This window comes from Plecotus auritus (genome assembly GCF_963455305.1).
Source record: "Plecotus auritus genome assembly, chromosome: 1".
NCBI lineage: Eukaryota > Metazoa > Chordata > Mammalia > Chiroptera > Vespertilionidae > Plecotus > Plecotus auritus.
In genome coordinates this window covers 188,626,245-188,748,140 of record NC_137770.1, presented here as the reverse complement: position 1 = coordinate 188,748,140, position 121,896 = coordinate 188,626,245, and the positions used below count along the sequence as shown (strand labels likewise).

The following is a 121,896-nucleotide window of genomic DNA, read 5'->3' as shown; positions in this document are numbered from 1 at the left end:
AAGATAAATGAAAGCATGTTCACATTGAGACATGTTCATGAACATTCATGGCAGCATAACAGCCCCAAACTGGGCACAATCCAAGTGACCACCTGGTGAATGGATAAACAGAATGTGGTTTATGCATGCACTGGAATACTATTCGGCAATAAAAATACTACAGTATAGATGAAAATGAACCTCAAAACATGATGCTAAGTGAAAGCAGCCAATGCAAAAGATAGAGAGTATGATTTCACTTATGAAATACCCAGAAAAGGCACGTTTATAGGAAGAAAGCACATTGATGGCTGCAGGGAGGGGTGAAGTGGAGACTGACTAGAAGGGCTCCTGAGAAGGCTGAAGGGAGGATGAAAAAGTCCAAAATCTGGATTATCATGGTGTTGGCACAACTCCGTAAGTTTACTGAATCATGAACTGTAAACACAGTGAGTGATGTCATATAAATTATACCTCAAAGTAAAGATGCCTTCCAAATGAGCACACCAAGCTAGAACTGCATGGGAAGTACTGAGAAGTGAAGTGAAACAAAGAGAAGGAAAACTGCAGCCCTGTGTTAGAACGTAACACAAATAGCCCCTGTGTCCTTCAGGCCGAGCTCTGGTTTCCAGGCAGGAAAAAGGATCATTGTTTGCCAACTAGGGGGAAATCGGGGAATTTATGGTCAGGTAAAAATGTTATTACTTTTGGCCGGAGGCCAAAACAGAAACTTTTTTTTTTTTTTTTTTTTTTTTTTTTTTTAGAGAACGGTTGCAAAGTTTCAAGCAAGCAATTCTTTTCTGAACCTACATCGGTACATGGGCGTCATATTTATGAAGGGATTAATAACACATCAATGTGCTAAGGACTTTGTGTATAAAATAACTGATACTTGAGACATCGAGAGTAGGAGTGATTGACACATCTATTCCAAGCAATCTTACATTTCATGAATTATCCTTTTATAAACTCCTAAATTTACTCAAAGTTTCAGGTATGAGAAATATCTGGGGCCATTCTGCTAAGGTCTACTAGTGAGAAGGCTAACCCCTATTTTGTAAAACTACTGTTTGGAATTCTCTGCTGTTTTTTTAGACGGACTCTTATTCTAAAAAAATAACTTTGCTTTCTAGCCTGCTTGAATAATGAGGAAGATAAACTTAGCTGTCTGACCTGGTAGGCCAGAGACTAGATATGCCCACACTCTCAATGCCATGCCAGGTGCATTTTTAATTGGATAGAACTGTGTTGTTTTCAAGGCCAGCAGCGAGATAACCACTAAGCGCACATAGGGCTGGCTCTTTAATAAAAAGGGAAGTTCTGCTGTAGCCTTGCTTAGACTTTGAATTCATTTTCTCTAAGCCCACCGGTGAATAAAGTGTGACTCCAAACTCTCCGGCATCGTTTGATTATTCCGGTTTTCTGTAACACTAGGATACTCAAAGTTCACAGAGGGGGTCTTTTGGTACATACGAGAAAGGGAGGTGAGTGTTAAGATAAAACTGCCCTCCCTTTTGGATCGATGGTAGTAGCAATGTTCTGCTCTTGGGCTTATGAAAGACTAGATAATATGAAGGGCTGTCCTATTAATTACTATTAGTTCTTGGATAAACGATAAGACATTTTTTAAACACTTTATTGAATTCTCAGGAAAACAAGGATACCTCCAAGGCCAATTACATGTAAGCTGGAACCTGAGCAGGAGAGGTAGGTAAACAGTTGCTCTGAGGATAACGCCGTGATCAGCATGGACCCGCACTGAAGGCGAGGAGTCAAACCTGAGCACCTGAATGAGGCCAGAAGAGAGCTGAAACGTCCCAGGGGCAGTTGCCGGCCTGCAGAAGTGCATGCAAAACCTCTCACAGGGAACATGCCCAACTTAGAACCTCTGGGTTCCCTCAGGTTCAACTAAGTATGAGTTCACAAAATAAAATCACCAAACTCAGGGAAAACATTCAGCGGCAGTACACAGATTTACATTCTCAGACAATATACTAGATTTATTAGCCACAGGATATAAAGTATAATGAATATGCCCAAAGAATGAAGGAGACACAAACAAAAAGAATTAAGAATAAGAATCAAATGACCAACCTTATCGAAAAGAAAATGAAATAGGACTTTTGGAAATGAAAAACATAGTAATGGAAATGAAAATTTCAATGATTTAACAGCAGATTACACATAAATGAAGTAAAATTTAGTAAATAGCAAGATCAAGTCCCAGAAAAAGAGAACAAAGGTAATATTCAAAGAGTCCATGGCAGAAAATTTCAGAGCAGAAAACATTACCAATATAAGAAGTACAATGTATACTAGCAGGATAAATACAAAGACACGTCTAGATGGCCTTACAGTGAAACCACAGATCAGAACAGGCAAAAAGATAAAAGCAGCAAAGAGAAAAAGGAAATCATCCCAGAGATAGCAGCTGACTTCAAATACAAAGGAAACGGTGGCAATGGAATAATTTCAGAATATTGAGAGAAAACTAACTAGAACTAGTTAAACTATCAAGTAAAATTATCAAGAATAACAGTAAGTGCTGTGGTCTCAAAATATGCTGAGTAAACATTAAAAGCATTCTTATCCTGCACATGAAGATAATTATGAAATGATAGATGAGTTAATTAACTTGATTATAATAATCAGTTCACAAAGTATTCATGTCAAATCATCACGTCGTACACTTTAAGCATATACAATTTTGTCAATTATCTATAATAAAAGGGTAATATACTAATTAGACCGGGTCAACCGGATATCTTCCAGTCATCTGGTCCTCCTTCTGGACTAAGCCACGGTGGTGGGGCCAAGGCAGAGGTAGTTAGGAGCGATCAGGCCAGCAGGGGAGCAGTTAGGGGCAATCAGGCTGGCAGGGGAGGGTGGTTAGGGGCGATCAGGCCAGCAGGGGAGGGCGGTTAAAGGCCATCAGGCAGGCAGGCAGAGGAGTTAGGGGTGATCAGGCAGGCAGGTAGGTGAGTGGTTAGAAGCCAGCAGTCCTGGATTGGAAAGGGTGCAGGCCGGGCTGAGGGACCCCCCCCCCATGCACGAATTTCATGCACCAGGCCCCTAGTACTTTCATAAAGCTGAAAAAATTTAAAATATAAAAAAGAATGACAGTAACACAATGACATTTTCAGATGTAAATGTAATTCACCATATTATCAGATCAAAGTAGAAAAACCATGTTTACCTCAAGATGAAAAAAAGCATTTTATAAAATTCAACCCCTATAACAAAAGCCTAGCAAACTAAAAACAGAAGGAAATGTCCTTGCCCTGATTAAGAGTAGCAAAACCTCATAAGATTCACTATTGCATAGTTGTCCCTCAAGATAATCTGTATGTTAAGTGTGATTCTATTTTGTGTGTATTTTGTTTTTAATCTCCTGAAGTTACTCTTTCCCCAAAGAACTTGATAAGCTAATTTAATATTTAAAGAAAGAGCAAAAAATCAAGACCACTCCTTAAGAAAAATAAGGAGGGAAGACTTGCTCTTCCAGGTTTCAAGACCTGTAATCCAGTTATAGCAATTAATTACCCCTTTGTTAGACAAATTGACCAATGGAACAGAACAGAAAGTCCCCAAATAGATGTTTACTTATGTGGAAATTGGCTATCTAGGTAAGTCCCTGAGGAAAGGATGAATTAGTCGCTAAATAGTAGGAATAAAATTGATTTATCTATATAGTTAAATTATATTTTTCCTACCTCGCACTTACACCAATAAATTCCAGGTGGACTAAAGACTTATATGACTTCCTGACTTTTTTTGTGTCTCCATGTTTTATTGAATAACATACAGCTCATTGAGATATCACAAAATAAGCACACCTGTATAACCACCACCCATTGAAGAAAAAAATGTTACCTGCTTCCAGCAAAAGGACTCTTACTGATTCTTAACCAGTCCTTACTCTGCTCCCCAAAGTTAGCCATCTCCAAAATGTTCTAGTATATTGGATTAGTTTTGTCTGTTTTATAAACTTTGTATAAATTGATTTACCCATAAGGTACTACTCGTATTTCTGGGTTATTTTGCTCAATATTACATGTGTGAGGTTCCTCCATATTTTGTGTAGCAATACTTCATGTTCCTGGTTGCATAGTATTCCATTGTATGACCATACCACTATGTATTTAGCAATTTTTTATATTGAGAGAAATTTGAGTTAGTACTATGATTGGTACACAGGAGCATGCATTGCTATTGAGTATACACTGAGATAAGAATTGCTGGAGCACAGGTTCTATTTATGACTTTCTGACTTTTAGAAGAGATGGTAAGAAATTTCTTAAGACAAAAAAAAATTACATTTGAATATTGCTGGAGGCTAAAACCAACAGTAGTTAGCATAAATGCAAAAAGACCCATTGGAAGGCCAATGGACTTTGATATTCAGCAGGGCTGAAAATCAGCATAATATTGCCCTGCTGTGGGCTCAATGGCTGAAGGCAATTCCCTAACCTGATAATCCTTTTACTGTTTACCAAACTTTACCTTTGATATGCCTGTATGCATTCCTAAGGGCAAATGTGTGTTCAAGTGAATAAAAGCTGACAGGTCCAGGATTTCAGGGAGCTTCTCCTCTAGAGAGAAGTTTCCGCCTGGCCCTCCATGCCTTCTAAATTCATATTTCTTGTCTAGTGTTTTCATTTGTGTGCAGCCCTTCTTCAGATCCTGAACCCTAGCCATAAAAGGTTGCAACAGAATGTTAAAATTAACTTTTCTTACAAAAAAAAAAAAAAGATAATCCACAAGCCACAAACTGGACAAAGATATATGCAATAAAAATAAATGGAAATATTAGTATACTATAATGATGAACTCAAGTATATACAAAAAAAATAGAAAAAAAAAAAAACCCAGAAAAATGGACAAAAGACATCAAGAAGTATTTCACAGAAGAAACAGGAGTAATAATCATGGAAATATATTCAACCACTAAGGAAAAAACAAGTTAAAAATCACACTAAAATATCACTTTATACCTACCAGATTGGCAAGAATTAGGACTTACAATAGCAAGTAAATGATAAATCATATTGTAAACTGGCAGACCATTTTGGAAAATCTTTGCATTACTTATAAAACTGACATAAAGCTGACCAGGCACATAAACCAACTCTACTTCTAGGTATATACTCTAAAAAAAAACTCTTGCACATATGAAATATGAATGTTTTGAGTTAGTACTATGAATGTTTTGAGTTAGTACATAAATTGCAGCTTTCCCGAGTGCCACCTACACTAGCATCGCCCTCATCTCCTCCCAGCCACCATCAAGATCATCTACCAGGACCTCATCAGTCAAAAGAGATGTTCTTCCTTATCTATCGGATCTGGGTCATCAGAGGTAAGCTGTGCCTGGAGGTGGAGGAGAAGATGGTCAGTAGGACAGAGGGTAACATGGATGGTGTCATTGTGGAAATGCCTCCACTGAAGGCCCCAAGGGTGAAGGTAACGAAAGCACAGTCATCACTGGTGTTGACAGTGTCATGAACCATCATTTGCAGGAAACCAGCTTCACCGAAGAAGCCAACAGGAAGCACATCAAAGATGACACGAAATCAAACAAGGCGAAACGTGAAGAACGGAGACAGCAAGAGCAAAGCCTCTCATGCTTTTCACACACACACCAGGACACGGCAAATGGGACGGATGGGGTCTGGAGCTCTTCATTTATTTTTACCTGGAGTTAGAGTGGAGGCATTGTTTCTAAGGAAAAAGATGCCATGTAGGTTGTCTAAAAATAAAATCATCTGAACTTATTTGAGAGAATGCCTCTCAGTTTAATACATTATTTAAATGCATCCTGTATAGTGTCCTGGAGAAACTCGAGCCTGGTTACACACCACTACAATAAAGCATAAGACTGTCTTCAGATAACTTCTACAGTGAAAACTACTTCTGGGACTGGAATATAAAAAAACAAGGACCAAAAGTCTGAATTCTGAGTTGAGGTGAAGGAAATGACCATGTTCCCAGCAGAGCCAACTTCGAAGTGGATTCCTTAGACTTTTCATCACCTACAAATGGAAATAGTTAACTGGGAGAGATTTCCAAAGAATAAAGAGAGACTAATACAGTTGGGGGGTTACAAAAATCAATCTGTTGAATAAAAAGATCAAGTTACATAAGACTATATAACGGTATACTATTTTTTAAAAATATTTTTATTGATTTCAGAGAGGAAGGGAGAGGGAGAGAGCAATAGAAACATCAATGATGACAGGGAATCATTGATTGGCTGCCTCTTGCACGTCCCCCACTGGGGATCGAGCCCGCAACCCCAGCATGTGCCCTTGACCGGAATCGAACCCGGGACCCCTCAGTCCGTAGGCCGACGCTCTATCCACTGAGCCAAAACAGCCAGGGCGGTATACTGTTTTAAAAAGCTCACCAACAAAAGTAAACAATAGGCTACTTAGGGATATATGTACAAAAACAAAAGGAAAAATGCAAAGGAATGATTGATTCGGGATACTTACCTCTCAGGGAGAAGGGTAGGCTGGGAATTGGAATTGAGAAGGAACACTTAATGTAGTGTCAATCCTAAAAGAAATGTTCTAATTCTTACTTAGGGAGTGGGTATATAGGTTGTGGGTTTTTTTTTTTTTTTTTTAGTATACTTGATAACTTCCATGTTGCATATATTTTTATATATGTACCAAATACTACATATAGAAAGACAGTGACAGTGGCTCCCAGAGGCAGATGTAGGGAGTGGGTGAAATGGGTGAAAGAAGTAAAATGTACAGCATTGAGACTACAGTTAATAATACGTTATATGTTTGAAAGTTGCTATGGGTGGTGATGGATGTTTAACTAGACTTATTGCTGTGATCACTTCACAATGTACACATATATTGGAACATTACGTGTACACCTGAAACTAATATAATGTTATATATCAATAACATCTCAATAAAATAAAAGTGACCAAAAAAAAAAAAAGAAGAAATACAGTGACCAGAAATACTTTTATACCCTAAGAAGAAACTGTGAAAAAGTCATCTTCTCTTAAATGTATATATACACTGAGTGGCCAGATTATTATGATCTCTGAATGCATAATAATCTGGCCACTCAGTGTATATCCTATATAATAAAAGGCTAATATGCAAATTGTCTCCTTGACCAGGAGTTCGACCAGCAGTCAGGCTGGCCAACTGCCCATGTCCCCTCCCCCTGGCCAGGCTGGCCGGACCCCACCCATGCACAAATTCATACACCGGGCTTCTAATATATATATTAGAAGCCTGGTGCACAAAATTTGGGCATGGGGGTGTGTGTCCCTCAGCCCAGCCTGCACCCTCTCCAATCTGGGACCCCTTGAGGGGTGTCCGACTGCCCGTTTAGGCCCAATCCCGGTAGGATCGGGCCTAAACGGGCAGTCGGACATCCCTCTCACAATCCAGGACTGCTGGTGACCAACTGCTCGCCTGCTTGCCTTCCTCATTGCCCCTAACCGCTTCTGCCTGCCAGCCTGATCACCCCCTAACCATTCCCCTGCCAGCCTGATTGATGCCTAACTGCTCCCCTGCCAGCCTGATTGACCCTAACTGCCCTCCCCTGCAGGCCTGGTCACCTCTAACTGCCCTCCCCTGAAGGCCTGGTCACCCCTAACTGCCCTTCCCTGCAGGCCCGGTCACCCCCAACTTCCCTCCTCTGCTGGCCTGGTCTCCCCTAACTGCCCTCCTCTGCAGGCTTGATCGCCCCCAACTGCTTCCCTTGCAGGCCTGGTCTGTCCCAACTGCCGTCCCCTGTAGGCCTGATCACCCCCAACTGCCCTCCCTTGCAGGCCTGGTCCCTCCCAACTGCCCTCCCCTGCTGGCCATCTTGTGACGGCCATCTTGTGTCCACATGGGGGCAGGATCTTTGACCACATGGGGGCAGCCATCTTGTGTGTTGGAGTGATGGTCAATCTGCATATTACTCTTTTATTAGATAGGATACACACACACACACATACACACTGAGTGACCAGATTATTATGTGTTCAGAGATCATAATAATTTGGCCATACAGTGTATACTTGTGGAAAAAGGGGTAGTTGGTGCTCGGCTGGTATGGCTTAGCAGTTGAGCATCAACCTAGGAACCAAGAGGTCACCGGTTCAATTCCTGGTCAGGGCACATACCTGGGTTGTGCGCTCGATCCAGGAGACAGCTGAATCTCTCTCATCAATGTTTCTATCTTTCTATCCCTCTCCCTTCCCCTCTCTCTAAAAATCACTAAAAACATATTTTCAGCCATAAACTGATTAGTTAACTACTGATTAGTTGTGAATTTTTAACTACTCAACACCTTTGAATCTATTTTTTAACTGTAAAATGCAGAATTGTGAAATTAACATTATAATATTTAAAACATTATAATAAAGTGACTGGTACAGACTACAAAAATTATACTTATTAATACTTCGCATGACTTATTTAAATGTAAGAAATCTCTTATATTCTTCTTTTATTTTTAGAAATCCCTTATATTCTAAAGAGTTTGTTCAGGTAGACTGAATTTAGGCTCAACCATTAAGATAATGGTACAGTGATTTGTTAAAACAGCAACAAAAACCACCAGAATTTTTACATTCATATAAGGTTTCCCCTCAAAGAAGCTATATACTTCCTTCTTTGAAGTTTCTATTGCTCAGGGTAATTTTAGTAATCTTCCACTAAAACTGTTTACTTTTGAAAAAAATTTTTCTCCAGGGGAGGAAAACATTCTTTGAGGATAGATTTCACCTGTGATAAGCATAAAATATTTTGAATCAGGTCTGATAAATAAAGTACACACAGCAATAATCAAGTTAAAACCCTGCTCAAAATTAACATAGGACTAGCATGAGACCAGTTCTCTTAGATGACTTACGAATGGACTCTTCAGGCTATTTTTTCAAAGAGGAGTTTCAGAAAAGTTTTTAGAAATAGCACATAGCTAAAAAACAAAACAAAGCAACAAAATTATAGCTTCACAAGGTTACTAGTCAAGAGGGGCAGTGTTATCTTAATACATAAAGAATCTCATTTCTATATAGTACAAGTCTGCAACTGGAGAGGGAATTGCTTAATCAGTCACTAGGGTTAGTGAAATCACTTAAATCAGTTACCTTTAACTTTTGTAAGGGTAACAAAAATCTTTGTATTTTCAGTTAAACAGAGAGGTCCTTTTTATGAGAAAAATATTACAGCCAACCTACTAAATCAATTTGTATTTGAGAGATGGAGAATAATTACACCATCTTATATAATAAAACCCTAATATGCAAATTGCCTGGATAGCAGAACGACCGGAGGAACGACCGGTCACTATGACACGCACTGACCACCAGGGGGCAGACACTCAACACAGGAGCTGCCCCCTGGTGGTCAGTGCACTACCACAGGGGGAGCATTGTTCAGCCAGAAGCCAGGCTCACAGCTGACGAGTGCAGCAGCAGTGGCGGGAGCCTCTCCCACCTCCACTGCAGGAAGGCAGTAAGGAGCGAGGGGTCCCAGGATGCAAGAGCCCCGGACTGTGAGAGGGATGTCTGACTGCCGGCTTAGGCTCAGGGGGATTGGGCCTAAGCAGGCAGGTGGGCAGCTCCCAAGGGGGCGCAGGCTGGGCTGAGGGACCCCCAACCTCCTGTGCACAAATTTTGTGCACCGGGCCTCTAGTTTTTTTTTATAAGATTCTATAAAAGGAATCAAACAATGAGAAGCAAAGTTATATCGACCTTATAGAAAGTTATATTCATAATAGATACATGCAATATATTTAATCCATAAATAGCACTGATATGACCCCAACTGTTTTATTTCACTACTTTATAGATACCAGTACATGGTAATTTATTATTTTGATTTGCTCTGGAGTATTTGCATGTTGATTTGCACAAATTTTTATACAGTTTTAAGAAAATACTAAATTGAAGTTTTTTTTCTGTTAATCCTCACCCAAGGATATTTTTTTCTATTGATTTTTAGAGAGAATGGAAGGGAGGGAGGGTGGAGAAAGAGAGAAAGAGACAGAGAGAGACAGAGAGAGAAATATCAATGTGAGAGACATACCAATTGGTTGTCTCTTGCATTCTCCCTGACTGGGGCCGAGGATTGAACCTGAAACCCAAGTATGGGCCCTTGACCGGAAATCGAACCCAAGTCCCTTGTGTATGTGGGCCAATGCTCTTACCACTGAGCAACACTGGCCAGGGCTTATAAGTTTTATTGCCACTTACAACTCCACATAAAGGGGAAAAAGAGACAGAGCCAATGACATGCCAATAATAATTCTTTAAAAGTCTGATATGAGAAACCACAGAAAACATTAACTGATAATACATGAATTAGATTCTAAATGCATCCTATACCATATAACAAATAGCAAACAAAAGAGCAAAAAAATTTTCACATTTACCATTTGTAAGAGTAGTTTAAGCAGCTTCAATCATCTCTTTACTAGGCATTTAATAGCATTTTAAGTTCAAAGTACATTTGGGAATTAAAACAATGAATAATACTCCTTAGAGGGAATACAAAATTATTTCAAACATTTAAAAAATAATCAATTAGTTACACAGTATATAGTGAATTTAGTCAAAAACAATATCAAGTAATTTTTTCTTAAAGTGGCAGTGCAATATAGTAAAGCAGTGGTTTTAATGACTAGAAACATATCTTGAAGATATAATATGCAAATTTTCACTTTTTCCATTTACAATTTCAAAATTTAGCTCTATTTTATATCACTTTTTGGAAGGCGCTATTAACGTCGGAGGTTAAAGTAACAGGCCTCATAATTAAGGAGTCACCTTCGAATCTTTCGTCTCTTTATCCCTATGAATATAATCATCTTTCAACTGCATGATTCCTTCAGCCTGATCCTCACTTCATATCTCAAAGAATGTGTGTTTAATAGAGACTGTGCATGTTGATTCCACTATTTATCTTTTCGTACAATGGTTAGGTCCTTCAAGGCCATGCTGACTGCCACACACAATGGAACCGTCAGCCACATGTCCCTGCACTTCACCTGACTTATCTCATGAGTAGTTCAATTTTATGGCTAGCTGGGGTACCAACCTAGTATGTTAGGTGACTACTGTTTAATAAAAAACAGAATTGGAAATGTAACATCTTTGTGTTCCTTATTCTCTACACACATAACAAAGGTAGACTGGTTCAAGAAAAAACATTTTAAATAATCTTAGAAATAAGATCAAATCCCCTTCACAAAATAAACAAAACCAACATATCAGTAACCATGGCTAGACAATTCGCAAAACCAACTACAAGAACTACAAGAATGCCATTAAATGAGAAATGCCGTGGAAGTCAGGTTTTGAGATAGTAAGTGCTGTAGAGTTCAGCATTTGGGGGACTGACTAAAATATGGTTATAGTTATATAAGAGAACACTGGTTCAGATCCAGCAATGACATGTGAACTTGCCCATAGGCTGATAGAAAAAAACAATAATTTGGGAACTTTTAAATCTGCTTCATGAAAGACTTTTTCTGCTAGCCTGCGCCTTCTTACAATTTTTTCTTTTTATGAGGTTGGGGCGGGGGGCGGGCGTCCATTATACCCAACAGGCAATGGCTTTGTAATGTGGCTTTTTCTACTGCACTGACAAGCCCAGGTTGCCATTTTTTAAAAAAATCTTCACCCAAAGGTATTTTTTCCACTGATTTTTCAGAGAGAGTGAAAAGGATGGGGGTGGGGAGAGGGTAAAGAGAGAGAGAGAGAAGCATCAATGTGAGGAGAGACACATCAACCAGGGCTGGGAGCAAACCCACAACCCAGGTATGTGCCCTTAACCAGGAATTGAACCCGTGACCCTTCGGTCCGCAGGCGGACATTCTAACCAGCTAGGGCCAGGATGCCATTTAATGAGGACCACCAGAGCTACTAGGCAATGAACTTCAGGGCTGGCTAGATGGGGTTAGGGTTCTTACTGCCCTGCTTCCTTGTGAACCAGATGACTGATCAGCAGTGAATTATACTGAATTCTAAGGCATGACTTTAGGAGAGCCTAGAAGAGATGTACCAAATGGCATTCAAATAAAAAATATTCCTCATAAATATTTATACAAATATATACATATAATGAATAGGCCATTTTACAATTCTGGTTTAAACCATGAAGACCTGTTAATTAGTAGGTGTAAGAATATCCTGGCTTCAAATTAATGTACAGAAATATTTCCAATTAAATAAATATACCAAAGGGGATTAAATAAAACAGAAAAAATGTAGTTTCAATCTTTCTCTGTTTTTACCAACAATATCTTTTATTGGTAATGATGGACTTGAACTAATCAGTAAACTACAGTCTATAATAGGATACATGTAAAAATGCATTCATTTTCTGATAATAAATTAATCCAGATTCTGTACAGTTACAAACACCAGGATGGTGGCAAATAGCAAAATAGAAAGTTCAAAATCAAATAATTAAATCAAAAAAGAGTGTTGAACATATTCTCAGGCTCTCTTAAGGTATATTGACTGGGCACTAGAATAACATCAACTCGAAAGCCTTCCTCTAGTATGTACTCTGGTTCAATTTTTGCTTATTATGAAGAAAATTTTTTTGTATGAGATGAAAAAATAAAAGTGTACATTTGTTCAGATGGAATCAGTTCAGCTAGGTCTTTGGTGTCCTAACAACTCAAAGTGAAATTAAGATCTTACAATACTCCTATAAGCTTTGAGCCAAGTGGCATGCAGAGAGATCAAACATTTGTTTCTACTTCTGTAAATATTCAAAAAAATTGAGAAATCAACACCCAGAAAAAAGCAAGGCATAAATTCATCAGCACCAAGTAGAACTGCTCTTCAAAAGAAGGTCTCTTCCGTGTCCTGATGTCCTGGTGTTGATGAACAGAGTCTAATCTCCCCTCTAGGAAAAGCCCACTGCCTAAGGTTAATACCTTTAGGCAAAGAAACAAAACAAAAAACTCAGTAAGTGACTCTTACATTTTGATTTGTCCACACTTTTTTAAATAGGGATTTCAACGTTTGGCACTACTTTAAACATTTTTCAGAGAAGGTATGGTTTCAGGTTAGAATGTCTTTCTTCCCTACTCAATTATTTGCTAAAGTGGGAAGTATCAAATTTAACTTTATTACTAATAATTCTTTAGCTACTATTCCAAAAGTTGCACTTTGTCACAATACAACAGTTTACATTTCTGCAAGACTCTAGTAGTAGTTAAAACTGTTCAAAGGGGGTCATACAGAATCCTGGTCATTTTTCCTGACTATCAGATATGATGAAATTGTTGATGGCTGGGACTCAGATCACATGCAGTCAACCACATTGTTGGATCCATGACCTACATCTCGAATTTGGCTAGTTAAACAGGCACACACAGCTACACCTGCTCCAGCTCTGCAATGAGACACAGATCCAACAAGTTCCCACCTGAAATGAGAGGAAAAAGAATGTTATTTTTTAAAAATATATTTGTATTGATTTCAGAGAGGAAGAAAGAGGGAGAGATAAAAACATCAATGATGAGAGAGAATCATTGACTGGCTGCCTCCTGCATGCCCCCCCGCCCACCCCTGGCGATCAAGCCCTCAACCTGGGCATGTGCCCTTGACCAGAATCCAACCCGGGATCCTTTAGTCCGCAGGCCAACGCTCTATGCACTGAGCCAAACCGGCTATGGCAAAAGAATGTTATCTTAGAACAAAGCATGATTTACTTTATTCAAAACTGCCTATTATGGGACTGGTTTTGGAAGACACCAAGCTTCCTAAGGAAGACAAGATATCCCAAATGTTTTATATTAACCCCATCTCGCAGCATTTTAGCACCATGAAGTAATCAGTTACTAGAAGATCCCATTAAAGTGTAGAGAAAACAAAGTTACCTATTCAGCACTGGATCAAATGCTTCTACTGTATTTAAGTATGCATTGCCATTATGACCACCAACTGCAAAGATTTTGCCCATCACTGTTGCGATCCCCACTCCACCCCTGGGAGTGGTAAGTGCTGCTACATAATCCCACTTGTTGCTTCGAGGGTCATACCGCTCAACCGAACTCAGAGGAGAATTATCATCAAAACCACCTATATAAAGAAAGAAAAGTAAAAGCATTACATTTCATAGAAATTTACTGCTAAGTCTTCATTCAATAGCTTCTACAAACCAAATCTTTTAAAAACATTTTAGAAAATGGAGAAAATCAGAAAAAATTCATCTCAAAACCTATTACCGCTCCCAACTTCTGTTAGACATACTTTCTAGAATTCATGATAAATGAAATAATATTTTACCTTAATACTAGGATTAAAAATCTTAAAGTAGGAAAAACGAGAGTTCCTGTATCTAAGCAGATAACATAAAAGCAAAAAAAACCCAACCCCAATGCCCCCCCCCCCAAAAAAAAATACAGACATTTATATAATTTTCCCTTAGCTTCCTAAGGCAGCACCAGGATTCCCCTCTGTGTGTACATGTGTGCCTTATATTTTGAATAGTAACAGGGCTTGAGAAGAGAATAAACTATACTAAGTCATTTGACTCATTTAGATATAAGTTAAAGTTTTCCAACTACTTCCCTTAATACCATAATTGCCATAGTAATTAGAGATGGTAAACTATGACTGAATTCTTACCAGTTTTTGCCAAAAACTGTATCTTTATGCTACATACTCTAGGTCAAGCATGTCAAACTTGCAGGCCGCATGCCTCATTTATTTGGCCCATGTTAGCTTCTGAGTTTGACATGTTTGCTACACATCATTCTGACAATATTACTTACAATGTTCCTGAGGGTTAGACAAAAACTGTTATTTTAACAGTGCTCTTTCCTTTAAAAATAAACGTGTCTCACCCGGCTGGTGTACCACAGTGGATTGAGCATTGACCCTTGGGCCAAGAGGTCCTGGGTTTGATTCCTAGTGAGGACACATGCCTGGGTTGCGGGCTCCATCCCCAGTAGGGGGGCCTGCAGGAGGCAGCAGATCAATTATTTGCTCTCATCATTGATATTTCTGCCTCTCTCTCCCTCTTCCTTCCTCTCTGAAATCAATCAAAATATTCTTTTTTTTAAAAAAAAAAGAAAAATTTCAAAGCAGAGGGAAAGAGGATGCAATGCCACAGGCAGTGACTAGCTCTCTGAACTCTTTTCTTCCTTTGTAAAGGAAGGGATTACTGGGTCTAATATAGCCACCTATTTATTGGGTAACTACAAAGTACCAGATGCAGTTTGAGATGTTTAACATATATTGCCTCTAATTCTTAAAACAATTGTAAAAGATAGGCATTATTACTCCCATCTCTTGGTCCTTTAAAACCTTAGTATTGGAAGGGAGCAGACCAGAAGTAGCATAGTTATCACTTGGGAACTGTTAAAAATACAGAATCTGGGCCCCTCCTTTGCAGTTTAACAATATCTCCATACTATTCACATGCATATTAAAGTTTGAGAAAGCACTGTCCTATGGTTCCTTCCAACTCTACAATTCAGTAAGTCAAAAAGCAATAAAAAGATGCCAATACCTATTTTGCATATGAAATACACATTGGTTTGCTTAAAGTAGTCACCATAATTCCCTTGGGATGAGAAAACATGTCTTAGATCTTTAAAGATTTTTGTAAAGCACTTTCATTCAATTTGTGTCATTAAATGAAAAAATATATATCTTATTTAAATGTAACCCCTTTAAGATATACTTGCTACTCCTAGTAAAAATATGGAGCTAGAAGTTTTAAACATGAATGAGGAAGATGTAAACAAAAAAGCAGGAATGTGAACCCTAAGAATTCAAGAGTAAACCTTAGGACTGATTCCACTTGAACCTAAATGCAAATAATTTGTGTTATGTTGTTTTATAACACTACTAGATGCCAGGTTCATGAAATTCGTGCATGGGTAGGCCTGGCCAGCAATCAGGGCCAATTGGGGCCTTCCGGCTGCCGGCCAGGGCCTTCCTTCATTCCACACCACCCCCTGGTGGGTGGTCAGCACACATCATAGCAAGCGATCAAACTCCCAGTCTCCTGGTCAAACTCCCGAGGGGACACTTGGCATATTAGCCTTACACACACACACACACACACACACACACACACACACACACACGCACTCTAGAGGCTATACTATATGAAATTTGTGCATGGGTAGGGTCCCAAGGCCTGGCCTGTGATCAGGGCCCATCTTCCCCGGCTGCTGGCAGCCGGCCCCGCCCTCCACCGCTGACGCTGGTCGCCCTGCGTGTGTGGGCCGACCGGCAGGGTGATCGGGGCCCTGCTCACTTGCACTCGCCTTGGCCTGGCGCCGCCGGCATCCACCGCTACCCACCCCCGGTCCCCCATTTCCCACTGGGCGATCGGAGCCTGCCAGCCAGGGGGAGGGACTGAGAGGTTGGCCAGCAGGCCCCCACTGGGCGATCGGGGCCTGCGGGCTGGGGGCAGCTCCTGTGTTGAGCATCTGCCCCCTGGTGGTCAGTGCACGTCATAGCGACTGTTCGTTCCACTGTCCGGTTGATTTGCTATTATGCTTTTATACACACACACACACACACACACACACACACATATGTATTTATATATATATATACATATATATGTAAGATTATTGTATATCTTGTAATAAATTAGATCAGAGAAATACTATCCACTCACCAACAACGTATAAACAACCATGGAGATCACTAACTCCATTGCCTGCTCTTCGTTGACCCATCTCTTTAAGTTCTATCCACTTATCCAGATGTGGATCATACCTCTCCACACTAGATAGAGAGGCTACTCCATCATTGCCACCTACTGCATAAACATGGTTCTAAGTAAAGAGAAAATAAAAAACATGTCACATTAGTTTTTTAACTGACTTATACATTATCCTAATGGTAAATCAGAATCTTGAAAGAAAGCAGCATTTCATGAAATAATATGGTGTATAATCAATATGTGCATACTGGAGATATGGATATCCCAGATCATTCCTTATTTGGGTAGGGATGTGATGCAATGCAGTCCAATGAGCAAGGTGCCATATAACTTACCACTAGAGCCACAGAGCCAACTCCTCCACGGGGAGTAATCATTGGTGCCACTGTACTCCACTGATCACATTCTATGTCATACCTCTCCACGTAGTTGAAGCAAGTGTTGTCATCTAACCCTCCAATTGCATAAATTGGCCCTCCTAAGGAGGCTAAGGCAATTCCTCGCCTGCAAAGACAATAAAACACATTTTAGCCTCTGGGTTTGTTTAGAGAAAACAGGTAGCAAATAAAAAAAAATGGTGCTAATACAAGTCATTCATCATGTTAAACTTCAATGTGTCATCTCCACCCCCAATTATATTTAGATTTATCGAAGCTTCTGAATAGATGGCTATGGGCTGCCAAACGTGCAAGTCCATGTGAGCAGTGCCCTCTGGAGTTTTATAATGCATAGCCTACATGGATTACTTTAAACCACATGAGGCTCGTGAGCCGCGGTTTGCCGCTCTGTTGACTAATGAGTTTGCCGACCACTGCTTTAAACTCATATGAAATAATAAAGTTAAAACCCAACAAAATACTATAAATGAAGTCCAAAACATTCAATAAGTAAAACACAGTTGTGTTGAGAGGTTGAGGAACTGACAAATGGTTTACTATGGAGGTAAGAAGTCAACGTCATTTCTAAATTCTTATAATCAGCAGAGCACATTTTGTTGCAGGGTTTCATTATATCACATTTAAAAAACATCAATTTTTATATTACATCCTTTTTATCACATTGCTTTACTTATGTAGGGCATTTATTTCTCTTCTTGGAAAGTAAGAGACTTAGCCCGTGTTAAAAACTAATCTGCAGCCTGGCAGGTGTGGCTCGGTGGTTGAGCAATGACCTATGAACCAGGAGGTCAGGGTTCGATTCCAGTCGGGGCACATGCCCAGGTTGCGGACTCGATCCCTAGTATGGGGTGTGCAGAAAGCAGCCAGTTGATGATTCTCTCTCATTGTTGATATTTCTATCTCTCTCTCCCGCTCCCTTCTTCTCTGAAATCAATAAAAATATATTAAAAAAAAACAACAACAACTAATTCACAGTAATGATGATCAGAAGAAGATTGCATAGCCTGGCCAGTGCAGCTCAGCTGTTGAGCGTCAACCCATGAACCAAAAGGTCATGGGATCGATTTCTGGTCAGGGCACATGCCTAGGTTATGGGCTCGAACCCCTAGCAGATTGATGATTCTCTCTCATAATTGATGTTCCTCTCTCTCCCTCTCCCTTCCTCTCTGAAATCAATAAAAATATATTTTAAAAAACTAAAAAGATTACACAAACTTCTTTAAAAACAATTGCAGCAATCTCTAAAACCATTATGTCACGGACTTGGTATGTACTTTGGATAAAGTAGTGTATCTTATAAATCTCTACCACCTTGCTTCTTCATCTGTACCCCATTTGAGACAGGAGTACAAACAGCTGGTATGAATTAATGTACGTCAAGCACTAAGAACAGGGACTGCCCCATATATAGTGCTATGTATTAGCTATTGTTACTGGTGAGAGCAGCTGTTCTACTGACTTTCTAACTCTAAGTTTACCAAAAGAGTATCGAAGGAAAGAATTCTTAAGAATAATGCAGTCATTCATTTTGTCATATGAACCTCTTTTCTTTTAGTATAAAGCAATGACTTATAAAATACTGTGGGGAGCAGAATACAAGTCAGAAAGTTAAAGAATGAGGGCAATTCTGCATGCTACTGCTTGTGTGACAACAGAGGGGAACACTTGGAAAAAACCTGAGAGTGGTCTCTAGGAGCGGAGAGTAAGCCCTGGCCAACGGCCAGAAAAAATGCGGAAGTCAGTCCTACAATCACAGGAACAGAATTCTATCAATAACTAAGTGACCTTGGACGCAGTTTCTCCCCCAGAGCCTCCAGGTGAGAACCTAGCCCCGCCTATACCTCGATTTTGGCCTCGTAAGACCCCAAGTGGAAAACCCAGTCAAATCTGCTGGATATCTGACCCATGGAACTGTGAGCCAATAAATGAGTGTTGTTTTGCATGGCTAAGTCTGTGAAGCACAGAAATTGAAAACTAACAGACCTATCACAAGACAAACAAAAATTTCATTCTGTTCACTGTCTTGTTTTGCCTAATACAGAAAAGCACATCACTATACATAACCCATGCTTAAGCCAGGAACCAACCTGCCTTAGTTTTCTTTCTAGCTCCCAAGCCTAATTCATCATTAAATCTTGTTGACAGTATACTTCTGAAATATGTCTTCTTTCCTCTATTCCACCTTCTACTACTTAAGTCCAAGTCAACATTATTTCTTGGCTGAAATATTACAATAATCCTTTTGGTCTCTCAGACTATTTTCTTTTCTTTCTTTCTTTTTTTTTAAAAAATATATTTTATTGATTTTTTACAGAGAGGAAGGGAGAGGGATAGAGAGTTAGAAACATCGATGAGAGAGAAACATCGATCAGCTGCCTCCTGCACACCCCCCACTGGGGGATGTGCCCGCAACCAAGGTACATGCCCTTGACCAGAATTGAACCTGGGACCCTTGAGTCCGCAGGCCGACGCTCTATCCACTGAGCCAAACCGGTTTTGGCCTCTCAGACTATTTTCACTTTCACTCTGGTCCTTCTCAAATTCCTTCTCCATTTCATATGCGGGGGATATTAGAAATGGGAAATGTGATTTTCTTGTCCCCTTGCTATTGAAAATCGCGCGTGCGTGCCTGTGTGGGTGTGTGTATTTCAAAACCCACTAGATAAAGTAAGTCTTGGCAAACCTGAAAGGCCCTTTCTTTGCCGACTGTTTCTGCCTTATTTCTTGACACTATCCCTTTGATCTCTCACCCATACTTGATGCCTTTTATGCTCTCTGCTCTACTTCACCTCTGGATTTTCGAAGATTCTTCCTCTTTCCACCCACCACCACTTAACGAGGCTAAATTATTCTATCCCTTCAGATCTTAGGTTAAATGGGACTTCATTAAGATCTTTTCCACTCTCCAGCACCCTTTGCTTTCCCTGTGCTCACATTACTACTACCCTTGTAAGCATGTCTTTATTTGTATTTTCCCTTCTAAAGTGTAAGCTCTATGGAAGTGGGGCCTTTGGCTGTCTTATTTACTGCTGTATCTTCAGCAGTTGGTATGTCTTACAATGGTCACTTAACCGGTGTTTGTTGAATCTAGAGATGCTCTGTTAGAATGAGGAGTTTCAATAAAACCACAGGTTAAACCAATACCAGTGTCCATGTTAGTGGAAAGACGAAAGAGAAGAGGGGAAAAGTAAAAAACCCCAGATATTTTATATGTGAATATAATCTTGAAATGCACACTGAAAACATGATTTGGGGGAATACAAATTGTTAACAAATAATGTGATAAGATAACTGCAGTTCTATTATTTTTACAGTTGGATAGCTATTATAAAGTACTCAGGGCATATTTTAAAAGATTAAAGAAATTCAACTGCTATTATGCTAGAGAAGTTTCACTCAATTTTGGCTAAAAACTAGCCAACTCCCTTATTTTAATTAATGCACTACAATTTAAATATTATTTGTAGTTAGCATGTAGCATAAATCAAACCCTATTAAAGTATTAAAATGTCACTTGTAGACAAGTGGGAGATAATAGCATATTTTAAGGTCAGCTTTCTTCCCTAGGATTCTTTCTCCTCATGAGAAAAAAAGGCTAGAAATCTCTTTTAAAAATAACTCTTTCACAGTTCCATCTAATCTTTTATACTTATAATACATGAAAAATATTCAGTTAAAAACACTTCATGTTAAATTGATAGATAATAGAAAATTAGTTGGCAATGTATCCCATGTGCAATTTAACTTAAAATTGCTTGTTTTGGTAAAAAGCAAATGCTGCTACAGTTTACAAACCATACAAGCCATAATGTCTGAAGTTAGGTTTTGTCTGTTGAATACTTATTCAAATAGCCCTCTTTTTCTTTCCTTTATCCCATTTTCACTCTGAAACAAAGAGGCAGAATTACTGTAGTATCTAGGTTTATGTACCATGTTAAGCTGTTTTTAAAATCCTCACCCTGTTTGCTGAATTTTAAATTTAATAAAAAAGAAAAAGAACAAGTAATCCAATTCAAGCTGTAAAAATATGTTACTTTTCTGACATATACATACATAATTCCAGTCACTGGGAGGTATTATATAGTATGCTCCATTACTATTATATTGATCTATAAATAAATATTCCTTCCTTCCTTCTAAAGCACCCTACATCTCTTTAAATATCTAGATATTCTTTTCAGTGCTCATGTTTCCAGACCAAAACCCTTCAACAATGTTTTATGTGACAGTTTTCAGAACTCTTACTAACCTACTAGTCTCTAGTTACATTTCCAACAATTTTTGTGCACCCCTATCTATATATATTAAAACGCAATATTCAAATCGACTGGTCAGCAGAATGACCAGTTACTATGACATGCACTGACCACCAGGGGGCAGATGCTCAACGTAGGAGCTGCCCCCAACCCACAGGCCCCAATTGCCTGATCAGGGCCTGCCAGCCAACCTCTCAGTCCCCCTTCTCCCCCTGCTCTGATCGCCATATGGGGAACAGGGAACCAGGGGTGGGTGGTGCCAGGCCAAGGTGGGTGCAAGCAAGCGGGGCCCCGATCGCCCCAGTGGTTGCCCCACACACAGAGGGCAACTGGCAGGGGGCGGGGCCAGCTGCCAGCAGCCAGGGAAGATGGGCCCTGATCGCAGGCCAGGCTTGGGGAACCTACCCATGCACAAATTTCATGTGCCAGGCCTCTAGTATACCGTAATTATTTTCAAGGTAAAAACACTATAGAACATCCACTCAAAATAAATTTAAAATGATTAAATTAAAATTGTAGAGTCTCATTTTTTATTCCTACCACCCAACTGATATTACATAGCCTGCTTTTTAAAACCACAGCAATAGATGTGGACAAATCAGCATAAAGAACAGTACAACTACAATCGCCCTTGATCCAAAGGCTTCAATTCTCTTAATGTAGGAAACTATATTATATTCGCTTTTTTCCTTTCTTCTTTTTTTTTTTTTTTTTTTTTTTTTTTTTTTTTTAAGAGCTGTGCCTTTAGATTGGTTCTGGTACTTTTTCCATATGAAACAAAATCACAAACCTGACTTCCCACTGTGTTATACTGGTGTAATTGATTTTTTTAAAAACACGTCAAGCAGGTTTTACCTATAACTCTAATTTTAATATTTTTAAGGTTTGCCTCTATATCTAGAGTATGTTTGGTCTACTACATTTCTGAATCTTGATTTTGTCACATATTGGCTATCCTTCCACTTTAGAATATCTAAAAATTTGGTTTTTGAGTCATTTAAAAAATTCTGAATGGGTTAGTCAACATTTACTAAGTCATGTTACTAAAAAATCTTCCTCCCCTTTAAAGTGATCCATTTATCAACATATATTTCAATTTACTATAGATGAAGATTTTAACTATTAATACTCAATGATTAAAAATAATGACTAGAAATTGTGGGATATTCTTTTTATCATGTTAAAATACATATAGCTTAGTCCTAAAGCCATTATCTTAATAGGGAAACACCAGGACATTTCCATTAAGATCAGAAACAAGGCAAAAACACCAATCTCTGTTCCTATTCACACTATATATTATACTATTTACCAATACAATTAGAAAAGAAAAACCATTAGAAGCACAAAAATATGTGAAAAAACCGGCAAAAGTTGAATAAGGTCTACAGATTAGTGAACAGTTTTGCATTGATGTTCATTTCCTGGTTTCAATCACTTCACTGTGATGGTTTAAGACAGTGGTCGGCAAACTGCGTCTCGCGAGCCACATGCAGCTCGCGAGCCACGGTTTGCCACTCTGTTGACTAATGAGTTTGCCGACCACTGGCCTAGACTCTCGATTCCAATAATTACAGGCTGTTGTTGTTCCTTGTGATTAAGCCCCTATCCCAGTGGTCGGCAAATTCATTAGTCAACAGAGCGGCAAACTGCGGCTCGCGAGCCGCACGTGGCTTGTGAGACGCAGTTTGCCGACCACTGGTTTAAGATGTCAACTTTATGGGATTTGGGTGGAGAGCACACAGCAGGACTTCTCTGTCTCAGCACTCCTGGCTTTGGGGGCTAGAATCTGTGTTGTGGGAGACTTTCCTGTGCATTTACAGGATCTTTAGCAGCATCCTTGGCCTCTCCCATCAAGATGCCAGCAGCAACTCCCCCAACCTCCCTGTCCCCAACCCAAGTTGTGATAACCAACTGTGCTGACCTACCTCTTTGTGTTCATTGATGCCTTCATCATCCATTTATTATTGAGAGGGTCAAACATCTCCATGCTACCTAAATGCTCATTTCCATCATGTCCACCCACGGCATACACTTTACCTGCCAAACAGAGAAGTATTTTCATTTGATTACAAATAAACTGACAGTTATTTACATGTATAATCAACATATAAATAGAAGAAAATAATAATTTTCCACAAGTATTCTTCTGTTCAGCATTATGATCAATGTCACTTTTGTACTTAAATGGAAATAAATGTGAGCTTCTACTTAATAAAATGCCTGGAATGTGCTGTTCCACATGAAGTTATTTAAATGCTCAAACACTATCCCTCAGGTTTCCCAACTTTTTATTATTTAGTAGATGAAATCATGCTTTTAAAGAATGTTTTGTAAAATGAAAAAAAAATACTCTTATGTTACATAAAGAAAATATAAAACAATACAATTTTGATCAAACTTTTTCTAAATGAAATAAAAGTACACAAAAAATTGGAAAGATTATATATCAAAATGTTAACTGTGACAGTTTTGGGGTGTGTGGGTTATAGATGATTCTTATTAAAATGTTTTCATATTTTCTAAAAACAATTTACATGCTTATAATCAGAATAAAAGTGATTTTTTAAAAGTCTCCTAACTATTTATCCATGGTTTCCTGCAATTAATCGTTTTCAATAACCAGTATAAAAAAAAAAATCTAATTTCAATTATAATTAGATGGGTATAGAAAAAAGCTGGTATGTGTTTATTATTTGGGTTCAATAAACATTTCTCTTTAGTTTGATTCTTTTGCAAATATAATTCACAATAGTTTATTTTAACCCCCTTTCTCCCGGATACTCATCTCCTGTAAAGCAACTATATGCAAGAGATTGTACACTGAGCATCAATGGGCATAAAGCAAGTAAATACTCACCACCCAAATATATTAAAACATATTTTATCATTTAGCAATTTTCTTATAGAAAGAATTGTCAAAGTTCAAATAGTTTAAAAGAGCATTTATGATCATGTGATGTGATTTAAGACAATAATGAACCCACCTTCCACAGAGATTACACCCACATGTCGCCTTCGACTATTCATTTCTGGTCCAAAGAACCAACTGTTTTTGTTGATAGAATAGCATTCAATACTGCGAAAAGGGTCACCAGATCCACCTCGACCACCCACACAAAAAAGCACACCTAAAGGTAAAGCCACAAAATAGAAGTCAAAATCACAGTTCCCTAATTTTTAAAAAAATTAGCATGGAAAAAATATTTAGGAAGTCAAAATTTTGATTAATGGCAAAGAAAGTAAGTTATTTGGGTAGCATTCAATGTTACTACATTACTAGAAATCTAATTTTCTTTTTTGTTTTTCCTCATTTGAATTTCTCAAAGAATAGGATACATTAGCTACCCCCACTTCCTAATATCCCATTACAATATGGTTTAGATCCTCACCCACTATGTAAAATTGCTCTTGCTAAGGTCATCACAAGATCCAGTGAACTCTTGCTAATTTTTTACTGAACACAACTGCAACACTGATCACTCTGTTTTTTGAGAAACTCCTTAACTCTCTTGGTTTTCCTAATATCATAGTCTCCTTTTGTGTCTAATCATTTCTTTTCTATGTTTTCCATGTTTTATCCTTAGCCTACTTCTCACATACTTTGTGCATAAAGTGTATTCCTTTATTTTAAATTTCATTTGTATGATAATGCCTTCCAATCTATATTTCTAAGCCATATTTCCACTTGATGTCCTATGGGCACCCAAACCCAACATGTTCGAAAGGATCTGACTTCCTCTCTTACCTAACCCTCTTCCTTCCCTAAGGTGTCCTTCCTCTCCCTCTCTATTTCCACTGCCACTGCCTTCGTGCAGGCCCTCGTCAGCTATGATTACCCAACTACTGCAAAATCCTGTCCTCTCTTATCACATAGTAGTCTTTTTTGCTTTCAGACTGTCAACAAAGCAATCTAATTAAAAGTTCTTTCAACAGCTTTTCATCACCTACATAAGTAGTGTCTTGCAAATGTTAGCAATGCCACTAAATTGTACATTTAAAAATAGCAATTTTAATGTTATACTGGCATACCTGCGAGATACTGCATGTCTAGTTCTGCAATAAAGCCAGTATCACAATAAAGCCAGTCACACAAATTTTGTTGGTTTCCCAGTACATATAAATGTTGTTTACACTATACTATATAGTCTATTAAGTATGCAATAGCATTATGTCTAAAAACTGTACACAATTAAATTTAAAAATATTTTATTGCTAAAAAATGCTAACCATCATCTGAGCCTTCAGCAAGTCATAATCTTTATTTTTCTGGTAGAGGGTCTCAACTTTATTTTGCCAAAAAGAAAAAAAAAGTGCAATGTCAGCAAAGTGCAATAAAATGTGGTATGCTTACGTATTTACCACAATTAACAAGAAACTGAAATTGTAGTGTGGTCCAGAATCACCCCAAAGGCATAAAACACTGACTATGGAGCCCCGAGTTTCTGATTCAGTAGGTTTGTGGTAGGTCCAAGATTTTATTTCAAACAAGTTGCCAAGTGAATGCTGACACTACTGGTCCAAGGGCCACCACTTCCTTCACACACAGAGAAACTTCCCTACAAGACCAAGCCTGAGCACAGCAGAATGGCATGCAGTGCCTAACCCCATCTTCTCCCTCTCCTTCTCTTAAAACGTCAAGCTCCTGCAACATGCATGTAGTTGTGCTCATCCTCGAAGTGATTATACCGACGTGTCACCAGAAGCTAAGCCAGGTTAAGACTGTGTGCTAAGTATGCACTAAGAAGGACTAGCACAGTGCCTGGCATATACTAGGCATTCAGTAAGTGTAAAATGAACAGAGTACCCCTTTCCCTAACTGGCACCCAGAAAAACATCTATTTATTATTAAAAACGAAGCCTGAGGTTTACTTTTTTATAAAACCTTTTCTGATCCTTGCAAGGTAAAAATAACCATTCTTTTCTTTGTGCTTCACAATAAGCCTTACGATTGTATCAAAGTATTTGTAACACTTTACATTTATTTATTTACATGTCTTATTTCCCTCCATCAGACTGCAAGTCTCAGCATTTCTAATGCTCAACCTAGAAGCCAGCACGTGGTAGGCACTGAATAAATGTTTGCTGAATGATTACATAAATGCATGATCAGAACTGCTTGAGCTCTTTTCCAACTAATTCAGTATCTTAAGTCACAGAAATTTAAAGTTGGAAGTGACTTTACAAATCATACAGTCAAAATTGTTTATGAATAAATCGAGGCTTTCAGAGATTAAGAAATCTGCCCAGCCGTCGCTGGTGTGCTCAGTGGTTAGTGTCAACCCGTGCACCCAAGGGTTGAGGATTTGATTCCTAGTGAAGGGCACATACGTGGGTTGCAGGTTCAACCTCAGTCCTGGTGCATACAGGAGGCAACCAATCGATGTATCTCTCTCACATTGATGTTTCTCTCTCTCTCCCTCTCCCTCTCCACCCTTCCTCTCTCCCTCTCTCCTTTTCTCTTTCCCCTTCACTCTCTCTAAAAATCAATGGAAAAATATCCTCAGGTGAGAATTAACCAAAACAAAAAAAAGAAATCTGTCCAAATTATAGATATTTAATGGCACTGATGGAATTATAATGCCAGATGTAACCCCAATCATGGATAAGGTTTTCTTTAAATGGAAATAAGTATTTCAGCTACACAGTTCACCTATATGATGTGGAAGGAAAGAAAACGAAGAATGAAGCAACAAGATCAGGATGCAAATCCTTTCTCTGCTATTTCTCTATGTGGCCTTGAGCATACTTTTAGCCTCTCTGATTCTCAGTTTCCTCATCCATAAAATGGAGTAACACTACCTATCTCCTAATGAGGACTGAATCCTTTACTAAAACCTGCTTCATTAAGTTCTTGCAGTCATGTAAGGGATCGTGTATATGAAGACTCAGCATATGTTGGGCATGTAACCTAGACTGTCAAAATGTTGTCTGAATTCAAATTTAAATCTAAGAATTTCATTAGATACCTTGACATCCTGAAATAGGATTCATAACTAAAAGAAATCTACATTTTAAAATGAGTTTTAGATTCTAACAGTTTAATATGGTCTGTCATAACAGATGTTAGATTTAGTACCTTTCTTCTGATTTCATAAAATGCACAAAACAAGTATTTAAGCATGTGATATATGTCAAGCTCCATGTTTGGCACTATGGATACAAAACTAAATTATATACTTACCTCTCTTAGAAAGGCTCAAAATATATGAAATAAATTTCAATGCGACATAGTAAAATAAAATAAGTGCAAAAGTGTTCTAAAAGCACACATGTCACGAACTAATTCTGATAAGAATTAGGAAAATCTCAAAATAAGAGGTATTTCAGCAGGCTCTTTAGAGTGTATAAAACTTGTAATGGCTTTTATATTATTTTTTCATTGAATTTATTAGGGTGACACTGGTTAATAAAATTATATAGGTTTCAGGTGTACAATTTTATAACACAACATTTGTATATCATGTAATGGCTTTTTAAAAAACTGGCATATTAGTAAAACTATCTGAAACATGTACAGTAAGAATTCATAAATAACCTTATTGTGTGAGTTATTACTCTAAGGCAATCAGATACTAATCATCTTACAATCAAGTCTGGGCATACATACCCAACCCTCAAATACAACAAAGATCCTTCCAGCAGAGTTGATAAACGAGTAATTTAATTACCAGCAGTATGCTTCCTTGGTGTAGTCCGAATAGAGTATTCAAAGTCAGGTACTGCTCTGCTACTCAAGTGAAGGTGGTAATTTCTTGCTTCATCCAATAAATCTCTACATTTTAGATTTTGCTTGACAATCTGTTCTTTTGCCACAACACCCATAAGGAAATCCACTGGCAACAGCGGCAAACGAACCTAGATCATGAATAGTTATGGATATAAAATTTAAGTTGTAACTGGATAGCTCACTCTCCACTTTCACTGCAGCATATTACCTTTTTAAAATTCATTTACGTCATAAAGACTTAAAGTACAATGTGCCTAGTTCTAAAGCAATTCCCAATACTGGTCTACACTAATGAAAGCAGATTATATGCTAAATGTATCATCCCCTTTTAAGTACAGATTTAAGTAGACTACTAATATCCTATCTAATAAAAGAGTAATATGCAAATTAACCATGACTCCACTACACCCACAAGCCATGCCCATAGCCAATCAGGAGTATGCAAATTAACCCAACCAAGATGGATGTGGCCACGGAGGCAGCAGGAGGCTTGGGTTTCCCCAGCAATGGAGGAAGCCAAGCTTTCCGCACACCCTGGCGGGCCAGGCCTCCACTCAAGGCTACAAAGTTTCAATTATAGAAAATAAATAAATCCCAACAAAAATGGCAGCCACCATGGAGCTGGAGAGAGCAGGAAACTTGGGTTTCCCTGGCAATGGAGGAAGCCAAGCTTTCCGCACACCCTGGCCGGCCCAGGCCTCCACTCAAGGCTACAAAGTTTCAATTATAGAAGATAAATAAATCCCAACAAAAATGGCGGCAGCCACAGAGCTGGAGAGAGCAGGAGGCTTGGGTTGCCCCCGGTGATGGAGGAAGCCAAGCTCCCGCAGCCCTGGCCTGCCTTGGCCTCTGCTACAAAGTTTCAATTATAGAAGATAAATAAATCCCAACAGAAATGGCTGCGGCCATGGAGCAAGCAGGAGGCTTGGTTCCACTCAAGGCTACAAAGTTTCAATTATAGAAGATAAATAAATCCCAGATACCAGGGCCTCCACTTGGGTCACCGGGGGGCATGGCTGGCCTGCAAACCACCACAGGCCCCTCACCAAGGCCACCCCATGGCCCAAGGGAACCCCCACCCTGATCTGGGACACCCTTCAGGGCAAACCAGCTGGCCCCCACCCGTGCACCAGGCCTCTATCCTATCTAATAAAAGAGTAATATGCAAATTGACCATCACTCCAACACACAAGATGGCTGCCCCCATGTGGTCAAAGATGGCCACCACAAGAGGGCCAGCAGGGGAGGGCAGTTGGGAGGAACCAGGCCTGCAAGGGAGGGCAGTTGTGGGTGATCAGGCCAGCAGGGGAGGGCAGTTGAGAGGGACCAGGCCTGCAAGGGAGGGCAGTTGGGGGCGATCAGGCCAGCAGAGAAGGGAAGTTGGGGGCAACCAGACCTGCAGGGAAGGACAGTTGTGGGGAGACCCAGGCTTGCAGGGGAGAGCAGTTGGGGGGGACCAGGCCTGCAGGGGAGGGCAGTTAGGGGTGACCAGGCCTGCAGAGGAGGGAAGTTGGGGGCAACCAGACCTGCAGGGGAGGGCAGTTAGGGGGGGACCCAGGCTTGCTGGGGAGAGCAGTTGGGGGGGGACCAGGCCTGCAGGGGAGGGCAGTTAGGGGTGACCAGGCCTACAGGAAGGGCAAACAGGCTGGCAGGGGAGCAGTTAGGCAACAATAAGGCTGGGAGGGGAGTGGTTAGGGGGTGATCAGGCTGGCAGGCAGAAGCAGTTAAGGGCAATCAGGAAGGCAGGCAGGCGAACAGTTGGGAGCCAGCAGTCCTCGATTGTGAGAGGGATGTCCGACTGCCCGTTTAGGCCCGATCCTACCTGGATTGGGCCTAAACGGGCAGTTGGACATCCCTCGAGGGGTCCCAGATTAGAGAGGGTTCAGGCTGGGCTGAGGGACACACACCCCGTGCACGAATTTCGTGCACCGGGCCTCTAGTTCATTCAATAATATTCATTCAAATTTCTTCCAAAATGGTACTGTCATAATTAGAAGGCCCCTAGCTGCTAAATAAAAGGCACTATCAAAACAAAACTGCTGTGCTTTATTTTGCCCCTTAAAGCTAAGACTGAACACATGAAAATGTGATCTATTTCTGAAATACACAAACATTCAGATCTGAAACAAATAGGTGTTTTTTTCTTCAAATCAATGACCCAAGAAGATTATATACTAACTCAAGGATGCATCCCCTCTTTTCAGAGAGGCACTCACTTTTCCTCTCTTAAAAGAAGCATTGATTTTCCAGTGGAGTAAAGGCATTATCAAATCAGGCAATACAATTTTGAGTTAAAAGCATTCACACACACAAAAAAAAGATACAGCTGCAAGATAATGAAACTTTTTTGTTTTCGTTGACAAACTTATTTTCAAAGTAATTGTAATGCCTATTTATCTTCCTAAGTAACCCCTGTTGACAGTAAAAATAAATGACTAAAATAGAGATACATTTCTGAGATTTAAAAAGTAAAACTGTGGTGAGGGAAGAAAATGGGAAGTGATATCTTGTAGTTCTTTCCAGAACAAATCTATATGCAGAGAATATTTCTAAATCAAATGAAACAAATTCAGATTTACTGTTAAATAGTATAATAGGAAAGTTAAGAGTCAAAGCCATTTTCACACTGTTTTACATCAAGTGACAATTTACACCTTTCATGACAAATGAAACATGTTGATTTGCTTCCATATCATTCATTTCTATACACAATCTTATTTCAGTCCCTACCTGTGCAAGTGTTTCATCCAGCCATTTGGAATGATGCTGAGGATTGGCAAGAAGCCACTTGATGGCTGCATTATAGACCTGTTTTTCATTCTCAATATTTAGATCACTGGAGGACAAAAGCTTATGGAGATGCTGGGGTGACACACTTACAAAGTCTTCACACTCCACTACTTCAGTAAAGTGCTCACAGGCATACTGATCCGCCATGTCCATTAGGTCTATTCGATTGTGACTTTCTGCAAAGGCTCTTACTGCCAAGCAATTGGAGGGATGAAAATGTAACTTCATGTATTCACAGCAAGCTCTAGCCACCAGTTCAACCTGCAGAATGCAGGCTGCATATAAGAGAGGCTGGACGTTGTCAACAGTCAGAGTGAGCCGTGAAGAATAGACAAACTTTACCAGGTCTTCTATTGCATCGCCATCAAAATCTCTAATCTCAATCACTGTCTGCTTGGCTTCAGCCATTTCAGAGAGAAACATGGCTCTGAAGTAGGGAATAACACAAGCCAAAACCAGTTTGTGACAAGAGATTAACTTTGAGCCAACCTGTTCCAAACAAACAAAACGGGACTTAGTTTAATAACACAGCTAGTTTTAGATCAGCATCAAGCTTATGCTATAGCGGGGACAATAACGCCAGACAAATTTAGTGCATTTGTTTTAACAATGTAATGCTTTGGTCACTTACTTTTTTTCCCCCTGAGTTTGCATTTTATTATTTGTTTACTTATTTATTTTTAACTAGTGACCCGGTGCACTGATTCATGCACATTGAAAGGAAATCAGTATTAGAAGGTGGCCAGTGGGGTGGGACTGGGCGAGAAGGGCTAGACACACCCTGGAGCCAACCTCCTGCAGTCCCTCCCTGGCGCTGTGACTTGAAGGGCGTCTGTGCAGTGAGCAGGGTACCTCAGGCAGGTGGGGTGCCTCGGCCTGGCCTGTGGGGATCAGGCTGAAACCGGCTCTCTGACCTCCCGAGGGGTCCCAGAGTGTGAGAGGGCACTCTGCAAAGTTGCTGTTGTACAGGGTGTGCAATGCAAATGCAAGTGTTCAGTAAACCAGATTCGGGCCGACAGTGCCCCAGCAACAACATAACCCACGGCCGAAGGTGGGCCCACACAGCCCCGCAAGAAATCGGGCTCCCTCCTCTCTGGTTTCAGGGTGCGTCACCTGAGAACCGTTGCTGCCAAGTCACTGCAGCTCACAGCTCCTGCATTGAGTGTCTGCTCCCTGGTAGTCAGTGCGTGTCATAGCAACTGGTTGGACAGGCAGAGGGACACTTAGCATATTAGCCTTTTATATATATACTAGAGGCCCAATGCATGAAATTCATGCAAGAGGCTCACTCTCACAGCCCCAGCTGCCTCGGCCAGCCCTCGCAGCCCCGGCTTAGTCAGAAGGTCGTCTGGATGGTTGTTCAGCTGTTCAGTCTAATTAGCATATTAGCTCTTTATTATATAGGATATATAGATTATTTATTGTTGAAAGTTTTACATATCTCTCCTTTTCCCCCCATTGACCTTTCCCCATGGTCACTTACTTTTAATCTAGGCCAATTTCTTTTTTATCTTCTTTTTTAAAATATATTTTATTGACTTTTTACAGAGAGGAAGGGAGAGGGATAGAGAGTTAGAAACATTGATGAGAGAGAAACATCAATCAGCTGCCTCCTGCACACCCCCTACTGGGGATGTGCCCGCAACCAAGGTACATGCCCTTGACTGGAATCTAACCTGGGACCCTTCAGTCTGCAGGCCGATGCTCTATCCACTGAGCCAAACCTGTCAGGGCTAGGCCAATTTCTTAAAATCAGGTAATTTTCTTCTTCCAAATTAGCCACTTATCTTTTATACATGTATTTATGTATATATAATGTATATACAGTAAACAAAGATATATAACACTGTATAAGTTTAAAATATAATGATTTGAAATACGTATTATGAAATGATTGTCACATAATTACATTCTTTCTTCCCTTATGATGATAAGTTTGAAGACCTTAGCAACTTTCAAATATATATACCATCTAATATTATTAACTAGAGTCATCAAGTCAGGCACTATTTTAAGTACTTTTCATATATTAACTGACTTAGTTGATTATATACTATTATTATCCACAATTTATCAGTGAGGAAATTGAAGCAGAGTAAATAAATCAATATTTAGTAGTATTAGTGAGGTTTTTCTCACTTCCTGCTTAAATTATTTTGAAATAATGAAATAATGTAATTAATAATTACATTAATTTTATATAAATTCTAAAGAAAAAGGTCTGAGGCGTTTTGCTTATAAATGCTCCTCACCCAACTTTTTTCAGTGATTTAGAGGAAAAATGAATAACACATATTTCAATGAACAGATGATCATTTCTGGCACATATGCTATATTTAATTTTTTAAAAGAATTCATTAAAGTAGGATTTAGATTCTATTGAAACTCAAGTTGAATCCTACACTAAAGCAGAAAGCTTGGCATGTTTTCAAATTCACTTCAACCCTAAAATGAGATCTAAAATCTGATGTCAAACATTTTCAGAATAGCCTTAAAATATCCCCTTTTTAAAAATTATCTGTACATGTCACCATTGATATTTGGTTTTTAGGCAAATATCTGTAAATCTCACATGATATCTGCTGAATTAAACAACTTGCCAACATTCTCTTACATAATAGTACTATACTATAGAACAGAGTTCTATGATTCCCAGATAAACAGTGTTTTAACACTGCTTTTTCACCCAAGCTATACGAATCAATGGCCCATAAGTTATTTTCATGTTTTTATAATAAGGTTCTGTCTCTCTGATTTAATTTTAACTTCTTGATTCAAATAAACAAAAACATGGACATTTAATGTACATACACACAAAATCATACCCCTATGTACCTCTTAGAATAAATACCCATCTTATCTTTAAAAAGAACTTTGAGTAATATGTATGAAATAGGAACATAAAAAATTTGTCTTTTTATTCATTAATTCTCCTTTGACACTATATACTTTCATTATATTCTTGAAAGTTTATTTCTATATTTTTCTTCTCTCATACATAAAAAACATTTAATTACAAATTTAGAATTAAAAGAAATCAAAGTCTATAGACTAAATATTTAAAATTGGGTGAAAAATACATAATCTAAAAAATATAGACATTAACTATACAATTTTGAATTATATAAGTACATACTACATTCTGTGTCTTTGATACTAGTGAAATTTCTAATTTATATCTGTTTTTATCAGATCAGTGAACATATAAATAATTCAAGATGCTCAGGGGAAAAAACATGCCAAACTTACAGCTTAGTGAAATACGTAAAATATCAACATTAAAAAAATGTTCCCTGCCCTAGCTGGTTGCTCAGTGGTTAGAGGGTTGGCCCTCAGACCAAAGGGTGCAGGGTTCAATTACCGGTCAAGGGCACGTTCCTTGGTTGTGGGTTGTATCCCAGCCCCAGTCAGGGGCATGTGGGAGGCTTCCTCCCTCCCTTCTACTCTGTCTGAAAGTCAACAGGAAAAAAATTGTGTGATTAAAAAGTAATAACAAGTAGAGTTATGGGTAAGCAACTATTGCACAAAGGTAATTGTTGGGAAAAAATAATAAAATAAAATGTTCCCTTATTTAAAAAAAAAAATCAAAACCAAGTAATTTTCCATAGATTAGCCAATAGGGATCAGAAAACAATGAAACAAAGGCTTTTAGATTGAGAAAGCACTTCACTTTTTTAAAAATCTTTTTTATTGATTTTTTTAGAGAGAGAAGAAGGGAGAGGGATAGAGAGAGAGAAACATCAATCAGCTGCCTCCTGCACACCCCTCACTGGGAATCGAGCCCACAAACTGGACATATGCCCTGACTGGGAATCAAACCTGTGACCTCTTGGTTCATGGGTCAATGCTCAACCACTGAGGCACACCAGCTGGGCAAGCCCTTCACTTTGAACACAGGGAGAAACAGGGGAAGTCAAGCATCCTTAATTTTAATTGCTGATTCAACATACAAGTCCAACCAGAAAAACTAAGTAGAACTCTGAAAACATAAATGATCTTTTGGTGAATTATGAGGTAAAATGAATGAAAAATGATATAAAAATAACATTAACTAAACAAAGAACATCAAAAATTCCAGTTTGGCTCAGTGGATAGAGTGTTGGTCTGTGGACTGAGAGGTCCCAGGTTCGATTCCGGTCAAGGGCATGTGCCTTGGTTGCGGGCACATCCCCAGTAGGAGATGTGTAGGAGGCAGCTGATCGATGTTTCTAACTCTCTATCCCTCTCCCTTCCTCTCTGTAAATAATCAATAAAATACATATATTTTAAAAAAAATTCCAGTAGTATTATTTCCAGTATTTCCAGTACTGACTTGGAAAATGAACCTATTTTACATAAGGAAATAATTTATTTTTCAACTTTTTCTCTCTCCTCCCCCATTCTATATAATAAAAGTGTAGTATGCAAATTGTCCCCTCGACTGGGAGTCTGTCTGGGAGTTCGACCAGGGACCGGGTCGGGGAAGGGAGGGAGGCCCCAACCAGCAGTGGCAGCAGGTGGCCAGGGAAAGGGAGGGAGGCTCTGGCTGGTGGCAGCAGCGGCGGCAGGTGGCTGGTGAAAGGGAGGGAGGCCCTGGCTGGCAGCCGGCAGCCACTAGGGACCCTACCAGTGCACGAATTTCATGCAATGGGCCTCTAGTCTATCTATATAAAACCCTACTGCAAATTGACTGAATGGCGGAATGGCAGGCTGCTATGACACACACTGACCACCAGGGAGCAGACGCTCAATGCAGGAGCTGCCCCCAGCCCGCAGGCCCTGACCGGCAGCAGTGGCGGGGGAAGGGGGGGGCGAGTGGGTGGCACCAGGCCAGCCAAGGCAGGTGGGAGCGGGGGCCCCCAATTGCCCCGCAGATCAGCCCTGATCACTGGCCAGACCTAGGGACCCTACCTGTGCACAAATTTCGTGCACTGGGCCTCTAGTACAATATAATTTACTCACAAGTAAACAAATACTGTTAACCTTCTGGTATATTTTTCCTTCCAACCTTTTTTCTATGCATTTTGAAACATAACTCAGTTGTCATGAACTTTGTTTCCTAAGTTTCTGAAAAGTTTTGTAAGCTTCATTCTCATTGGCTATACACTATTCTAAACCAGGGGTGGGGAACCTTTTTTCTGCCAGGGGCCATTTAGATATTTATAACATCATTCTCGGGCCATACAAAATTATCAATTTAAAAATTAGCCTGCTATAATTGGTCAAACATTTAATTATCTCACCCCTATGCCTTGGCAGGGCCAGACCAAATGATTTTGCAGGCCTTATGGCCCCGCGAGCCGGATGTTCCCCACCCGTTAAACAGTGGATGCAACACACAGTTTATTTAACCATTCTGATATCAGCCATCAAAACCTGTAAGCTTTTCAAAGCTCTTGATATAGACTGTCAAACTGTCCACAAAAAAAAAAAATGAGCGAATTTACTTATCCAACAGCAGTGTTTGAAAATACCTCCTTCATAAAAATTTAAAACGCAATAAATGTTTTAAATATTCAATATGTTGATAATTGATTTTAGCTATGTTTAATACTTATTAAAAAATTGGCTATCCTGTGAACTATTCTTTTGCAAACTAGTTGTTTTACATAGGTTCACTTCATTTCTAAGTTTTAATTATATAAATCCATTAACACAGATTGTTAAAAATCTTTTACAAACACCTCAAAAATTTTTAAATCATTAAAAAATACTAAAGTATATTAGGTTAAAATGTTTATAATTATGCCACTTAAACAGTAAATGTTTGAGAACTAGACTGAAATAAAAGTGCAGAAGACACACAGTGGAACAGAAAGAACTAAAGAGTGGAGGAGAAAAAAACACACCTATATAACAAAGATTCCTTTCGTTATGTGTTTATAAACTACTAGAGGCCAGTGCACGAAATTTGTGCGGGGGGCGGGGAGGGTCCCTCAGCCTGGCCTGCACACTCTCGCAATCTGGGACCCCTCAGGGGATGTCCAACTGCTGGTTTAGGCCCAATCCCTCTCGAAATCCGGGACTGCTGGCTCCTAACTGCTCGCCTACCTGTCTGCCTGATCGCCCCTAACTGCTTTGCCTGCCCCTAACCACTCTGCCTGCCCCTAACCACTCTGCCTACCTGATCACCCCTAACCGTTCTGCCCGCCTACTTGATCGCCCCAACCACTCTGTCTCCCTGCCTGATCACTCCTAACCGCTCTGCCTGCCTGCCTGATCATCCCTAACCACTTGCCTGCCTGCCTGATCGCCCCAACCACTCTGCCTGCCTGCCTGCCTGATCGCCCCAACCACTCTGCCTGCCTGCCTGATCACCCCTAACTGCTCTGACTGCCTGATCACTCCTAACCGCTCTGCCTGCCTAACTGATCGCCCCTAACCACTTCTTCTTCCTGCCTGATTGCTCCTAACCTCTCTGCCTGCCTGATCGCCCCTAACTGCTCTGCCTGACTGCCTGCCTGATCATCCCTCACCACTTGCCTGCCTGCCTGCCTGATCACCCCAACCACTCTGCCTGCCTGCCTGCCTGCTCAGTGCGTGTCATAGCAACTGGTCGTTCTGCTGTTAGGTTGATTTGCATATTACCCTTTTATTATATAGGATAATTTTTCAGTTTAATTCCTTGTAATTGCATAAAAGCTTTTCACGCAAATAGCTATTTTCAATAATTCACCAATTTTAATGAGTTTGGAAAAAAAGTGTTTCATTTCCAAGGTCAAGAAGGATTTGACTCTGGGTGGTGGGCCCACGATGCAATGTATAGATAGATCATATATCACACTTGAAGCCCAAGTAATCCTATCAACCAATGTCATCCCAATAAATTTAATTTAAAAATTAAAAAAATGGCTACACAGTAAAAAAATAATAAAATAAAAACTAATTAAAATTTAAAAAAACATTATATTCTATTTATTTCCCATGCATACATTAATATGCTGAATTGGTAATTCATTAAATTCAAATAATCTATTTTACACTTTTTATTTTTGCCAAAGCCAGTGTAGGTAACTGAATATCATACTAAGGTTGAAAATTAGAACTATCATGTGAAATTAAAGCATAATATACCATATAGAACAAAATGCTCCTTTATTAAAATACACGCATTGCTAGATTTCACAGAGCAGTAGAATTACATAACGGTTTTCTTCTCAAAATCCTAAAACCTAGGAATATGTAAGGACACTAAAAATTTAAGTAAAGCAAATATAGATCATGTATACACAGTGTAACACTATAATCCTGGACATTCTGGGCCTGAAACTCAAAGTTTATGCTTTCAGTTATAGACTTTTGCTAAGTGTCCCCGATCTGGTTTTCCAAGTATATCCTCAACCCACAACTATGAGCTCAAAGAATCTGTCTGATCAGGAACAGAAAGCAAAATCTAAGAGATCCCAAAGTGGCAAATCTTACGTGGAAAATGCTGTATGGATGCATTTAGTGATATGAATTACTAAAAAGATTTTAGTACTACACTGAGATAAGAATAGGAAAGTACCTTAAGTGAATAACGAAAAACAATTAGAACACAGGCTCTTCCACACTACTTGATCACTTTTCCAGTTTTATTAAAACTGTCTTTTGAGGAAGACTGATATGATTCTATAAAACATAGACAAAGTTTACTATAGACTTTTTCATCCAACTCTAAATAGACTCTACACACTATCTGTATATAAATAATCTGTCTTAACAGAAAATAGTATTGAAGTAGAGATTAAATTTCCAGGATAGGAACATAAGTAAAACACTAGCGCAATTGAGTAAACAATCAAGAATTCCTGCCTTCTAACCAAAATCAAGAGTAAGTGAATGCATTAACTTTTTAAATTCACAAATTAAAAGCTTATCTGGTCAACAGCAAGTTGATTTTACTAATAGTAACTATTTGTTATTTTAGAATTCCAGAACTCTCAGAAGTTAAACTAAGAAACAATGACTGCAACACTGAATTAGTATGAGAATTTGATCTTTTGCTAATCTCTCTTTATTTATCCTCCATTATGTTCCCTCCCCTTCAATCAAAAGGATTGAGACTAAAATCATTCTGATTATAACAATAAGTACAGCACCAAAAATTTGCTGATATGGTTATAGAAACCGTTTTTCATAATACACTGAAGAGAGAGAAAAAAGAAAGAAAAAAATATAGTGTGACCTTTAGTGTGACATCACAGAGTTCTCCACTTTCATAAAACCGAAGAAGAGACCCATGAAAATCTTTCCAAGCTTCCTGTGCTTCAAAGATAAAGGAGTCGTCGCCATCGCCATCACTGATGGAAGATCTAGTCTTTGTTTGCTGGTGCTGCTGCCTTTTCCCCTTTGTGAAATGATTCCTAGGGTATTTTGTATTCATAGAATCTGAAGCCATTTGCAACACTCTTTTAATAGAGCTGTCTTCTCAAACATCCCATTTATTCTTTTGTAAATGGTAGGGCAAAAGCTGAAGGTAGATGCGGCCCACTAAACTTCAGACATTTTCAAAGCCCACTCAATGCCATTGTCCAATTTGCTGACACTGAAAAATAAACAAAACACACGTAGAAACAAACCAAAAGAAAAAATCAATAATAATTCTAGTTTACCAATATTATATATATGAAAAGACTATATAAATCAAAAAAGAACAACTTTGGAGCTCTTATGCTAAATGTCACATAAATTACCTCAGCAAAATATAGGTGACCTTTGAACAATGTTGTGGATTTTCTGTTAAGTGAGATTGTTTATATAACAATATTGTTCAGAGGATGGATTCAAACCACCACACATCAAAAGTATTTTCGACTCACAGTTAGAAATGCATGGTTAGGAAACCATGGTTGAGAATGAGAAAATACTGGGGTTTTGTTGTTGTTGTTTTGATATATTTTTATTGATTTTAGAGAGGAAGGGAGAGGAAGTGAGAGATAGAAATATCAATGATGAGAGAGAATTGTTGATTGGCTGCCTCCTGCATGCCCCCCACTGGGGATAGAGCCCACAACCCAGGCATGTGCCCTGACTGAGAATCGAACCGTGACCCTCCTGGTTCATAGGCTGACGCTCAACCGCTGTACCACACAGGCTGGGTGAGAAAATACTGTTTTGATCCATGGTTGATTGAATCCACAGGTGTTAAACCCATGGATACAAAGGACTGACTACAAAAATTTTTATATAAATGGACCAACATAGATCAAAACCATGTTTTGAAGTATCAACTGTATTTTGTATTAGTGAAAAAAACGCCTTTAAAATCTAATTTGAGCCCTAGCTGGTTTGGCACAATGGATAGAGTGTCAGCCTGTGGACTGAAAGGTCCCAGGTTCAATTCCAGTCAAGGGCACATGCCTGGGTTGAGGACTCGATCCCCAGTAGGGGGCATGCAGGAAGTAGCTGATCAATGATTCTCTCTCATCACTAATGTTTCTATTTCTCTCTCCCTCTTCCTTCCTCTCTCTGAAGACAATAAAAATATATATTTTTTAAAAATCTAATTTGAAAATTCTGGGAAGAAGGTGAAATAGAAAGCTTCAGGAATTTGTCTTCCCACCTAGACAACAATTGCAGTGGCAGAATCTGTCTGGTGTAACTATTTTGGAACTCAGGTGTTGAAGGCTGACAACTTCCAGGAGAAGACTTGGATGGTAAATCATGGTCAATGTTGGTCAATTTCAGCTCTTAGTACAGTAGCAGCTTTCTATCCACACCCTCAGTCACATGCAGGCATCCGTGCATGTGTTCCAGGAGCAGCAGCTTGCACACAATTTGCAGGAGCCATGGTGGGCAAAAGGACCCTGTCCTCCAAACATCAGGAGTCTCTGCTCTGATTGCTGAGTGCTGTTTCCTGTCACAGAGATGCAGACAAACAGTGGGCAGACATTTTTGCTGCAACTCCTTCTACTATTGCAAGCCTTTCTCTCTTAGCTGGAGTAACTTCCAGGGGATTTGAAAGGCTGGTGTTCTTCTCCCCCTATATTTTATACTTTTTCTCCTTTAGGGAGCAAGACATGAAAGACTAAGATGTTAAAAAAACAACTGCATATACAAGGAATATTAGACACACCCCGGGAAAGGTTCAAAAAGAACTGAGAGCACCTGAAGGTTACACCTGAAGGTGATCTTCAGCATAGATAACTTATAATAAAGAGAGGAAGAAAGAGAGAGAGAGAGAGAGAGAAAGAGAGAGAGAGAGAGAGAGAGAGAGGAAGGAGAGAACAATGACAAAAACAGGCAACCCTTTAAAAAAAGAAAGAATCTGATTTTCAGACTTATCATATTATTAGATTTAAATGTTCAATGTTCAAAATCAATAAAACACAAGGCATACATAAAAGCAGATATGCATGGCTCATTTAGGGGAAAAATAAATAAAAAGAAACTATGAAAAAGAACTAATGACATTTATACTAGACAAATAATTTAAGACACTATTTTAGTGATATTTGAAGAACCAAAGAAAGATGTGGTGAAAGTCATTTGTATGAACAAAACGGAACTATCAATTAAAACAGGAAAAAGAAAAAAAGAAAGAAAACCCAAAAAGGAACCAAAAACAAATTCTGGAACTGAAATGAAATATCCATTAGAGGAATTCAAAGGCAGATATGAGGAGGCAGAAAAAAGAATTGGCAAACTTGAAGATAAAACAATGATAACTATCAAGTGAGGAACAGAAAGAAAAGATGGAACATGAACAGAGCCTAAGGGATCTGTGGAACACCATCAAAGACATGAATGTACATATCATTGGGGTCCTAGGAGAATAAGAGAGAGAAAAGGGGAAGAGAGAATATTTAAAGAGATAATGGCTGAAAACTTCCAAATTTGATGAAAGACATGAATATAAACATCCAAGAAGCTCCAAGAAAGATAAACTCAAAGAGACCCAAAACCTAGATACATTATAATCAAACTTTCAAAAGCCAATTATAAAGAAAGAATCTTGAAATCAATAAAAGTAAATCATCTCCTGGCTGGTGGCTCAGGGGTTGAGCATCAATCCGTGAACCAAGAGGTCACTGGTTCGTTTCCCAGTCAGGGCACATGCCTGGGTTTTGGGCTTGATTCCCAATATGCAGGAGGCAGCCAATCAATATTTCTCTCTCATCAATGTTTTTGTCGTGAGGAAGAAATTAAGAAATCCCAAATAAACACAAGCTGAGGGGGTTCATGACCACTAGACCTGGCCTGCAAGAAACACTCAAGGGTCCTTCAAGGTGAAATGAAAGAACACTGGACAATAACTCAAAGCCATATGGAGAAATAAATATCTCAATAAAAGTAAATACATAAGTAATTACAAAAATTAGTATTATTGTAACAACAGTTTACAACTGCATTTTTTCTCTACATGATTAAAGAAAAAATTAATTTAAGCATAACTGGATTAAATTCTCCAATCAAAACACAGATTGGCAAAATGACTAAAAACACGTGATTCAAATATATGCTGTCTATAAGAGATTCACTTGAGATCCATACACAAACAGGTTGAAATGCAAAGGATGAGAAAAATATTTCATGCAAATAGTAACCAAAAGAGAGCAGAAATTGCTATACCACTATTGGACAAAATAAGACTTTAAATTTTAGGGAAAAACCAAGATGGCAGCATAAGGTATACACCTGTACGTGCTGCCTCTCACAACCACACAAAAACTACAACTAAAAGACAAAACGCCTATCACCCAGAACCACGGGAAAGCTAGCTGAGTAGAAGTTCTACAACTAGAAGGAAAGAGAAAAGAGCATTGAGACCAGGTAGGACGTGAACAGGCGTGGAAAAGCAGAGGAACGGAGGCGTGTGAAATCAGGCTGGCAACTGGGTGTGCTGTTTTTTTCAATCCAAAGGGAGACACAAGTTCCCGACTGCTCTGAACTCCAGTTTCCGGTGAGACTCTGGGGACCCAGACTCCTACGGGGAGAAGCTGGACTGTCTGCCATCGGGTCAGAAAGTGAGGGTGGCTCTCTTGCAGAGGTGCATGCAGGAATCATTGTTTACTGCGCTGGGGCGTGGGGACACGGAAATGCGGAGATGCAGAGAGGGCTGACTGACAGCCATCGCTGTTTGCCACGCCCTAGTGATTCCCTGAGAACCCGCCCTGCCCAATTTACAAACCCGCCCAAACTGTGCGCAGGGGCTTTTGCATATGAATGGCCTGCCCTATCCCAGCTTAACCTAACCAACTGCAGCTGGGTCAGCTCCAAAACTTCCAAACCCCAAGCAAAGAGAGAAACCTGCAGATATTGCTGTAGCTCCTGCTGGGTGGCCTCAGACAGTAGCTGACTTGCACCTCCTTGGAGATCCAGGAGCCAGTGTACCTAGTGGTCAGTGTGAGACGATACCAGATTTCAACTCCTCACATACATAAGCGACACACTCAAGAGGCAGATTCAGTGAGCATCAAAGCCCCACTGAAGTAAGTCCTGCCCCATAAGGGTGTCTCCAGCACAGCAGTTCTTCCATTATAGACACAGAGGGTCCTCACAGCCAATTGGCCTAGAGGTCAATTCCTCCCAGTGTAACAACAACAATCAAGGCTTTACTACAACAAGACTGTACACTCAGCCCACAAAGGGGTGCACCAAGAGTGTCCACCTCAGGTGATTGGGGAGGCTGAACCACTGGGCCCTATAGGTCACCTACCACAGAAAACCACTCCATCAACACAGGGAAGCAGCCAAAATGCGGAGACAAAGAAACATGTCACGAATGAAAGAAATGGAGGAAAGCAAACTACTGGATATAAAGTTCAAAACCACAGTTATAAGGTTACTCAAGAATCTTCTAGAAACCTCCAAGGAACTTAGTGAGACCTTTAAGGATCTTAATGAGAATGCCAAAAAAATGGAAAAGGACCAGTCAGAAATTAAGCATACACTGTCTGAAATAAAGAATAATATACAGAAACCCAACAGTAGACCAAAGGACCCCAAGAATCAAACCAAAGATTTGAAATATGAGGAAGCGAAAAACACCCAACCAGAAAAACAAAAAGGAAAAAGAATCCAAAAATATGAAGATAGTGTAAGGAGCCTCTGGGACAACTTCAAGCGTACCAACATCCGAATTATGGGGGTGCCAGAAGAAGAGAGAGAGCAAAATATTGAAAATCTATTTGAAGAAATAATGACTGAAAACTTCCCCTACATGGTGAAAGAAATAGACTTACAAGTCCAGGAAGCCCACAGAACCCCAAACAAAAGGAATCCAAAGAGGACCACACCAAGACACATCATAATTAAAATGCCAAGGGCAAAAGACAAAGAGAGAATCTTGAAAGCAGCAAGAGAAAAACAGATACCTACAAGAGAGTACCCATACGACTGTCAGCTGATTTCTCAACAGAAACTATGAAGGCCAGAAGGGAGTGGCAAGAAATATTCAAAGTGATGAACAGCAAGAACCTACAACCAAGATTACTCTACCCAGCAAAGCTATCATTAGAATTGAAGGTCAGATAAAGAGCTTCACAGACAAGAAAAAGCTAAAGGAGTTCATCACCACCAAACCAGGATTATATGAAATGCTAAAGGGTATTCTTTAAGAAGAGGAAGAAGAAGAAAAAGGTAAAGATAAAATTATGAACAACAAAATGACATCAAATACATACCTATCAACAAGTGAATCTAAAAATCAAGTGAATAAAAAATCTGATGAACAGAATAAACTGGTGAATATAATAGAATCAGGGACATAGAAAGGGAGTGAACTGACAATTCTCAGGGGGAAAGGGGTGTGAAGGGTGCGGGGAGAGATTGGACAAAAATCTTACACCTATGGATGAGGACAGTGGCGGGGGTAAGGGCATGGGGTGGGGGGGGATCGGGTGGAGGGGAGCTATGGGGGGGAAAAAGAGGAACATCTGTAATAATCTGAACAATAAAGATTTATTTTAAAAAAAGACTTTAAATTTTAAAATGTCATAAGAGACAAAGGAGGATATTATCCTCTATACCAGTGGTCAGCAAACTGCGGCTTGCGAGCCACAGTTTGCTGCTCTGTTGACTAATGAGTTTGCCGACCACTGCTCTATACTAATAAAAGGGTAACATGCAAATTGGTCGGGAAGCCCTCACGCAATGACCTAATAGGCTGCATGGGGGCGACCAGGCCAGCAGGAGGAGCAGTGAGTGGCAACCAAACAATCGAACAGCAGGCCGCGTGGGGCGACCAGGCCGGCAGGGGGGGCAGTGAGGGGCGACCAGGCCAGCAGGGTGGGGCAGTGAGGGGTGACCAGGCTGGCAGGGGGGGCAGTTAGGAGCGATCAAGCAGGCAGGCAGGTGAGTGGTTAGGAGCCAGCAGTGCTGGATTGTGATCCCGGGGATCGGGCCTAAACCGGCAGTTGGACATCCCCCGAGGGGTCCCAGATTAGAGAGGGTGCAGACTGAGCTGAGGGAGCCTCCCCACCGCCCCGTGCATGAATTTCATGCACCGGGCCTCTAGTACATTAATTAAAGATTCAATACAGCAAGAAGATATAACAATAAACATTTACACATATAATGACAGATCATGAAAAAAATATGCAGCAAAAACTAACAATTGAAGGGAGAAATGAACAGTTCTACAATAAGAGATGGAGATTTCAATCCCCCAGTCACAATAATGGATAGAACAACAAATAGAAGGTAAGTATGGAAACAGAGGACTTAACACAATAAACCAACTACTCTAATAGACATACCCAGAACACTCTATCTGAAAACAAAATACATATTCTTCTCAAGTGCACACAGGACATTTTCCAGTATAGACGATATGTTAGACCACAAATTTAAGTCAAAATAGACTTAAAAAGATAACAGACCAAGTATCTTCTACCAATTTGACATGTAATTATTTACCAATAACAAAAAAAATGGAAAATTCACAACTGTGAAAATTAACACTATTTTAAACAATGGATCAAAGAAAAAATGAAAAGAAAAATTAGAAAATACTTAGAGATGCATTAAAACTAAAATAAAACATACCAAAACTTATGGGGCTCAGTGAAGCAGTGGTAAGGAGGAAATTTATAGCTACACACACATTTAAAAAAAAAATTTCAAATCAACAACCAAACTTGACAACTTAAGGAACTAGAAAAAGAACAAACTAAACTCAAAGCAGAAGGAAGAAAATAATAGAGATTAGAACAGAGGTAAACATAAAATGTACCATATTAACTATTTTTAAGTGCACAGTTCAGTGATATTAAATACAATCACACTGTTGTGCAACCATCACCTCTATCTATCCCTATAACTCTTAATCTTGTAAAACTGAAACTCTATTCCCATTAAAGAAATCCCCATTCTCTCCTCCTCCCAGCCCTTGGCAACCATTATATACTCTGTCTTTACGATTTTGACTACTCATACCTCATATAAGTTGAATCATACAGTACTTATCTTTTTGTGACTGGCTTATTTCACTTAGCATAATGTCCTCAAGGTTCATCCATGTTGTAGCATATTGCAGAATTTCCTTCCTTTTTAAGGCTGAATTATCCCACTGTGGGACAGCTAAAGCAGTGTTTTGGGGAAAATTTTAGAGCATTAAATGCTTATGTTAAAAAAGAAAAAAGGTCTTAAAATCAATAATTAAGCTTTCACCTTAAGAAACTAGAAATAAAGGAGCAAAATGTACTCAAAGCAAGCAAAAGGAAATAATGAGTACCAACCAATAATATCAAAAACAGAAAATAAAATCAAAACCAAAAGTTTTTTTTTTTTTTTAAATCAACAGAATTGATAAACATCTAGCAAGAGTGACAGGGGGAAAAAAAAAGAGGGAGAAGACACAGGCCCTAATATCTGGAATTATCAGGGATTATCAGAATGAATCCACAGGCAATGAAAGGTTAATAAGGTAACGACTATGGAAAACTCTACATATGTAAATGTGACAACTTAGTATAAGTTCTCTCCAGTTCAATATGGCATAAAAATAAATAAATAAAAGGCACAGAGATTGGAAAGAAATATGTCTGTCCCTATTAGCAGACATGACTGTCTATGTAAAACATTCCCAAGAGACACCTAGAACTAATGAGTAAGTTTAACAAGGTCACAAAATATAAGGTGAACACACAAAAATCAATCCTATTTCTATATATCAGATATGCATAATGGAAAACTGAAATTTTTAAAAGCAAATACTACTAAGAATAGCTCAAGAAAAATTTATTCTAAAATCAAAAGCTTATTTACAAAATGACAATGTGATCATGGTAAATGGATAGTCCAGCAATTTCCAAACTTTTTCATCTCATGGCACACATAAACTAATTACTAAAATTCTGCAACACACCAAAATATATATATTTTGCTGACCTGACAAACAAAAGGTATAATTTTGATTCATTCACATGCAACAGCTATAGTTGTGTTGGCTGTTGTCATTTTTTTATTTGACAACCTAAGAGAAAAGAGTCAGGTATCATATATTTTAAAAATTATTGTGGCACACCAGTGAAAACTGTTGGGACAGACACATATAGCAATAGAACAGAATAGTCAGTTCAAAAATAGATCCACACCAAATATGTCCAATTGATTTTTGACAAGGTACAAAAGCAATTCAATGGAGAAATTACAGTCTTTTATATTGAAGCAACTGAACATCTACAATACGAAATATGGCAGCCAATCAATGATTCTCTCTCATCATTGATGTTTCTCTCTCTCCCTCTCCCTTCCTCTCTGAAATCAATAAAAATATAAAAAAATAAAATAACTAAAAATGCAACACACTCACTTATCTTTCATATACTATAAAGTACTATGCACATGCTGGCATTCATCTCTAATTAATTTTTAAGATATATAGACCTCTCAGACTTTTTTGTTGTTGTTGTTAATCCTCACCCAAGGATATTTTTTCCATTGATTTTCAGGGAGAGTGGAAGAGAGAAGGAAAGACAGAAACATTGATGTGAGAGAAACACATCGACTGGTTGCCTCCTGCATGAGCCCTGACCAGGGCCTGGGCCGTGGAGGAGCCTGCAACCAAGGTACGTGCCCTTGACCGAATTGAACCCAGGACCCTTTGGTCCTCAGACCCACACGCTATCCACTGAGGCAAACCGGCTGGGGCCTCCGACTATTTTTATAGAGAACAAATCTACTGAGATAAAAATAGTTCTGTTACTTTATTTTATAAATCCCAAGTATTGATTGAGAACCTTAAACTTTGAAAAGCATTTACATTTCAAATGAAAAAACTGACCAATATAAAAGGGGAAAAGGGAAAAAAAAAAAAAGATCTGAGAAAAAGGCATTCCTCTGTGTAGATTCATTCATAAGCTTGTATAACATCACTTGATCCACCTCATACTCTTCAGACCTTGTGACTGTTACTGGAAACTGACCCAGAAACAGAAGTTGGCTTCACATTATAAAGCCCTATAGCTCAGCAATCTAACTCTTACAAGGAAAACAGGGCAGTCCGATACAGCGTACTTCAAACTCCTACTACAAAAATAAGCTCAAGCCCTAACTGGTTTGGCTCAGTGAATAGAGCGTCGGCCTGCGGACTGAAGGGTCCCGGGTTCGATTCCGGTCAAGGGCATGTACCTTGGTTGCGGGCACATCCCCAGTGGGGAGTGTGCAGGAGGCAGCTGATCGATGTCTCTCATCGATGTTTCTAACTCTCTATCCCTCTCCCTTCCTCTCTGTAAAAAATCAATAAAATATATTTAAAAAAAAAAAAATAAGCTCAAGCTTAGCACTCCAACCTAATTCTGAAATTCCCCAAATGCAAATAAGATTAACTTTAAATGTTATACATTCAGATTATAAAATATAGTCTAATTTAAGACTATAAGATGATTGTAAATTCCATATTCTTTTCTAACGAGCAATACTGAAAGTCAAAATGATCAATTAGGATTTATTATAACTTTCTACTCTGTGCTATATAAGAATAAATATTATACAACACATATAACTATGTAAATACCATCTAGTTTAGAAGATAAAATAGTTTTCTTTAGCACTTGGTGTTTTGTTGACTAAAGAAAACATGTCCAACTTTTAGAACAAACGAACCAAATGATCTTTTAGCATTTCAAAGTAATATTCTAACATGCTGCACTGTATTAGGGTGTTGTTCTCTGCCATGCATCTTATTGCCCATCAAGGCAGGGGAGGGCAGGAGTGGACGGTATCTGCCTAATGATCATGGATGAATCAGTGGTGTGTCATCTTCAGCTCTAAGAAGTAGCACTATAATTCAGGAGACTGGCCAGCATATCATATCATATTTATATCATAAATATCAACCTCTGGTAGAAAACAGGCACTCATGGTGCTTCAAAAATTACCTGTTCACTTCCTTTTCTCAGAAAACGAATGTTAAAAATAATCTGCAAAATATCTAGTAAAAACAAACAAACAAAAACCCTGCCTAAATAACTGAAACTAATGGTTCCTAGGACCTCTAGGGGGAGGATGGTCATACTAGTAAACCCCTTTTGAGCATGTTGAAAGCTGTGAGTCTTCTCCCCAGAAAAGTGCTGTACACACATACACCGAGTTTATACTCTTAGGTTAGAAGACCATTTATGGGTATACCCATACGTCAGGTTAAGAACCAGCGATATGACATTATAATTCTGCACAGCAATGTATTGTCATTCAATGTAGTGATGCTACTAAAAAGTGCTTTTATGACTCATCACTTTATAAAAGAAAATAGGCCACTTTTTAACTTATTAATCACTCCATAGGTTCTAGCTATCAAGGATATTGGTTGAAGTATGCTTTCTATTTTTTTTTAAATATATTTTATTGATACTTTACAGAGAGGAAGGAAGAGGGATAGAGAGCTAGAAACATCGATGAGAGAGAAACATCGATCAGCTGCCTCCTGCACACCTCCCACTGGGGATGTGCCCGCAACTAAGGTACATGCCCTTGACCGGAATCGAACCCGGAACCCTTCAGTCCGCAGGCCGAAGCTCTATCCACTGAGCCAAACCGGTTTTGGCACTTTCTAACTATTTTAAAGCATTAATGAACTCCTGCAGAAAATAGTTAAGTATTTAACTTACATTGTTAAGTTAAATACTCCCCTACATTGTTCTTACCCATTCAGTTCTATGAATAGAACTATTATATCCCTAAACAACTTGGAAAAGATGTGATATTGTGTGTTGGAGAATGGGTGTGGCCTATGTCAAAGCCCTGGCCACAGAGACAGTGGCAGAAACATCATCCAAAGTGTTAACTGGGAACATGGGACCCCAGCCCACCAGACTAGAAAATGTGTGGCTCAACCGGGTCTGGTTTTGAAGACTGAAAGGTGTTTTGTGTGTAGGTAACTGCTATTGTTGGAAGCAGTAAAAAGGTTTCATAGATTATTAACTTTCAAATGCTGGAGATTTTTATCTGGAAAGATTGCTGGGAAAAGTGATCTTGCCATCTCACTAATGGTATGAAATTTCTTTTTTTTTTAATTTCTTCTTTATAATGTTCAATTACAGCAGAGGTCAGCAAAACTTTTATCAAAAGAGCCAGACAAATAAATACCTTAGGCTGTCAGGGTAGGTGTTTCTGTCAAAGCGACTTAACTTCAGTGTTTATACAAATCAGCCATAAACAATGTGTAAATAAATTAGCATAACTGTGTTCCAATAAATTTTTATTTATGAACACAGAAAAAAAACACACAATAAATACATACACACACACAAAAACAAAACAAAACAAAAAACACCTGCAAGATGAAGTAGAAATTTTCCCAAGGTCCCTTTGACCTTCTTCGATAGTTTTACCTCTGACTCACAGGAATTATGCATAACCAGATAATGAACTCTCTTGTATAACCAGCCCTTAGAAAAAAAAAGTTTTAACAGTATTTACATAACCTGTATTCACCGAAAATAAACTATACTAGAAGCATTTGAAAAAACAGCATGTGACTAATGCTATCAATGAATATTATAGTGCTTACTGTTTATGAAATTATTTCACGTATTATAAACATTTTTACCCCCCTTTTACAGCTAAGAAACAGGTTCAGAAAATAACTCACCATGGTCACACAGCCAACAAGGTTAGCCTCTTAGTTCTTAATATACAAAAATAAGTAATTGTCATCCTAGCTGGCTTGGCTCAGTGGATAGAGCGTCAAGCTGCGGACCAAAGGGTCCCAAGTTTGATTCCAGTCAAGGGCATGTACCTTGGGTTGCAGGCTCCTCCCCGCCTTGGGCCCTGGTCCCGGCTTGTGCAGGAGGCAACCAATTGATGTGTTTCTCTCACATCGACATTTCTTTGTCTTTCCCTCTCTCCTCCACTCTCTCTAAAAATCAATGGAAAATTATCCTCAGGTGAAGATAAAAATAATTGTTGAAAACTCAAATATAAGAAACCAAAGTTTAAACATCCAATTTTTTAAAACAGAAAAGCTATGTGAAATTCATTTTTAGGATGTTTAAAATATTCTCTTTAATCTTCTAAAAATAACACCCATTTCAATTCTCTACAACTCTTAACAGTCCTCGACTTGTTTTTAAGGAGTGATTTACCTAAACCCATAGATAGAATGCATCTAAACCCATAGATAGAATTGATAGCTGGGGAGATTGTGCATTCATGGGGACAGAATGTATATGAGAAATCTCAATTTTACTATGGACCTAAAACTGCTCTCAATATAAACTCTATTTTGAAAAGGGAATAGGGTGTCAAATTTTATCTACCTCACTTTCTTAACGACGAGGAAATGATGTGTGTTTGTTTCTTTTAATTACACTCACTGAATTTACAGAACATGCAATTATTACAGACTATAATATCATCTTAAAAGACAATAATAGTAATCTTATCAAATGCTAAAGAATTAGTAGCTTTAGATGTTAATATGGTAAAGCTGTTACCAGAAAGGGGAGTGACCAGGAGCGGACTAGCCGGTAGTGTGCGGGTTCTTGACTTCCTGCAGGAAAGATTTCACAACACAAGTCCAGGTGATTTTGAGAGTGTGTTTATTAAAGCTGGGGACAGTGAAACAAGGAAGGGCTTAGGATAAAGAAGCGACAGGAGAGCCTGGACAGGTCTGCTTTGGCTCACTGGAAGTCAGAGACAAGGAGGCCTTGGAGACAGGTTCAAGGGATTAGCCTGGGAGAGCAGCCCAGTTGCAGGTCATATGCAGTTCTTTAGCGTTTTTTTAGGAGATGCTTATCTGTGAGGGAAACAGAGGGGAAAGAAGAGGGGAATGGGGAAGGGAAAGGCACCAGCATGCTCTCCTGGGGGAAAAGAGCGAGTACCCTGGGGATCTTCATTTTAAGGGCATTTAAAGGCTGGGAATTTTGGGGAGGTCTATGGGAGAATCTCAATAAAATACTCATCAGTTTTATGCTGATGTACCAAAATGAAATTTATTCCTATAACTTAATCTGTCCTTGGGTGTGGCTGGCACAAATGGTACTAACTGGATTTCTCCTGGAGTAAGGGTAATTTAAGCTATTTATACTCCAGTTGGGGAGAAGTGTAAACCATTTACTCTTTTTTTTAAGAGTGTTCTTTTTTAAAAAATACATTTTTATTGATTTCAGCGATGAAGGGAGAGAGAGAGAGAAACATCAATGATGAGAGAGAATCATTGATCGGCTGCCTCCTGCACACCCCTTACTGGGGATCGAGTCCACAAACCTGGCATATGTCCTTGACCGTAATCGAACCTGGGACTCTTCAGTCTGCAGGCCGATGCTCTATCTCAGGGGTCCAGTTCACTGTCCCTCAGACTGGAGGGCCGGACTATAGTTTAAAAAAAAACAACTATGAACAAATTCCTATGCGCACTGCGGGCCCGGGACAAGTCGGCTGCTAAGCAGGACAGGCAGCGGCACCCAGCAGGCCGGATAAATGTCCTCGGCGGGCCGCATGTGGCCCGCGGGCCGTAGTTTGAGGACGCCTGCTCTATCCACTGAGCCAAACTGGCTAGGGCTAAATAGGGCTAAACCATTTACTCTTTTTTTTTTTTTAAATATATTTTATTGATTTTTTTACAGAGAGGAAGGAAGAGGGATAGAGAGTTAGAAACATCGATGAGAGAGAAACATCGATCAGCTGCCTCTTGCACACCCCCTACTGGGGATGTGCCCGCAACCAAGCTACGTGCCCTTGACCGGAATCGAACCTGGGACCTTTCAGTCCACAGGCTGACGCTCTATCCACTGAGCCAAACCGGTTTTGGCTAAACCATTTACTCTTAAGTGTCCCTGGTTTTGGAATATAGGATTTTGAGATTTACTAGATGGCTGTAAACTGGTTGGCTATTTAACCAGCTGTCTCAGTTTTCCTATTCTGCTTGTCCTGGCTTACTGCCTGTCTCAAAGCTAAATGTAATAGTTGAGGTACAGTATTCTGAAATTTCTTTTTATATTTATACTAGAGGCCTGGTGCATGAAAATTCATGCACTGGATGGGGGGTCCCTAAGCTCAGCCTGCCCCCCTCACAGTCCGGGAGCCCTCAGGGGCGGGAGGTTACCTGGCAATCGGGGGAAGGTGACGCCCCCATCACACCTCTGCTGCTGCCACTGCTGGCAGCACAAGCCTCAGCTGGCCCTGGTTACCTGCGCCTGGGGCAGCCCTGGGAGGCTGGGCAGCTGCCATCTGAGGCTTGCCTGTGCCTCAGGCCAGCCCTGGGTGGCTGGGCAGCCAACATCCGAGGCTTGCCTGCACTTCGGGCGGGCCCTCGGCGGCTGGGGGGCTAAGGGGACGGGGGACTCCGGAAGCAGGCGTGCAGAGCCGCCGGACCTGCCTGGGGGTGAGCCTGGCCGTGTCTCATGCCTGCCACCCCAGCAGGGCTCAGGGGACTGGGCACCGCCATCTTGTGGCTGTGGGTGCCACCATCTTTGAGGGTTTGACAGTCAATTAGCATATTCCCTCCTTATTGGCGGTGGGCACCACCATCTTTGTGAGGGTGTGATGGTCAATTAGCATATTCCCTCCTTACTAGATAGGATTAATACTACTTGGTATCTTAAAGGCAATCTATGAAGTGACTAAATGTTTGAAGTGGGTCATGGGTTGACTGAACTAATCCAGGTGGCTGTAAAAAGAGTTAAAGCAACAGCCAATGAAAAACCCCACTGCCAAGCAAAGGTCGTCTGCTCACCTATCTGCCCTCTGGCAGGGTCAAGACATGAGGGAGATGGGGGAAGAGGATTTCCTCACAGGGTGAGGATGAAGAACACCAAGAGCTGAACAATTATCAACTTATAAGGAGAAAAGTGTGGATGGAAGGAAAAAGGGGACGGGGAGGGCACCACATACTAAACCTCACAAGCTTGGCGATGTTACAAACTCAGAGACAGAACATAACCACAGAGTACGGTCTGAAATGAACACTTTCTAACTAAAAGCGGTTCGTGGTGGGCAGTCATGTTCCACAGCGGCATTTTTCCCTACCAAAGGTCATTTTCACCGTAACTGCGCCTGTCGTCTTTTTGCACCTAAGATAACATAGGTGATAACATGCCTTTGGAATATAAAAAAAAAATTCCCTTTTTTTTTTTTCTGGATCCCTCAAAGCACAACCACCTCTCCAGAGCAGTACCACAAATCCCCTCATAGTTATTATTACCAAGTTAATTGTTAACTGTTCTCTTTCCTATACCCACCTATGTAAAAGAAGTATGTGTCTATTTGGTTTACTTTTTACCCACTCCCAGAGAGCTCTTCCACTCTCCTCCCCCGCCTCACTAATCTATCACCAATGAATTTCATGTAACCCCTGTAATATCTTCCCTTTGATTCTGATGAGTAAAATAAGTGGTAAAACTGCCATTTTCCAGAGCATTTTCTCAATCCATTGAGATTTTGCTTCCAGGTAACTGTCATCAAGTTGGCTCAATTAAACTCATAAAAATTTTCTACAGATCTGAATGTTTCTTACGTTAACAAAAGCAATACAAAAAAAAAAAAAAAAAGCAAGAAAAAAAGAAAAGGTGCAACCAGCTGATAAAATACTTCTCAGCCCAAGTTTTTTCAAAAACCTTTTTCCAAAGATTTCTTCCAAAGTGGTGACATTAGTGAAGAGAACCAAAGCTTTGCCTCCCAGAAGCTGCCTTTCAGGGATGGTCATTTTAAGCTGTTTATTAAGAAACAAGACCGGGAACCTTTGACCCTGCCCCTTTTCCTGCCCAACACATTCAGACAGAGAAATCTGCTTCAGGAAGGATATCTTATAATGTCGCCTTAACCTAAATTGAATTATGTATGGTTTAAAAAAAAGGGGGGGGCTTCAGGCAGACGCCTGTTGGCTAGATACCCCCCACAATGTCGCACTGCTTCTGAGTTGCCTAGCAAGGATTTTCCTGCCATGTATGTTCTGCTCTCCAACCACCTGTAAGTAGCCCATTCCCCGCCCCCTTTTTTCCTTTGTCCAAAATGTCTTACATACCCAATGTTGCCTCACTGTCTGGAATGTTCGCGCTAATGTGAATTCCTCAAGCACATATATGAAAAACTTTGATTTGTCTCCTTTCATGTCTTTGTTAATTTGACAAGGAGCCCAGCGCAGAAGAACTTAAAAGGTGGGAGAAAAGAATATTTTAGCCCCCACACTAGCACAGGGAAAAGGGCTAGAGGTGGTTATGCTATTGAAACAGAAGAAAAAGAATGAGAAAAGTTCAATTTTCTACAAAAAGTCACCTGCTTCAACACTGCCTAGTGGGAAAATATAGAAAAAGCTTTGCAAACCCAGGCACCTGGGAGTGTGCAAACCCAGTGGAGGGCGAGCCGCAGGCTAGAACACTCCAACCGTGCAGCCGCGTCAGCCTCCAGAAGAAACCCGCACGCTGATAACTAAGCCCAGGACCGAGAGGAAAGGCAAGAGCTGGCTGGCATCGCCGCAGGCAAACAACTCCACTGAGCGGCCGCGTGCGTGGAAAAGGCTGCCGTGACTGGTGTCACACCAAGAGGTGTCACGCCACCGCGGAGGTACACCTGTTGCGGGCAGAAGCCCCCTCTACCAGCAATGAGGACGCGCCGCGGGCCGCCCAGGGGCAAGTCTCGCCGTCACTCCAGGACCCGCTAGCCCGGGACAGGCAACCTGCCCCCGGGGCAAGTCCCGGCCAGGCCGCTAAGCCCCCGGCCGGCTGCGAGTCCCCGAACTGCAGGGCCGGGAGTCAGCCCACCCGCTCCGCCCCCACAGCGGTTCCCCGGGCGCCTAGCGCCCACCCCGACCCCTCGGCAGCGCAGCACTTGTTCCCCGGACCCCGCAAGCACCTGCCTGGCTCTCTGCCTCTGAAAGACCGACAGGAGCGCGCCGGGGGTGGCCGGCTACACCGACCGCGCAGAGGCTGGGGCTCCCCTCGGGGAACGCGACCCCGTTCCTCCCGCCAAAGAGGACGCCAGGAAGCGTGCAGCTTTCACGGGCCCAAAGCCTCCGGCTGTGGAGTTAGGTTACTGCTCGCGGGGGTGGCGGCGCCCGGCGCCCGATGCCCGAGCCAGGGCGGCTTTAGGGTTTGCAGCTGGGGCGAGACGGCACGACAAGGGCGCGGGGACCGCACAAAGGCGCGGGGAGCGAGGGGAACGAGCGCCCAGTTACCTCGGTCCTCGGCTCTGCCCTCCGTTCGCTTCCTTCTGGCCTCGCCGAGACCGCAGCCGCGCCACCGTGTCCCCGCAGCTGCGAGGCACCAGCCCCGAACAGCCAGCCTGACGCGCGCCCCCCCGCCCGCGCTGGAGCCCGGCTCCTCCGACTCAGCCCCGGGAGCGGGGCCGGGGGCGGGGCGAGGAGAGCGCCCCGGGCGGCGCACGGCACTCTGGGAAGTGTGGTTCTAGGGGGCCGCCCCGCTTGCTCCCGGGCCGCGGGAGTCTCCAGGGACTGGCAGGGTTGTCCTGCCCTGATGCTGTCCTGCTAGGCCGGGGACTAGCCACGTCCTCAAAACACATTTTTGGATAGGATACTGCGCAAATACCTCTGGAGTTGTTCAGTTTCTTCATTTTACTGTCAATGCAAAATGTAGTTTATTTTTACATCCACCAAGTTTCCTCATGCGCATAGTGTTCTTAGGGTTTATGCCTTTCAGAAACAAAACAAATACACACACAAGAAAAGGAAAAAAGGCTTCTATTTTTACTCCTATATCATTGTCTCTACATGCTCCACAAAGGATATACCAAACAGCCTATGTTTATAAATACCCCAGGTTATAAACTTAAGGAAGCAGTGTATTGACCTAAGCATTCTCTGCTACAAACATGAAAGTAAAAGTGATATTGAAGTAAACGAACTCTTCAATAAAGTCAATGGCGTGTGGGAGGGTAGAGATGAAGAGAAAGCAAAGAAAAAATTTTACAAGAGGGTATTCCCATACATGTGTCTTTTGTTAAAGCAACCTCAAGCTTCTACAACCCTAGGAGTCTAGTTCAGAATAAATTCAACCTGAAGTACATTTATGAATATTAACACATAGGCTTGTATTATGCTAGAAAATAGCTTTTTTTTAATAATAGCATCTTATGTAAAAACCCAAAAGTGACTACTTCCATTTGAAATTTCATCTCTAAAAAAGAAAATCACTTGTTTTTTACATGGCAGAAGTAGAAATAAATAATTCTTAATATTTTAAAATATTTCTCTTCAGAGCATATTTTGCAAATGTAACGCAAACGTCCTTAGAAAAATAAAGCAACACAAATTTTAAAGTGCACACACACAAAATATAAAAGTTGTCTGGAAGTATGATATACTACAATGTATATTTCATAAGACCATGTTCTAATAGAATTCTTTTTTATTATTATTTATAATCTGAACTCTTTTTAGTCAGGTATGCAGTGTTTTCTAAAAATATGTTTATGGAGCAGATCTTTTTCTCTGCTAATTGACTTATGCAAACAATAGAATACTTGTAGTTACTAACTACATTGAAGAAATATACACCATGTTTCCATATTGCTATTATTTGTTCAAGAATATTTATTGAGCATCTACGATATGCCAGACCCTGAGCGAGGAACTGGGCAATACACAGTGAACAAAACTGAAGTCCCTGCTCTGATAGAGACTTAATATCTAGTAGATGAGACAAGTATGAGAAATAGATAGGCCTAAAGTGGTAAGGATTATAAATTTATTAGGTCATCTGGAGACCCGATTGGCTGAGCCCCAAAATGGCACCAGCACCCAGGGATGGGGAATCATTGGTTTTAAAGGACTCTAGGCCACCTTTTTTTGGCATGGAACTCTATGGATGGAAACCCCGGAGGGGAAAGGTAATGGTCAGCAAGTGGAATATGGTCTTAGCAAGTGGAATGTGGTCTAAGCCAGTGGTCAGCAAACTGTGGCTCGCGAGCCGCAGTTTGCCGCTCTGTTGACTAATGAGTTTGCCGACCACTGGACTAGACTAAATGTTACCGTGTAGTTAGAAGCTGTGAGGATTACGCAATTGTGGCATATTGTGTGCAAAGAGGTAAAGGGTAGTATATGACAGTGGTCGGCAAACTCATTAGTCAACAGAGTGGCAAACCATGGCTCGCGAGCCACAAGTGGCTCGCAAGCTGCGGTTTGCCGACCACTGCCCTAGCCCAAACACCTTTGTCTTGTCAATTCTTCACAAATTTCTTTCTTTGTCTAAAAGGTATAAAAGCTTCCTGCTCTGGTCACTTCTTTGGGTCTTCATTGTCTTGTGAAGGTTCCCATGTACATGTAAAAATTCAATAAAATTTGTATATTTTTCTTCTGATAATCTGTCTTTGCTAGTTTAAATTTCAGACCCAGCCAGGGACTTTAGGAGGGTGGAAGAAAACTTATTTTCTCCTTTACAACCTCAACTGAAAAGAAAGAACACATATTTTCTACATCTGACTATGAGTATCTGTTAGCTTTTATTCATTGCTCTGTGTCTCCATTTGAGACTAAACAGGACAGGCCCTTAATAAGTAAGGATCTTCCATTAAAAACTCCTTCCTTTCCCTAAAATCCCATAAATTAAAACTGGAAATGATCTGATATCTGTTGGCACATTGTTGTACTTTGATCTGAATAAATTGCACTGTTTTAACCTCAATTGACAATTGCATTTTAAGTCTTTACCCCAATCTACCTAATAAAAGTAACATGCTAATTGACTGTACCTTCACGACACCCACCAGCCAGCCAATTAGAAGTGAGTATGCAAATTAACCCAACAAAGATGGTGGGTTAATTTGTATACATGGGCTCGGAGTGGCCAGGGGCGGGATACTTGTGTCATCGCCATGGCGACGACGCAGGCTTCCGCACCACCCCAGCTGCTCCAGGCCTCTGGGCAGCATGGGAGGCTCTGGTCTGAAGGGGAAAGGCGGCTCCGGCCAGAGCAAAGGCGGTGCCAGCAGCCAGGTGAAGGAAGGTCCATTCTTGCATGAATCTTCATGCATTGGGCCTCTTGTCCTGGAATAAAAGACTTTATAATAGCCAAAAGAATTTCAGATGTGGCCTATGGAGAGATTTGGAAAGATTAATGAAGAGAAAAATTTTATCTTCATTTGCCTTGGAGGCAAAGTTTGCAACTAGAAGGCAATCCTCTGGACAGCAGCCTGTCTATGAAAACTTCCTTAAAGAGCCTCAACAGCACCCCTCCCTGTCCAGGTCAGAATCACTGGCCTGCAGCTAACATTCCTTCCCATTCCTATCCTGTCTTATCACTGTTCTCCACAGCCACCCTTCAGTGTGATGCTTCAGCTTCCCTTAACAACAACCACTTCCTGCCTTCTGCCCCACTACAAGCTTGTTTTTTCTGGCCTTGGCCCAGTGGCCCCGCTTATGCTATTTTAGTTAGTTTAGGACAGTTCTTTCATCCATTACCCTCGCTAGCAATCTGACATAGGTATCTCTAAACATTTCTTTGCTGACCTCTTTTCACTCTCCCCTTTGAAATATTTGTATTTCCCTAATTTCTTTCTGGCCTTTTTAATTGCTATGCTTTCTTCCTCTTTGCATGGCTAACTCCTACTCAGCATCCAATACCAATTTAGATACGGTTTTCATCAGGAAGTACTTCCTGGTTACAGTAACCCTCTATCCTGCATTAATGCCTCCTATATACGCTTATATTGCAACCTTTTTGTTGTTAATTCTCACCTGAGGATATTTTTTCCATTTATTTTTAGAGAGAGTGGAAGGTGAAGCCAGAGAGAGAGACACATCGATGTGAGAGAGATACAATTGGCTGCCTTCTGCACAAGCCCTGACCAGGCCCAGGGAATGAACCTGCAACCCAGGTACATGCCCTTGACCAGGAATTGAAGCTGCAACCCTTCCATGTGCGGGCTGATGCACTATCACTGAGCCACACCAACCAAGGTTATTACAACCTATTTTTGCCCCTAAGGTAGCACTTATCAGTAAGCATTTTAATTAGTTATCTCCTCTTTCATTTGTCTGAGAGCTTCTTAAATAGAAAGTAGGAGCACAGTAGTTGATATATAACAACCATTTAATAAATACTCAGGAGCCCCCAAATGGCGTCAGCATCAAGGGGCCGGGGAATCAGATGTTTTAAAGGACTTTAGGCGGGCTTTTTCAGCAGGGAATTCTCTGGGTGGGTCCGGGTACTGGGCAAGTCCGGAGGGGAAAGTTACTGGTCTTAGTAAATGGAATGTGGTCTAAATGAAAGGGAATGTTGGTTGCAAAAGGTCAGTTTCCCAAGGAAGGGGATATCGATTCAATTATTTGATTAGACCTAACAATGGCTAGTTCTCTCCAGAATATCTATAGAAGACAGAATTTGAGTTTAAATGTTGTGTGGAAGGAGAAGGGTGCATCTCTGGGCTAGACTAGAGGACTATACTTGAGGATGTGTTTCCATAACTGGTATTTTGTATTGTTCTTGTTTAGAGTGATTAGAGTTTGGGCCTAGATGGGTGGATGGAGCTAAAAGAGAAGGTGTCCTTCGTATGGCCACTGCAAGTTCAGTTTGTACACAAAATTCTTTTGAAAATTACTAGTGTTGGTGAGTTTTTTTAATTTATCATTTAATCGGAGGTGGTGGTTGTTTTTCCATTTTTAACGTTTCACTTTTGCTGTTCCACCCTGCCCAAGTCAAATGCTCTCCGCTTCCCATGAGGCTGCCTAGACGTGGTGCAGCTTTCAGGCTGCATATGTGGGGAGTGGAATTCTCTCGAGAGCAATTTGTCTCTGTCCCTACCACACTCCAGAAGTGCTGTGAATTCAGTTATCAATAAAACACATTGAGAGGAAATTTGTTTTCCAATCTCTATGTCTGAAATATGTGTAATACATTTCTGAACAAAATTATATTCCCTATGCATGGTAGAAACTGGCACAGTGAAACAAAATACAATTGTGTTTCGATTCCAATATATTGTAAATGTATGATGCTTCATTAAGATATAGATCTAGCCCTGGCCAGTGTTGTTCAGTGGTTAAAGCATCAGCCTGAGAACCAAAGGGTCATGTGTTTGATTCTGGGTCAAGGGTATGTACCTGGGTTGTAGGTTCAATGCCCTGGTCAGCTGTGTGTGGGAGGCAACCAATGTGTCTCTCTCTCTCATCGATGTTTCTCTCTTTGTTTTTCCCCTCTCTTCCTCCCTTCCACTCTCTCTAAAAATCAATGGAAAAAATATCCTCAGGTGAGTATTTTAAAAAAAGATATTATAAATATTACATATGACATTAGCTTTCTGATATCATCTTCACATTCTCCTAATGGAATCTATCTTTGAAAAGTTTATTTTTTGATTTTTTAAATTAAAATAAATACGTCGTTGCAGATACTGCTAACTGCTTAAACAGTATCTTTTTGCTTTTTCATTAACAAAAGAACTCCAGTGCTTTTGGGAGGTAACTATATACCTAGATAATAGATTGTTTTTCATCCTCCTTGACAGACTCAATTCTGTCCATGAGATATAAGTACAGTGTTTCATGGTACTTTGGGGATGGCTGCCCAAAGGGAATTGATTCAGCTGGGAGGTAGCTCTCTTTTCTTCCTTTTTTTTTTTTTTTTTTTAAGGTTTTTATTTACTTTTAGAGAGAGAGGAAGGGAGATGACAAGAGAGATAGAAATATCGATGAGAGAGGAACATCATCAATCAGCTGCCTCCTGCACATCCCCCACTGGGGATGGAGCCCACAACCCAGGCATGAGCCCTGACTGGGAATCTAACCTGCGACTTCTTGGTTCCTGGGTCGATGCTGAGCCACACCAGCCGAGCTCTTCTTTCTTTTTGGAAGTAATGACTTAGCTCTTAGCAGCCATCTAGGACTCTGAGAGGAACGGCTGTCTAAGCTGCTGCTCCAACTTGATCAGTACCCCAGAGAACACAATAAATTCCTAACCACGGCCTTCAGTGGGGCTAGCCACCGTACACTTTCCAACAGTTCTAATAAAAAAGATAAAAAGTTATAGAAGGCAGAGGCTGTTCTTCACACATTCTGATAAAAATTTAAAAATAATTGCTTCCAGACCCCTCCCACACTCCCACCTCCAGGTGCTTGATGACCCTACCTTATCTGGATATTCTCTCCACCTGATGTAAAACTGTTATCCTTTGAATATAACTAACTAAAACTGCTGGTGCATAGTTGTATTTTTCTTTGTCCTCCTGTATATCTGAGCATCCCCTCACTTTCCTAAAGTTAGAGCACTGTTTCAAGTCTTCTTGGAACTCTGCTCTCGAGTAAGGTCCTTGGATGGGCCCAGCCAGTGATGGATGATTCTCTCTCACCATTGGAGTTTCTCTCTCTCTCTCTCCCTCTCCTTTCTTCTCTCTGAAATCAATATATATAAAATCTCTTTTCTTAGATCTACAAAGGTTCAAGTCCTCTTTTCATTGACGACTATGCGGTTACTTGAAGAAGGAAGTCACATATATGATGGTGGAAGAATGACAGATGATGATGACTGAGTCACTGATGACCACCAGACCAGCAAAACAGTCTCACTATAGACCTGAGGGGTTGGAATTTCCAGTTGCAAAAAGGATAATATTTGTCTCTGACAAACAAAATGTGCTGCTTCCAAATTTTGGAACCAGCACAGTGGCCCGCCCCGGCTTGCAGGCTTTCCTTCCTTCCCAATTAGCACTTTAGGACTGCTCTTTCACTGGGTCAGTGGAGAAAGAAGGCATGGCAGTCAGGAGCCATGAAGAGACCAGCTGATGAAAACCACTGATTGAAAGAGATAAGCTAGTGTTCCATGGAGGAGAGACTGCTCCATGGCATGATGGTTGTCCTCCCCAGGGAGCTGTCCTGGGGCCAGATCGGAGATCAGGAGTGCTTCCCAGAAAACCACCTCAAAGATCGCAGTTGATGTCCATTCTGACATAAACTCCTCCCCTACCTCCTGCTCCAAGCTGGATCCTGGAACAGGCCATTGTCCTGAACTGGTTAAGCATGCAATTTCCTATAGCATTCAAATACTAGTGCCCATGACTATCCCCACCTTATCCCATGTAATTCTCTTGTGTCTAGTAAGCATTTCAGGGATCCCCTTTGTCTCACAGCCTCCCAAGTCGTGCCTTATATGTTAGTTTCCCTCAATAAATTCTAATAAGTACCATGTTGGAATGGCCAGCCTCTATCTTCTGCCTTTTCCTGCTCTCCAGTCATGGAGGTAGATTTCCAGTCCTAGGACATTTCCCTGTGTCTGAGCACACTAACAACCAGGGAAGTAGCAGTAAAGGTATGTGAATTGGCTTCACTGGGCCTTGACCAGTTTGCACAGAGACTCTTAGACAATACTTTGAGGTTATCATGTTGCAACCTTTTGAAGATAATGTAATTCTTTTACCTAAATGGTTGCTGGCTGTACTCAGCACAACCCATGATCCTGGCACAAATGGTGCAGAAAGAAGCTCAATTTTTCAGATTCTCTTTGTAAGTGATTCTCTTTGGGAGTTTATAAGCCAGCATTAAAAAAAGAGGAATGGGCCCGGGCCAGTGTTTCTAAGTGGTTAGAGCATTGGCCACACACGAAAGGGTCTTTGGTTCGATTCCTGGTCAAGGGCATGTACCTGGGTTGCAGGTATGATCTCTGGCCTGGTTGGGGCACGTGTGGGAGGCAACCAAGGATGTGTCTCTCTCATGTCAATGTTTCTCTCTCTTTCTCTCTCTGCCCCCTCCCTTCCTTCCTTCCACTGTCTCTAAAAATCAATGGGAAAAATATCCTCAGGTGAGGATTAATTAAACAAAACAAGAGAGAAAGAGAGAGATTGCTTTAAAGAAAAAGAAAAATTGTTATAATTGCATTTCTTTTTCTAGAAAACAAAACTAGTAAGAAAATCTTTCAGTTTCCTCACAGGCAAAACTGGATTATAGAGTAGAATAGCCTGATGTTTAGCGTCTTTGGAAAGTTTCAGATGCTACTTTTCAGCAGCTGAGACTTGAATCATAGAAACCTCGAGGTAATTGAGTATGGCCCCACCTGCTTGAGGTACCACACAAATACTCTCCCTTTACATAGGAAACAGGTGAGGCCAAGGAAAACTTGCGATAGAAGACACATAATCGCCTTTGCCACACACTCATTGGCAAGCAGCCATTTACATGTCAGTTCAGTTTTTCAACTTCATTCTGAATATTATCCTCAAATCTGGAGTACCATTTTCTTTAGAAAAACATAGCCTTAGCTGGTTTGGCTGAGTGGATAGATAGAGCTTCGGCCTGAGGACTGAAGGGTCCCAGGTTCGATTCCAGTCAAGGGCCATGCCCGGGTTGTGGGCTCGATTCCCAGTAGGGGCGTGCAGGAAGCAGCCAATCAATGATTCTCTCTCATCATTGATCTCTCTCCCTTTCCCTTCCTTTCTGAAATCAATAAAAAAATACACACACACACACACACACACACACATATATATATATATGAAAAACAAAAAAGCAATGTCCATCTTACCTGCCTCTACTTCTCTACATGAACACTTTCCTCAATCTCCGCCAAACATTTCAGTCTTCCATCCTCTGGGGGAGCCCACTCCCACCCTGTCAGTCTGGCTGCAGGCAGAAAACTCCCAGGACATTTAAGGAGCAATTTGAGGAGAATTCAACAAAGGTGAGGACAGGTTCTAGGAAACACTACAAGGAACAGTGCAGTACACCTGGGCTAGTAAGAGAGCAGTTCCCAGATCTAGTGGGAGAGAGGAGAGAAGAGAGGCCTGCTGACTATAATTAAGCCCTGATAAAAGAAAGCAGCTGTCTTGGGGTGACCTTGCAAGAAGGGAGCTGAAACAGAAATGCCCCAAACTCCCTCTCTTTCTCTTTGACCTCAAGTGACACTCTACCAGAGGAAGTTGCTAGAAGTCAGAGTTCAAGGAAGCCTTAAAGGCCAGCCTTTTTGGCACACAGCAGGATAGAGCAGAATGAAGGGGAATCTAGAGAGATGATGGGAAAGCATTCGGCACACCTGTTATTACATTTTTGCTCATGCCGGGCTTATCATCAAGAACACCCTCCTTTTCATCTGTCATATAATCTTCTGGTCTGGTCTAGGACTCGGTGTATGACCTATTTTTAAACACAGAAATGCCTCTTTCCTCAGCATTTTCATCTGTATCACTGACAATTATATATATTCTTTATTTCCATTTAACTGTTTCATGTATATATAATAAGTATTCTCTTGTAAACTCTGTGGACCAGAATTTATGACTTACACTTTTTTTTCTCCATTTTCACAACACCTAACACAGTGTTCAGCACAGACCACTTGAAGCAAATTGTAATCTTAATTCCCTTTTTTCTTTTTATCCCTATCCCCTTCCTTCCCCAGAGGAGGCTTATACCTTCATATTATTATGTGGGCACTCAAGGGAAAAGGTAATTTAAAACAGTATTTGAGAGCGCAAGAGGTCTAGGCATTAGGGTGTTACGAGCTGTGTCAGTGGGGCTGTCCCGAAGCTGGGCAGAGGAGCATGCAGGTGGGACAGGTGGGACCGAGGCTTCCATCTGCAGACACCTGCAATGCTTCACCTGAGGGAGTTTTCTGTCTGCCTGAGCAGCCCGAGGGCAGGGGAGGCTAGGAGTGCTGGGGAGTTTGCTGTCTCCACTCTCCCCGCCAAGCACCTCTCAACCAGTGACTGAAAGGAGTTGGTGACTAAAAATCACAGCAACATCACCTACCTGGTTAGGGCAATTCCTCTGCCCAGTTTCCCAGAATTCCACAGGATGGAGCCCCATCTCCCACAGGGGTCATCTGCATGAAAATGCACCCAAGCTTAATTAGCTCTCTTCCCTTTCTTGCTCTACTTCTCTACTGCCGCTGATTGCAGGACTCAGTCACCTCTCAGGTGAAATACTGACTTAAGTTCTTCAGGTTTACTGCTATGGCGGAATGGTGTAATACCACCGGTGATACTCAACCCATGTGCCGCAGGAATATACAAGGATCTGCTTTGCTTGATATAACTTCTTTGTTCTGATATTTTCCTCTTTCTTTGCTTTCATGACAGCTAAACATATTTTTTATCCACCTGAGAAAAATTACAAAGACATTTTTTTAAAAACTAAAGGTAAATGTTAGTGTTGTTTTATCTTGTAAAAGCAACATGTGCTTATGATTGAAAAATTAGAAAATATACTTTTTCTGCAAAATTTCTGTTTAACGCCCCCCTCCCCCCCCCCCCCACAACACTTGCTATTGGATTTTTGTCTCTTTTCTGATTAGTTGTTTTAGGAGTAATTTTTAATATTCTAAATAGTAATTCTCTGTTTTTTTATATAAGCATTAAGTTTCTTCTTCAGTTTGTGCCTTATCTTCTTATTTTTATAGTGGTTTCTCTCCCCCCCCCATTCTTATTTATGTATTTATTTTTTATTATTGAAAGTTAGTGGTTTCTTTTGATAACCAGAAGTTCTTAATTAGAATGTAATACAATTATCAGTGTTTACCTAATGGGTTAAACTTTTTATATCTCCTTTAAGAAACACTTCCCTATTCCAGAGACATAAAGACATTTTCTTCTCAAACTTTTGAGTTTTACCTTATGTATGTATGTATGTATGTATGTATGTATTTTCTTGGGAGGGAGAGAGACAGAGAGAGAGAAACATTGATGTGAAAGACAAACATCAATTTGGTTTCCTCCTGCATGCACCCTGACCAGGGCCTGGTATAGAGCCTGCAACTGAGGTATGTGCCCTTTATCTGAATTGAACATGAGACCCTTCAGTCTGTGGGCCGACTTTCTATCCACTGATCTAAACTGACTAGGGCTTACCTTTTATATTTAAATTCTTAGTCTGCCTGAATTAATTTTAAAAAAATATATATATTTTTTATTGATTTCAGAGAGGAAGGGAGAGGGAGAGAGAGATAGAAACATCAATGATGAGAGAGAATCATTGATTGGCTGCCTCCTGCATGCCCCACACTGGGGATCAAGCCTGCAACCCTAGAATGTGCCCTTGACCAGAATCGAACCCATGACCCTTCAGTCTGCAGGCCGATGCTCTATCCATTGAGCCAAATTGGCTAGGGCCTGAATTAATTTTTATAAATGAAATTGTTATCATGTTACTACTGATGTCTACGTCCTAGCCAGCTTGTAGAAGATACTCAATATTTTCCACCCCTTTTTTCAGTTTTTAATTTAATATTTTAAATAATTGCTTTTTAAAAATACTTTTTTCAAGCTAAATGTATCTTTTAGCAGCACTCCACAATGTGTTCTTTGTCATTGTTTAGATGTTGCCTAAATAACCAAAAGCACAGGCAAGCCAACAATTTGCCACAATCAGCGTTCAATTCTTAGATAAATCACTAGATTTAGAATGAGATTAAGTTCTGGGTCCATATTGTAGATATTGAGATATTTTTAAGCATTTGGCCCGATAAATGAAAAAATATATAAAAATAGCCTTGTGTCATCCTTTGAGATGAATTGGATGTGCTATTTTTTGGGGGGCAGGAGAAAGGGGTCAGCATGGTTCTTGTCATTTAATCATCATCGGTCACTATCTCTAACTATATTGCAAATCAAGCATTAAAAATTATGCTCTAAACCACTGATAAGGGTTTAATCTCCAACATTTACAGGGAACTCATACAACTTAACAAAAGAAAGATAAACACCTAATCAAAAAGGCAATGGACCTAAATAGATACTTTTTAAAAGAGGACATAGCAAGGCCAAGAGACATATGAAAACATGCTCAAAGTCACTAATCATCTGAGAGATGCAAATCAAAACGACAATGCAGTACCATCTCACACCTGTCAGAATGGCTATCATCAACAAATCAACGGACGACAAGGGCTGGCGAGGATGCAGAGAAAAAGGAACCCTCTTGCACTGCTGGTGGGAATGCAGACTGGTGCAGCCACTATGGAAAACAGTGTGGAGTTTCCTCACAAAACTGAAAATGGAACTCCCATTTGACCCAGTGATCCCACTTCTAGGAATATATCCCAAGAAGCTAGAAACACCAATCAGAAAGGATATATGCACCACTATGTTCATAGCAGCACAATTTAACATAGCTAAGATTTAGAAACAGCCTAAGTGCCCATCAGCAGATGAGTGGATTAGAAAAATGGTGGTACATCTACACAATGGAATACTACGCTGCTGTATAAAAGAAGGAATTCGTACCATTTGCAACAGCATGGGTGGAACTGGAGAGCATTATGCTAAGTGAAATAAGCGAGTCAGAGAAAGATAAATATCATATGATCTCACTCATTTGTGGAATATAATGAACAACATAAACTGATGAACAAAAACAGATCCAGACACAGAGAAGCATCCATCAGATCGTCAAACCTCAGAAGGAAGGTAGGGGAGGGTAGAGGTAAAGGGGAGAAATCAACCAAAGGATTTGTATGCATGCATATAAGCCTAAGGGACACAGACACTGCGGGGGGTGGGGGGAGGTGAGGGCATGAGTGGGGTGAGGGTGGGGGATAAGGACACATATGTAATACCTTAATCAATAAAGAAAAAAATAAAATAAAATAAAAATTATGCTCTATACTTCATGTGGTATATTTAAGTATCACCTCCGTAATGGAATATGGAGAGGTGTGATAAAATACAGTCTCTCCTTTCAGGTTTTTCAAACCCTACTAGCTCTTAATGTAACCTTAGGGAAAGCCAGGCCTGTTCAATGAGTTGGCAGCAGAATTAGGCCCAAACTTGAGTCTCTGGGATAGTGGGGAGGGAGGAAGTGAAGGCACAGGAGTAATACCGTAGGTACCTAGTTGTAAAACACTGGAGGCTCCCTCCGCTGGAATGTGTTGTCAAAGGAGCGGAGGTAACAGGAGTGAAGGAAACAAAGGGCTCCCTAAGTTAGCTTTGATACCAGGATAAAGGGGGGAGGGGGTGTTAACATGACAGTAGGCTTTCTTCCAGGGTTTTCTGTTGAATTTGTCAGTTTCCTTTCACTTAAAGACTAGTTGCCTTAGCGTAGGAAAGAGCATGGACTTGATTCGTTAATTAGCACCTTACAGGAGCAACCTCAGGAAAGAGCACATTACTTTAGAACACTGATGACTGAACATCAGCGCTCTAAACTTTTATTCATAGCCTAGACTTGTATTCCCAATGTAATTTTAGAAAGTAATTTAACTTCCCTGTACTGTGTCCTTCTAATTTTAACGTGAAGGTGACAATAACAGTCCCAAACACTTTGATAATGGGAGGGTAAACAAGAAGGCAACAGATGGGAAACAAACTTCCAAAGTGCCATAACCACTCATGGCTGAAATTCCAGAACCGGTCGGTAACCATGTTCCCGGATGAGTGTTGCTTCCCAGGCACTGAGTCAGGCCCCAGTGGCATAGTGATAAATAAAGCATGCTCCTCACCCTCCCAGAACTCAGTTTAACAACCTACTGGGGAAGATGCTATAACAATAACAATAAAACATGGCAAATCCTATGATAATGTCTTGGAAGAGGAACAGAAAAAGCTTCAAAGAAAAGTTGTGTTTGAGCTGGGACTTGAAGGAGGACGTACTTGTCAGTTAGAGGGAGGCTGTTCGCTGCCCAGCCTTGGCAAAGGTGGGTCCCTCATGTGATCATTTAACAAACACGTATTGAACGCCTACTGCACGCCAAACACTGTTGTGGGTACTGGGGATATTTCAATGATCAAAGCAGACAATGATCCTTACCCTTGGAGGTTATGGTCTAATGGGAGGAGACCAGATCACAAGTAAAATATGTAGCAGTCTGAGGTGGTGTGTGCTGTGAAGACAAGGCTGAAGAGGGGAGGGAGATGGGTTTTCTCAGCAATAAAAACGTTTGGGCTTCAAAGGACACCATAAAGAAAGTAAAAAGACAACTCACAGAATGGGAGAAAATATTTGCAAATCATATATTTCATAAGAGACTTGTATCCAAAGTGTATAAAGAGTATCTACATCCCCACAATAAAAAAAACAAATAACTCAATTTTTGAATTGGCCAAGGACTTGAATAAACGTTTCTCCAAAGAATATATACAAATGGCCAATAAGCACATGGAAAGATGCTTAACATCATTAGTCATTATCAAAATTGCAAATGAAACCACAGAAGATACCAGTTCACACCCACTAGTATGGCTATAATAAAAAAGATAAACAATAACAAGTGTTGACAAAAATGTGGAGAAGCTGGAATCCTCATACATTGCTGGTAGGAATATAAAATGGTATAACCAACTTGGAAAAAAGTTTGGCAGTTTCTCAAAAGTTAAAAATAGAGTTATCAAATGTTATCGCAATCCTACTATTTGGTATTTACCCAAGAGAATTGAAAACTTATGTTTATATAAAAACTTGTAAGTAAATACTCATAACAACGTTATTCATAATAGCCCCAAATGTCCATCATCTGGTAAATGGATAAACAAAATGTGTTATGTTCACACAATAAATATTATTTAGCCATAAAAACAAATAAAGTACTGATATGAGCTATGAAATGGATGAAACTTGAAAATATTCTAAGTGAAAGAAATCAGACACAATAGACCACATATTCTATTATTCCATTTACATGGAATATCCAGAACAGACAAATTTATAGAGACCAAAAGTAGATTAGTGGTTGTCAGGGAGTGGAGAGTGACTGGTAGTATGTATAGTTTCTTTGGGCAGTGATGAAAATGCTCTGGCATTAGATACTGCTGATGGTTGCACAACCCTTTAAAAATTTTTTTTAATGTATTGATTTATTTTAGAGAGAGAAGTGGGGGAGAGAGAGAGGAGAGGCGATATAGATTTTGTTGTTCCACTTATTGATGTATTCATTGGTTGATTCTTGTGTGTGCCCTGACCAGGGATTGAACTGGCAAACTTGGCAGATTGGGCTGACACTCTAACCAACTGAGCTACCCATTCAGGACATGGTTGCACAACTTTGCGAATATACCAAAACCACTGAATTATGCATTTAAACAATTAAATTTAAAAAAAAAGAATCATAGCCTCAACAACATTTTAAAGCTATGGAGTGCTCAAAATCCAGATTATTGGATTACAGATATTAACTTTTTTTAAAAAATACATATTTTTATTGATTTCAGAGAGAGAGAGAGAGAGAGAGAGAGAGAGAGAGAGAGGCATCAATGATGAGAGTGAATCATTGATCAGCTGCCTCCTTCATGCCCATACTGGGAATCGAGCCCACAACCCGGGCATGTGCCCTGACCAGGAATGGAACAGTGACCTCGTGGTTCATATGTCAGTGCTCAACCACTGAACTACACCAGCCCAGCCAGATATTAACTTCTTTAGTCCTCATTACAAGCCTATGACATAGTCCTACATTATATCCACTTTTTGGAGGCAAAAACTTGAACTGAGAAAGGTTAAGTAACTTGCCTAAGGTTGCACACATAAGAGAGGGACAGAGTTGAGGTTTAAAACCAAGCAGTCTGCCATGGAAGTCTATTCAACCAGTACATCATTTGGCTTCTCATTGTGACTATGCAACCAGGTTCTGAAGGAACTGATAAACAGGAAATAACTTTATACAAAATAATTTATGGTGACAAAAGGTATTGTACCTTCTAGAGGACATTGAAAACCTGAATCTTTTTAAACAGACGAATAAAATTCAGAAGGATAAAATAAAGTTTTATTTTCCTGAGTTAGGAAAGGTGCTTTCCTGCCACTTACATTTCAGATATTATTGGCAGCATGCTAACCCCAAAGCTCGCATATTAATTCTCTTTGGAAGGTGTATTTTATTACATCTTTGAGTTTTATTTGCGGCGCTCAATAGAAGAAGAATATTCACTTTATTTTGAAGTGGAAGTTGGAAGAAACAGGATGGGGCATTTGGCTTTCGTAAATATAACAAGGACTGAGTTTCTTTTAGTGCTGCCAACTCAAGCGGACTCAGTGGTGCTTGTGCTGCAAGCTGCTAACAGTGGGATTCAGTTCACACTGTGAGTCTGGCCAAGGTCCACTTTGTCTCTGCACAGAGGGGAGCACTTCAGAGCAAGCGAGGGCTTATTCTCTGCTGTGCCCAGATTGATCTGCAGTATGTTCACTCGTGTTCATTATTAAGAATCCCAAATAGAAGGTTGTCTCTTCTCTCAAAGAGAGCTTTTTGTAGAATATGTCTACACCCAATCTAGTCATTGATTATCTTGAAAAACAGCATAATCTTCATGTGAAGTAATAACTTGGGGACACAAGACTAAGGGTAGTGCCTAAGTGCAGGAGATGGCAATGAGTCTGCCTGTTTCCACTCTTGCCCACACAATCCATTGTCCACACCGCAGCCAGAATGAGAAGGAAAACGTTGAGATCACAGTATTCTACATTCCTAATAGCTTTCTATTGCACTTAAAACCCAAAGGTCTTATAATGGTCTATAAAGCCCTACAACAAGCATGTCAAACTCAAAGGCTAATACGGGTCAAATAAACAAGGTTTAAGTTTATGTGAGCCGCAAAAAAAAAACAAAAACAAGAGCTTGTTCAATTTTCATAGAAACACAGGTTTATTTCAATAGAGACATACTGAATACAAAGAGCTGAAATAAATGAGTAATTGTTAACATAAAATAAAAGAACATTTTAATAAAAATTAATATATTTTCTTGAACATTAACTTATCAGACACTGCATCACTAGACAAATTAATAAATGTAACGCAAATAAACCTATTTTTCTTGTTCTCTGAAAGCGAAATATTTCCTGTTGCACACACCAAACAAGTCAGTCCAAGACTAATAACGTGGCAATAGGCTGCTAAAATATTCTCTGCTGGTATTAGTGAGAGAAATGATGTGCCTGCATGTAAGGTGCGTAAGGGAAATGAATGCAACATGATTATAGTAATCAGTCATTAGCAAATGTTGTAGTTAATTATTAATAATTATGTATAACAGGATATTGTAAAATTTAAGTTATGAAATTTTTATTAAAACGTTTCTTATATACCATTATATTGGCTGGGCCGCAAAAATATTTGTTGTGGGCCGCATGCAGCCTGTGGGCCACATGCAGCCTGCGGGCTGCGAGTTTGACATGCTTGCCCTGCAAGATCTAGCCCCCCTGGCTGCATATTTGATCTCCTCTCCTGCTTCTAGCTTCTTCAGCAAAAAATTACAAAGAAACAAAGAGTTGCAGGGAGAACTATAAGTTTGAAGAAATGTAAGAGACCAATTCTGGTTGGATTCTGCATTGAATAAGACAACTATAAAAAATTATGAGGCAATTGGAGTCACTTGAACATGGAGTGAATATTTGTATTAAGAATTATTGTTAATTTTTCAGGTGCAATATGGTATTGCTATTATGGTTTTTAAAAAGTGCCCTTTTTAGAGACACACACTAAAATCCAAATAAAATAATATGATATCAAAATAATCTAACGTCTGGTGGAGGAGTGTGAAGGTATAAATAAAACAAGATCAGCCATGAGGAGATAATTATTGAGGATGGATGATGAGAACATGGGAGTTTATTATGTAATTCTCTACTTTCCTGTGGGTCCCTGACTTTTCTGTCCAATTGCCATTTCTATTAGTTATCTTCAAACCCAAAACACTATCGTTTTTTTTCTTTATTTATCCTAAAGTTGCATAAAACCCTTTTGATTGGGATTACTGCAAATTTCCACTTGATCACTTCGGTGTTTTCCTAAATTATTCTCACTTTCTCCATTGTGATTCTCCAAAATGCCCCCAACAAGCTCAGGACCTCAGATCTTAATTCAACAGAAGATGTGTCCTACTTTACTTTAAGGTCATTCAGCATGAAACCTCTTTCTTCTTCTTTGCCTTCTAAAAATCTCTCTGTTATCACACTTTCCTGAAATTCACCATGTCTAATTCTTGGATAAGTTTTACTTTGGATTTTTTTTATTTAATTGATCTTCGACTATATGTATTATTTGTCCATTTCAAACATAATTCAGATAGAATAAAATCCAAAATTCAAGGAAAAAAATATGTATCGTAAAAATTATTTTTATATACTTACATATGCAAACATGTATCAAAGATTATAAAACCTTATGTTTTAAAATATTTTTTTATCAATTTCAGAAAGAGGAAGGGAGAGGGAGAGATAGAAATGTCAATGATGAGAGAGAATCATTGATTGGCTGCCTCCTGCATGCCCCCTACTGGGAATTGAGCCTGCAACCCAGGCATGTGCCCTGATTTGGAATTGAACCATGATCTCCTGATTCATGGATTGACGCTCAACTACTCAGCCACACCTTATGATTTTATATCAGACTTGAGGATAGTCACAGGAGTCTCCAGAAAGAAGAAAACGTGAGTAACTGCATCTGGAAAAACTCACTAAGAGAACAAAATTAGATTACACAATGAGGAAGGATCTTTACATTTAAGCTTTATTGTTAAATTGTTTCCATATTAATTTAATTTTTGATTTAGCAATTCTGTGCCAACATTGGTATTTTAAGGTTTCTGCACTCATCTAAAACAACAGTCCTTTTTCTACCGAAAAGAGAGGAAAGTAAGGCTGTAACTTGTATTGTGTTCATCTCTGTGTCACCAATACCCAGAACATAACAGATGATCTCAACGTACTAGCTGAATGAATTGATATATCTCTAAACCTAATATTTATCACCTTCTTCCTTTACTCATTTAACAAATATTTATCGACAGCCTGTACAAGTGCTAATGACAGATCTTATCATTTGACCACCCAGGGAAAGTGCTGAAGCCAGAGGAAAATGCACATTAAAAGGTCCCATGGTGTGCAGACACTTGGTGTGCCCAGAACTAGAAAAAAACAAGCTTAGCTAGAACGTAGTGACAGAGGGAGAGAGAAGTAGGAGAAGGGCTCAGATATGCAATCAGGGGCTACATCTTCAAGGCCTTTATAGATCATTGTCAGGTCTGTGTATTTTATGTACAATGGAAAGCCATTAGGAAAGCAGAATATTATAATCTGATTTTTTTTTTAGCCTCATTCTCATTCTCAGTACTGTGTAGGCAATAGATTGTAGGGGGACAAACATGGAAACAGGCAAAGTTCTTGCTGCCTCTAGTACTTAGGCACTGCCCTTGATCTTGTGTCCTTCTGTTCTGACTTTACATGGTGACTTTCCTGAGCTCAAGATAAAGTTGAATCATATACTGTAGAAGAAGGTTATAACAGGGGACTTAAGAATGCTTAGCCTAACACAAAAGTTGAGGGTGACAGAAAACCCAGGAGAGGCAAGAAGAGGTAAAATATAAAGCAAGTATTATATTTTTTCCCATTAGTCTTTAATCTGGCTGGATCTCTCTATAAATCTATGAACAGTCCCAAATATAATTCTGAAGAGTTTCCTTAGCTCATTGGTGATAAAGTCCCACTCCAGTATTTTTAAGAAGTTCTATTTGTTTTAGTTTCTGGGCCATAATCCAGTGTGTTGAAAAACTAGCAGGGTCTTTGATAAAATGTGGTAGGGGCTGTGAGAATAAACTAAAAGTCTTAAGTTAAAACAGCATGCTTAAGGTTTATAGGACAAGAGAAAGTTAAACTTCTAGGAGTAGTAAAAAGTCAGAACATTTTAAAGAATACTATGAGGACTCATTTAATTTAGTAATACTACTTCAGTTAATATTAAATATTCAGAATATTCTAGAGGAGACAATTATAGAATCAAATATTTGATAAATATACAAGTAAACTACAAAAGAAATATATTTTGACAACACTTTAGATTTGTAATTATAAATCAGTGAACAATAAACATATGATAAAATAATAATCAGAGAACTGCAAATATTTTGCAAGAGTTTTTTTTGTTGTTGTTTAGAAAACCAATCATTGATGAAGGTTTAAATGAAATGATAATGCCTATGGTTTATGAAGGTATAGAAAGAAGATACACACAAATATAGTGAAATACCATGCCATGATTAAAAAGAAAGAATGACATGGAGTTATGCCCACAATCTTTTTTTTTTTAAATATATTTTTAATTGATTTCAGAGAGGAAGGGAGAGGGAGAAAGAGATAGAAACATCAATGATGAAAGAGAATCATTGGTTGGCTGCCTCCTGCACGTCCCCACTGGGGATCAAGCCTGCAACCCGGGTATGTGCCCTGCCCAGGAATCCAACCTGTGACCTCCTGGTTCATAGGTTGATGCTCAACCACTGAGCCATGCCAGCCGGGCCACAATCTATTTTTGAACTGAAAAAAGCAGTGCCAGAATATGATCTATGTTTGTAAAAATGATAATGGATGCATATGTATTTGGATTTGCATAGACTATGGTACTTCTCAATGAGGCCTACCCTGGACTCCCTCTTTAAAATTGCACCCCACCCAGTTTGTATTCCTAATGTGCCCTTTTTTTACTTGTCCTGTTTTACTTTTTTCCCCCCATAGCACTTAGCACCTTCTAACATACCACATAATTTAAATATGTATTATTTGTTCCCTTTCTCTCTTTAGAATGCAAAATCCATGAGAATAAAGATATTACTCTATTTTGTTCATAGTTTGTCTAAGAGTTTGGTAGGACATTGCCTGGCACACAGTAGGTACTCAATAAATATTTGTTAAATAATGAATGAATATAAAGATTCCACGTAAGTAAGATTAAGGGGAGGAGAGGTTTTTACTTTATGCTTTTTAATTTTTTATTGCTAGAATTTTTTATGGTTATGTTTTACCTTTGTTATTTAAAATTATATTTAAAGAATTATAAATTCTGTCTTTAATACTATGGACAGTCCCAAATATAATTCTGAAGAGTTTCCTTGGCCCATTGAGTTATTAGAATCCTACTTTTCACTTTGTAGGAAAATGACAGATGTGTTCAATAGGAGTCACAGCTGTCATTAAGAACCCTGCCTGAGCTCTAGCTGGTTCGGCTAAGTGGATAGAGTGTCGGCCCATGGTTGCAGGTTCTATTTGATCATGTCAATGTTTTTCTCTTTGTCTCTCCCCCTCCTTTCCTCTCTCTCTAAAAATCAATGGAAAAATACCCTCCGGTGAGGATTAACAAAACAAACAAACAAACAAACAAACAAAAAGAATACTGACTGAGGCCAAACACAACTAATTATGGAAGTGTAGAACCCATGTTTTAATTGTGTGAACAAAAATTAAATTCTAAATGTCTTTATCCTATATAAACGTCCATTAATTTACAATCTTCTTGACCATTAGTTCCTTGAGTCCAAGGGTTGAATCTTACTTTAGAGTCCTTTAGGCATAGCTCCAATATCATCCCTTTCATGAAAATTTCCTGCCTATCTTTTAAGTAATCATTCTTTTTTTACACATGTACAGTGAACAGAAAGAACAAACTTTCCAAAATAATCCAGATTTCAAATTCTTGGACCATTTTTCCTCTCATAAAATTTTCAAGATATCCTAGCAAATCCTGAATTCAGTATTCAAGCTATTATCTCCTAAACTAGAGGCCCAGTGCACAAAATTCGTGCATGGGGGGAGGGGGGTCCCCTCAGCCCAGCCTGCACCCTCTCTAATCTGGGACCCCTTGGGGGATGTCTGACTGCCGGTTTCGGCCCGATCCCTCTCACAATCCCGGACCACTGGCTCCTAACTGCTCACTTCCTGCCTGCCTGATCGCCCCTAACTGCCCCCCCCCACCAGCCTGGTCGCCCCCAACTGCCCCCCCTGCTGGCCTGGTCGCCCCACGCAGCCTGCTGGTCAGTTGTCTGGTCGTCCCTCACTAACCCCCCTGCCGGCCTGGTCGCCCCATGCAGCCTGCTGGTCAGTGGTTTGGTCGTCCCTTGCTAACCCCCCTGCCAGCCTTGTCGCCCCACGCAGCCTGCTGTTCGGTTGTTACTATGAGGGCTTCGTGACCAATTTGCATATTGCCCTTTTATTAGTATAGATATCTCTATACTTCCAAGAAGGAGCACAAGCATACTTCAGAAATTTTAAAAACAGGAAACAGCATGACATCTTGGAAATAGTGTAAGTATTACTTTGAAGTAAGACATCTGGAATCCTAAACTTTGTATTTTACTAATAGCACCACCTTGAGTAACCTCTTTATTTTCTATATAAAACTAAGGATTATAAAACCTAATCTGAAGCGAAGTTGTGAAAACTAAATGAAATTATTTGTCTAGCACATAGAAGATGCTTAATCAGTGGCATCTTTTACTATTTATCAAGAATCAGTAATGGAAGTACAGCAGTTTATTCCTATGTGACTCAGTTCTTATTTCTCTGTACTGTTATTTAACTTTTCCTATCTGTGTATTTTTTTTTCTTGCAGACAGGAACATAAGCTGTTTAAGGAAGCTAACATTATTAAAAATATTCTTTATTGTGCCTAGAACAGTGATGGGCATAATAAATGATTAGCAACTGAAGAAAGCCAGACAAGATGTTTAGCCTCTGAGTTTGGGGATCAAGAACTAATAGTGAATCATTAATATTAATGATGTCTGTGTACCATCAACAGGTGTACTGTTTATTTATTTTTAAATATATTTTATTGATTTCAGAGAGGAAGGGAGAGGGAGAGAGAGATGGAAACATCAATGATGAGAATCACTGATTGGCTGCCTCCTGCATGCCCCGTACTGGGGCTTGAGCCCGAAATGCAGGCATGTGCCCTTGACTGGAATCAAACCTGAGACCCTCAGTCCGCAGGCTGACTCTGTATCCACTGAGCCAAACCGGCTAAGGCCTGTTTATTAACTAGAGTTATTAAAAACATATTTATTGAGTGCCCAATATGCGCCAAGCTCTGTTCTAAGCACAAGAGAGAGGTGCAAGTTAAAAAGAAGAAAAATTTCAAATACTGGTTAGCACAGATTAATTGTATACATTTATTTCTCATCCACTTGCTGCAGTTCTGACCTGTTTTGTATTAAGACCAATTTACTTGACATCATATATGCTTGGCATTGAAAACAGGGTAAGAATTCTATTTTCAAAAGGAGCATAGTTAACTGTTAGACTCTCTGCCAAAGCAATTTCCCCTCCCTTCCTTTAGCCTCCCCAAGAGACAATTGGTTACATTCTAAGCAGATGCTTGCTCAGAGAGTGGGCAGCAAGCCGTGGGCAGCCTGCTCGCTTAATATTAAGCAAGATCTTTGTGTGTTTTATTATATTAATTAGTGCATTGGCAAGGTCGAATGGAATTTTTAAACCAACAGGGAGCTTGCTGATCTTTTAATTTGCAGTTTGTGATGGCTCTTTTGTTTTTGTTTTTGTTTAATTCTTCCACTCATTAAACCCTTCAATCTAGCCTGAGCTGTAACTCCTGTTAACACTAGAGCCTTGGGGAATGATGTATGAAGATGCTGGAGGCCGTGGTGAGGAGGGCAAAGGGCATGTTGTGGTACTGGGTTTCAAGTGGACAGTGACCCTTATTTTATGCTCGTCAGCATTTAACCCTAGAAGCGAGCTCTGAGAAAGATGATGCCGTGTTGTATGTGCTTTTTAGTGGTGTGTAGAAAAATTCGTCACCTTTTCATTCAAGTTTAGACTACACAAATAAAAACCACCTGATTTAGACATCCTGGGCCAGCGAAGAGGAGGCTGGAGGAAATGCGTCAGAAAGGGATGTATTTGTGGATTTCCGTAATTGAATGTGGAGGGAGATTTCCCTGTTGCCCTTGAATTAATTATTCGTCTTCTCACCACTGTTTGAAGGCAAAGATGCTCCATATGTTATCTCATCTAATTCTCACCATACCCATTGTGGTTAATAAAAGTCAGTCCAGTCCAGTTTAATGCTTCATTCTGAAATTCGATAGAAACCTTTTTCTATCTCCAGTGCAGGCCTGACCCAGGGCTTTGAGGGGAAAACCACATGGTCAGCTCTCACACCCTTCTGTCCAGCACTTAGAAAATGGAGGAAATTGTTACTACTTAAAATATATTTTGTTGAGTACTTTTTAAAAATGTTAATAGGACCTTGGTGGGGGTGGGGAAGAAAGGCAAAGGAATTTGGGCTGAGGAAAATTTGAGAATTAAGGAGTGAATTACTGACTAGGTGCCTTATGGTTAATTTGGCAGAATAATAAAACATCTCATTTTACAACAGGTTTCTTTTATATTTTCTTAAGTATCTATATATATAAAAGGCTAATTGACTGACTGTATGTCCATACGACCATCTGACTGTCTGACTGGCCGGTACATATGATGCACACTGGCAATTTAAAAATAAACATTGACTCGCACATGCACAATACATATAAAGCTCTTGCTGGCGCTAATCACACACATGTGTTTCCATCTGTCATTGTCGATCGTGAATTTGGTGAATTTTGGATATACTCGATGGAGGTTTTCACACCTATTTGTGTGATGATTTCATTGATGCTGAAAAGGAAAATTTTCCCATCGAATTTCTTAATAGTATTACTCCTTCGGGAATGCCATGTCATAAATTAAAATTGAAAGTAGGTGCAATCATCATGCTACTGAGAAATCTTAATAGAAATGGGGTCTTTGTAATGGTACTAGATTTATTATCAAAAGATTGTGACCTAACATAATTGAAGCTGAAGTATTAACAGGATCTGCGGAAGGAGAGGTTGTTCTGATTCCAAGAATTGATTTGTCCCTGTCTGACACTGGACTTCCATTTAAATTAATTCAAAGACAGTTTCCCCTGATGCCAGCATTTGCGATGACTATTAATAAATCACAAGGACAAACCCTAGACAGAGTAGGAATATTCCTACCTGAACCCGTTTTTGGACATGGTCAGTTATATGTTGCTTTCTCTGGAGTTCGAAGAGTGTATGACGTTAAAGTTAAAGTTGTAAATACTTCATCACAAGGCAAATTAGGCAAGCACTCTGAAAGTGCTTTTACTCTTAATGTGGTATATAGGGAAATATTAGAATAAGTTTAATCAATTTATCAGTCATTGTTTTTATCAATGTTGTTTTTATATCATGTCTTTGTTGTTGTTATATCATGTTGTTATTGTTTATTTATTAATCATTTTATATGTTATTTTCATATAACATTTTATTAATTTTCTTTCATCTCTGATACTTCTATTATAGAGAAAGGGTGAATAGTGATATTAAAACATTTCTTCTAATTAATTTCCTTTCAATGTGCACGAATCCATGCACTGGGCCACTAGTGTGCCGCGCCAGCACAGCAAGGGTTTGGCAAGCCTGAGGGAGGGCCGGCAAAGGATGAAGAAAAGACAGACAAAGAGAATAAGCTGGGTCTAGGTGGATCTTCTGTGCCTGGCTGAGACCACAGAACAGATCCAGACTGCAAGCTGATGCTTTATTTTATAGTCAGAGGTAAACAAGGTAGTGGTCACCATAGTTACAATGTTCTTGTGAGTTTCACTTGTTTTGGCAGCACTTGCTGCACCTCCCACAGCCCATTAACTACCCAGGAAGGATCTAGGGAGTGTCATAAGATCAAACTTAATTATGCTAAGAGGGCTGTGCCCTCTAAGCTGGGACTTGTTTGAGGCTTTGCCATCTGGTCAGTCCAAGGCTTAACCCTATAATCACTCCCTACACACTAGTATTTTGATAAATTCCCAGTGGAACAGGTAAATTCATGTAAAAAGGTCATGTGGACCCTGAGAAAGAATATACTCATCAAGAAGGACTCCTGGTGGCTAACAAGGCTCAAATTAACAAAACAAAGGAAACAGAGCCTAGCAACCATTTCTACATAGAGACTTCTTCCACAAACTGCACTTTAGGGAGAAAGTACTGAACTGCCTGCCTGCAGTGTTCCTGCCAGCTGAGCCAGCCCTTATAAACGAGTTCCTGGAATCCTATTTCAACCAATAGGACTGAAACTTTCCCCATCCAATTGGACCTGTGCAGCTATATCCCCAGCAACATCTTTACCAACCAATCAGGGTGGCTCCACCCTGCTCAATCAAGAAGTAACTTTTGGAACAATCGAACTGTGAGGATTTGAAGTCCTTATTTGCATGAGAAAGTTCTCCTTTCTACCAAGAACAAAAGGCTGTGTTTCCCCTGCTGGAGCTGAAACACCTAAGCTGAGACATCAAAGATATCTCCCTGGGCCAGAGTGGAGGACAGGCAGAGCAGAGCAGAGCAGAGCAGAGCTGTTTAGCCAGAGAGGGCCCTGGGCCCAGGGTCTTCTCATCCCAGGGCCGCCTTGCAGCCAAGCAGCCTCAAAGCATGCTGTTTTATAACTGAGCTATAACACTATCGAGCTGTTCCATAGCTGTGCTGTTCTCACAATCGGGCTGTATTACAATTGAGCTGTTTGTACTGAATAAAGTTTCCTTCTGCACTGCACCCCAAACTGGGGATTTCTGTTATAATGAATTGATGCCATCAGTTGACAGTCATAACTGAACAAGTTCTTAAAAAAAAAAAAAAAAGGAGCTTTTGCTTTTCAAAAGTTACTATTCTTTTTTTTTTTTTAAAATCTATTTGTAACAGCTGAGGCAGGAATAAAATGATATGCAATCCCATCCTTTTCTCCACCATGAGACCATGATAATTGCTTGGGAACCACATGGGGGGAGAGGTGAGATAGTCCTAAAAATAAAAAAATTATTTTAAAAAAGAAACATGTGAATATGGAGAGTCATTATTTAAATAATCTATAATAATAAAAGGGTAATATGCTAATTAGACTGGACGTCCTTCCAGACGTCCTTCTGGATGAAACCGGCAGCCTGAGGGAAGCCACCCAGGTCCTGGGTGCCAGAGGAGGGAAGCCCAGGTCCTGGGTGCCTGCCAGCGGCTCGAGGGAAGCCTGGGTCCCAGGTGCCAGAGGGAAGCCGGTGCTGGCAGCTGGGGGAAGGAAGGCCTACTCTTGCACAAATTTTCATGCATCGGGCCTCTAGTTTGTTATAAAATAGCTAAGTTATAAATAAGCACTCAGAATGGCCTCTAAATTATAAGTTAACCTATCTTGAAAAAACATCAGGCATTGTATCTAAAATTAATTTATTATACACTATGGAAAACAGTATGGAGGTTCCTCAAAAATAGAACTACCTTATGATCCAGCGATTCCACTTCTGGGTATATATTCAAAGAAACCTGAAACACTAATTCGAAAGAATATATGCACTCCTATGTTCATTGCAGCATTATTCACAACAGCCAAGATATGGAAGCAACCCAAGTGCCCATCAAAAGAAAAGTGGATTAAAATCTGTGGTACGTATATACAATTGAATATTACTTGGCCATAAAAAAAAAAAAAAAGAATGAAATCTTACCATTTGTGCCATCATGAATATACTTAGATGGTATTATACTAAGTGAAATAAGTCAGTCAGAGAGAGACAAATACAATATGATTTCACTTTTATGTGGAATCTCAAGAATAGTATAAATGAACAAACAAAACAGAAACTCATAGATACAGAGCACAGACTGATGGTTGCCAGAGGGAGGAAGGGGTTGGTGAAAAAGGTGAAAGGTTTGAGAAGTACAGATTGTTAGTTAGAAAACAGTCATTGGGATGTAAAGTACAGCATAGGAAATATAGTCAATAATCCTATATAATAAAAGGCTAATATGCAAATCGACTGAACAGCAGAATGACCATTCTCTATGACATGCACTGACTACCAGGGGGTGGACACTCAACAGAGGAGCTGCCCCCTTGTGGTCAGTGTGCTCCCACAAGGGGAAGCGCTGCTCAGCCAGAAGCCGGGCCCCTTGGCTGGCGAGTGCAGCTGTGGTGGCGGGAGCCTCTCCTGCCTCCGTGGCAGCGCTAAGGATGTCCGACTGATGGACATACCCCAAGGACTCCTGGACTGCGAGAGGGCGCAGGCCGGGCTGAGGGACCCTCCTCCCCCGAGTGCATGAATTTCGTGCACCGGGCCTCTAGTATTGTAATAACTCTGAATGGTGCCAGGTGGTATTGGAAATATCAGGAAGAACACCTTGTAAAGCATATGATTGTCTAACCACTATGCTGTATATCTGAAACTAATAATATGAAAAGGAAAAACTTCATTATACACTGTTTCTTTTTGCTTTCTCTTTGTATTTCTTTTTCAAAGGAAATGATGTTTAAAAGGGTACATGGCATATTTTTGTTTTTCTTTCTCAATGCCTTTATTTTGGGATATGAGGGGGAAATCTTATAGGTACACAAGAAAAAGACAGATATGATCACAGGTATAAGTGAAGACAATCTAACCAGAAAGTATGAACACCTGGTAGCTGTTGAACCTGAAGTTCTGAGTATGACATGTTGCAGGGCTGAACGAATGGTAAGTAGTGTTCTTCTCTTTCTTTCTCACCCTCTCCTTCAACAGAATCCACACCAACCTCCTCATAATCCTTCTCAAGGGCAGCCATGTCCTCAGGGGCCTCAGACAGCTCTCCTTCCTCCATGCCCTCACCCATGTACCAGCGGACAAAGGCACATGGCATACATTAGGTTAAACTTGTGGTCCAGGCCTCAGCAGTAGCTGTGGTGTTGCTCAGCATGCTCACAGTTCACTGTACTTTGGCCAGGTCTCCGCCAGGTACCACAGTGGGAGGGTTTAATCTCCAAAATTTACAGGGAACTCATACAACTTAACAAAAGGAAGATAAACAATTCAATCAAAAAAATGGGCAAAGGACTAAATAGACACTTTTTGACCTTGCCAGTGTTCTTATTTTTCCCTCTAGCTCAGATGACTAAAGGGACCAATATGAACAAAGCATGCTCCAAGATTGGTAGTGAGCTCCTGCCCCTGCCCCCAAAGCAGTAGCATGCTTTCAAAATTTGGAAGTTTTTCATTTTAGATAAGGCTGTAACCAATTTTTATTTTGGAGCAGAAAGCTTCTATTCTTGATAAAGATGTGCTGTTGCTCATCAGCATCATTATTTTTGGCTCTGAAGTAATGTTTAGGGAAAAGCATATCTCTGGTTTTCCTTCTGGAAACAGTTTACTAGATCCCAAGCATGGATTTTAAACTGTGGATTAGTTCTACTGGTAATTAAAAAATACTTTTACTTATTAAAACCCAAAGCAATTTATAGATTCAATGCAATCCTCATTAAAATACCAACAGCATATTTCACAGACCTAGAACGAATTCCCCTAACCTTCATCTGGAATAAAAAAAGACCCCCAAATAGCCACAGCAATCCTGAGAAAGAAGAACAAAGTTAGAGGGATCTCAATACCACATATCAAGCCATATTACAAAGCCACTATTCTCAAAACTGCCTGATACTGGCACACGAACAGACATATAGACCAATGGAATAGAATAGAGAACCCAGAAATCGACCCAAACCACTATGCTCAATTAATATTTGACAAAGGATGCATGAACATACAATGGAGTCAAGACAGTCTCTTCAATAAATGGTGTTGGGAAAATTGGACAGATACATGCAAAAAAATGAAACTAGATCACCAACTTACACCATACACAAAAATAAACTCAAAATGGATACAGGACTTAAACATAAGACGGGAAACCATAAAAATGTTAGAAGACTCCATAGGCAGCAAAATATCAGACATATGTCATAGCAATATCTTTACCAATACAGCTCCTAGGGCAATGGAAACTAAGGAGAAAATAAACAAATGGAACTACATCAAAATAAAAAGCTTCTGCACAGAAAAAGGAACCATCAACAAAACAAGAAAGACCACTGCATGGGAGAACACCTGTCAGAATGGCTATGTCAACAAATCAACAGACAAGGGCTGGCGAGGATGTGGAGAAAAAGGAACCCTCTTGCACTGCTGGTGGGAATGCAGAGTGGTGCAGCCACTATGGAAAACAGTATGGAGTTTCTTCAAAAAGTTAAAAATGGAACTCCCATTTGATCCAGTAATCCCACTTCTAGGAATATATCCCAAGAAACCAGAAACACCAATCAGAAAGGATATATGCACCCCTATGTTCATAGCAGCACAATTTACCATAGCTAAGTTTTGGAAACAGCCTAAGTGCCCATCAGCAGATGAGTGGATTAGAAAATGGTTGTACAACTACACAATAGAATACTATAGTGCTGTAAAAAAGAAAGAACTCCTATCATTTGCAATAACATGGATGAACACGGAGAGCATTATGCTAAGTGACATAAGCCAGTCAGTGAAAGATAAATACCACATGATCTCACTCATTTATGGAATATAATGAACAACATAAACTGATGAACAAAAATAGATCCAGAGATAAGGTAACACTGAACAGACCATCCAACCTCAGAGAGAAGGTGGGAGGAGGAGGGAGGTTAGAGATCAACCAAAGGACTTGTATGCATGCATATTAGCATAACCAATGGACGCTGACCCTGGGGTACTGGGGACTTGTCCTGGTGGGGGGGTGGGGAGTGGCCAGGGGGTGGGGGGTGGGTCAATCGGGGAAAAGGGAGACATATGTAATACTTTAAACAATAAAAAAACAACCCAATTTGTTTTTCTAACATCTATTTTTTTATTCTTATTTAGAGTTACTACACTCAAAACAATTTCAAACCTAGTAACTATATAAAACAATCTCATTGAGAAGGAAGTTTCTGTACTAATAGTCCTCTCTTTGCACAGTACATAAAAACAACTCTGCACCCTGGCTGGTTTGGCTCAGTGGGTAGAGCTTTGGCCCACGGACTGAAGGGTCCCAGGTTTGATTCCGATCAAGGGCACATGCCCAGGTTGTGGGCTCGATCCCCAGTAGGGGGCGTGCAGGAGGCAATCGATCAATGATTTTCTCTCATCATTGATATTTCTATCTCTTTCTCCCTCTCCCTTCCTCTCTGAAATCAATAAAAATCTATTTAAAACAACAACAACAACCACCACCACCACCACCACCACGAAAAACGGCTGCAAGCTGAAACTATGCAAAGAAATCTTAATATTCAAGCCCTGGCGGGGTGGCTCAGTTGGTTGGAGCATCCTCCTGTACACCAAAAGTTTGCAGGTTTGATTCCCTGTCAGGGCACACCTCATTTTTGGGTTCAATCCCTGGGCATGTATGGGAGGCAACTGATTAATGTTTCTCTCTCTAAAATCAATAAAAAACATATCCTTGGGTGAGGATTTAAAAAGAATCTTAATAGTCAATGGGAAGAATTACAGTTATTCTGTGACCTTTTGTCAAAACATTAAGAACTGTATTATTGTTGGTTATGAATGTATAAGGAAATGAAAAAATGATAAAATTAATATTTATTTAGTACTCTATAATTTAAAACATTAGACACACTGAAAATTAAAATGTTTATTTGTTAAAAAACTTACCACAAAGAACCAGTTAGAATAGAGATCAAAGGCTTCAAGCTCTAACCCTCCCCGTTTTCATTCTGGCTGGACACTGCAGACTCAACTTTTGCTGAACACCTGTTTCCCCACTTTCCCCCCTCAATTTTCTATAGTTAAGACAAACAAAAACTGGTCTGTACCAGATTTGGCAGCCATTTTAACCTAAATATGATCAACAGGGCCATTATAATATCATTAGAGGCCCGTTGCATGAAGATTCGTGCAATAGGCCTTCCTTCCCCTGGCTGCTGGCACCGATTTTCCTCCGGCACCCGGGACCCAGGACTTTGCCCCAGCTGCAGTGGAGAAGCCAAGCCTCTTCAGTCTTCAGTCTTCAGTCTTCGGTCGGGCTGGAGCCTTCAGTCTTCACTCTGCACCTGCATATGCAAATTAACCTGCCTTTAATATTTTAATCTTTGTTGGGTTAATTTGCATACTCACTCCTGATTGGCTGGTGGGTGTCATGGAGTTATGGTCAATTTGCATCTTTCTCTTTTATTAGTGTAGATTATAATAAGTTTACATTATGATTTTGGAACCACTCCGCCTCCTGAATTGCCATGACAGTCCCAAAAGGACCAAATAAATAAATAAATAAATCACTATCTGAGATGAGGGACAAGGGCAGCCACATCAGCAGTCACTCCACAAGTGTAAGAAGCTGAGGACCACCGTATCCCTCCCCTTGCCATGCTTAATAATAACCTTCTACCCATGGGGATGTCTTGTTCTCTGAGTCCTGCTCTCACTTCTTGAGTGCACACTTTCACTTTAATAAATTTACTGTGCTTTGCTGTCTCTTTCTGTCTCTCCCTCGAATTCTTTCTTGTGCACAAGGACCTGGACCCTGCTATTGGGTTGAGGTCTCCCTTGGCCTCCCCAGGTGCCCTCAGCATCACGGGTAGTTTGAAGAGTGCTCACCTTCTCATTGTATAACATGACATGTAGAGAGAGCATCGTTTCTGTGCCCTGGCTAATTCTCACTCTACAACATTTTATCCTTTGTGCTTTCAGTGCCGTAAAATATCTCTGAGAGTTGCTTTATTGTAAAGTTATTTTGCTGTTGTCATTTCCTCTGTAACATCTTTATCCCTTTTGTTACAACTGCTTTCCTCATGTATGGTGGTAATTTTGTCTTCATTAAGTTCCTCCGGCTGCATACTCAACAGTCCCATTTGAATTTCACAGAGAACATTATGAAGAGAACATTACCACTTTTTGTTTCTTTGCTGTACTTTCATCTTTCTTGGCCAATTGCATGCCTCACGAGTCCGCCCTTCTTCTTGCTAAATATTTCCAATTCTAGCTGACATAACTTTGTCCCAAGATGCTTGTCATTTCCACTTCACTAATAAAGTCCTCCCCATTGGTCAGAGTTTGCCACAGAGTAATTCACATCTTCTACATGATAAAACTGTCAGGCAAGCAGCAAATGTTCAGGTCACTGCTTTTCAGCTGGTTCAAATGGAGCACTTTTATAATTCGCATTATGAAGGCAGCTTCCTTTTTTTTTCTCTCTCTCTCCAGCTGGCCTGCCATATTAGGGACTCTTTGGAAATGATACTGAAACTGTTTCAAGAACAGAAAAAAAAAAATCAGAAGAAGCTAGGATTCAAGTAACTACACTAAGCACAGGTTGGGACTATTCTAGAATCTTTTGCATAGAGTGTTCTTGTTTTGGGTGTGTTTCTTGGACATTTATTCTTTCAGGGCTGGAACCTTGGAGAAAGACCTGTTATGCCTTGCATATATCTTATGTTTATTGAATGTTGCCATTTAGGCCTCTGTGGCCATACATATTGATTTTCATCTGGTTATCCTCTCTTTACATCTTGGGCCCAGGAGCAAGGGTGTGGAGTCCTCACCTGAGATAATGGGAGCTGCTTCTGCCAGGAGCTGTGCGTAGTAAGCAAGGTCCTCACGCCAGGATGGAACGCCAGAATAGAGTCCAAAAGTAGGGAGCAAAGTTGCTGAATATGCAGAGAGCCAAGAATGAAATCTGGAAAGATGTGGGGTTTCTTAGGTGAATGATTTAGATATCAGAACACCACTTATTGGTTAGAGAGGATATAATGCATGCATGTGTCATCAGTCACCTTTTACCTTTGTGGGGGGAGGCGAGGAGGTACTTGAACTTGATTTTTTACGATAGTTTTTTGTTCAGATTACTATTGAAGCAATGTCTTCCCACTGGCCCTGTTTTCCAAATTGTGCTCCCTACCACCTTGTTGCATCTTCCATGGCAAAAATCCTTTTAATATTAGCACATATGTGGAGGTCTTTCCGAATTCCCATTTGTACATAGTCTCAAAGTTGGCATATGAATTTCCTTTTTAACCCTGGCAAGCATTTTGTAACCAGTATAAATGCCCTGATACCTTTGAGTCCATGCCAGTTCCTAATGCTGGGCCCTGCACATTTTATATTAATCACCATCCTTTCTCTGTGTGGGTGGTATATTCTAATAACACTCTGAATCCTCTTCTTCCATCCCTGCTGTCTTCCAAAATGTCCCTAGTTACTGGTAATATGTAGCTCCCATATCTGTCATGATCACCAGCCCCACAGAAGCCATTGTGAACCCTGAGAAAGAAGATACCTATGAAAAAGGAGCTTCTGGTGGTTAACTGGGCTCAATTTTTAAAAATGTGTTTTTACTGATTTTTAGAGAGAGAGGGATAGAGAGAGAAAAACATTGATGAGAGAGAAACATCAATCAGCTGCCTCCTGCACGCCCCTATCCCGCAACCCAGCCATGTGCCCTGACCTGGAATCAAACCCGTGACCTCTTGGTTCCTGGGTCAACACTCAACCACTGAGCCATTCCGGCTAGGCTGTGCTCTAATTTTTTCAAAACAGAGCCTAGCAGCCCTTTCTGCAGAGGGACCCTCTCACCCAAACTGCACTTCAGGAAGAAGCCTGCACTGTACTGCCTGCCTGCACTGTGTCTCTGCCATCTGAGCCAGCCTTTGTAAAGGAGTTCCTGGAATCCCATTTCCATCAGTAGAACTGAGACTTTCCCCATCCAATCAGAGCTGTACGGCTCCTACCCACCAGAGTGGTTCTATTCTGACCCATTAGGACAGTGCCTTTTGGACCAATTAAACTTCAAAGACTTGGAGTCCTCATTTGCATGAGGACAAACCAATTAGGGACTGGGACAGGGACTTCTGTCCATATAAGCCAACTCCCCTCTGGCTCTGAGAACACACTTTCCCTTTCCAACGAAGACTGAAGACAGTCTGCCTGACTGACCTGAAACAGTGAAGATGTCTCCCGGGAGCAGAGCGGAGCGGACCAGCACAGACCAGAGCAGACCGCACAGAATGGAGCACGCCAGAGTAGAGCAAAGCAGGCCAGGGCAGCACAAAGCAGACCAGCGAGGCGCAGAGCAGAGCTGTCTAGCTGGAGAGGGGCCAGGCCCTAGGGTCGCCTGGCCCCAGGGCTGCCTCATAGCTGTGCTGTATCATAATTGAGTTGCACTGAATAAAGTTCCCTTCTTCACTGCACCCCAAATAGGGGATTCCGGTTGGTGTTCCATTGGCACCAATGACCATTGGTTCATACCATTACGTCGTTAGAAAATACTTTTTAGGGAGGTGCAGTAGCCTGGGTCTCTGAAACATTTTCTCTTAAATTGCACCTCCTTTAATCCCCACTCCCCACACCCCAGACTAATCACATCCCAGGAGTTTCCCTAACTTCTCTGTGACACTGATGTTGAATTCTGAAGGCCCTCACAACTCATGCTACGTTAGGGTCTATTCTCCTTCCTTCACTAGGAGGCTAACAGTTTGGTAGAACAGTCCAGGGCAAACCTGCTTCTAAAATGATTATTTCGTCTTAGATCAAACTGGGTTTTCTACCTTAGTTCAAAGCAGCCTGGATAAATTGGAAAACAAAATGACAAAATAAAACAAAAAACCTATATGTCATTTAGGCACCTGGCCCCTCAAAGAGTTGCCTAAGCTTGGCTCAAAACCTTACTATCATGCTCTGTGAGGGTCCAACAACATGCTTCCCTCTTCCTTTCAGACTCTCATCAGCCCCATGAGATCTTGGAGATGAAATCTCTATAGTCATTACTTTGTACTCACCAACCTCAAGGCTGCCATGACATTTTCTTGTAGATCTGCATGAGGAACAGTGGTCTCAGAGAGATGCCACACGGTAGGGTTTCCTCTCCTCTTTCCACCATGCCATTTCCTTTCCTTTTCTTCCTTTCTCTATTTTTTCCTTTTCAGAAACTACCGCAAGATCCATCCCCTTGTCCTGCACAGAACATTCTACTCTCATTCAGACTCTCTCAGTGTCTCAGGTTCCAACACACACACAGGTTTGACAAGGCATTTCTGTACAAATACAGCATTCTCCTTGAAGGACATTTTGGTGAATTCAGTTTTTCCACTTCATTACACTACAAAAACAGATTTTGGAAGGTCCTGCTATGGCAGGAACTGTTGAGAGCAATATACTGGGAGGAGGAAGTATTTCATCTTTACTTTTGTAGTCTGTTTCTTTTTTACTTGATTTTTGCCAAATAGCTTGAAATAGCACAAGCTAGAATAATTTTTACAGGTGTCTGGGACAAAGAAATAGTTCACCCTTGACCCACATATTGTCGATTTGATTATGCTTTCTATTTGGGTCTCTTTCCTTGAGATTCTAATTTGATGCAGAATCTCAGCTATTGTAATTAACCGATTTTTCTTTATTTAAATGAGATACACCATGCCCTCCTCCTTCACCATTCTTCTTATTCCTATCAGTTCATCCCTGTTTAAGCAGGTTGTTTGAAAAGAGGGAGGTGAGGAAAAAGGAGGAGCAGGAGGAGAAGGGGGAGGAAGAGGAAGGAGGAAGGAGCAGAAGAGCTGCTTAATCATTGCTGCTATTTTGCCTTATTTGTTACAAAGGCCGTCTGAAGCCCTGGAGGCCTTCCTTTCCAGTAGAAGACACTGCATATTCTCTGAAAGAAAATTTTCATTTGATACCCATCGTTATGCATGATTTTAGTACGTGAAAGAGAAAACAAGCTATTAACTGGGTACATGACCAAGAATAGATGATAAGAAAATGCCTTTTCCCCCATCAACAAAGTATTATTAATCATTGAGGGGAATACAGGTTTCTTCCTTTTGTTTATTCCATTATTTCTCTTCCTTTGTGTTTTACTTATTTTGTCAAAATTTAAATGAAATTTGAAGAATGCTTTTTACTTCAAATGCTTAGGGAATTTACAATTATTTTTCTGGCCTGATATTAAATCCATCCCAGACGGGACTTCAAAGAGTATTTTGCCCATAGTTTATTTGATAATATAGCAAAAATTGTCCTGTTATACATTTCTGTTTGATGCACTCTCTTTCTCCCTCTCTCTCTATATATCAATCTCTCTTGGTCTCTGTTTTCCTTTTTCCAATTTTATTCTCCTTTTTAAATATCCTACAAATATTTAACATTGTTTCCTTCCACTTTTTTCTTTGACACTGGGAATTTTATACTACTTCCCTTTTAGGGAGAAAGGAGACTATGAGTACCAATGGTGCTGCCAAATGACTCAGAGCTCCTTTTCAAACACGGCGGCCCTGAAAACTAGAAAAGAACAGAAGGCAGAGCAGAGCCTTACGCCTACTTAGTGACTTGCTGCAGTAACCATGGCCTAAATAGCGTTAGGCCGTTCTGATTTCTTTTTGTTCCATGGTCATGGACTGTGTGGGGGAAGCACTGGACTTGGTGGGAAAGTCTGTAAGGAGGAATCTCTGAAAGGTTGGGGGCTTCGAGGGGGACCTTGCCAAAGGTGGCAGACCCTGCCTTGACTTTTCCAAACAAGTCTGAGTCCCTGGGTGTTTTACTGGAATCTTTATGTTTAGACTTCAAAACGTCCTTGTTTAAAAGACACTACAGATACATGTGTTGTCTCAAGGATACTTACCCTGCTGGTAGTATCTAATAGTTAATTTTAGTTCAAGCTGTTGTTACAATAAAAGCCTAAGGTGACAGGCGACCGAGGCTGTCTGGTTTCTTTAACCAGGCAGTCTCTTAGCCCTCTCTTTCACAGAAACGTGTGTAAGAGTAATCATTCATCCATTGCTCAGGGTCTGCTGGTCAGCCCCGGCAGACCAGCATAGATGACTTATTCCCTTACTCTTCCCTCACATTCCAGGAATGCCTGAACTAGCCAGAGTAGTCCACTTCTTTTTATTTGTCAAATAAAATAGATTTATTGAGCAATTATTTTAATATTTTATTATATGCTGTTTGACAACTGTTCTAAGTCACATCAATTTTTATTTTATTATTTTTTCTTTTTTTAATATTTTTTTGTTTAAAGTATTACATATATTAGTACATATATCTCCTTTTTCCCCCATTGACCTTCCCCCAGTCTCCCCTACCCCCTGTCGCATGCCCCCATCCCACCCCCACAGTGTCTTCTGTCCATTAGCGTGCTTATATGCATGCATACAAGTCCTTTGGTTGATCGCTTTCCCCCCTCCCCAACACTCCCCAGCCTTCCCACTGTAATTTGACAGTCTGTTCGGTGCTTTACTGCCTCTGTATCTATCTTTTTATTCATCAGGTTATAATGTTCTCTATTTTCCATAAATGAGTGAGATCATGTGGTATTTTCTTTCATTGCCTGGCTTATTTCACTTAACATAATGCTCTCCAGGTCCATCCATGCTGCTGCAAATGGTAAGAATTCCTTCTTTTTTATAGCAGCGTAATATTCCATTGTGTAGATGTACCATAGTTTTCTAATCCACTCATCTGCTGATGGGCATTTGGGCTGTTTCCAAATCTTAGCTATGGTGAGTTGTGCTGCTATGAACATAGGGGTGCATATATCCTTTCTGATTGGTGTTTCTAGTTTCTTGGGATATATTCCTAGAAGTAGGATCACTGGGTCAAATGGGAGTTCCATTTTTAGTTTTTTGAGGAAACTCTATACTGTTCTCCATAGTGGCTGCACCAGTCTGCATTCCCACCAGCAGTGCACGAGGATTCCTTTTTCTCCACATCCATGCCAGCACTTGTCGTTTGTTGATTTGTTGATGATTGCCATTCTGACAGGTGTGAGATGGTACTGCATTGTCGTTTTGATTTGCATCTCTTGAATAATTAGTGACTTTGAGCATGTTTTCATATGTCTCTTGGCCTTCCTTCTGTCTTCTTTCGAAAAGATTCTATTTAGGTCCGTTGCCCATTTTTTTTATTGGATCATTTATCTTCCTTTTATTAAGTTGTATAAGTTCTCTGTAGATGTTGGAGATTAAACCTTTATCAGTGATAACATTTGCAAATATTTTCTCCCATACAGTGGGCTTTCTCATTGTTTTGTTGATGGTTTCTTTTGCTGTGCAAAAGCTTTTTATTTTGATGTAGTCCCATTTGTTTATTTTCTCTTTAGCTTCCATTGCCCTAGGAGCGATATTGGTGAAGAAATTGTTTCAGCATATGGCTGAGATTTCTCTGCCTGTGGATTCCTCTAGTATTTTTATGGTTTCCCGTCTTATGTTTAAGTCCTGTATCCATTTTGAGTTTATTTTTGTGTATGGTGTAAGTTGGTGGTCTAGTTTCATTTTTTGCATGTATCTGTCCAATTTTCCCAACACCATTTATTGAAGAGACTGTCTTGACTCCATTGTATGTTCATGCCTCCTTTGTCAAATATTAATTGAGCATAGTGGTTTGGGTCAATATCTGGATTCTCTATTCTATTCCATTGGTCTATGTGTCTGTTCTTATGCCAGTACCAGGCTATTTTGAGAACAATGGCTTTGAAATACAGCTTGAAATCTGGTATTGAGATCCCACCTACTTTGTTCTTCTTTCTCAGGATTGCTGTGGCTATTCAGGGTCTTTTTTTTATTCCAGATGAATTTTTGGAGATTTCTTTCCAGGTCTGTGAAATATGCCGTTGATATTTTCATGGGGAGTGCATTGAATCTATAGATTGCTTTGGGTAGTATGGACATTTTAATAATGTTGATTCTATCAATCCATGAACATGATATGTTCTTCCATCTGTTTACGTCTTCTTCGATCTCTTTTTTCAGTGTCCTGTAGTTTTCCGCCTATAGGTCTTTTACCTCCTTAGTTAAGTTTATTCCTAGGTATCTTAATTTTTTTGGTGTGATGGTAAATGGGATTGCTTTTTTAGTCTCTCTTTCTGTAAGTTCACTATTGGTGTATAGAAATGCCATAGATTTCTTGGCATTAATTTTGTATCCTGCTACATTGCCGAATTCATTTATTAAGTCTATTAGTTTTTTGATGGAGTCTTTTGGGTTTTTTATGTACAATATCATGTCATCTGCAAATAAGGACAGATTTACTTCTTCTTTTCCAATTTGGATGCCTTTTATTTATTCTTCTTGTCTAATTGCAATGGCTAATACTTCCAGTACTATGTCGAACAGGAGTGGTGAGAGTGGGCATCCCTGTCTTGTTCCTGTTCTTAGGGGAAATGGTTTTAGTTTTTGCCCATTGAGTATGATGTTAGCTGTGGGTTTATCATGTATAGCTTTTATTATGTTGAGGTATGATCATTCTATTCCCACCTTGCTGAGAGTTTTTATCAAGAAAGGGTGTTGGATTTTGTCAAATGCTTTTTCTGCATTAATTGATATGACTATGTGATTTTTATCTATCAATTTGTTTATGTGATGTATCACGTTTATTGATTTGCGGATATTGTACCATCCTTGCATTCCTGGGATAAATCCTACTTGGTCATAGTGTATGATCTTTCTGATGTGCTGCTGGATCCGATTTGCTAGAATTTTGTTGAGGATTTTGGCATCTATGTTCATGAGGGATATTGGCCTGTAATTCTCTTTCATTGTGTTGTCTTTTTCTGGTTTTGGTATTAGGGTGATACTGGCTTCATAGAAGGAGCTTGGAAGTGTTCCTTCCTCTTGAATTTTTTGGAATAGTCTGAGGAGAATAGGTTTTAGTTCTTCCTTGAATATTTGGTAAAACTCCCCTATGAAGCCATCTGGCCCCGGGCTTTTGTTTGCTGGAAACTTTTTGATGACTGCTTCAATTTCTTCCATGGTTATTGGCCTATTGAGATGTTTAGATTCTTCCTGATTGAGTTTTGGAAGGTTACATTTTTCTAGGAATATGCCCATTTCATCCATGTTGTCCAGTTTGTTGGAATAGAGTTGTTCATAGTATTTTTTAACAATCCTTTGTATTTTGGCGGGATCTGTTGTTATTTTCATTTCTGATTTTGTTTATTTGGGTCCTCTCTCTTTGCTTCTTGGTGAGCCTGGCTAGAGGTTCATCAATCTAGTTTATCCTGTCAAAGAACCAGCTCTTGGTTTTGTTGATCTTTTGTATTTTTTCTTTGGTCTCAATGTCGTTTATCTCTGCTCTGATCTTTATTATTTCCTTCCTTCTGCTTACACTCGGCTTTTCTTGTTGCTCTTTTCCTAACTCTTTGAGTTATAGGGTTAGGTAATTTATTACCATTGTTTCTTGTTTTTTGCAGTATATACTTGTAGAGCTATGAACTTCCCTCTCAAGACTGCTTTCGCTGTGTCCCATAGATTTTGTATTGTTGTGTTTTCATTGTCATTTGTTGCCATGATGTTTTTTATTTCTTCCTTGATCTCTCTGGTAACCCAGTCATTGTTTAATAGCATGCTGTTTAGTCTCCATGTGTTTGATTTTTTTGGATTGTTTTTATTGTAGTTGATTTCCAGTTTTATGCCACTGTGGTCTGAGAAGATGCTTGATATAATTTCTATCTTCTTGAATTTGAAGAGACTTTGCCTATGACCCAACATATGGTCTATCTTTGAAAATGACCCTTGTGCACTTGAGATGAATGTATATTCTGTGGCTTTGGGGTGAAATGTTCTGAAGATGTCAATTAATTCCATCTGGTCTAGTGAGTCATTTAGGATTGATGTTTCTTTGCTGATTTTTTTGTTTAGAGGATTTGTCCAATGGTGATAGTGGGGTATTAAAGGCTCCTACTATGATTGTATTGCTGTCAATCTCTCCTTTGATATCCTCTAGGAGGTTTTTTTTTATGTATTTGGGTGCTCCTGTATTGGGTGCGTATATGTTTACCAGAGTTATTTCTTCTTGTTGGATTGCTCCCTTTAGTATTATGAAGTGGCCTTCGTTATCTCTTGTTATATCCTTCACTTTGAGATCTAATTTTTCAGATATAAGTATTGCTACCCGAGCTTTTTTTTAATTTCCATTCGCCTGAAAAACCGTTTTTCCATCCCTTCACCCTCAGTCTGTGTGCATCTTTTTTTCTGAGGTGGGTTTCTTGTAGACAGCAGATATATGGGTCGTGTTTTCTTATCCAATCCGTTACCCTATTTCTTTGGGGGCATTTAATCCATTTACATTTAAAGTTATTATTGATAGGTACTTATTTGTCACCATTTTTATTTTTTACCCCTGTGTTCGTTCTTCGCTTCTTATTTCTTTTTTTTACAGCAGATCCTTTAGCATTTCTTGCATTGCTGGTTTGGTGGTGATAAATTCCTTTAGTCCTTTTTTGTCTGTGAAGCTCCTGATTTCACCTTCAATTTTGATTGATAGCCTTGCTGGGTACAGTATTCTTGTGTTCAGACCCTTCCTTTGCATGACTTTGTGTATTTCATGCCATTTCCTTCTGGCCTGATGAGTTTATGTTGAGAAATCAGTCACTAGTCTGATGGGGGTTCCTTTGTAGGTAACTTTCTGTCTCTCTCTGGCCACTTTTAAGATTCTTACTTTGTCGTTGGTGTTTGCCAATTTAATTATAATGTGCCTTGGCGTCAGTCTTTTGGGGTTCATTTTGCTTGGGACTGTGTGAGTTTCTTGGATTTGTGTGGGTTTTTTCTTCCCTATATCAGGGAAGTTTTCTGTCATTATTTCTTCAAACAGGTTTTCTTTTCCTTGCTCAGTTTCCTCTCCTTCTGGAACCCCTATTATGTGGATGTTGTTTTGTTTCATGTTGTCCCAAAGTTCCCTTAGGCTCTCCTCCTGCCTTTTAATTTTTTTTTTTCTAGAAGTTGCTCTACTTGGGTATTTTTTCCCACCTTGTCTTCAAGCTCACTGATGTGGTCCTCTGCTTTTTCTAGTCTACTCTTGATGCTTTCTATTGAGTTCTTTACAGCAGCGATGTCATTTTTCATTTCTTCTTGGTTCTTCTTCATTTCCTCTTGGTTCTTACACATATTGTTGAATTTGTCTTCCATTCCTTTCAGCCACCTTATGACCATTTCTCTGAATTCTTTCTCTGGCAGGTTGCTTGCCTCCATTTCGTTTACTTCCTTTTCTGGTGATGCCTGCTTTTCTTTCATATGCGGGCTGTGTCTTTGTCTCCCCATGGTCTCTCTTCTCTGGGTGTCTGGTTATGTAGTTCTCTCTCTCCTGTGTTGATTTAAAGGCACAAAATAGAACACAACCAGGTACAACACACAAGGCACTGAACAGAAATGTGTTCACGATATTAATAACCCCAAATAAAGATGACCTCCAGAGAAAGGCAAATTAGAGGATAGGAGAGAAAGAAGAAGAGAGAAGAAAAAAGAAAGGAGTGCAAAAATGAAATTGGGAAAAGGAAAAAAAAGTAAGAGAGAAAAGAAAGAGAATAAGAAAGAAGAGGGGAACAAACTATATATATGGGGAGAAAACTCCAATAGAACAGCCACTAATCTCAACAAATGCCAGCAACAAGTACTTGGAGATGAATACAAACTACAAACAACAACTAATATCAAGCAAGGCGAGGGAAAACAGAAGCAAAAAACAAACAAAAAGAATAAGCAAAACAATCTCACAAACAAGCATAAAAAATCTATACAATCAACAATCAAGCAAACAACAACAAAAGGACAGAGAGAAAAACATTTTTTTGGATAGTGATGACAGAGAAGAGAGAGGTGTGTATGGACTTGGAGCAGGGGATTGGAAATTAGATACATAAGTAGGGTGACATTTTAACAGGGGTTAAAAGGAAAGAATAGGGAAAATCTAAAGCAGGAAAAGGGTAAGAGAAACAGGACAACAAAAGGGGAAAAGTTAGGAAAAGAGTGATGGCATAAAGGTAAAGTTGAGATAGAGTAAAATGATGCTAAAGGAAAGATGAAAATAGAATGTAGAACACTAATCCCAAAGTAAAATAAAGAGAAAATAAAATGACCCTTAAAAAAAAAAAGGTAGAATAGCAGTAGTAATAATACCAATTGAAAATAAAAATGTAATAATTAAAAAGGTAAAATCAAGTGAGGAAAGAAGAAAAAAAATTAGTTTCTTAAGTAAAAGATGAAAAAAAAATGTGCAGTAATGAAGGTCATTCACTTCCTCTACTGTTCTGTTTGGCACACCTGTTTCCTAGTCAGGACAGTATTGCAGTTCCCTGCGTTCCACTGCTCCTCAGTGTTGTAAGCCAGTCCTGATTTTTAAGCAGGCAGTGTGTCTTAATTTCTTGTATTCCTTTATTTGTATTTACACAGAGTCCATTTGCGATTCAACCCCTGGGTGGCAGTGTTTCTGGATTGACCTCTGAGTCTATAGGTCCTCTCTAGCCAGTGCTTAGATTCTGCTTTCCCTGTGACACTCAATACCGGTTTGTGGGAGTGGGTTGCCCCAGAGCTGGTTCTCTGATGGTTATTCCTGCTCTGATCCCCAGCTTCCAGAAAAACAGCTTTCCCCTGCAGTCTCTTAGGGTGTCCCCAATTGGGTGATCCTATGTATTGGGCTTAGTAATCAGAAGCAAGGATTTAAAGTGGAAAAAGAAAAAAAAAAGAGCCAGTGTAAGTGTGTGAACTCCGGGGCTGCGCGCAAGTCTGTGCAGTCTTTTTTTCCCCTTGGGTCTAAGCAGCTGGCATACTTTTAAAATTTTTAGGCTGTCCTTTTGCGTCAGATCAAAATGGGTTGCTTTTAAGAGTTCCTTTCTGTTAGCAGCTCTGAGGACCCCCTTCCACATTCACGGATCATGCCAGCCCCAACAGATTTTTCTAGGCGCAGACTTCCCCCGGTCCTCCAGCTTTTGCAGTGTGCGCATTTCTCTCTCCTGCCAGGACCAGAGACCTCACCTTATCCCAGGCAAAATCTGACCTTTCCGTGGTGGAGTGTAGAGCTCCTCTGAATCCACGTGTTTGCACCAATTGGGTACCGGTGTTCTGGGGTTCACAGCTGTTTGGTGGGTGCCATAGTTGTAGATTTTCAGGCTTCTGATAACATCCACTTCCCCCTTCAAGATGGCGCAGTCTCTGCATCCGAGCTGGTCGCTCCAGGAGGGAACCCAGCAGCAGTGGGGGCTGCCCGGTCAAGGGAGCCCCGTCTAGCAGTCCCTCACCGTCTTCTGGAGTATAGCTGTCCCTCAACTCACCAACAAACACTCCCTGTGCGACACTCAGCTGTTCTTTCTATCTGCTCCGGGACAAGGCTCAGGACACGTCTGTCTATTCTGCCGCCCTTTTTTCAATCCTCCATCACATCAATTTTTAACCATCTGCCTTTTTATGATTTCATTTAAATTTTTATCAGAGAAATGCATGTGCTCAGATTTTAACAAGGCTTGTTATGAAAAACAGGAGTCTTTTCACCAGAAGAAACATTTACTTGTTTCAACAAGCTATTTGGGTATTTAGTTCTAAATAACATGTTCATATTACTTTTTTTCTCTCTCTAATTTTACATATTCCTAATTACTTCCTACAAATTAGCCATCTTACACTCCCAATAGCTGCTCTCTAAACTTGCACAGTCTTTGGTGTTTCTCTATCCATGGAGCCAAACCAGCCAGGGCTCCGTTGGTTTTTAGAGAGAGTGGAAGAAAGGGAGGGAGAGGGGGGAGAGAAACACCAATATGAGAGAGAGAGAAACACACCGATTGCCTCCCACACATGCCCTGACTGGGGTGGGGATCCAACTTGCAACCCAGGCATGTGCCCTTGACCTGGAATTGAGCCTGAGACCCTTGGGTGTGCAGGCCAACACTCTAACTACTGAGAACACTGGCCAGGGCGATCCTAGATCTTTGTTTTAGTTTACTTTCCATTGTGTGTAGAACCTCTCTAGTAGCTTCCCAAGAAAGGATAGATGATGGGTAAAGTTTTTGAAAAATTGGAATGTCTGAAAATTTAATTCCAGGTAGAAAATAATTTCCCCTGGAATCAGGAAGGCATTGTTCCATTATTTTCTCCCTTCCTGTGTGAATGTTGAGAAGCCCGTGTTTTTCATTCCCATCTTTTGTATATAAACTATTTTCTCTTTCTGGAAGATTTCAGGCGCTTTTCATCATCCTGGCATTCTGAAAATTCATGATTATATGCCTTATTGTTAATCTTTTTCATTTATTGCACATGATATTCAGAGGACTCTTTCCATTTAAAAAGTTATAACATTTGTTTCTGAATAAACTCCAGGAGATCAGGAATTTTACTGCTTTACTGTTCCCTACAGAATTTTCATCACCTAGAATAGAATCTGGCACATAGTAGGCACTCTCTAAAAAGTGAACAAATGAGGTCACAATTAAATGAATAGGGACTTTTTTTTTTGGTAATAGTTCTTTGTTAATTTTCTCCCTCTCCATTCTCTAGAACTCTCTTGGTACTCTTGTTTTCTTTCTCTACTTTTTAAAATCTCTTTGTCTCCTCAAAAAACTAAAAATAGAACTCCCATTTGACAACTGATCCCACTTCTAGGAATATATCCAAAGAAACTAGAAACAACAATCAAGAAGGATATATGCACCCCTATGTTCATGGAAGCACAATTTACCATAGCTAAGAATTGGAAACAGACTAAGTGCTCATCAGCAGATGAGTGGATTAAAAACTGTGGTATATCTACACAATGGAATACTATGCTTTTGTAAAAAAGAAGGAATTGTTACCATTTGCAATAGCATGGATGGAACTGGAGAGCATTATGCTAAGCGAAATAAGCCAGTCAGAGAAAGATAAATATCACAAGATCTCACTTGTTTGTGGAATATAATGAACAACATAAACTGATGAACAAAAACAGATCCAGAGACAGAGAAGCATCGATCAGACTGTCAAACCTCAGAGGAAAGGTAGGGGAGGGTGTGGGTAAGGGGGAGAGATCAACCAAAGGACTTGTATGCATGCATATAAGCCTAACCAATGGACACAGACACCAGGGGGGTGAGGGCATGAGTGTGTGTGGGGGGAATGGGGGGCTAAGGACACATATGTAATACCTTAATCAATAAAGAAAAATAAATAAAAAAGCTTATTCTACACCATCTTTAAAACTTGAGAATATTTTTAATATCTCTGAAATATTTATGTATGTGTGTGTTATTCCTATATAAAAGAAAGAGGTGAATATGTATTTGTATGTGTGCTTAGCTGGAAATGTTCATAGAGTTGGCTAATTTATATTCACTTTCTATTGTATATAGATTTCTAATATTTTCAGTTCTGTATCATTTAAGCTTCATTTGAGTAAATTTACTAAATATTCAAAAAAAGTCAATGGAAAAAATATCCTTGGTGAGGATTAACCAAAAAACAAAACAAAATACATTGCTAATCCATGCCAGCACTTTCTCTCAGAATGTAGACACCACCTCTGAATCAATTAAATCAATTAAAGTTGGAATACAAGATGAAAAAAAAATCTCTCTGTCTCTTCATTTTAATTTCTGTGAAATTTCTTGGCTTTATCTCCTACATCGTTTATTACATTTCTAAAATCTGTAATATTATGTTTAATTTCCAAGATTTTTCCTTTTGTTTTAAAAATGTTCCTTTTACGAAATAGCACCTTCTTTTTTGTTCTGAGGATATCTTATATCTTAAATCTTTTAGGATAGCATATTTGTTTGCTTGTTTTACTTTAATTTACTCAAAAGTTGAATGCAAATACCAGTTTGCTTTTTTTAAAAAATAAATCTTTATTGTTCAGGTTATTACAATTGTTCCTCTTTTTTTCCCCCATAGCTCCCCTCCACCCGGTTCCCAACCCCATGCCTTTACTCCCCCTCCCCCATCTTCATCCATAGGTGTACAATTTTTGTCCAGTCTCTTCCTGCACCCCCACACCCCTTCCCCCCTAAGAATTGTCAGTCCACTCCCTTTCTATGCCCCTGATTCTATTATATTCACCAGTTTATTCTGTTCATCAGATTTTTTATTCACTTGATTTTTAGATTCACTTGTTGATAGATATGTATTTGTTGTTCATAATTTTTATCTTTACCTTTTTCTTCTTCTTCCTCCTCTTCTTAAAGAATACCTTTCAGCATTTCATATAATACTGGTTTGGCGGTGATGAACTCCATTAGCTTTTTCTTATCTGTGAAGCTCTTTATCTGACCTTCAATTCTGAATGATAGCTTTGCTGGGTAGAGTAATCTTGGTTGTAGGTTCTTGCTAGTCATCACTTTGAATATTTCTTGCCACTCCCATCTGGCATGCATAGTTTCTGTTGAGAAATCTGCTATCAGTTGTATGGGTGCTCCCTTGTAGGTAACTAACTGTTTTTCTCTTGCTGCTTTTAATATTCTCTCTTTGTCTTTTGCTCTTGGCATTTTAATTATGATGTGTTTTGGTGAGGTCCTCTTTGGATTCCTTTTGTTTGGGGTTCTGTGAGCTTCCTGGACTTGTAAGTCTATTTCTTTCACCAGGTGGGGGAAGTTTTCTGTCATTATTTCTTCAAATAGGTTTTCAATATCTTGCTGTCTTCTTCTGGCACCCCATAATTCGGATGTTGGTACTCTTGAAGTTGTCCCAGAGGCTCCTTACATTATCTTCATATTTTTGGATTTTTTCTTTGCTTTTCTGGTTGGGTGTTTTTTGCTTCTTCGTATTTCAAATCTTTGACTTGATTCTTGTGATCCTCTAGTCTGCTGTTAGATCTCTGTATAATATTTTTTATTTCAGTCAGTGTATGCTTAATTTCTAGTTGGTCCTTTTTCATATCCTTGAGGGTCTCACTAAATTTATCGGTGGTTTCTAGAAGATTCTTGAAAAACCTTATAACCATGGTTTTGAACTCTATATCCAGTAGTTTGCTTTCCTCCATTTCTTTCATTTGTGACCTGTTTCTTTGTCTCCGCATTTTGGCTGCTTTTCTGTGTTGATAGAGTGGCTTTGTGTGCTAGGTGTCCTATAGGGCCCAGTGGCTCAGCCTCCCCAATCACCTGAGGTGGATACTCTTGGTGCACCCCTTTGTGGGCTGTGTGCACAGTCTTGTTGTAGTTAAGCCTTGATTGTTGTTGGTATCACTGGGAGGAATTGACCTCCAGGTCAATTGGCTGTGAGGATCAGCTGTGTCTACAATAGGAGAACTTCAGTGCTGGAGACACCCTTATGGGGCAAGACATGCTTCAGTGGGGCTTTGGTGCTCACTGAGTCTGCCCCCTGAGTGTGTCCCTTATGGATCTGAGGAGTTGTAATCTGGATGGTCCCACACTGACCACTGGGTACACTGGCTCTTGGCTCTCCAAGGAGGTGCTAATTTAGCCTCTGCCTGAGGCCACCCAGTAGGAGCTATGGAGAGATCTGCAGATTCCTCTTCTTTGTTTGGGGTTTGGAGGTGCCCAGATAAGGCCCAGCTGTGAAGCAATGCAAGCTGCTGTGGGGCCTTGGGCCTTCTTTTGGCGGCATGGGGATCTCTGACCCAGCTGCAGTTTGTTAGGTAATTTTAGATACCAAAGGGCCAGGCCATTCATATGCAAAAGCCTCTGCACACAGCTTGGGTAGGGCGGGGTCTCAGGGAATCAACAGGGTGGAGCAAACAGCTATGGCTGAACCTCAGCTCTGCCCTAAGAGGCCCCCGGTCTCAGTGTCCCTCAGAATAGCTGCAAGCACCTCTGAGAGAAAGCCGCCCTCGAGTTCCACCCGATGCCAGACAGTCCATTTTCTCCCTGTATGAGTCTGGGTCCCCAGGGTCTCGCCCGGACCTGGAGTTCAGAGCAGTTGGGAGCTTGTGTCTCCCTCCCAGTTGAAAAAGACAACAGTGTACTCAGTTGCCAGCCCTTTCCGCGCATGTGCCTCTGTACCTCTGCACTTTACTTCCACAGCTCCTCTGAGTCTCAGTGAGCTTTTCTCTTTCCTTCTATTTGTAGAATTTCCACTCAACCAGCCTTCCCGTGGTTCTGGATGATGTCCGTTTTGTCTTTTATTTTTATTTTATTTATTTTTTTAAGTTATAGGTGTTTATTTTTTATTATTAGCTCATAAGGTTCAGCTAATATTTTTAATTTAATAAATCTTTATTGTTCAGATTATTACAATTGTTCCTCTTTTTTCCCCCATAGCTCCCCTCCACCCGGTTCCCACAACAACCTCTGCCCTTACCGCCCCCCACTGTCCTCATCCATAGGTGTACGATTTTTGTCCAGTCTCTTCCTGCACCCCTACACCCCTTTCCCCCCGAGAATTGTCAGTTCACTCCCTTTCTATGCCCCTGATTCTATTATATTCACCAGTTTATTCTGTTCATCAGATTTTTTATTCACTTGATTTTTAGATTCACTTGTTGATAGATATGTATTTGTTGTTCATAATTTTTATCTTTACCTTTTTCTTCTTCTTCCTCCTCTTCTTAAAGAATACCTTTCAGCATTTCATATAATACTGGTCTGGTGGTGATGAACTCCTTTAGCTTTTTCTTATCTGTGAAGCTCTTTATCTGACCTTCAATTCTGAATGATAGCTTTGCTAGGTAGAGTAATCTGGGTTGTAGGTTCTTGCTAGTCATCACTTTGAATATTTCTTTCCACTCCCGTCTGGCATGCATAGTTTCTGTTGAGAAATCTGCTATCAGTTGTATGGGTGCTCCCTTGTAGGTAACTAACTGTTTTTCTCTTGCTGCTTTTAATATTCTCTCTTTGTCTTTTGCTCTTGGCATTTTAATTATGATGTGTCTTGGTGAGGTCCTGTTTGGATTCTTTTTGTTTGGGGTTCTGTGAGCTTCCTAGACTTGTAAGTCTATTTCTTTCACCAGTTGGGGGAAGTTTTCAGTCATTATTTCTTCAAATAGGTTTTTAGTATCTTCCTCTTTCTCTTCTTCTGGCACCCCCATAATTCGGATGTTGGTACCTTGAAGTTGCCCCAGAGGCTCCTTAGACTATCTTCATATTTTTGAATTCTTTTTTCTTTTTGCTTTTCCAGTTGAGTGTTTTTTGCTACTTTGTATTTCAAATCTTTGACTTGATTCTTGCGATCCTCTAGTCTGCTATTAGATCTCTGTATAATATTTTTTATTTCAGTCAGTGTACGCTTAATTTCTAGTTGGTCCTTTTTCATATCCTCGAGGGTCTTGCTAAATTTATTGGCCTTTTCTAGAAAATTCTTGAAAAACCTTATAACCATGGTTTTGAACTCTATATCCAGTAGTTTGCTTTCCTCCATTTCTTTCATTTGTGACCTGTTTCTTTGTCTCTGCATTTTGGCTGCTTTTCTGTGTTGATAGAGTGGCTTTGTGTGCTAGGTGTTCTATAGGGCCCAGTGGCTCAGCCTCCCCAATCACCTGAGATGGACACTCTTGGTGCACCCCTTTGTGGGCTGTGTGCACAGTCTTGTTGTAGTTAAGTCTTGATTGTTATTGGTATCACTGGGAGGAATTGACCTCCAGGCCAACTGGCTGTGAGGATCAGCTGTGTCTATGCTGGGAGAACTTCTGTGCTGGAGAGACCCTTATGGGAGAAAACTTGCAAAAGTCTCTGTGCTCAGCTTGAATGGGGTGGGTCTTAGGGTAGAGCAGGCAGCATTGGTTTCCCGTCAGCCCTGCCCTAATACGGTAGCCCCTGTGTCTCAGTGTCCCGTGGTAATCGCTGCAAGCACCTCTGAGAGAAAGCTGCCCACAAGTTCCGCCCGCTGCCAGACAGTCCAGTTTCTCCCTGAATGAGTCTGGGTCCCCAGAATCTCACCCAGAACTGGAGTTCAGTGCAGTCAGGAGCTTTTGTCTCCCTCCTGCTTGAGAAAGCCAGCTGCGTACTCAGTTGCCCGCCCTCTTCGTGCGCGAGCCTCAGTACCTCTGCCTCCTGCAGCTCCTCTGAGTCTCAGTGTGCTTTTCTCTTTCCTTCTAGTTGTAGAATTTCCACTCAACCAGCCTTCCTGTGGTTCTGGATGATGTCTGTTTTGTCTTTTAGTTGTAGTTTTGAAATTGTTGTGCGAGGCAGAAGTTTAGGTGTTTACCTATGCCCCCATCTTTGTTTCTCCATTTTGTCTTTTAGTTGTAGTTTTGAAGTGGTTGTGCGAGGCAGCAATCTCAGGTGTTTACCTATGCCACCATCTTCTCCCCAGTTTGCTTCTTTTTGGTTTACTCCTCTGGGGGTTTAGGTTTCAGCTTTCTCTGTTCCACTAAATTACTTACCCTTCATCATGTGCTTTCTGTATTCTCTTCTCTGTTGTAGTCTTTTCTATTTCAATCCTATCACTTTATACTTTTTAAAGGCTCCTTCATTGCCATTTTATAGAAATTATGAGGGGGAATGATGGTAACTTTATGTTTTAATCTACGAATTTAACTAGAATTTTGCACTACATTTTCCATGAAAAAATTGAAGGATTTAGGATGAGGTAGCTTTTTCATAAAGACCTCAGCACAGCCTGAGGAAACGTCTTTATCATGAAGATGGTGGATGCTGTTAATTTTGTTTTTGGATACTAAAATATGATGTTTTAATAAACTGTCCTATAAAACATTTTTATATATTTTTTATTGATTTCAAAGAGGAAGGGAGAGGGAGAGAGAGAAATATTGATGAGAGAGAATCACTGATTGGCTGCCTCCTGCAGGTCCCCTACTGGGAATCCACAACCCTGGCATGTGCCCTTGACTGGAATCCAACCTGGGTCCCTCCAGTCTGCAGGCCAATGCTCTATCCACTGAGCCAAACCATCTGTGGCTAAAACATTTTTTACAAGTGTGAAAAGGTACTTTCCTGGATTTTGTTACAGGCTTCAGTGATTTTTTTGAGGATTTATCCCATTTTTGGTGGCATTTGCAAAAATCTGAAGGCAAGATCTAAGGGCTTGTCCACCCAAAATGTGGAGGAGAAGAGGGGGAAAACAATAACATCTCTAAAAATTATCCTTCCAGGGATATTAAACAAAAACAACTTAAGGACATTGTCAATAGTGCTTTCATCTTAGTGGGCCCTTAGGTGGCAGATCATTTTGTTACCTCTAGGTGGCGCTGCCTCCAAGGGGTTTAATTAATCACCACTGATAGCCGAAAAGAAAATGAAAGGAATCATCGCAGGCTGATCATCTGCTAAAAGTACAGATTACTTTGGTTTCCCTCAATAACCTAAAGCAACCTATGTTTATGGGAGTGGTCTTTCACTTTTTAAAACAGTTTACTTAAAAACAGTTACTTTATGCCCTACATATGTTAAAAAGTCAATTAGTGCTAAAGACGTTAAAATGTGTGCCCCTTCATCACTGCTTCTCATAGCTATTTCTTCTGATATTTACATGCATATTCCAAGAAAAAGGTACATACTGTCATCTTTTGATTAACTATTATGTAGTATTACTAATTGACTTCTGTTTTAGTCCAGACCCTTCAAGAGGCAGACACAAAAGCAAGAAATTTATTAGGATAAATTCCTTTGAGGAAATCGTGGAGGAAACCAGGAAAGGCTTGGAATGCTATCAGATTGCCATGCAGGTCTTAAGTCAGGAGAGAGAAAAAGGAGGAAGATTGGGTGGAATCACCTTAGACCACAGAGCAGTTCTAAGGAAAGGTCAACAAGGCCTTTGAGAGTCCCTGAGTCGCAGTCACACATCAGAGGTATTCTCTACTCCCAGGAACCAGCCTACCTTCACATCCCTTTCTCACAGTCATTGGCTGAAAGCAGCCCTTTGGGAGTATGGGCTCTGTATAAATGTAGCGGTGGATTTCAAAAGGCCCACTGGACAGGTAAGTCCTGTAGTTGGAGATCTGAAAAGGGGCTCTCGTATGCCTGCCACCTCTTCCAATATGACTAGTAAAGATTTAAGCTCCCTTAGACCCCCTTCCCTTTTCCCCCTCCAATATAATTATACTCCAATTTTTATTAAATCCACATTCAGTGCTTTACTTATTATTATTATTGTTATGTAAATTTTGCTAATAGCTGAGCCAGATAATGCATTATAATTATATTTATTGTGCACTTTTTGATTTTCCTAGACATAGCAATTGCCTCATTTCCCCCCTACTGGCTTAGTTTTCTTTGAAATTTTGGCTAAAGTTTCCCACAATTCTTAATAGCTTTGTAAAATACCTCTTTTTCTTTTTTTGTTAATCCTCACCCAAGGATATTTTTTTCCATTGATTTTTAGAGAGAGTGGAAGGGAGGGAGGCAGGGAGGAGAGAAACATTAGATGTGAGAGAGACACATCGATTGACTGGCTCCCACATGCATTTTAGACAGGGGCACTGACCTCTTTTCCCTTAGTCTGTCAAATAAAAAAATGAAAACAGCCAACACAAAAATAGCTGGCCGGTGTGAATGAATCAAAATTATACCCTTTTTTTTTGGGGTCAGATGAGCAAAAAATATACATATGTTCTTTGGTGTACTGCAGAATTTTAGTAATTAGTTTATGTGTGCCATGAGATGAAAAAGGTTGAAAATTGTTGTTTTGGATAAATGATAAACAACCTTGAGGTTAGAGTCTTATTTTCCAGCTTAAAGGAACAGGGGCTGAGGCTGGGGATTAGGCATTTCATGTCATGATGTCTAGGAAGTCTTATGATTGGTACTGGAGGTGGTGCTTCAGCCAAGGTCAGATCCATAGTGCAGGACCCTGGGCAAAATAAAAATGCAGGATCACTTGTTCCAAAATTACTATTTTTAAAAAATATATTTTATTGATTTTTCACAGAGAGGAAGGGAGCGGGATAGAGAGTCAGAAACACTGATGAGAGAGAAACATCCATCAGCCGCCTCCCGCACACCTCCCACTGGGGATGTTCCCCCACCAAGGTACATGCCCCCGACCGGAATTGAACCTGGGACCCTTCAGGCTGACGCTCCATCCACTGAGCCAAACCAGCCAGGGCTGTTTAAAATTATTAAAAATTTCGACATAGTGATAGGAGAGCATTAAACGAGTTATGGCGTCCTTCTGAGCAGAGGGCCCTGTACAGCTGTACAGTTTACATGTTTATGAAGCTGGTCAACATATTGACATAACCAGAAAGTTAGAAAAGTAACTCAGCATTTAAGTAGTGTCTATCTGATAGAAAGCTATCTGGTTTAGTAAGACTGGATCTTTGGCACCATTTAAGTAAAATGGTTGCTTCTTTGAATTTTTCTCAGGTCAATTATATGCCTTGTATTGTATCAACTAAGCTCAGAGTTTTCTTTCATAGCTGGCTCTGTTGCCTAAAGTTTTATCTTTAAGATAAGACTTGTGCTTGCTTACTGGCAAATGAGTACTGTGAAATTAATAGCTACTCATAGTTTTTAATATGAGGCTCAAAGATGATATTAATTGCACAATAAAAGGCCAGGCATTAGCTCAAATTTATTGAACACAGGGAAAGCTTTTGATTAAATCAAGTGGGCACACAGGAAGCAAGAAAATAATGAAAATGTAATTATGTCCAGTTATTAAGAAGGCTAAGATAGTCCATTTAATTTGCATATTTTCCTTTATGCTAATAATAATAAATTAAAATGACACTGATCCCCTTTTTTTTCTATCTTTTATATGGCTTCAGTTTTCATATTTAGTCTGTCATTTTGCAGATAAAAATTCTGTTCATATAGAAAAAAGTCAAAGATTAAGAACTTGGTGGGTATCTTTGCTTGGTTGTTGGCACCTGGCCATCCTTTACACATGAGAAAGGTAGTTGGATCTCTGGGCAGGAAGCTCCAACTCTGTCCCACTGCTGGTCCAGATGTAGGATAACCAAGATCATTGCCCTTTTATTTTTCTTTCTATAGTACGTGAATTTCTCAATCTCTAATCCATCAAGTTTGGGATTTTAAAAGGGCAAATCTAAGTTTTACTCAGAAGATGCCAACTCTGTATAGAGAAACTAGAACTCAAAACCTTTTTCATTTAGAAATAATTTCAGATTTACACAATGGTGGCAAAATAGTACAAGTATAATCTTCAACCAACTTCTATAAGTGTTGATATCTTATATAAACCATAGCACAAATATTAAAGCTGGGTAATTAACATTGCTATAATTCTATAATTAATAGATCTTACTTAAAATTTGCCACTTATCCCACTGATTTTGTAGTAAGATGCAACTGATCACAAGTAATTTTCTAATATAAGAATTTTTTCTTGAAAGTGTGTTTACCCACTGAGTTGTTTGTGGTCTTAGAGCAAACACTGATGCTGATGAAAATCTGAAGTTACCACTTAAAGCAATCAGTATACATTACCCCTTTTTAATGATGAAATAGTGAATTTGTTTCCTCTTAACTCTGGAAAGATGAATTGGTGAGCTGCAATAACAGTGCAACAAATCCCTAGATTAAAAAATTGAACATTTTACCCACTGATAAGCTCTTTTTCTTATTTGATTATGCCCTCTGCCCAATTATATATCATGTAACAAAATGATTACCCAGATGTATATAATATTGTGTTAGGTGCTTGACTTAGTATGAATGGCCTAACTTAAATTGATTAATATTAAATAATGACTGTTTCTGATATGATATGTAGAATTTGCATTAAAATAATAGAAGAAAGAGGTGAAGGCAATCCAAATGTTCATTGTCAGATGAATAGATAAAGAAATGTGGCTTATATACATAATGGAATGCAGTGAAGCCTTAAGAAAGAAGGAAATTGTCACATGCTACGATGTAGATGAACCTTGAGAACTAAGTGAAATGAATCAGTCACAAAACAACAAACCTGTATGGTTATACTTATATGAAGTATCTAAAGTAGTCAAAATTATAGAAACAGAAAGTGGAAAGGTGGTTCCCAGGGCTGGGAATAGGAGAGATGGGGAAATTAGTGCCTCATGGGTATAGCGTTTCAGTTTTGCAAGATGAAAAAGTTCTAGAGATCTGTTGCAACAATGTGAATACACTTAACACTGAACTATAAACTTAAAAATGGTTAAGATGGGCTGTGGCCGGGTATCTCAGTTGGTTAGACCATCATCCCTCTACGCTAAGGTAGTGGGTCCAGTTAGGGCCCCTACAAGAATCAACCAATTAATGTGTAAATAAGTGGAACAACAAATCAATGTTTCTCTCCCTTCCTCTCTCTCTCTCTAAAAAAAAAAATAAATAATAAATTTTTAATGGTTAAGATGGTAAATGTAATATTATGTTTTTTTAATCACAAAAAAATAATAGAAGAAATAGAAGTGGGTAGAAGTATATATTGAATAAGTTGACCAAGAGCTGACAACTGCAGAGGCTGTGATGGGTATATAGGATTCATTATATTATTTTTATATATTTTTAATAAATATCTATAATAAAAAGTCCAAAATTTAAAAGTTCCTTACTTCTGGGTAATATTTTCTTAACATCATTTATAATCACATATCAGTCTTTATCCAAAATGCAAATAGCTTTTCTCTTATGAAAATTTGATATTTTAAATGTTAACTGTCAAAATATAAGAAAAAAAACCTAACCTAAACAAATAAATTAAAAACAAAATACAAACCAAAAAAACCTGGAAGGATCTTGACAACAGAGATGACAGTAGAAAAAAAATAAAAAATAATCTAAAATCCCACCATCCACTGGAAATATTTTGGTGTATATCCTTCCAGAATATGTAAATGAAAAATAGATTTTAATGTCAGTTTGTTACTGTCAGATTACAAAAACCCATACTTACATCATATGGAAAATGACTCCTTTGTTTATCAAGAAAGTCTTTTAACAGATGTAAAAATTATCAATTACACATTGTATATACAAAATTATGTGTTTATATATAGGCTTTTTTTTTCTTTTTGGAGGGAAGCCAAAGCTTTCATCAGGATTTCAAAGGATACTGTGACTTAAGTGGGTTGAGATTATATATTCTATTCAAATAAGTCTTTGCAGCCAGTCATTTCTTCATTAAGAAAAAAATTTGAAGGCCTTTTCAAAAATTGTAATTAAGGCCCTGGCTGGGTAGCTCTGTTGGTTAGAGTGTTGTCCCACTACACCTAGGTTGTGGGTTTAATCCCTGGTCAGGGCACATACAAGAATCAACCAATGAATGCATAAAGAGGCAGAACAACAAATCGATGTTTCCCACCCCTTCTCTCTCAAATCAATAAATAAAAATCTTGGGTGAGTGGAGGTGAAAGAAGGTATATATGGGAGATAAATGGTGATAAAAAAAATGAAGGGGAAAAAAAGAAAAAATCTTTAAAAAGTAAAAATAACATTGTAATTCAACTTGGAAATTAATAATACACATCTTTACCAGGGGCAAATAACCACATAATGACAGATTTTATTTGTTCTATTACCAATAACATCTTCCTTTCTCTAATAAAAAGAAGCTTGGTTTTTAAAATGTTCTTAAGATTGCCCTCGTTAGTGTTGGCTGAGTGTTGTCCCATGCACCATGAGGTCAGTGGTTCAATTCCCAGTCAGGGCACTTGCCCAGGTTGTGGGCTCCACCCCCAGTAGGGGGCATGTAGGAGGCAGCCTATTAATGTTTCTCATCCATGTTTTGCTCTTTCTCCCTCTCCCTTCCTCTCTCTAAAAAATCAATAAAAAACATATTTTAAAAAATGTTATTAAGCCCTAGCTGGTTTGGCTCAGTGGATAGAGCATTGGCCTGTGGACTGAAGGGTCCCAGGTTCGATTCCGGTCAAGGGCACATGCCCTGGTTGTGGGCTCAATCCCAGTGGGGGGTGTGCAGGATTCTCCTCATTGATATTTCTATCTCTCTCTCCCTCTCCCTTCCTCTCTGAAATCAATAAAAAAAATATTTTTAAAAGGTTATTAACATTGATATATTTTATATAAACTTAAGTGCTTTTGTATTTTGCAGATAACTAATGTTTTATTGTGTTCATGCACTAATTTGTTGTTAGCAATTACCCTAATACTTTCATAAAATATTCCTTTAGGTGGTATTGAGTAAAATAAGTTCAATAAGAGAGTCTTTTTCTTTTTTTAATATGTTTCATTGATTTTTAGAGAGAGGAAGGGTGGGGCATAAAGAGAGAAACATCGATGAGAGAGGAACATCATCGATGAGCTGCCTCTTGCACACCCCCTACTGGGGATGGAGCTCGCAACCCAGGGCATGTGCCATGACCAGGAATCGAACCAGTGACCTCTGGGTTGCTGGGTCGACACTCAACCACTGAGCAATACCAGCCAGGCATTTTTCTTGAATTACTTAATCCAGCAAACCTTACTCTTTAGCTACACTATTAAAATAATAAACAAATTTCATATTAAATGCTGTTCTCTTAATAAATAAAATTTAACTCCATTATAAAATATTTTGTTATTGCATAGAATGGTTATGTAACAATTTATAATTTCTTTCATTCATTTAATCATTATTCCACATCATCAAGGAAAGCAAAACAGGCAAGGAAAACTTGACTAGTAGCTGAAGCTTTGCTTCAGATCCCCGTGTGGAAATGCCAATAGGCAAAGACTTCATGGGGAAGGCTCCTTTTCCCAAAGCTAATAAAACTTAGAGACCTGCAAATCAAAACAACTCAAATGAACTACTCAGTTTATTTCTCTGAAAGTATCTGCTTTACCGGCAACTACCAGCACCAGAAGAAAAGGAACCAGAAAACCGTAGCTTCCAGGGGTCCAGAGTAGTAAGTGGAGGGCTTGGGGACAGGGTGGGGAGAACTGCCTCTTGGCTGTTTCCTACAAATCACATGGAATGTCAAACATGTACCTTGCCCACATTCAGCAAAGGTTACTTTGACCCCGCGGCTCCCCCAGCAAAATGGCAAGAATGTTGTCTGGACCTTGTACAGCCCAGTCAAAACCAGCAGTCTGCCTTCTTCAGGGTGAATTAAGTTGTTGGACACAGAGAAGGCTTCCACTTAGGAGGCAGAGTTCAATGAATGTGGTGAGAAAGAATAAACTCTTCGGATGAACCTCTAATATTACTGACATAGGAACAAGTGACTCTCAAAATTAACATCTCAAACAAGTACACTTCTACTTTTTTTATTTTACTCCCAGCAAACGAATACCCATCAAGCCCTCCCGAGAGGAGAGGGAAGAGAAGTCAAGATCAGTAAGCTCAGCAGTAGTGAGGCATCTGTTTCAGCACAGCCGGAGATGATGTGGCCACTGCCTTGACCAGATCAGCATCTCTGAGGTGCAAGCAGAGAAACAAAAGCACCGGGGGATGTGCTGCCTGATATATCATCCCAACTTCTACCTGCTTTTTCCTGCCTGCAAAGAAAGGAGGTGGATTTATGTGCTGTGCCAGCATGGCCATGGGTGAATCTGAGGGGGCGGGGGGGGGGGGGGGGAGGGAGGGCGGTGAAGAATTAGAAAAGACAGACAAGAGAATAAAGTTGGGGCTAGGTGGGACACTGCCCTCTGATTAGAGAGACAGTGCCACAGCCTGCAAGCCAAGTCTTTATTTTATAGCCAGATTCCATGAGGCAAAGTAAGGGCACGGTAAAGATGTTTACAATGTTCTCATGGGTTTCGAATCTACTCAATTATATGCACCTGATCAAGCTTTGTTTACTTGTTGCACCTCCCACAGCTTACATCACTTAACCACCTGGGAGCCGCTCTCCACAGCTTTAGACAATTGTATAGAACTAGCTGAGTCCAGTGAAAAACAAAACAAAACTATACCACATGTTACCTGAACTCTGACTAGTACCTTGTAGATTTCAGCCTCTTCAGGAGCAGTTGATACGTCATAACATTTTCTTACTGAGAAAAAAATATCTGGAGGTATCAATATTCCCCCAAACAACTTAAAATACTTATAAAATGTATTTTCACAAGAAAAAAGGAAAAGGAGACAACTGCTTTATGTTTACAAAAAGAAAAATTGGATTTTATATCTTAAATGGAAAAAGGGAGTGACAGTTACATGGTGTTTATTTAATCAGGGGAAGAGACCCTTATCACTGTGACATCCTGTATTAGTTTTCTATTTCTGTGTAACAAAATGCCACAAATTTAAAACTCCATGGCTTGAAAAACACCATTTATTAACTCACAGTTCATAGGTCAGAAGTACAGGCACAGGGTGGTTGCATTCTCTGCTCTGGGTCTTTTCCAGATATCTGGGTGATATCAAGATGTCAGCAAGTGCCCAGCCTGATTGGCTCAGTGGTTGAACGCCGACTTATGAACAAGGAGGTCACGGTTTGATTCCTGGTCAGGGCACATGCCCATGTTGCAGGTTTGATCCCCAGTGTGGGGCATGCAGGAGGCAGCCAATCAATGATTCTATCTCATCATTGATCTCTCTCTCCTTCCTCTCTCTGAAATCAATAAGAACATTATTATTATTATTATTTTTAAAAAGATGTCAACAAGGGCTGTGATCTCATCTGGGCTCAAAGTCCTCTTCCAAATTCACTGGGTTTGGGGCAGGATTAATATCCTTGCAGTTATAGGACTGAGAGCCTCATTTTCCTGTTGGCTGTGGGCTGGGGACTGAGTTCAGCTCTTCCTAGCCACCCTTCAACACACACAGTTCACAGAATGAAGAAACGTTTTGCTTTCTTCCAGGCCACCAGATGCATTTCTCTGACTTCCCCTCCTCAGACTAGCTCAGAAAAATCCTCTGCTTTCATAAAGCTCTTGTGATTTGGTTAGGCCCACCATTCTATCTCCCTTTCTTAAGATCAACTGTGTCATATAACATAACTTCATCAGACAGAAAAATCCATCCCAGTCCCAGTCCCTGGAGGATTCGGGGTGTGTCCACCAAGGATTGGAGTCTTGGGTGCCACCTGGGAGTTCCACTGGCCTGACTTGCTTTCACTACACCTGTCGCTGGAGGAACAGCTGTATTTAAGGAGCAGAAAAAAGAAGAGGACCCTGGAGAGGAGAGAGAGCTAATCAGTCAGAGAAATCAGAGAAAACTTGGGGAGAACTGAAAAATATGATTGCCTCACATGAGAGGCAGGATAGCATGATGATTAAGATCATGGGCCTCGGAGCTGGGCTGTTGCTCCACCATATACTCACCAGCTGTGTGGCTTTGGTCTGTAGGCATTGAAACTTACCTGAAATGGTTGCCATTGGCAATAGTTACATCACAGCACTGTTGTAAAGATTAAATGAGTAAATATGTAAAACGGGTAGGTAAATGTCTCAGAGAAAAATATAGGAGGTGGCCAATATTTGAAAGGATTAAATTCCTTTTGTATAATACTAGCCAATCAAAAATATGATTTTCATTCTCACTGGAAAATGAAAAAAAAATTTTTTAAGTCCTCCCTTGAGGACATGTTTCCATTGATTTCAGAGAGATGGGGGAGGGGGAGGGAGAGAAAGAGAGAAAAACATTAATTGGTTACCTCCCGTACGCACCCCAACTGGGGATGGAACCAGAAACCTAGGTATGTGCCCTGATGCGGAATTGAACCCATAACTTTTTGGTGTGTGGGACGACGCTCCAACCAACTGAGCCATCTAGCCAAGGCAAAAAATTATTTTTATATCACCAGTTCTCACCTAGCACAGCCCCAGTGACATAGTAAATGCTCAGGAAAGGCGCGCAGAACTAAACCATTTATGTAATCCTAAACAGTGCAATAGATAAATATATTTAATATGTGTAGCCTTTAAGATTGAAAATATTTTAGATGCTAAGGTTACTTTCTAATTCATTTTTATTTTAAATTCTTTTTATGTTTTTATTTTTTAATTGTGGTAAAATATACATAACATACAATCTACCATTTTAACCTTTTGTTGTTGTTGATCCTCACCTGAGGATACTTTTTCCATAGATTTTTTAGGGAGTGAGGGAGGGAATGAGTGAAGTGGGGAGAGAGAGGGAGGGAGAGAGAGAAACATTGATGTGAGAGAGACCCATTGATTGGTTGCCTCCTGCATTTTCCCCCACAGGGGCCAGAGTTCAAACCTGCAACCCATGAACATTCCCTTGATTGGAAATCAAACCCTTGACCCTTTGGTGTGTGGACCAACACTCTAACCACTGAGCAATTGTCAAGTATTAGGTAGCTCGCCTAGTTCATTTGCCTGTATTTGCTTTTATTTTTGAAGCTTAAAAATGTCTAAACATCTCTGGTACCAATGGTATGTGAAAACATAAACTACAAAGAAAGAGGTTATTATGGCATTAAAATTCCAGATACTCTGAGATTCAAACCTTTTGTAATGTCATAATAATTTAAGAGATTATGAAAAGGGCAGAAAGTATGGAGGACTCACTCTTGGTGCATGTAAGAGCTACTCATCGTTCAGGATCCAGAAAGTCTAGAATGCTATTGCACTGTTTCCTGCTGATAAACACGGGAGGGGCTAGAGAAAGCGTCCGAAAGTTGGATATCACAGAAGTGAGTCTGTCGTTTGGAACACAGCTGCCAGCTTAAACTTGATCTTCAGTCACTAGCTCACACTGTACCTGTTGACATTTTGTGGCCTTTCACCTGAAGAGAAGGCTACTTTGAGAACAGCCTTAAATCTTCCATGTATAAACGAGTGCTGTTTGTATTTATCCTCAGGGACGTAGCTCTGTCCACCTTTAAACAGAAAGAAAAGAAATATCTTAAAGAAAAATGACCTTTTAAGTATGCCTACATAAAAATAGAAGTTTTTAAGAGGTATGGGATGAAAAATGGATCTGAGTATTAAAACTACATTAATATGCTTCAGAAATAGAAAGACAGGTAATTAGTTTTTTTTTTTTCATTTGACTGGTGCTAATGCCAAACCCATTTTTTAAATATTAACAGCATTGAGAAAATGTGAAATAAAGCTGTGAATGCTTGTATCAGTCACGTATTTCCACCTTATTTTTCTACATTCTTTTTTTTTTTTTTTTAATTCTCACCCAAGGATATTTTTCCCATTAATTTTTTATTAGAGAGTGTGGAGAGAAGGGGGCGGGGAGAGAGAGACACACACATTGATGTGAGAGAGACATTTCAATTGGTTGCCTCCCACACGTGACCTGATCAGGGCTGGGGATCGAGCCTCAACCGACTGACCGAGGTACATGCCCTTGACTGGGAATCAAACCCATGACCCTTCAGTCCAAGGGCCGATGCTCCAACCACTGAGCAAACCGGCCAGGGCTGTTTTTCTATATTCTTAACAGCCATTCTGCACCAAAGCAAAAAAAAAAAAAAAAAAAATTCTTCTTGTTTTTCCAACTTTTCATCTTGGTTTGGAGGTTCTCCAGGAGTCATTTCTTGAAAGCAGGCTATTCTCAAGCTTTAAAAAGATGCTTGAAAGATGTTGCTCTTTGTAGTGTCATGAGAGGAGATGACTGAGTATGGAGAAGGAAGGAAAACTCAGTAATTCATTTCACATGTATTTGTTGAGCACCAACAATGTAGTAGGCAGTAAAGCACCAGTAGCAATTTCAGACTAGTGGTGATTTTAACTATGCACCTCTGCCCAGAATACTATTCTCAATGATTCAGGTTAAACCCTCTAGAATCCAGGAGGGAAGGAGAAAGGAGAATCCTTATTTGAGACAGACTTTCACGGCGAGACAGTGCTACTCCTCTCGGGGATGGACTATTATATTCTTCAAGTGTTCTGGAGTGAAAATGAGCACGGGCCTCCGGATGGCTCCTATCTAGCTAACAACTGCCCACAACTCCAGGACATGGAGACAGAGCAACTTCTTTTCACCCTAAAGCAGTGGGCGGCAAACCGCGGCTCGCGAGCTACCACTGACCTAGACTCTCAATTCCAATAATTACAGGCTGTTGTTGTTCCTTGTGATTAAGCCCCTATCCCAGTGGTCGGCAAACTCATTAGTCAGCAGAGCGGCAAACCGCGGCTCGCGAGCTGCAGTTTGCCGACCACTGCCCTAGGCCCCTCGTTTTCCAGTAGGGTGGGCCAAACCCTGGAGCAGCAGCCTGAAATCCAAAGAACAGGCTCAAACAGAGATTAGGACGCTGAGTCACAAAGCCACAGTCCCCTCGTAGCCTTGTGGGGGCTTGCAGGAAAGGAGTAGAGGGAGGACAGGAGCATGGTTCACCGATTTAGGCTTCAACTGGCAGCGCTCTCATTTCCAGATTATAAGAACCACTACACCCTCTTTTGACTCTGGATTCAAGGCTGAGCAAGAGCATTAGTAACCGGAGCTTTCACAAGATGCTTTGACCTGAGCTAGGGCATTGCAAAATGTAATGCCTTGTCTTTTTGTAAGCAATTGCTTGCTTTAGCTTCAATTTCAGAGTGCATTGTTTGCTCCACTTACCCCAGTGTTCCTAAAGTAATGGTTTAGATCAGTGGTCGGCAAACTCATTAGTCATCAGAGCCAAATATCAACAGTACAACGATTGAAATTTCTTTTGAGAGCCAAATTTTTAAAACTTAAACTTCTTCTAACGCCACTTCTTCAAAATAGACTCGCCCAGGCCGTGGTATTTTGTGGAAGAGCCACACTCAAGGGGCCAAAGAGCCGCAGTTTGCCGACCACTGGAGATGAAATGAGGGCACACTGCCAGCAAAACTCACCTGTAAAGCAAAAGAAACCTCTGTAACACAAAGGCAGTGGGCACCTTCCACAGGTAAAAGGGAGATCTTAGTTACAGTTATAGCGTTTGGGTGGATCATTTAATACCGCAACTATTTAACCATGAAGGTCAAGGATTCAAAGACATCCTTATTGCGTTTTTCTAATTTTGCTTTTCTCTTGTCACTGAAAAGTTTAAAATTTTTTAATTAAAAATGTAATAATTATCCATCATCTCCCTAAAAATACACATCTAGAAAGAGAATTAAAGGTTAGAGTTCACCAAGCCCTTTTTCATGGATTTATACTTATTTATATATTTTTTTGTAAATGAATGAGAACAGCACACAACAGTTGTTGGTTTTTTTAATTTGTAAATCGTTCCTCTTCTAGAAAGTCACTGGCATTTCTTCAAGGACCAAACTGATGCCAAATTACTTTCATGTATATCAGCTCATCTATAATAATAAAAGGGTAATATGCTAATTAGACCGGATGTCATTCCAGACGTCCTTCCTGACAAAGCCAGGGCCAGAGGGAAGCCAGCCTGGGTCCCGGGTGCCTGTGGACAGCCTGGGGGGATGACAGCCCTGGTCCTGGGTGCCTGCCAGTGGCCAGAGGAGGGAAGCCTGGGTCCTGGGTGCCAGAGGGAAGCTGGTGCCAGCAGCTGAGGGAAGGAAGGCCTACTCTTGCATGAATTTTCATGCATTGGGCCTCTAGTGTATTATATAAATGTTCATACCTGTTGTATAAAAATATATTAACTTTCTCTTGTATAGTATTCTTCACTGTCTAGAAAAATCAGAGAAGTAGTTTTCTAAATTCAAGAGACATCTTTCAAGGCCTTAAGAAAATAGGTGCCAACTAGACATGATAACAAAGAATCTGACAGAGTAAAATGTAATGGCAATTAAAATCACTATGATTTATGGAAAATGTGATTCTCAAAAAAAGTTTACAATTTTTCTAATCTTAAA

The 121,896-nt window shown here is 40.0% G+C and overlaps 1 protein-coding gene across 3 annotated transcripts; it reads right to left on the bottom strand.

The window, feature by feature from the left end:
- Positions 1–10,179: 10,179 nt before the first annotated feature.
- Positions 10,180–56,494, bottom strand: KLHL8 (kelch like family member 8). 3 transcript variants are annotated; one of them, XM_080643456.1, is made up of 11 exons: positions 56,346–56,494; positions 38,976–39,335; positions 30,770–31,318; positions 27,981–28,167; positions 24,297–24,440; positions 23,238–23,349; positions 16,991–17,159; positions 16,608–16,767; positions 13,846–14,047; positions 13,307–13,391; positions 10,180–12,897 (listed from the first exon to the last, which is right to left on the bottom strand). In XM_080643456.1, exons 2-11 carry the CDS (start codon positions 39,186–39,188, stop codon positions 12,730–12,732), a joined length of 1,989 nt encoding a protein of 662 aa, XP_080499582.1. In that variant the 5' UTR covers positions 39,189–39,335; positions 56,346–56,494; the 3' UTR covers positions 10,180–12,729. The 3 variants fall into 3 exon arrangements, with proteins under 3 accessions (XP_080499582.1, XP_080499583.1, XP_080499584.1); XM_080643457.1 differs by having other exon boundaries at positions 10,244–13,391; XM_080643458.1 differs by lacking the exon at positions 30,770–31,318 and having other exon boundaries at positions 10,244–13,391.
- Between the last annotated feature and the right edge of the window lie 65,402 nt (positions 56,495–121,896).

What these genes read in the sequence shown, in the direction of transcription:
- KLHL8 (XM_080643456.1), bottom strand. Translation starts at nt 39,188, where the DNA reads ATGGCTTCAGATTCTATGAATACAAAATACCCTAGGAATCATTTCACA. An exon ending in TGGATGAAACACTTGCACAG is followed by an intron (nt 28,168 to 30,769) that starts GTAGGGACTGAA and finishes TTCATGATCTAG; the next exon opens with GTTCGTTTGCCGCTGTTGCC. An exon ending in TTTGATCCAGTGCTGAATAG is followed by an intron (nt 13,392 to 13,845) that starts GTAACTTTGTTT and finishes CTCTCATTTCAG; the next exon opens with GTGGGAACTTGTTGGATCTG.